This window comes from Mauremys mutica, chromosome 11 (assembly GCF_020497125.1).
Source record: "Mauremys mutica isolate MM-2020 ecotype Southern chromosome 11, ASM2049712v1, whole genome shotgun sequence".
In the NCBI taxonomy this organism is placed as follows: Eukaryota; Metazoa; Chordata; order Testudines; family Geoemydidae; genus Mauremys; species Mauremys mutica.
Window position 1 is genome coordinate 66885577 of NC_059082.1, and position 108199 is coordinate 66993775.

General features: G+C 42.2%; 2 protein-coding genes across 3 annotated transcripts; both read left to right on the top strand.

Moving 5' to 3' along the window:
• The first annotated feature begins 6914 nt into the window (after positions 1 to 6914).
• On the top strand, positions 6915 to 16735 carry MPV17L (MPV17 mitochondrial inner membrane protein like). Of its 2 annotated transcripts, none has more exons than XM_044978851.1 (4): positions 6915 to 7239; positions 11222 to 11295; positions 12850 to 12879; positions 13049 to 16735. In XM_044978851.1, exons 1-4 carry the CDS (start codon positions 6927 to 6929, stop codon positions 13226 to 13228), a joined length of 597 nt encoding a protein of 198 aa, XP_044834786.1. In that variant the 5' UTR covers positions 6915 to 6926; the 3' UTR covers positions 13229 to 16735. The 2 variants fall into 2 exon arrangements, with proteins under 2 accessions (XP_044834786.1, XP_044834787.1); XM_044978852.1 differs by having other exon boundaries at positions 11225 to 11295.
• Positions 16736 to 28497: 11762 nt separating this feature from the next.
• On the top strand, positions 28498 to 107084 carry BMERB1 (bMERB domain containing 1). Its single transcript, XM_044980690.1, has 6 exons — positions 28498 to 28730; positions 63664 to 63787; positions 91357 to 91430; positions 99000 to 99114; positions 101854 to 101936; positions 106707 to 107084. The coding sequence occupies exons 1-6, from the start codon at positions 28613 to 28615 to the stop codon at positions 106817 to 106819; spliced, it is 627 nt and encodes a 208-aa protein (XP_044836625.1). The 5' UTR covers positions 28498 to 28612; the 3' UTR covers positions 106820 to 107084.
• The last annotated feature ends 1115 nt before the right edge of the window (positions 107085 to 108199 follow it).

The following is a 108199-nucleotide window of genomic DNA, read 5'->3' on the forward strand; positions in this document are numbered from 1 at the left end:
AAACCTTGGTTGTCCTATCAAATTTCTCAGTGCCTCCTACATCTGTGTGCTACACTGGTCCCTGAAACTGCTACAGATCAAGACATCTTCATTTTCAGGTGCACTGGGATTACCAAAGGATGTCAGCACAACACTCAGATTAACTGGCTTGATCCTGTTCTAGATTTGCCATTTACTACACTTGGAGAAAGATTAGGCCCAATGTTTGCATGTTAACTGTTGATTCTGGAATATAAACAATTTCCCCCCAAATAGAATTAAAGCCAGTGCAGGATTGTGCATTACATTATTATTTGTTACAATTTTGTATTTCTTTGTATTTATTTATTTATCTATCACAAGGGGGTTACTATGCTAGACACTGTATAAACACATAGTAAGAGAAAGTCCCTGTTCCAAAGAGTTTGCAATCTAAATTGACAAGACAAAGTGTGGAGAAAGGAAATATATTATTCCTTTTTTACAGACAGAGAACATGAAAGAATTAAATGGGTAAATTTTCAAAGGTGCTGAGTCTAGGGCAGAAGAGACTGGAATTAGTAGCATAATGATCTCCTGTGATTCACACATTCTATGAAGTTACGAGTTTTATTATTCAGGCAGCATAAAAGTCTCTGTTTTCCCCCCAGATGTGTTTGCTTATATTTTCCCCAGTTAAACCTCATGTTATGTTCTGTGCATGTGTCTAATCTCTCTAGACCAGTGATTCTCAGCCCGCGGCCCAATCAGCACACAGCTACAGCCTGTGTGACATCCTCAGGGACATACAGGCAGTATATATATATATTGTGTGGATGCTGCTCACATAATACATAGAGAGCTGCATATACAACCGACAGTAGTAAATAGGTTGAGAACCGCTGCTCTAGATCCTTTTATATTATTCATCTCAATTTAGTATAATCTACAAATATCATCAAAAGTATGCTATTAATTCTTACTTCCATACAATTAAGATCTTAAATAAGACCATACCTAATTGCGATCCCTGTTCCCTACACAATATTTTTACCCTAAATGCAATACATTGCGGTCTGTCATTTTTCTTTCTCTGTGGCATTTTTAGCTAGATTTTGGCCTAAAAACCTTCCTAAGCCTATTTGAATTATTTTTTCTAGGAATGTTTCTGATACAGTCTAAAATGTATTAATAATATCCAAATATATGGCATGTAGATGTACTATCTCCTCCTTCACCCACTAATTCTGCAGTTCTCTCAGAAAAGACAAGCAGATTTGTCTGATTCCAGTAGTGCCCAAAGCAGTCTGCAGGTGGGATCTACAGATGTCTTCTCAGCACCTAGAACTTGTCTGTCCTTTGGCTGTAGAGATTACAGATTTAAATACTGGGCCAAACTTTTAAGGGACAAACACAATCCCCCCCCCTTTTTTTAGCCTTTATAACCCTAAAAGATATATAATTTGACTGGATAACAGGTGTCCTTTTCAATAGATTTGTCAGGCTCTCAACTTACATCAGCAATACACAGGTAATGTGCATCTGTTTCATAGGTATTCTAATCTTTATTGGATTTTCCTTTGAAATGATTTCACCAGATACTGGTATAATCTCCTACACATATGAGTTATTTAACATGAGTTATTAAATTATACTCCTTTCAATGGAAATGTGGCCTCTGTGGAATGAGTTAGCAGTCTTAGCCCTGGTCTACACTACGAGTTTAGGTTGAATTTAGCAGCGTTACATCGATTTAACCCTGCGTCCGTCCACACGACAAAGCCGTTTTTTTTTACATAAAGGGCTCTTAAAATCGATTTCTGTACTTCTCCCCCGATGAGGGGATTAGTGCTGAAATCGACCTTGCCAGGTCAAATTTGGGGTAGTGTGGTCACAATTTGACAGTATTGGCCTCCAGGAGCTATCCCACAGTGCTCCATTGTGACCGCTCTGGCCAGCGCTCTCAACTCAGATGCAATGGCCAGGTAGACAGGAAAAGGCCCGCAAACTTTTGAATCTCATTTCTTGTTTGGCCAGTGTGGCAATCTGCAGGTGAGTGCAGATCTCATCATCACAGGTGACCATGATAGAGTTCCGGAATCACAAAAGAGTCCCAGCATGGACTGAATGGGAGGTACGGGATCTGATCGCTGTATGGGGAGATGAATCCGTGCTATCAGAACTCCGTTCCAAAAGATGAAATGCCCAAACATTTGAAAAAATCTCCAAGAGTGTCAAGGTTCCTTCCCCACTCTGAACTTTAGGATACAGATGTAGGGACCTGCATGAGAACCTCTAAGCTTAATTACCAGCTTAGATCTGGTTTTACTGCCACCACCCAAATCCTTTAAGAGTTATTTGGGAAACTCTATCTTCCCCCCAGACTATTTCCCTCCCAGTAGCCTTGAGAGACTTCACCACCAAGTTCCTGGTGGACACAGATACAAACCCCTGGATCTTAAAACAAGGGGAAATTAACCATTCCCCCTCCTTTTCCCCCACCAATTCCTAGTGAGCACAGATCCAACCCCCTTGGATCTTAAAACAAGGAAAAATCAATCAGGTTCTTAAAAAGAAGAATTTTAATTAAAGAAAGAGAGGTTAAAATCATCTCTGTAAAATCAGGATGGAAAATAACTTCACAGGGTAATTAGATTCATAGAGCCCAGAGGAACCCCCTCTAGCCTTAGGTTCAAAGTTACAGCAAACAGAGGTAAATCCTCTTAGCAAAAAGGAAAATTTACAAGTTGAGAAAACAAAGATAAAACTAACATGCCTTGCCTGGCCGTTTACAAGTTTTAAATATGAGAGACTGGTTTAGAAAGATTTGGAGAGCATGGATTGATGTCTGGTCCCTCTTAGCCCCAAGAGCAAACAACCCCAAAAACAAAGAGCACACAAACAAAAGCCTCCCCCCCCCCCAAAAAAAAATATTTGAAAGTATCTTGTCCCCTTATTGGTCCTTTAGGTCAGGTGTCAGCCAGGTTACCGGAGCTTCTTAACCCTTTACAGGTAAAAGGATTTTGGTGTCTCTGGCCAGGAGGGATTTTATAATATTGTACACAGCAGGGCTGGTCCCTTCCCTTTATAGTTATGACAGTGTCAGAGTCCTGGAAAGCACAATATGAATGCGAGGACAGGTGGTGGGCTGAAGATAATAAGTGGCGGGCTGAAGATGATAGGTGGCATCAGGTTGGTGACAGAAGGCAAGAGGCAATGCTGAGGCTACTGGAGGAACAAACTGATATGCTCCGGCATATGGTTGAGGTTCAGGAAAGGCAGCATGAGCACAGACCACCACTACAGCCCCTGTGTAAACAACCACCCTCCTCCCCAAGTTCCATAGCCTCCTCACCCAGATGCCCAAGAACGCGGTGATGGGGTCTCTGGGCACCCAACCACTCCACCCCAAAGGACTGCCCAAGCAACAGAAAGCTGGCATTCAATAAGTTTTAAAGTGCAGTGTGGCCTTGTCCTTCCCTCCTCCCCCACCCCACCAGGTGCTTCCCTCCTCCCCCACCCCTCCCGGGCTACCTTGGCAGTTATCCCCCTATTTGTGTGATTAATTAATAAAGAATGCATGAATGTGAAGCAACAATGACTTTATTGTCTCTGCAAGTGGTGATTGAAGGGGGGAGGGGAGGGTGGTTAGCTTACAGGGAAGTAGAGTGAACCAAAGTTGGGGGTCATAAAGGAGAAACAAACAGAACTTTCACACCGTAGCCTGGCCAGTCATGAAACTGATTTTCAAAGCTTCTCTGATGCGCACCGTGCCCTCCTGTACTCTGCTAACCACCCTGGTGTCTGGCTGCGCATAATCAGTGGCCCGCCATAAATGTCTCCCCCTTACTCTCACAGATATTGTGGAGCGCACAGCAAGCAGTTATAAGGATGGGAATATTGGTTTTGCTGAGGTCTGAGTGAGTCAGTGAACTGCACCAGCGAGCTTTTAAACCTCCAAATGCACATTCTACCACCATTCTGCACTTGCTCAGCCTATAGTTGAACAGCTCCTGACTACTGTCCAGGGTGCCTGTGTACAGCTTCATTAAGGGGTAGGCTGGGTCCCCAAGGATAACTATAGGCATTTCAACATCCCCAGTGGTTATTTTCTGTTCTGGGAAGAAAGTCTCTTGCTGCAGCTTTTGAAACAGACCAGAGTTCCTGAAGATGCGAGCCTCATGTACCTTTCCTGGCCATCCCATGTTGATGTTGGTGAAACGTCCCTTGTGATCCACCAGTGCTTGCAGCACCATTGAAAAATACCCCTTTCAGTTTATGTACTCGCTGGCCTGGTGCTCCGGTGTCAAGATAGGGATATGGGTTCTGTCTATCGCCCCACCACAGTTAGGGAATCCCATTGCAGCAAAGTCATCCACTATGACCTGCACATTTCCCAGAGTCACTACCCTTGATAGCAGCAGCTCTTTGATTGCGTTGGCTACGTGGATCACAGCAGTCCCCACAATAGATTTGCCCACTCCAAATTGATGCCCAACTGATTGGTAGCTGTCTGGCATTGCAAGCTTCCACAGGGCTATCACCACTCGCTTGTGAACTCTAAGGGCTGCTCTTATGTTGGTATTCTTGCGCTTCAGAGCAGGGGAAAGCAAGTCACAACGTTCTATGAAAGTGCCCTTATGCATCTGAAAGTTTTGCAGCCACTGAGAATTGTCCCAGACATGCAACACTATGTAGTTCCACCAGTCTGTGCTTGTTTCCTGGGTCCAGAATTGGCGTTCCCCAGCATGAACCTGCCCCATTAACACCATGATGTCCACATTGCTGGAGCTCGTACTTTAAGAGAAGTCTGTCCATTTCCTCATCACTCTCGTCACCGTGCTGCCATTGCCTCCCTCGCCTGGTTTTGTTTTGCAGGTTCTGGTTCTGCATATACTGCAGGAGAATGTGCATGGTGTTTACAGTGCTCATAATTGTGGTGGTGATCTGAGCAGGCTCCATGCTTGCCGTGTTATGGTGTCTGTGCTGAAAAAAGGTGTGAAACAATTGTCTGCTGTTGCTCTGATGGAGGGAGGGGTGACTTGGCTTACAGGGAATTAAAATCAACAAAGGGGGTGGGTTTGCATGACAGATAAACACAAACAACTGTCAGACAGAAAGGCCCCCTCAAGGATTGCACTCAAAACCCTGGGTTTAGCAGGCGCTGTGCTTAAACCACTGAGCTATCCCTCTCCTCACTATTCAGAGAGGGGGAAGCAAATGAATACAAAACAAATCTGGTCTCTTGTTTTGATCCACTCCATCTCTCTTATATATCTTAGACTGGCAGGACGGTGCAGTATGGTGCAGTACGACTGCTAGCCATCCTCGTCTCCTGGCTGCTCGCCAGAAGACCGTGCAGTACAACTGCAGGTAGGACTGAATCTCCATGAGACGAAACTTAAAAAGCAAATGACCTGGAGTCACTCCTATTTATGTCCAGGTGCCGAGGTCTGCCAAGAGCATCCATGTCTGCCCAGGCACCCCGACCAAACTCACCGAGGTTGTCTAAAAGAGCACCTATTACAACAGCTACCAGTCGTAATGCACTGTCTGCTGCCAAAAGGCAATGAACTGCTGCTGTGTAGCAATGCAGTCCCACGTCTGCCAGCACCCAGGAGACGTACGATGATGGTGAGCTGAGCAGGCTCCATGCTTGCTGTGGTATGGCGTCTACACAGGTAACCCAGGAACTAAGGCTCAAAACTATTGTCTGCCGTTGCTTTCATGGGGGGTGACGACATGTACCCAGAACCACCCGCGACAATGTTTTTGACCCATCAGGCATTGGGAGCTCAACCCAGAATTCCAATGGGCGGCGGAGACTGCGGGAACTGTGGGACAGCTACCACAGTGCATCACTCCGGAAGTCAATGCTAGCCTCGGTACTGTGGACGCACTCCGCTGAGTTAATGGTCTTAATGGTCTTGGAATAGGGACACACACAATCGACTGTATAAAATCGATTTCTAAAAAATCGACTTCTATAAATTCAACCTAATTTCGTAGTGTAGACATACCCTTAGTATACGTCTCATTGGTCAAGTGATCACATTGCAAAACCCACCACCACAGCTGTTAGTAGAGCTGTCACAGACTGATTGAACATAGAGCCTGAACTGCTGGAAATAGTTCCCTAGGCTGTCAATCCAGCACCTTTCCCCAGCACTAGATTCACAATATGTATTTAAAATTCTTTGTGGGGGCACAGCTCTGTGCACAGTTTCAATACAACTGTGCATAGGAGTCTGCTGTACAAATAGACATGACTTTTGCTCAGGAAAAACTTGGGATGACGGAAGTTTAATAAAACAATAAAGCTTAATACCAATAAAATATTTGGATGGGCTATTAAAGCTTGTGTTTCAAGGCTTGAGCAAATCTCCAACTAAGAGAGGTGAGGATGAGACATCTGTGGAATGATCTGCCCGCCACGTACATCAAGAGGGTTCTTACTCTCTGATGTGTCTGCTGGAGGATACTGTGCTACGTGGTCTGATCCAGTATGGCAGTTATGGTGTTAACGGGGTCCCGGCAGTTTGAGAGCAATGGGGAGTAGGTCTTCTGCTGGGTTTATGAACTGGGGCAGAGTCTGGCGAGGAGCAGATGCGCTGGGTCAGGAGAAATGTGGGGGGCTCTCTGAGAAGAAGGCGAAGGTTTCACAGGAGGAGAGGCAGGTCGGAGCGGGGTAGTTCCTGCAGCGGGAGGCAGTGACAGGACTCGGAGCAGGTCTGAGGGAGGGCTGGGGCAAGGCAAGGCCAGAGGCAGGGCTGGCTGGGGTAAGGCGGGGCAGTACCGGGAGGAGATGGGCAGGCGAGAGGCGGGGGCAAGGCAGGGCTGGCAGGAGGAGAGCGGGCGGCTCCGGCAGGCAAGAGGCGGGGCGGCAAAGGCAGCACAAAGCGGCGTTGTGCGCTCTGCTGCTCTGGCCCGGCGGCGGGCGGAAGGCGGCGCGGGAGGCCGGCGAGCCTATGGCCGGGCCGCTGCTCCGGAGCGGGGTGCGCCGGTTCCCCTGGCTCTGCAACGTGCTGCTCTACGGCAGCCTCTTCTCGGCCGGGGACGCGGCTCAGCAGCTGCTGCGGCGGCGCCCGGGGCAGGAGCCCGACTGGGCGCAGACCCGGCACGTGGCGCTGGTGGCCCTCAGCTTCCATGGCAACTTCAACTACGTGTGGCTGCGGCGGCTGGAGCGAGCGCTGCCCGGCCGCGCGCCCGGCGCGGTGCTGGCCAAGGTGCTGTGCGACCAGCTGGTGGGGGCGCCTGTCGCCATCCTGGCCTTCTACACGGGTGAGTGCGGCCGGGAGCGGGCCCGAGGCCCCGGCGCCTCCCGTGGCTCCGCCCCCCGAGTCCTCGCCCCACGGCCGAGCCCCCTGCGCCCCCTCCCCGGGGCCGAGCCCCCCCGCGCCCTCTCCCCACGGCCGAGCCCCCTGCGCCCCCTCCCCATGGCTGAGCCCCCCGAACCCCCTCCCTGGGGCTGAGCCCCCTGCAACCCGTCCCCGGGGCCGAGCCCCCTGCGCTCCCTCCCCACGGCCGAGCCCCCCCGAACCCCCTCCCCATGGCTGAGCTCCCTGCGCTCCCTCCCCACGGCCGAGCCCCCTGCACTCCCTCCCCGGGGCCGAGCCCCCCGAACCCCCTCCCCATGGCCGAGCCCCCTGCGCCCTCTCCCTGGGGCTGAGCCCCCCGAACCCCCTCCCCATGGCCGAGCTCCCTGCGCTCCCTCCCCAGGGCCGAGCCCCCCGAACCTCCTCCCCATGGCCGAGCTCCCTGCGCCCCCTCCCCGGGGCCGAGCCCCCCCGAACCCTCTCCCCCGGGCCGATCTCCCTGCTACCCCTACCCAGGGCCGAGACCCCCGAACCCCCTCCCCATGGCCAAGCCCCCTGCGCCCCCTCCCCACGGCCAAGCGCCTCCTGCGCCCCTCCCCAGGGCCGAGCCCCCCGAACCTCTTCCCACGGCTGAGCCCCCTTCGCCCCTTCCCTGGGCCGAGCTCCCTACGCCCCCTCCCCAGGGCCGAGCCCCCCGAACCCCCTCCCCATGGCTGAGCCCCCTACGCCCCCTCCCCGGGGCTGAGCCCCCCCGAACCCTCTCCCCATGGCCGAGCTCCCTGTGCCCCCTCCCCACGGCCGAGCGCCTCCTGCTCCCCCTCCCCGGGGCCAGCCCCCCGAACCCCGTCTCCATGTCTGAGCTCCCTGCAGGGCCCGCTCCAGGCCCCAGCACGCCAAGCGCGTGCTTGGGGCGGCATGCCGCGGGGGGGCGCTCCGCTGGTCGCCGGGAGGGCAGCAGGTGGCTCCGGTGGACCTCCCGCAGGCGTGCCTGCGGAGGGTCCGCTGGTCCAGTGGCTCCGGTGGACCTCCCGCAGGCACGCCTGCGGATGCTCCACCGGAGCCGCGGGACCAGCGGACCCTCCGCAGGTACGTCTGCAGAAGGTCCACCGGAGCCGCGGGACTGGTGACCGCCAGAGCACCCCCTGCGGCGTGCCGCCCTGCTTGGGGCGGCGAAATTGCTAGAGCCGCCCCTGGCTCCCTGCGCCCCCTTCCCAGGGCCGAGCTCCCCAAACTCCCTCCCCATGGCCGAGCTCCCTGCGCCCCCTCCCCACGACTGAGCACCTCCCCCTCCCCCTCCCGGGGCCGAGCTCCCTGTGCCCCCTCCCCATGGCTGAGCCCCCCGTGCTCCCTCCCATTAGTCCAGCTCCCTGCACCCCCTCCCCGCGGTTCAGTCCCCCAAGTTCTCTCCCCATGGCTGAGCAGCCTGCGCCATCTCCCCAAGGCCGAGCCCCCTGCACCCTCTCCCTGGGACTGAGCCCCCTCTCCATGGTTGAGTCCCCTGTGGCCGAGCCCTCCAAGCCCCCTCTCCGTGGCTCAGTCCCCATGCTTCCTCCCCATGGTCCAGCACCCTGCGCCCCCTCACCATGGCCAAGCCGCCTGCAACCCCCCACCATTGCTGAACACTCTTCAGTCTCTCCCTATAGTTGAGCTTCCTGCACCTTCTGCACCCCTTTCCACTGATGGGCCCCCAACACCCCCTATCCATGCCTGAGATTGTGCTCCCTCTTGCATCTCAACACCATGTCAGCGCCCCCTGCACCCTCATCCCATGGTTCAAATCGCTGTGTCCTCTCCAGAAGGGGTTGGTTGAGCCCCTACCCAGCCCCAGGCAGCAGCAAGGAATGGTTGTGCCCCTTGCACCATATGCCAATGTGACCTTTGTCCTCGGATTCATCCAAGCTTCTTCAGCCTCTGTGGTGGGATATTTGCATTCCATGTGCTTTACTGCACCATGAGTCTTTTAAACAAAACTCTTAAAGAACAAGGCGTAGTTTCACAGTGTGCTAGCAGTAAGGGCTAAATTTTTGGCCAGCCTTGGTTTTCAGGATGTGCACACAGCACCTCACACATTATACCCATAGTTGGGAAAGCAGTTCTGGGATATTTTAGAATGAATTCAATTAATTATTAATACCAGCTACATAGTGAACATTTATATAGTGGGCTAGATTCACTTCAGCATGACTTGTGTTTTGCCTGAATTACATCAATAATTTCAATGAATTACACTCTGCAAAAGTGGTAATTCAGGCCTATCACCTTTAATTAATCCCAAATGATCTGAAGCACTTTACAGACTGATTGTACCAACTATATCTAATGAAGTCAGTCTGTGTTACTTTACCCACGATTCTACATCGGCTACCTCCTAGCTGCAACACAACTGCTGTTTAATAGCAAATATCAGCATTACACAACATGTTAGACACTGAACTATGCCAGATCCAGTTTTAGGAATATACACCAGAAGTGGAACGCTGCTATTAGAGATGGTGATGATAATATGTAACCTTAACAAAGCTAATGAATGTGAAGACTTTAAAAAATGAGTGAGATGAGTAGAAAGAGAAATAATGTAAGAAACCATTCTAGAAAAGACAAGTGTAAAATGAAACAATTGTTTAATTTAAACCATGTGTGGGATAAGAACTAAGAGCTTGTCTACTCATGAAAGTTCATCCAGAATAAGGTGGGCATGTGAATTTAAAGTGGACTAGCTATTATTGATTAGCTCCATGTGTGGATGCTCTTATTCCAGAATAAGTGAGCCTTATTCTGAATTATCTTAATCTAAAATGATTACCTAAACTGCACAAAGGCACTCTTAGTGCAGAATAAGAGTATAAACACAGGGAGCTTTGTGAGCAATAGCTATTTTTGGCCTTTTTTCTATGTAGACAAGCCCTAAGTGGTTAGGCTCTTTTACCATTGTAAGTATCATGAGATTCTCATTTTGTGATCAGACAGAGAGATCATTCAGGGTATGATTGGAAGGAAATGAAGGGAGGACAGACGCTCATAGCTAGTACAAATTTGACTGTCAACAAATGCTATGTGCCTAGTCACCATTGTGCAATGAGTGGTACAGTGAGACACTACCTGCCAGGCACACCCTGGCATGCAAATATCCATTGTAGTGGGCCAATCCTGAGTCATAGATTTTAAGATCAGAAGGGATCATTATAATCATATAATTTAACCTCCAGCATAATGCAGGCTATAACTTCTGGTTGGATTAGAGGATATCTTTTAGAAAGACATCCAACATTCCCAAACTCTATTCATGGTAATTTGTTCCAGGGGTTGATTCTCTTTACTGTCCAATATTTGAATTTGTCTAACTTCTAACTTCCAACCATCATTGCAAGTGCCCAGTTCTCCTCTGGATCAGGCTCCTTTTGTGTAATGACAAAGCTCCCATGTGTATATTCCTAGGAGCATAATGGGCTGTAGATCAGCTAGTGTGTGTATAAATTTCCACACACAGCTGTCCACAGTATATTAAACAAGTACATTTTAGAGCAACTCTACTCTTCAGATCTACACTTTGGAGTTAATCAAAGGTGCTGTTTATGATGGCAAAAAATGGCATTTTGACCACTTAGCTAATCCCGAGCAAAATGCAGAGCCCTGTTTACACCATAGTTTCTACTGCTGCTACCATTGATGAATTATCCACCCCATTTTTGTCACTATAGATGCAGCATAGTAGATTTAGTTTGGATCACCTCTTTGGTATCACCACTGAAGATTAAGAGAATCAGATCAGGAGATGTGATATAGCAGGATAAAGTAGCCATGCAGAACATTTGCTCTTTGTTATCACTCTAACTTTTCTTTCTTTCAAAGAGACTTGTAACATTGTGACAGAATGTGAAAATTCTGATGCAATAAATAAATGTTGGCCCTTTTTGCAATCTTTCTGATTGTCCTAAATGTTTTGCTAGCAGGCATGAGTATACTTCAGGGGAAAGAGAACATTTTTTCTGACTGTAAAAAGAAATTCTGGAATACATATAAGGTGAGGCAAATAGTTAATTAATCTCCCTATTAAGCAAAACAATTAATGTTATTGAATGCTATAGTTAAATCAAAATATGATGCTAGCCTCCAACATTGTTTCTGTTTTAATTCTGCTTCCTCTTACTTCTTTTGTTTTGGGATTCTGTGCAGGGGGCTCCATGCAGAGCTGCACTAACACTGAATTATAGGTAACCAGATACCAGTTGGGCAAACTGATTCCATCCTTAAATTGTACAACATATGTGTTTACAAATGCATCTGAATCCGTGTCAATTACAGTATCCACAATGTAATAAAGACAATTATACTCAAGGGCTGTAATACCATTTATCTTGAGAAATAACCACCAATAAATAGTTGTACAGTTGGCACCACTTTCTTGAACACCTGTTAGTAACATTAGTTATGAAGACATCTTTTTTAGTTATCAGTTTCACCCTGTACTTTTCACCGACAGTTTTCCCTTCTTTTAAGAACACTTTTAAGACTATTGATGTCCAATTTTAGCACATTTCTCTATGTTTTTCAAAATGGCAGATCGGTGACACTAACCAGTGTGGGTTAAAGCCAGCACAAATCCTAAAACTGAGCAAATCAGGGACTTTCAAGATTTTTCAGGCTTTGGAAGAAAAATATATCATGAGAAAAAAATTAACAGGATAAACGTTGCAACAAAGTCAGCATTTACTTCTTATCATGGAACTATTGCACTATGAGGATAAAAGGGCATTTTTGTCACCATGGAGGGTGTTCTTATAACCAGTGCCCACTATATCTTTGTAAGAACATTTGGTTTAACAGTGTCCTTCTACTGATCTTGCTTGCTCTGAGTAAATTAATTAATCAGTTCAGCTCTAAGAAAGGGGTTTACAGTATATGAGCAAGCAGAAGGAGTGTTGCAAGTGTGAAATAAATATAAAGTTCAGTGGTATTTTTCATTCACAGCTGAAATAAACATTCACTCATTTAAACATTTGTTCAACCATCTGGTAAATGTGCTTATATATGAGGGATCACATGATTTTGAAGTTTGCATTGTCAGATTTTTGTATATAAACCGAGGCAGAATAATCTCTTAGACCAGGGGTCAGCAACCTTTCAGAAGTGGTGTGCCGAGTCTTCATTTATTCGCTCTGATTTAAGGTTTCACATGCTGGTACAGTAATACATTTAAACATTTTTAGAAGGTCTCTTTCTATAAGTCTATAATATATAAGTAAACTATTGTTGTATGTAAAGTAAATAAGGTTTATAAAATGTTTAAGAAGCTTAATTTAAAATTAAATTAAAATGCAGAGCCCCCCAGACGCGTGCCATAGGTTGCCTACCCCTGTCTTAGACATTCTTAGGGTAGCAGCTCATGGGGGTTATTTGCAGTTCTAATATTACCAGCTCTTATTTGAACCACCTAATTTGAAACTGAACACCTTTTATTAACTTTGTTGAGGTATTTCCTAGTCCTTGTTAAATACTGTCAATAAAAAGGAATACTTGAAATAAATCATTGTAACTGAAATACATAATAGTAATTAGTCCATCACTTTCATTTCAGACTGGGCTGATGTACTGGCCTTTTGTGCAGGTGAGTTTCAAGTTAACATCAGTGCTAACTCAATAACCCTTTCTTAGCCATACAGTCCTATCCTATGTTGTGCCCACCCAATGCTCCCATTGAAGTCAATGGAATTTTTGGGTGTGTAAGGAATGCAGGATCAGGTCCTAACAATGAACTCTCTCTCTTTCCAACACAGCTTTCAAACTTTGTTCTGGTCCCTGTTTACCTGAGAACAGCTTACACTGGGCTCTGTGGCTTTCTCTGGGCTATCTTCATTTGCTTTTCACAACAGAGCGGTGATGGGACAGCAAAGTCGGCTTTTCTGTGGTTCCAAAGAGAAAAGGTCAATGCAGATGGAGAACCATCAGAGAAATGAGGAAGTTGTTTAATGGAGTATTTATTTTAAATGGTTAAAATGTGCTTATAAAGGGCAATGAATTGCACTGCCAGCTGATTGCTGTGTTTTAAAATGAATCTTCATCCGAGGGCTCAGTGGTCATTATATACAGTGCAATAGTTTGGTTTTGCACCTGTTTATTTTCACAGAAAAGAGGCCCATTGTATATTGCTGTTTAATTATTTTCATGCTGGCAGCTCGTCTCCTCTGGGGACTCTAGCCACTTGCTTGTCACAGTGCAGCAAGAGCATTTGCATAACATGGTAGCCAGCCTCATTGGGGAGAAATATTAGCTGTAATTTAATTTTCAAGCAACTTCTAATTGCTAGAAAAGGGGAGATAGACCATTAAATCATCAGCATTTATACCTGCCAGTTATTATGGGAGCAAGATTCCTTTTGCATTCACTGGAGTTTTCTCTGAATTGCAACCTTTGGTACTGAATCTATATTTATTCTGAGAAAAAATTGTACTTTTTTTTTATAGGAACCGATTAGAACATTTTAAAAACTCTTGCCTTAGCCTGCAGTGGGAATCTGTACAAAAACAATAACTTAGCCTTGCAAAATTTACCAGCCTAAGCACAAAATGTATTTGCTCACCCTCTACAATGATCAATGACAAGGAAAAATTAACAATATTTTATGTACTTGTCTATTTAGCATAGTTTCCCAACTGGAGTGAGTGAATGGAATTTTGCAAGACTGATGTAGCTGTTGAATTGTTATTGCTGTGAGTGTATTTAATATCCTGAAGATAATGAGGCAATTAAAAGATGGCTTTATTTATTCTGGTTAGTACTTTTAAAATCAACATTATATTTGGATATTTGTACTCCTTTTCAGTAAGATTCATAGTGTATGGAGTATGGATGAATGTGTATGATAGAGACAATACATAACACTCAAAAGCAAATTAGAAATAATGTGCTCTAATGAATGCTTTTTGTGATAATTCTATTACAGGTAGTGCTTTTATTTTTATTTCTGCATGTACCTTAAATGTATAGTGATGAACTGCATTCATTTAGAAGAAAGGAGCTTGGGAGGAGTGCCACTGCAGGGAAAGTAAGGGAAATTGACAAGGATTTCAAGAAAGAGTATACACAATCCCTATGTGATCTGCAATAAGATGTGGAAAGCATTCCATTGGTGATCGTTTTTGAACTTTTACCAATAAACGTGACAGCTATCAGGATTGCAAATAATAAGAAATAAGGTTCAGTTTGATATCAGATTACTAATCCCTCCTACAGAGTTGAAAGACAACACCATCAGTTATTTTCTGTTCCCTGTTTCTTTACCTTGTCAGCATGCACAAAATGAAAAGAATATAGTTCTTGGAGAAAAAATGATGACTGAGATTTAGTGTTGCTTTGCTGTGTGCTGTAACAATATGCCTTGAAGTAGATGCAGTTCATTAGTGGATGAAATGATTCATATATAGTTATAATTGTTAGTAAAATTGGTAATGAGTGGAACACCCCTCTTATTTTTAAAGCTTTGGATGTTTATACAAGCTGTGCATTAGTGCTGTATACTTTTCTGATGCTAGTTATTCAGGAACGTGGCTTAAATAGGATTTTTGTCTGCGTAAGGACTTCAGGATTTATCTCCATGTTTCTTCTGTTTGCAGTATATAGAAAGGTAGTTCTTTGTTCCTTTGCTCTTTTGTGTAATCACACTGGAGCATGTAGTTCTCATGTTTCAGTAAACTTAAGAATCTAAGTAATCCTTTTACTCCCTCCATTTCTCTTGAAAAGTTGCTAAGGGCTACATAAGTAAACTAATCTCTCTTCCTGTTCTAAAACCTCTTTGTAATCACAAGCTTTGGCAGTTAGTAGGAATGTTTCAGGGGTGGGAGATGCAAAAATGTGGCTATCTTGGGCCAGATCCTCAGGTGGTGTAAATTGGCATAGCTCCTCTGAAGTTTTTGGAACTCTGTCAGTATACACCATCTGAAGATCTGGCTCCTTACTTTTTGGAAATACTATAATTTCTTACCACTTTATAGATTAGGAGACTCTAATATGACTTTTCCTACATATGCAGGGCTAATGAGTTGGTGATACAGTACTTACCAGCAAGGACATCCAAAGTAGCAAACCGTGGACAAGCAGCTGGGCAGGTTTGCCCTCATGCCTGTTTGGATGCGTGTTTCATAGGTGGTCCCAGAGAGTCCACCTAAAGGAGCTGTAATAGACTTAATGCCAAGTGAACACTGCACAAAATTCACCAAAAAGTATGGCTAGATATAAGAAGTCAAGGTGGAACTCAGCAAACAGAGGGAACTCTCTGCCATCAGCTATCAGGCATGTATTCACATGACACCTGCATTTCATGGGGTTGTTTCTAAGATCAAATGAGTAGAGAAGGCAAATTCTGACCAAGTGTGACAGCAACTTGGTTTTATTCAATGTAGCTGTGTAGCTTATACAGGGTCTGAATTTGGCCAAGTGAGAATTTGAAAGTCTGTTCCAATTACACTAATTTAAAAAAAATGTACTGCCCTAGATCATTTTGATATCTGAGTCACATTCTGCTAGGAGTTCAGGTTGGTATCTAGAAAAAGCCCAGAAGAAGGTCTGAGTTTTTCCTGCCCTGGAAAGCAGCAGCCACTGACATTGCCCAGAATCTTAGGTTTCACAATATGGTACATGAGAAGCTGCTTGGCTCACATATGTACCATGCTAATGAGCACCATCTAAGTATGTATAACATATTAATAATAATATTGATGCCACATTTGCGACCTAGAAAGCGTCTGCCATCCCATTTTCTCCTGGTATAGCCAATGCTCGCTTTATGGCAATGGGAAAAGGGGAACAAGGAATATACATATATTAGGGTGGGAAACATCCATTTTAATTTTATTTGGAAAATGGTTGTATTTTTGCAGAGAATCAGTAAACAGTAAAAGTCATTATTTGGACGTGACTATCTTTAATGGTGTGTGTATAAACCCATGTTTTTGTGAAAAGTTCCATGGGATCATCGTGGACCATAAGCAGTGAAGACCTTAGTTTTATGTCACACCCAGAAGATGGCACCTCCTACTGCAAGGTCCTTATCACAAGGAGCAGGTTATGGAATTACTAGGATCAGGATTATTAACCCCATTTTACAGGTGAGGAAATTGAGTCTCAGAGAAGATTAATGACATACTGATGGTCATTCAGCAGTTAAGGGGCAGAGCCAAGAACAGAATCTAGAACTTCTGCCTTCAGAGCGTTATGCTATAGCCACTGGACTCCACTCCCTCTCAGATTAGAGGAAAATAAAAATCTGGGATTATTATTATTTTATTAGATAATAAGTAATTAATATATTTCCAGAAGCAAGCATGGACATCCAGGAGGAAAGAAAGGCATAAAATCAGCGGCTCCAGGCACCAGCGCTCCAAGCACATGCCTGGAGCAGCAAGCCACGGGAGGTGCCCTGCTGGTCCCTGCAAGGGCAGCAGTCAGGCAGCCATCAGTGGCTTGCCTGCGGGAGGTCCGCCAGTCCCGCGGATTCGGCGGTAATTCGGCGGCGGGTGTGCTGAAGCTGCGGGACCAGGGACCTCCCGCAGTCAAGCTGCCGAAGCCGCGGGACCGGGGACCTCTCGCAGGCGCGCCTGCCGTGCTTAGGGCGGCAAAAAAGCTAGAGCCACCCCTGCATAAAATGAAAGCTTCAATAGATGTGTAAAATCAACATGCAAAGACTAGTGGTGTGTTAGAGACTGCTAAATTTAATCATTTATTTGTGAAGAGGAAGCTGTCCAATGGATTTGAGGCAGTCTGAAGTAAACAACATGTCGTACAATGGACAACAATTTAAACTACTTGTGCAAATGCCTGTGAGTTTAGAATTGGTTGTAATCTCTCAGGAGAAAGATCCATGGTCAATGTAAACCACTCAATTAAGATGCTTGCTCAATCCATACCAGTGATTAAAAAAGCAAATGAGATGATGGATTATATTAGGACAGAGACAGAAAAAGATTTATTTCTGTGAACCCATTCAAAGTAGTAGATATTTTATATTATTTTGATATTTATAAAGGAATTGTCCTCAGGGGAAACATTTTCTGCTTCTCTGAATGGAAATGAATTTTGGAAATAAAATCAAATCTGCAAATTTTTTAATATGAGGCAGAGCAACTTTCACAAAAAAGAGGTGCTGGAATCTTCCTGTACTTGGAGATGTTTGTTTTGATGCTTCATAATAATACATTAACCCTTTTCTCTACTGGTTCTATAAGTCATTTGCTGCAGTTTCATCACTCCATTGATGTCAGTGTAGTATTGGAGGTGCCTGGCAGATAGAGCAGCAAAGGAACTGTGTTTCACTCCCCAGACCTGTAATACAATATGTACAGATTAGCATCAGTCAAAAAGTTCATGTTCATTTTTAAGATACACTGTGCACAGTTCATAAAATAGGTGAGTGCTACTTGTGTTAAAATGTATGTGGAATTCAAGCAGGAAAAGAGAATGCAGTGAAATAGCATGGGATGCTTGGCATTTTATTAAACTGTTTATCCATCCTTCTTCTCATGTGAATTTAATTTCTTTCTTGAAATGTACATCATAGGGCTGCTGTTGAAGAAAACAAAAAGGCTAGATTATTATTATTTAGAGGTACACATTATACATGTGGAATACATTGGTCTCCTGTTCCACTTGCTTTTCACTGTTCTGGCTCTGCAAACCAGGAAGAAAGGCAGCTTAATCAGCTAGTTGGGGATTCCCCCATTGCAGGTGTATCTCCAAGTGGCACAGAGCTATGGTCCTGAGGCTTTTCTAACCTACACTGTGGGCTGAACCCAGCTGGCCCCAGGATTAGAGAAGAAGAAAGGTACTTTAAAGCCATCTTTGCTCATTCTCTCCTCAGCTGCACAGTGCGGGTTATGGCCCTGTAAATTTAGTTGCTTATTTTATTTTATTACAGATTAACAGTTGATACTGTAAATTATTTTTGTATACAAGCATTACAGAGATGTATCAGATGACCATGATAACGGAATACAGTAGAGGTAACACTGTGTATGTTACAGGTTAAAACAGAAGAGGAAACTCTTTGGGACTTTAGATGACTTTTTAGGGTGAAGAGAAAGTGGTGCAATCAGACTTAGGGAACTCGCTGCTGGAAATATATGAATTGATGGATTAGCAGCAGCTCTGGAGAAAATTCTTTCAGACTTTTCAGAGATTCAGCAATTCCAAGGCCAGAAGGGGCCACTGTGAGCATTTAGTCTGTCCTCCTGTATAACATAACCTATAGAACTTCCCCAAAATAATTCCTAGAGTAGTGGTTCTCAACCTGTTGTCCGCAGACCATGTCTAAGGGGTCAGCAAAAGACTAAGACTGAAAACTGACTGAAAAAAGTTCAATTATATATACAGACAATAGATTTCCTAAAGGTCCGCGCCTCCATTCAAAAATTTTTAGGGGTCTGCAAATGAAAAAAGGTTGAGAACCACTTCTAGAGCATATCTTTTAGAAAAACATTCAATCTTGATATAAAAATTTCCTGTGATGGAGAATCCACCACGACCCTTAGTAAATTGTTCCAATGGTTCCCTCAGTGTTAAAAATGTATAACTTCTTTGACTTACGGTGAGAAAAATCATGAGTCTCAAATGAAGACAAAAACCAAGAGAGAAAACTCATTGCATTTCTTCATGCTGAAAATGGGTCAATAATGTACAAGAGACCAGTATGAGAGGCTGTATCAAATACAGTGGAGTCTTTTTTTAGTGAACTCACATATAGTGAAAACACCTTTTTAGGGAAGCAGAATGGAAGATCAAAATGGCCTCCCATTGTAAAGTGCAAATTCTAGATCTGGTTCTAGTGAACCAACTCAGAATGAAGTTGGTTCACTGAAAAATAGTTTCAATATAAGAGGGCCCCACTGTAGTAAGTGTTTGTAAAATGAAGTGATTACAGTGTAACACCAGTGTCTAAGGAAAAAGCCAGATTTACCTACAGTATAATGTGTGGAAATATCATGAAACTAGAATGACAAATGTGAGATTTGGAACAGTGTTAGTGACATAATTACATTGGAACTTCCATATAATAATTATTTGCATTTATTTCTACAACATTTTTCATCTGAGCTGCTCAAAGCCTTTTACAAATGTTCAGGGGGGAAATCCTCTTCTTAGCACCCACCCAGAGTAACTGGGCTGGCGACTGATGATCTTTGAGGGAGCAGAGAGGAGTAATCCTCTCCCAGAGAACCTGCCCCGAGGCCCACTTCCCAGTCTCAGGAACAGAGTAGTCTCCGCAGCTCTTGCAGATGTGTGTGGAGGTGGGGGAAGGATTTGGTCAGTGACCCAACGATCCTGTACCCAAGAAGCTGAGCACAGAAACACAGCCAGTCTACACTGAACAGGGCTTTGACACACACAGTTTCCAACCCACATGAACTTCCAAAACCTGTTCAGCACAACTACAGGGTTCAACAGCATCTGAGACTCTTCTGCCTGTGGAGAGTTGGCAGCTTTTGCCCTGAATTAGTTAACCTTCCCAATGCCCTTTTCTGACTAGTTGATGGCTGTGGAAACTGAGGCACAAATGATTTCCCCATGGTCATACAGTGAGCATATGGTAGAAGACACTCATTCCCTGACTCCTATTTCTGAGCTTTTATCAGAAGACCAGCTTTCCCCCCACTGTACCTGTGTTAGTGATGCCACAGGCTTTTTAGGTGGAGCTTTCTTCCCCTTACTTTCACGTTTTCCACTAGTGCATGGCTTATGTAACATCTTCAGTCTTTCTCTCACCCTCATTGAGTGGCTGAGATTGAGGAATCTACTTTTCTGGCATTCCTCTACTGCTTGTGGTGTTCTCATCTCACCATTACTTTAACAGCCCAATCCTACAGCCATAGCTCAGGCAAAACTGCCATATAATTCAATGTGTGGTTCGTCCATATTAGGATTGCACACTCAGGCCTTTCATATAGTCTTGGTAATGATGGGGTTTGATATCTCACTCTTTGAAATAAGCACCACATTTACTTATCTAATAAAATATGCTCAGCTGCTTCCATTTCATGCATCACATACTTTTATTTTCACATCCAAAGCACAACAAGATTATTAGTTGTACCTGAGCTGCCATAGTAGGCCAGTGACATTGATTGAAGGACTTTACGTTAATTACATGCTCAATTGATAACAGTCACAATACATAGTGAAGAGAGACTAGTAGAGTGTAGTAATTACATCTGATGTTATGTACAAGTACTTGTACTGTTCCAGTGCAATATTTCTCTTGTTCTGTAAGTAGGATTCTGAAAATTCAATGGAACATAGGCTCCTCAGTCACTTGGAGATGAATTTTTAAATGTATTTAGGCACTTAAAGATGCCGATAGGCACTTAGTGGGATTTTCAAAAGCTCCTAGCCCCAACTCCCACTGAGAGCTCAGTCCTGCACAACTCCCAATGGGAGTTAGGGGTCTAGGCATTTTGAAATTCCCATTAGGTGCCTATCTGCATCTGTAGGTGCCGAAATAAATACTTTTTAAAATCTGGCCTTTAGACACTTTTGAATATCCTGAGACATGGAGCACCTGCAGCTCCCACTGGCTCAGAGAAGTACAGGGGCTACTTAGTGTGTCTCTCTCTTGATGCAAGCATCCCAGTTGGAACAGGTAGGAGGTAGGGTTCTGTGCTGGCCCAGGGAATGGACTGGCTGCATTTAATGGATCATGTTGCACTGTCCTTGCAGGTGATGTAGCTTGCATAGCCCCATATTCACTGTTAAGGGAGGGAATTATAGCCCCTGTAGACATGTGGGGCTGTACAGTTCCACATTGTCCGCTACTCAGCCCAGTGAATTAATGGCACAATTTGACCATCAGCTTGAAGCAGGAGATTGGAAGATTCTAGCTGCCATTTCAAGGTGAAGAGAATGCTAAGTGGAAGGGACAGGCATACCTATGGTATTGCATGTGTAAAATCGCTCTTATACTGAATCAGGTTTTTTGTTGTTCTTATAGTTTTATTTCTTGTGGACCAGCAACAAAATAACACATCTTTCTTCTATGCCTCCGGGCCTGTGAATGTTTTTGAGCTCTCATGTAAGATCAGCCCTTGTGCAGGGGAAATGGATGTCCACATGCAATTACCTTTAATTTTTGGACTTTCTAATGCCAATGCACGTAAACTCAGGCCCTAAGTGAGATGGCAAAGTGATACTATGTTGGCATGTTTTATACGACTTTTTATTTTAACAGATGTATCTGTGTATTAAAGTTCAGTACACTATTGTACACTTCTGTTAGCATGCAACCTATCATATCCTAGACCCTGTATCTTTGTGTAATTCAGGAATCTGTTTTTCTGTGTATCTTTTACCACCCAACACTCATGTAAAAACTCTGCTGCAAGATAATGGCTCACCTACATGACAAGGTGCTGAAATTGGTCCAAAGATGGAAAAATGTGAATATTATACTGAGGACTTTATTACCAGTACTATTTGTAATGTATCCAACTTTTACAAGTCAAGGAAAAGTACAGATAATCTGATAGTTTTTAGTGTACTGCTGTAACATTTACAATCAAAGAGCAAAGTGTGAATGTAGCATGAGTTTACTAAGAAAAATAGAAAGTCAGATATCTTTTGTTGTGGTCCAAAGTACTGCCAGGTGAAACTTGGTCATTAAGCCTCAACTGGAATACTCAAACTGTTTCTGTTCTGTCTGCCTGGACCTGTATATGCCCTTGTGTATGGAATAGCAGTTTGTACTTCTAGGGCTGCTGTATTTTGTATTCTGTAATCTGACCTTTCACACAGAATGGAATCTGAGTAAATAGATTTTTTTTTAAACCCTGGTGTGGTCTCTATTATTGATCTCTCTGCAACCTTTGCAATCAGACTTTGTATAGACACAGACACCAATCCTTGCCTTCAAACAAACCACTCCACTTAAACAAAAACTCACCATATTTTGACAGTTTCCATCCAAAACCATAAATCAGCTCAGCTTCTCTTGAAACCCAGTTCAGACACAAAGGTTTATGAGGCTTGGTCAACCTGGTCTGTGTATTAGGGGCTCAATCCTGCAAGAATCTGAGTGCTGTAGCCCTGATCCAGCAAAGCCTTTAAGCACTTGTTTAATTTTAAGCATGTGATAATGGAGCAACTCCTGCTTAAAGCTGAATGCATGCTTAAGGGCTCTGCTGGATTGGGACCAGAGAGTTCAGCCTCTTGAAGGACTGAGCTCTAGGTTAGTGATACAAAATGAGACCTTACATGGCCTGGCCTCACACAGTTTAAGTTACAAGTCAGAAAGACTGTGGGACAAAGTCATATGTGAGGTGGCAAATTTGCAGATTTTTTCCCCAGAAAAACAACTTTGGGAACACAAAATGGTGCAGTATTAAATGAAGAAAATGTCCACTAAATTTTGCCAATCATGTCATTTTTTGCTTGGCATTTTTTTGGTAATGTCTCTTGGCATTTTTCAACAGAAACTGTACTTTAAATACAAGTAAATGGAAATAATAAAGAATTACTAATTAAATGCTCAGTTGTTTCATTCATTCTTGATTAAACAGGTAGTCAGTGATATGTTAAACCCAGAGGTGTACCCATTTAATAGTTCACATTCCAAGCATTAATCAAAAATCAAGAAATCAGAATAAGATGACATATAACTCAGAGAACATGAATGCACACATGTGCTGATCCGCATCTTAAATTCAAGGAACTTCATATCTCCCTTTAATATGCTCCTTAGAATGCCTTGCCATACTGCCTTTAAACTACAGAGTACTTTTCCAACCCTGGCAGAAATGTGAAGCAGCAGTGGGAAAGGAGTAACACTCCAGTTATTTACCTGCAACTAGTCTGAATTATATATGAAGTTATTTTGGCCTAAAATACATTTACAGGAATGATTAATGATAGGAAAAGCCATGTAAATACATAAATAAGGCAGTAACTATTCATGGTATGGGAAAGATTCATAATGAGGAAGTAATATCAATACTGATACATGATACACATTAATCTACTAGCCTTGACCCTGATCTTGCATAAGGATCTGCTAGAGCAGTGGTTCTCAAACTTTTGTATTGGTGACCCCTCTCACACAGCAAACGTCCCCTTATAAATTAAAAACACTTTTAAAAATATTTAACACTATTATGAATGCTGGAGATGAAGCAGGGTTTGGGAGTGGAGGCTGACAGCTCGTGACCCCCCATGTAATAAGGTGACCAGATGTCCTGATTTTATAGGGACGGTCCCGATATTTGGGACTTTGTCTTATATAGGCTCCTATTACCCCTCACCCTCTGTCCTGATTTTTCACACTTGCTGTCTGGTCACCCGACCAAGTAATAACCTTGAGACCCCCTGAGGGATTACGACCTCCAATTTGAGAACCACTGTGCTAGAGCAGACTCCTGCATCCCTGTGGACTCCCACTGATGTGCTAGGGGGAAGGATCAGTGCCTCTAAGAGTTCTTCTTTCATGACAGCACACAACTAAACATAGTTATAAACTGCAAAAAGATATTAAGCTATCTCTTGCCCCTCTATTTTTAATTAGGATTTATATACTCCGAAGAAACAAATAAAATTTACTTTTGCCTAATATACATTTTAAAAGAAAATGTGATACACACAATATCAGAAACAAAGAGAGAAAGAGCCCTGATTTTTATAGGGCAGTAACATGAATCAATGACATGAATGGTTTCATATACATTGGCAAGATCAAACTGTTATAATGTCATTGAGGGCACTGAAGTATTATACCCCAATCTCCTTACATAGTAAATTTGTCTGGCTAGACAGCTCATGACATTATGGGGACAGGAGATTATGTTTAATGCGGTCTTGTTCACAGATCCAGATTCCCAGGCTACTGAGTTCATCTATGGCCTACATGCATCTGTGTTGAGGAATCTGGTTACAGCACACTTGGACATGTCCCAGACTTCCTGGACACTCTGAAAACACAGGCAGGTCCATTCTACACTACAAAATTGAATCATTGAGGGAGAATTGACATGGTTGAAATTCAAGAGCAGATGGTACCAGTATGAGCAGGAATTATTTCATGTAAACTGTGCTGTACTGTGTTTTAGAACAATGCTGTAATGCTCTCTAGGGTGTTTGTTTTCATATCCTAGACTCTGTAGCTTGGTTTGGCTAGCAAGTTGCTCAGGAAACAAATCCCTGGCCAAGCTAACTAAGAAACTATGGTAGAATTGTGCTAGTGTCAACAACTTGTTGCTAACATGGTTTCAACTATAGTATAGCCAGTATAGTATATATAAAAGGCTCAATAAGGCTAAAAACAAAAACAAAAAAATCTGCTGGCCTCCTCCCACAAGAAATTAAAATCAGACACTGAAGTGTAAAGTATACATGAATATAAGCAAAAGATCAAATACTTTTACATATAATCCACAATTTCATTTTACTTCACTAGGTCAAATTTCAAAATGTAAATGTTAATGATGAATAAATATAAACCTTTGCAGAAGTTTTACCAATATTTTTATGATGTTGGAATGACTGCACTGTCTTACAAAGAACAGTGCCCCTACTTCCTGCTTCCCCTGTGGCCAAGAACTAGCCAGATCTGGCCCTTGGAGAATATCATTGGTGTAATCAGATTGCTGGGATAATATAGCCCTGCCTCCCTCTCCCCATTATGCTAGTCATAAGACTATGCTAGGAGCTTCCCCAGGGAAAGGGGAATGAAAAAAGTGCTGCTGTGATCTGGCTATTCTCAGCGACAAAAGTTTCCTGTGGGCCATTACAGCTGAGTGTAAATTATAGCAGCCCTCTGACTCCTCTAGCTTTCATCAACATTCAGATCATCCCCCAGCCAGCCTAGAATCTGTTATCCCACAAATGGGCCATGAAGTACTTTTCCCCCTTGCCTTGTGAGCTGCTTTGAGCCAAAGCTCAGACCTGGGCTCAATGCATTTGTGATAAACATCAAGGAAAATATTGTCAGCTGGTTTTAGATTTGGTTTCAAGAAGGATAAGCCTACAGCAGCTTAAGCATATTCCAAAATGAAAGTGCTTGATGAAAACAGAATATTTTTTCTCCAGATGTTAAATAGGCCAACCATGAAACAAATGTAGTCAACTTTTCTGCTAAATCTCACTAAATTAACCTGAGCAGTAAGTTGCCTATAGCATCCACTTGTGAGACTGGGAAATTAGAGACAGAAATAATACCTGTGAAAAAATACCCCAAGGAAATAAACACTGCTACATTGTTGTGAGGTCTCACAGTGGTTTCTCTTCTGTATCATTCCTTCACTGAGTTGGGATTGAGACCTGTGGAAAGAACCAGGCCTCTAGTACCCACATAAACAGGGGACCTGTGGGAGCCTGAAGCAAACAAAATCTATAGCTCCCTGACAGCTATGTGAAGCCAAAGATTATTCACGCACACCTTCTCTTACCCTGATTTACATGGCACGCTACCATTCTCTGAGTAAAGAGCAAACATTATATATAGTGTCTTGGCTGCTGCAGGAGATCATTGGTATGTACTGGAGGGAAAGGGGGCAATAGACTGGCACACACAAAAACTGTCCAATTTCAAATGACTAGCCACAGCACCTGATGACATTACTTGATGAATAAATCATTGTAGGAACTGGCAGGGAACTGAAGCAGTCAGATGGTATGATTTCATGAGAGAAATATAAATCAGACCTAAAGGACATCTGTATTTTTCTACATCTCAAACTTCTGAATAACTGGAATGAACTGAGATTTTCATAGTTTCTTTCCACATGATGCATTCAGTAAAAGAGAACAAACCTTGTGGGCATAAGAGTAAATATCTTTCTGAGGTGCATTCAAGGGCATCATTAGCTGCAGGGAAATTACTTCCACTGCAAATGATGCCACATCACAATAGCAAAAATGCTAGAACATAAGCAACTTAATTTCTTCTGAACTAAGACCTCAGTCCTGCAAATGCTTGCATGTGAACTCATCGGGACTACTCAAATACTCACATGCGTAACTGCTTGCAGGTTCAGCCCTACTATTATAATGTAGATGTATCAAAGGTAAGCAGGTGAAAACACACTATCAGAATATGATTAATTGACTGATATGCTCTGTCACCTACAGGTCATTTCTCAAAGTATCATGATTTCTTACTATTGCTATAACTTTTCATTTTCAGGTTAGCAAACTCTGATCTTAAAATATTTGATTATTTTCCTAGATTCTTCCTCTATCTCATAAAGAAAGCATTTGGGTTGCAATTATGAAACGCACCCAAGGGATGGATTAAACCTAAATGGGGCCCAGATGCATCCACATATTGGCCCTCCTCCCCACTCAGCCTCTATCTCCTAGTCCAAACCTGGCCCCTATCCCAGATAGGCTTTTGTCTTCCTCCCACTCCTATGTTCTTAATTCCTTCAAGTGAGTCAATACAGCCACCCTCAGGCAGTCATATAGTCACCCAGTTAGCTGTGCATTGTGCTGCCACCTGCTACGCTGCTTCTGACTCACAGCTCTGTCTGGGCTCCTTCTCACTAAGGGCCGAAATCTGCCAGGACTCAACATTTCTTAGTCACTGAGACGAATTCCAGAATGTCTGGGACCCAAAATAGTCCCAGCAAATCTCCACAGAATGCAGATGAGAGGGAAGGAGCCAGGTGTCCTGCAAGCCTTCTAAAATGTTGTCCAAGTAATTCTAATTTGCTAGCTGGCTTCATTCAGTGAAAAGCAGAAATGCAACTAGGCAAAGATTCTCTCAATGCTACAATTTTGAATTTTGCTTTTTCTGTGCAGCCCCTACCTCTCCAAAATTAAAAATAACTCCCCCAATGCTGACTTCAAAAAACCCAACATCATCTTTTGAAATCCCTTCCACACACGTTCTACACCCTTTTTATGTCTGTAATTGAAAATAAACATTCAGAATTACTGGAAATCCATCAGTTGTCATGAACCAGTCACTTGATCTCTCTTAGCTTTTTTATGTATGGGTTCATAAGGAGACAGTATCACTGTGGTCCAGTGGTTAAAACACTGAGTGGGGAGTCAGAAGATGTCAGTGCTGGTCCTTACTCTGTCACTGACTTGCTGAGTGGCAATGGGCAAGTTAATTAACTATGCTTTGTCTGGGCTTCTCATCTGCACAATGAGGGTAATACCACTAACAGTAAAGTGCTATGGGAGCTTTGGATGAAAGGCACTACATCATTGTAAAGAGAAGTGTTGTTAGAAAATTTTACCCACTCACCACCACAATAAAATAAAACTAATAATTGCCACAGTTGGAAATTAGCTTCCTGCATAATCATTTCCTTCTCTTCTAATCCCAGGAGACTGCACAGACAGTGAACGTACATGTTTATGAGAAATGCAAAACCACATCATTTGTTTGGGTGCCATCCTCTGGCTTTTGCTGAAAGTGAAGCTAGAAAGCATGGAGCTCTGCAGAACTCTTGCAGCGCCTGTTGAAATGCACATGGTGGGGAGGGGGGGTTCACTGTGAAAGTAAAGCTTAGCTCTCCATGGTATTATTATTTATGAGGTGTAACATGCACCTGATGTGCTCAGCACTGCACAAGACACAAAAAGAAAGACAATCCCTGCCCTGAAGAATATACCTCTAGCCAAGGGTTCATAAACCTGGATTCCAGGGTCATGCAAATGTTCATGAGGTCAGACTCTTCATGTCTCCTAACAGAGCATTTACCTGGCTACTCCTCTAGAAGGAATGAAGAGGGAGCGTCACCAACCCAGCTGCCCTCAAAAAGATCAGGAGCTGAAGTGGACATGAACAGAAGGTGATGGAGGGCGGGGGTTAGGCTAGTTATGTATATGAAGGGGAGAGGGAAGCTAGCCAGTGCCCGGTGGGGAGAGCAGCTTGGGGGAGGGGGCAGGAGATAGGACCATAGAGATGGGCTTTGAAGGGAGGTTCCTTGTGAAGTGGGAAGCATCCTCCTCCATAACCGCTTGGGGGATGGGATATTCAGGCAAGGGTCTTCTTCCTTTGCGTCCCTGCCTGGAAAATACTATCCCCAGGCCGTGTCCTCCCCAGCCTGTGGCAGAATCCCTAGCCGGTGATCGCCTCTCCCCCCGTGGCATGCTTTCCCCCATTGTTTTCCTGCCTCCCCCTTCCCTTCTCCCTTGCTCTCCCCCAGCGCTTCTGTAGACAGCATCCTCGCACTGAGCATGTGCGCTGCATCCCTTCCCCTCCTCCTCCTCGGGTACCAGCCCGGCGGCGAGGTGCAGTGAGCTCAGCAGCGCCTTCCAGTCCAGCCCAGCAAAGGGCTGAGCCGGAGCCCTGCCGCCCCGGCTCGGGTGGAGGAAGCCGGGGAGCCCCATGCACACAGCCGGCCGGGGCAGTAGCCATGCACTCAGGCGTGGAGTTAAAGCGAGCCATCTCTGCCAGCATGGAGGCAGAGAAACCAATGAGACGCTACGGGGCAGTGGAGGAGACTGAGTGGCAAGCTGAGGGGCTGGGGAGAAGTAAGTGCTTTGGGTTGCTAGTGCAAAGGATGAAAACGCTGAGCTGCTGCTTGTTTCCGGATCCCCGCAGCAGCACTTTAAACCAGAGGGGGGAGGGGGTGAATAGCGCTTGAAAGGGCCATTCTGTTTGATAGAGATTGTGTTCAATCCGCACTGGAATGACCTGATCCCCTTAGCTTAGATCTGGCAATGCAGACATCCATGCCAATGAGCAACGGGGTCTTGGTAACAAAAGGAAACAGCCTTTGCTTTGTTTGGGGCTGGGGAGGGTTTGTGTGATCGTTTTGCCCATTGAGGCTGGTGGGAGCCTCTGCTTTCTGAACTGGGTTGAGTTCAAGGCAAAGGTCTTTCCCGCACTGACCCTAAGAATGGACAGGGGCTGGATTCATTCTAAGGCAGCTCAAGTCACTTTGTTATTTCGTTGAAAAATGGATCACTCACTTAGCTCAATGAAGTGCAGAGATGTTACTGGTTTGGAGGCCGTGGGATGGGGAAGGATAATTGGGACATTAGTTTCCCTTTGATGTCTATACAATGTGATTTAATATATGGCATTTAACAAATATTGGCAGCATGTTTGAGAGGCACAAGTGACATCCGTATTATTCGTTCCCATGTTCAATTGGAAGGTATTGAAATACTGTGCTTCATTCAATTGTATAATAATGGATGTACTGTATTTATTGGCTCAATAAAAGCTCTCTAGTGCAAGAGTGCTCTTCAGTGAAATCAACATGTTTCAGAATGCAGCAGCTGACACATCCATTCCAAAGTGCTGATGACAAGAATAGGTATAGAGATAAATGCTATCAATTCTAGCTGTCAGGAGGACTCCTGACTGTCCCAATACTAGTAACTGTTACTCTTTTGGTGGCAGAGCCACCTCCCAGCACAACTTGATAAACCTGTAAATTCCCTCCCATTTCCTAAATAACCATTTGTGGCTAACATCCTTGAAAAGGAAGTCAGCGAAAAGCTGTGCATTCGTTGCAGGACAAAATTATGATAAATTTTAGCAAGGATTCTGATTACGCTCTATGGAGAATGCTTTGTGGAGAATGAAATGTTTGCAATAACTTCTTTGTTAAGACAGGTTGTGGGCCATAATGTTTGCTGGTCTCCGAGATCTGTCATCCACCTTTTGATATTGTGCATCATAACGTCTTACTAGAATATCTTTAATATCTTTGGTTTGCAGCAGCTTGGTATCATATTTTATCCACTGTTTCCTGCTTTGCTCAAGTTTCTAAGATATTGCAGTGTTCCTTAGGACTATGTGTAGGGTTCATATTTTACCTCTGGCTTCAGTTTTCCATGAATATGTTATTACATAGATCATATGCTGATGACAGTGAAATCTAACTCTCCCACACTCCTGATGTTTCAATTGCAGCATTGGTTTTGTTGCAGTGCCTGGCATAGGTTCAGGACTGAATGGCTCAACGATTTTCCAAACTGAACTGAACAAGACTGAAATCATGTTGGTTGACTCATATACATGTAACAGTTTCTACTGCTTCTGTGGCACGGACTAGACTTGTGCTTGTCTCCTTGTTTCTAAAAATAAGACTCTTGGTATTGTTTTAAAGCCAGATCGTGAATGTTAGTGACCATGTAGCATCTGTAATAATGATAATAATTTGTACTTATAGAATAACTTTCATCCAAAGTCCACCAAGATCTATATTACTACCGTTCCAGTATCTCTACACAGTAAACTCAGGCTTAGAGAGGTGACTGGCATGATTTTCAGAACTGCTGATTACTTATGACTCCAACTGAATAGCAACTTAAAGTCAGAGAACAACTCATTGGCAGAGTAACTGGCAGGGAGGAATAGAACACAGGTGTCTTGACTCACATGCCCAGACGCTAGCCAGTAGAGTGCCACTGCTTCACACTAGCCCGTTTATTGATGACTTTTTTTTTAAGTCACTTGAAAAACATTACAGATTATATCCCAGAGTAATACTGAGGTGCTAGTCTGTTCTCCAGTCACCTTGAGTACTATTATGAGGCTTTACTATTTGAATAATTGATTATTTGGTTCATAGGCTTCAACTTGCTTAAAATATTATAGAGAGGCTACTTACAGTAGCTGTTCTAAATGATCATTGCACATCTTTCCTGCTCTGATGCCTGCACTGACTTCTAATCAGGCTTTTACATTGATTTTAAAATATTTTTGACTTTGTAAGGTGATTCCAAGCACTTTGGTGCAGAAAAAGGTGGCAGAAGTACTCTCCAGAACATGTGGGAAGCAAAATGTAGAGCGTCATATCAGAGTCACTCCTCCCAGTGCACCAAATTGGCTTTTCATGTTGATATAGAACTTTGAACATGTGAAGTGTTTATTATTATTGTTATTATTAACAAAATCAGATGCCCAGGATAACCATACGTAGTTGCCCTCCCTGTTCTCTTGTTTGTCTCATTTGTTTTCTGTGTTTTGTCATAACTTAGATTGTGAGCTCTTCAGGACTAAGATGATCATTTTATTGCCTACCTTTACAGTACCTATCACAATATGGCCCTATTCCCCAATTAGTGCCTCTAGACACAACTGTAGTACAAATAAATAATAATAACCGGGTAATGTACATTTGTTTTAAAGTCACTTGATTATCTAGGTAATGTAGTGGAAAGTGATGGAAGCCAATGGAAATAATACAATGGAAGCCAGATAGTTTCCATTTAACTGTTAAAGGAGAAGGAACTCTTTGCTAATATACATCTAGATTTGCAAAACTAGAAATAACGTACTTATTGGTTGTATCAGAGATTTGTTATTTTTAGAGCAATTAAGTGTAACACTATATGAAATCCTATTCTACAACAGTCACTTTTAGCCAGTATGACAATCTGAATGAATTTCACATATAAGTCTGAAACAGCTTTGTTGTAAGACATGGTTTTTTAAAAGTTTGTGAGGCACTGAACTTGTTTACTCACATGTGTGGGAGAAAATGTCTGAAGAGAGGAGAACAACATAAGAATGACTGCTTTCCATGCATGGAGCAGTTCTTGTGCTCAACAATAAAATGCATTCAGACTTGTGAATGGACAGGAATTCCAGCATATAATAATAGTGTGGTGACAACCTTCTCTTTAAGTGATAGTTATAATATACTTTTGGAAAGGCTTCACTGAACCAGAGATACATAAATGTATTTCTTGGCCATCATTAGCATACACACAACTTTATTTGGAAGCAACTGTATTAGCTTCAGTAGGGTTATAGAATTTCCTGGGTAAATACCAAAATGCCAATCCAATGAAATAATCACACAGAAATGAATGAGTAGCACAGTATCCTATTAAGCCTCACTGTTCACAGGTATATTTCTGCATGTTATTGTTTTGAAGTTTAGAACCAAGGTCAGGATACAAGGTCATGCCTGAATTTTGGTCAGCACAAACAGAAGTACATGTCAGGAGACTGCAAACGAAGAGCTTTGCTCTAATTTAATATGAGAATAAACAACAAATATTCTGTTTTTCACTCACTAAGCTTTAGGAATTTGTGTGTTATTCCTATTTTGTGGTAACAATGTCAGATGTAAGCTGCAGTGGTTAATTCAATAGTCCTTTTTTGCTTAAGTTTGAATAAGAATGGTAGGCTGGACAAAGGGGTCAGATCCTCACTCAAGGCAACTGGAAATTCCCCTGTCACATGGGGATTATCCAGTAGCTTAAGGCCAGCATAGCCAGCTCTGCGCCACCTGCCCTTCCTCTACCCTCCCAGCACACGGGGTATGTCATAGGTGTGCCATTGGCAAGAAGCAGTCAGCCTGGAATGAACACCAATCAGGGGCGGCTCTAGGTATTTTGCCACCCCAAGCACGGCAGGCAGGCTGCCCTCAGTGGCTTGCCTGCGGGAGGTCCCTGGTCCCGCGGATTTGGCGGCACGCCTGCAGGAGGTCCGCCGAAGCCATGGGACCAGCGGACCCTCTGCAGGCATGCCGCCGAAGGCAACCTACCTTCCACCCTCGCGGCGACCAGCAGAGCGCCCCCCGTGGCTTGCTGCCCCAAGCACGCGCTTGGCGTGCTGGTGCCTGGAGCTGCCCCTGATACCAATTATCCTGGGCCATCAGAACAACCCCTGTGGGGCTATTCCAGCTGGCATAGAACAGTCCTGTGGTTGCTCTAGTTTGTGCCAGAGGTTGAATGCCACCTCTGCCTCCAGCCCTGCAAGGGCACTAGGTAGAGCTTTGGCCCACTTGAGCAGGGCCGGCTCCAGACCCCAGCGCACCAAGCGCGTGCTTGGGGCGGCATGCCGCGTGGGGCGCTCTGCCTGTTGCCGGGAGGGCGGCAGGCAGCTCTGGTGGACCTCCCGCAGAAGTGCCTGCAGAGGGTCCGCTGGTCCCACGGCTCCGGTGGATCTTCCGCAGGCGTGCCTGCGGATGCTCCACCAGAGCCGCGGGACCAGCGGACCCTCCGCAGGCACGTCTGCAGGAGGTCCACCGGAGCCGTGGGACTGGCGACCACCAGAGCGCCCCCCGTGGTGTGCTGCCGTGCTTGGGACGGCAAAATTCCTAGAGCCGCCCCTGCACTTGAGGATTTGTTTCCGTGTGTTTTGTTGATAAGTCTCTGAAAAGCTTATTACCTGGTTTACCAAAAGGCTATGATGGCAGCTATTTTAACTGCTCTGTCACTGAATAGTGTGGCTGATCTACGCACTGAAAATATGCACTATGTAATACATGCACTCATTTGATAAGAGACTGTTGAAGAAACATATAATGCCTTTGCTGTTGCCAGAGCATGCATAATACTGGGGAACTAGATTCCTCAGGTAATGGGAAGTCTTTTACGTTTACACAACTGGTTCAAAACCAGGTCATGTTAGTGGTGCTCTTTTGTGCAGAGGTAGTCCCCCTCCCTGAGTATGGGCAGCCTGAAGAGACTGAAAAAATAGCTGAAGTTAGTAGAGCACAGGGGCATGATTAGGCATGTCCCATTCCTCTAGCCATGCACTCTTTTTCCTGCTCTGGCATTGGCAGGAAAGGGGAGAGGCATAAGAGCTCCTACTCAAGTGCCACACCCCTAGAGGTCACTCTTGACCTGGGGCAATCCTCCCTTGGCTGGCTAAGTCAATTTTAAGACCAGATTTTGCTAGCAGTGCAGTGTAGCCTCATCACAGAACAGAATCTGTCTCAGAATGTTTAACGTGACTTAATAATGTTTTATAATCCTTTGGACAGCGTCTGATGTAGTATTTAAAAAAAAAATCAAACAGCAGTAGGGATATACACTTGGACTGCCAAGACAAATATCTACAGTGCCCAGCTCCAAGAGTGTGTCACTCTTGTCATCCTGTTTTTAAGGTAGTTTAAGGCTTTTCACGTTGGATTCACATTTATCATTGTTGATGTTAATCAAATACTTGTGTACATTAGACAAAAAACAGGAATCATTCATTCCTGAATTTGTGTGTCAGCTTCCTGAGATTCTTATTTTCATAGCCCTTTACAGACAGACCGTCAGACACACATGTACAAACAGACAGACAGACAGACACAGCATTTTTGGGCCCAGTCCTACATCATACTGAGTGCCTTCTGCGATTTCTGACTTCACTGGGAATTGAGGGTGGTCATCACCTTGCTGGATTGGCTCTATGACTATAGAAAAGAAGCAGATGGATTTGTCTAAATACCATTGGACTGTCCATGGCAGAATAGATTCAACTAAAGCTTCTGCAGAGCTAAAATAAAACATGCTTTAATTCAAACCAACATCCAAATGAGTGAGACTCTACTGTCCCAGACACCATAAGTTATTATTATTAATCAGTATTATTAATAATAAACGTCACTGTATCGTTATCCAGGTCCAAAGGTTTCAAAAAAAATTAGTACAAAATTAGTACAAATAACAAAAAACAAAATTAATCATAAATTGATGAATCATGAGCCAAAGGAATAAAGAACAGATGAAACAACATGGGGGAGACTTTCAAAGGCACTAATGGGAGTTAAAAAGTCCAACTTTCATTGATTTTCAATGGGAGAGGTCCCCTAAACTGCTCTTTGTGTTACTGAAAATTTCCCCTGTATGTGTGTAGTGTGCACCCACATTTCTAAATATAGAACTATTGTAAGGTGACTGTGGTTTTAATATGCAAGCAATGTCATTCACGGTAGTAAATGCCTGCTGTTTAGAAGCTCAGAATTAGATTTGTGGTAAAGAAAGGAGGAGAAACATTTTAATACACTTCTGTTTGTGTGTATATTGTATTGAAGAGTGTCATGTATGTCTAAGTGAAGAATCTGCATGATACTTCACTCAATGCCTATTTAAGTCAATGGGAGTCTATGCATTGATTTCTGTGGCTTTTGGATTGGGTCCATAGACAATTAGGCCTTGTCAACAGGAGAAAGTTGCACTGGTTTCTTTTAAATAAGTTTTAAAATAATCTGTGTATGCATACTCTTATTTCAGAGTGGCTTAATTCAGTTTAAATTGATTTTTAATTTATTTAAGCTAAAATGAAATAAACTTGGTTTAAACTGAAATAAGACGTGCCACACAGAGGTTTGCACTAGTTTGACTAAATAGATTTAAAATCACACCTTTAATAAAACGGATGCAACTTTCTCATGTATGCAAGGCCTTAGATGTGTGTTTGCCATTGATAATTTACCTCAGGCTAGTGCATCAGATGGTTCAAGTTCTGGGGAACCATAGAAGCGTTTCGCTACTAAATGCAGAGACAAAGGGCCTAGTTCCCCACAACCTTGCGCCATGTGTCATAGAAGTGTAGGGCTGGAAGGAACCTTGAGAGGTCATCTAATTATACATCCCCCTGCACTGAGAAGGGACCATTCTCATTGATACCTATGCAAAGTAAGTATAAAAAAATCCTAACATATCACAATGGTAGCATTTTACGTTCACTTTGCACAGGAGTAAATGATTACACAAGGAACAAGGCAGTGAAGAATCAGGACCCCAAAAGGTGGAGAAAAAGGTGAAGTGTAAGAAGAATAGAAAATCAAAGCTTTACATAAGAAAAGAGATTGGTGGTAAAATAGTATTTAATGCCACAAGCGTGAAAGAAGTTAAAAACTTGTTTGAAGTTCCAGATGTTGAATAGACTCTTAGCCTCTTAACCAAATAGATTTAATTTTGCAAAAGATTTTTGCTTCATTAAAGAGGCAGTGTGGTCAAGAGAGTAGAGCATGGGTTCTACTCCTCACTGTTACTGACCTGCTGTATTACACTGGGCAAGTCATTTAATTTTCTTGTGATTCATTTTCCATTTCTATAAAATGAGGATAAGGATGCATTGTAAAGCACTTGGAGATCTCTGGATGAAAAGCTCAGCATTAAGAGCTAAGTATTAGAAACTGTATTTATTCCAAGCAATATCATAGACAAAACTGCTTTTGGTTTATTCAGTGCCAGCCCACTGGGAAAAGTGGGAAAGGATCTAACCCCAGGGTATGGCAATTAAATATCTCTTTACAGAAGTAGTGAATCTGCTGGTTTTATGAAAGTCTGAAGACAGGCTTTAAATAGACTGAGACAGTAATTAAGATTCTTAGTATGTTTCTATTTTTAAAAGATCTGTACATTAATTTTTAAAGAAACACAGAGAAACCAAGAAAGCAAATTTGCAGTGATAAAACAGCAATAAGTAATCCCGTGGCATTAGACAATATCGGCTTAAGTAAATCCTTGTAGAATATTTTGGCACCTATTTTCTAACAGGCAGTAAGACAGATATTGAAGGATGAGTCCAAGCCAAGATTATTATTGTCTCTTATTATTGTAATTATTAGTATTAACATATTTATATTGTATTTCTTCACTGAGGAAAGTCAGCTTTTGTCTCATTAGTGCAGCAAAGACAATGCTTCCCACTGAAGAATTTTATCCTTTCTAAAGGATGGAATCTAATCCAGTTGAAGTCAATAGCAATACTCTCATTGACATGAGTAGGAGCAGGAGTAGGCCCTAAAATTCTGCTGTGTGAATGTTTCTATGAATGACTGATGGCATTGACCAGTATCAGAAACAAGTAACTGTGCTTGTATTTCTGGCACAACTGCAGATGCTTTCATTTATTTGAATTCTCTTCTTGTATTTATTTCTACCTGTGTTAGGTCCTGATCTTCCTTTCTCGCAGAATATTCCTTATGTATAGGAAATAACACTTAAAAATTCCCCCAAGGTCGAGCCTGTGTTGCATGTAGCTCTCAAAGAGGAGAGGTTTTCGTACCTCACAGAGGGGACAGGAGCATGACTCACAGACCCCAGAGAGCTTGAGGATTCACAGAATGACTAGTTTCCAAGCTAGCAGAAGCTAGAAATGACTAGTTTCTAAGCTACCTGGTGTCAACACAGGTACCGCTATCTCCCCAAACAACATAGCTCTTTCCGCTACAGCTGTGGACTCCAAGGAGCTGCAGGGATGGTGTGAGAAGGCAGAAGAAGAATGCTGTTTCCAATGCCAGTACACACATTTTTGCTCAGAATCCTGCCATTAGTAGAAGGAAGCATGCTACTTTGAGCAGCTGCTTTCTTGCTTCAGTCCCTCTTGGTCCTTGGAACTTTACTTACAGATCCATAGAACCCTGATAGTGCAGATTGGCATGGAGGGGCTGTTTTGGCTTCTGGTGATGGAAGTGGAAACAGACCAGGAAGCTACTGGTTTCCTCCCACATTCTCTCTATCCCAATTCAGTATGGCTAGACTTCCTCCTACACTCCAGTCCCTTTTCTAGCTGAGTTGCAATTTACTGCCTCCGCATTCTATGCACAAGCTGAAACCTCTGATTTATTATTCTACTAACTCAATTTACACCACAAAAATGGTCTAGTGAGAAAAACTGCAAAAAAAACCCCAAAACAAAACAAAATAACCTCCCCAAAAAGGGAGTGGTTTGAAGAAATATGGGAGGTGTCTGGGCAAAGCCAATATATTATGCAGAGTACAATGGAAAAACAATGAAAGTTAGTGCAACAAATAAATAGCAAATCATTGCTGCACAGATTAAATGTTTTGGCAAATAAATTTGTCTGTTAAAATACCCATAGGTCAAAGAGTTAATGAATTCCAAAGTCTTTATATATGACAGTGAATACTTAAAAAGGTAAATTAAACTTAGATATAACTCAGTGTTAATATTTGGGTGAGTGTACACCAATAATTATTTGAAATGTTATTTGTGGGGCTCAGATGTCATATTCGGGACAGTTTCTCATTAGCTTTCATATATCCTTTAAATATAATTTATGAAAAGTAATATGGCAGATCTGTAAAATAGGACACTTTGAACATAAATTCCTGCCAATAACCAGTGGTATTATGCACTTCTATTATGTAATTTTCTCCTTGTGTTTGGTCGTTGACTCCTATGCTTTACAGCGTGCTTCTCATAGGAGCCACTGTTTATTTATGCCCATGTGTGTGCACCAGTTCAGAGGCAGTAATAAAAAAATAGCATTGTAAGATCAAGCCCACCTGCACTGAGCACCTCTGAGCATTCCTCAGGGTGCTCAGTCACTGTGCAAATTGAAACTCAGCACCTAGCAATATTGAGCCCAAAGGTGCTAAAATCTGCATCAGGATAAGCCCCTTTTGGTAGAAAACCTACAGTGCAAAATACTTTATTATTTTCCTTTTGGGCTATTAAATAAAGCCATTTCATTTCCCTGAGAAGCATTCTGCTGTATAACTAGATTAAAGCTATAGTATAAATTCACTCACAATTCAAAGATGAAAAATGCATGCTTGGAGGGTGAAGTGTATGAAAAAACAGTGTGAGTGTCCCTGGATAATTCTGTTAGTTGCCCTACAGAATCAGCAATGAAACATTAATTAACCACATTTTGTCAGTTCATAAAGGGCAAAATGTTTGAGAAAATCATTTCAAGAAAATTCTTCATTAAATGAAAGAATAATTTCCAGTGAGACAGGTGGCTCATTGAGCAGTTCTAATGATTGTATGTGCTCCCAAAAATGCAAAATGTAATGTGTTATATGAAGAGCAGGAGCAGTGTTGTAAGTATCTTTTTACTGGCCTGAAGAAACCACTTTATTGATTGGGGATTTATGGGATTTTGTACAAACACGTTTGTTTTTTATACTGACAAACTGGAAAAATATCTCATCTCCAAGTGATTTAATGGAAATGTGACAGCAGCCTCTGTTCACCTCTTAGCAAAAAAATTCAAAAAGGGCAGAAGAATCAACAAGGAATTCCACCTTTTATGTATTTTCAGAATATGAGGCCAAGCTCATTCCTGGAGCAATGCCACTGAAGCCAGCTGAGCTACTTCAGGGGTGAACTGGTATTGTGGTGAACTGGTGCAGAAGTGTAACACCCATTCTCTTATTTTTACAAACACAGAACTCAGTCCTGTTCCACTGAAGTCAATGGGAGTTTCACCATCAACGTCAGTGAGAGCAAAACTGGGCTTTGTGCTTGCAGCTACGTAAGTCTGGATCACTCTGATTTTCTACAAAAATACCCAGGGAAGGGAGTTTGAAAGATGTGTACAATCTGTGATGATTGCCTTGCAGAGATTTTCTGGGATTGTTTCATTAGCATGGTGGAGACTGCGTCCTGTCCACCTCCCCCAGCCAGAGAGAGTGGTCCTGTCCTTGACTCCCAGGAATCCAGGTGATCAATGGGGATTCATCTTCTTGGAGGCCCTGTGCATCTACATTTGTTCTAGGGATCATTGTCTCAATCATTTAGCTCCTGGGCAGCGTGGCACCATTTGGCAATGGACCTGGAGCATCATGGGCCAGTGGCTTTCCCTAAAACCAATGTGTTTCCCAGTTGCAGAGGAAGAAGAGAAAAGTTAATGCTACCTGAAATTAATTCATTCCCTTGGCCACACTCTTGGTCCTCCCTGTGCTACCCCATGTCTGTCACCTCTGCCACTAAGGATACTTAACCTCTCAGAGGACTTTCCACCAGAGTCTGGGCTGAGGAGAGGTGAACAATGCTGCTAAAGTGAATCAGTGCAGAGGTTTCCCTCCATGCTGCTAATTTTAGAGCACTTAAAGAATGAAACTACCTTGTGGCATGGCATACACAGCCATAGAGATGTGTCAGCCAGTGGAATTCAGGTAGATTTGTCCCTGTTGTGATGAAACCTACATATAATGAGGTTAAGAAAACCCCTCCACCAACAAGATCCATAATATTAACTCCCCCTACCGACAGAAGGTAAGTATCCTGAATCCATTCATTTCTGAGCTGACGTTTAGGGCTCTGTTACGAGGTCTCCATTTCTTCATATCTAAGAACACGGGATAGGCAATCAGCTCAGTGGTTTCAGTTTTATATCAGTCCAGTGACAGTTGCAATGGAGAAAGTATTAGCACGTTTAAAGGACATTGAAATCAGAATAAAATTAAGCAATTAACTTTGTGAAAATGAAGGTTCATAAAGTGCCTCCAGATCCTCAGATGAAAGGTGCTGTTTAAATGCAAATAGTCATTATTATTTTGTGTAAATATAAACAAATAAGAACCTCTGCTATGCCACCAGAGCTCTGTTAATCAGTAACAGTTAACACACACATGGGAAAAGTATTAGAAGATCTTGGCTCCACTGTGGGCCAATCTTCTCATTCTGGAGGTAGGCTGGTCAGCGGAAACCATTTTCTTGATTGCTTGGGGCCTTGACTGTGGCAATACAAGGGGGAAAATCCTGAGAAACAGGACAGTGCAAAGTCTATGCACCACTGAAGTCCCACTTTAGCCTTAAGAATGAAGGATATCCATGTAGCTACCACCTTTACAGTCCAGGGACTGTAGTAGTAGCTGTGGTCCCTGCATGCTCCTTATGTAAGAATATAGGCTATAGAATCCTCATATGACCCATTGGCCAGGCCATCCCCTGAACCTGTCCCTGTTTCCCCTCCATGGATCCTCAGAGAGCATCATCTATGGCATCCTGGGGGCACAGAGCCTCCTATGTGGCGTCTCCACAGCCTGGCCCCACCTTGTGCAGTAGAACTGTGCAAGTCTCACTGTATTTTGAGCCTTGTATGCCCATGGGGTAAGGAAAACCATCATTTAACCCTCTGAGCAGTTAGCAATCATATCTCCTACAGTGAATCTCCTCTTTTCCTGGCTTCTGAGAAGAATCTCCTCAATATTTAATTAGTTACCTGTCTGGGAAAGTGCTACATGCACCAATTTCTGTTATGTCTGAAACAATTCTCCATACCAGTATCACTTTGGGCTTTGTTAGACTGGACTCAGATATATAGAATTATTTATTGAACAGCTACTAGGATTGCTTAAAAATACTCACCCGCTGCTTGGAAGGTGACTAGATGCTTAGAAACCCTCTTCTAGAGAACTATATTAGGCTACGTCTACACTGTACTTTCATCTGTAAAACTTTTGTCAGTTAGGGTTGTGGAAAAAAAAAAACTCTCAAAGGTATGAATTTAAAGTGGCTTAGTTAAACCACATTAAACCCCTGTGTGGACACTGTCATTCAGAATTAGAATGGTCTTAGTTTAGTTTAATTCACTTCCAAGCCTTGAGTGTCTCTGTTTAGACAAGCCTTAAATTATTATTATTATTACTATGACACTGTAATGTGGTACAGAGCTCTATGAGAGAGAACCAAGTTTTATTGTAAAATGATTGGATAATTTGAAAACCAAAGGAGACTATTACGGAGAATTTAAATTTGGGGAAATGCCATTGGTCATTTTACTACATAAATTCACCCAACTGTGTGAATTTCTACCAATTATTTTTCATTGTTTAAAAATACTTAGTGAATGATATTGGTGATACTGTGAGAAGTTTAATGTTAAAAACTGTATTTTTTAAAGGAACATAGTAAGTTTGGTTAGTTAGTCTTCAGATTTCAGTTTTCAGGCTTTTTCGGTGAGGCTAGGAGAAGAAAAAATAATAGAGTTAGAAAATATCTTTTAAATAATTCAAATTTAAATTGGGTGTTTGGAGTTTTATTTGAAAACTGAATTTTGACATTCTTTTGCAGTGTTGTGGTATTTGAAACCCAAACACTTGCTCTTTGTGCAAGAGAAGCAGAAAATGACCCTGGCGGTAAACCAAATTTAAACCCACCAGGCTGTTTTCATTGTTCAAGGCAAATAAAAAGCAAAAAGGAAAACAACAACATAAACCAGGAAGAGTCACTTGCATTTCTAAACATTTTTTCTTTTTTTAATAATCTATTGTGTTATAAATACAGGTTATAAATGTGTTATTTGAAATGTGATATTTAACCTGGCATTAGTCCCAATTCCACATACTTACTGCCTGGAACTTCCATTGACTTCAGTCAGAGTCCCATGTGAAAGGTGAAATTCGCCCCTGTGCACATGCCCAGAACAAGACTATACACCACTTAAGTTCTATTTAAGTCTTCAAATTGGGGCTGAATATCACCCAGGGACTGGCTGAGGGATCAGGACAAGTGACCCTTTAATGATAGTCTTCTGAATCAGATTAAAATACCCTATTTTAATTAAAGGTCCAATCCATCTCCACTGAAGTCAATGGATATTGACTACAATGGGAGTTGGATCAGGCCCTCAAAGACCATTTTTTTCTTGCTTTTCATGCACTATTTTGAGTCTTTTCTTTTTTCACACAGAGTAGTTGTCAAATCAAATATGGTTAGCTGCTTTAACACAGAGGAAGCATACAGATAAGTATTTTTCACATCCTTTGAAGGTCTAATTGCTGTTAATATGTAAGGCCACAGTATTTTAAATTCACTTTTAACAAGTGCTGGCAAAGGGAAAAAGTTCTATGCAACATCATCAGTAAATCTATAGGCAATATTATTTATTTGAATTTAAAACTTTTTTTTGCAACTTATGCACACTGGTTTGTGAAAAACAAAACTAAGTTTAAACAGCCAACTATTAAATCTCACCAAATGTACCCAGATATTAAGGTACAGATTGCAGCCAGCCCCTGTAAGGGGTGGGGGTAGGTGCAAGGAATCCTATTCCTCTTATTCCCCAGCATAAAGCTAGTTGGAATCTCATTGGGGAACACAGTCTCTGCTCTCAGCAGCTCCCTACCAGCTATCTGAAAGGGGAAGAAGAGAGGCAGGGTTAGAGTGGAGCCATGGCCATGCATGGGGTGGAGAATGTTTTTTCAGGTTCCCTCTTTAGGAATGAAAAGAGGATCTCTTGGGGTATGTTTGGTCAAACGAGATAAACATGTATCAAATGCAGCATTATGAATACAGGGGCTCAGTCCTGAAGTTTCTTGCTCAGGCAACACTCCCACTGACTTTAGGACTGGGCAGAGCAAATCTAGTAAATATAAAGTACCGGGTAAGTTGATTCTGAGGCCTTTGCTTGGAGTAACTCAGGGATGTTTGGACTGATGAATCAGTGTAGCGATAGCGCCTGAACTTATGGTGTGAATCCCAGCCCAAAGCAAAGAGCTTGTATGAGAACTGCCTTATCTCACCTGTGCACCTTTAAGAATGTCCTTCCAGTTTATTTCTCTTTGTTACACTGATTTAATAAGAACTTCTTAGGTGATTTTTTTCCTCTGTGATATAGAAGAAACTCATTTGTGTTTACTTCTCATGCATAATACTTGACCTGGATTTAAACTCTGCCTTGGTATGGTTTCTCATGGTAAAAGGCAGTCAAGTGTAACAGCACACTTTTTTAATCTTTCTTGAATTCCAGGGCCAGATTCTGCTTGCAGTCACAGTAGGGTAAATCCAGTGTAACTGCATTAACTTAACAGAGTCTTGCCTAACCCAGTGTAACTGGAAGAAAAAGCTGCCACCATACATGAGTCATAGAAAGGTACAGGTGTTTGAGTCAAACAAATCATTGACTCCTTTCTGCATCATTCAAAAATGAAATGTAAATCAAACATTGTTTCTTCAAAGCTAAATATTGCTTTAAACCGTGCTGTTCCACTTTACAACACAATTACAAGGAGAGGGCCATGTACTGCCCTACACAGAACAAAACATGCAAGATGCAGGATACTCCAAGTTTCTCTTTGCAGAGTGTCCTTCTCATTATACCACCATAGGTACTTGTTCTTTATGATAGAAAGTGTAAATTTCAGAGATAAATGTCATTTTATGTCTACTATAATAAGGACTATCAGAACTCTCATTAGTTTCTAGATACTATGGTGATTAGTGTCCTATAAGTATTATATGAAAGACACATAAAGTGGGTGGATGTCAAAGGGAATTCTGTGTGCAAAACAAGGACAGTATTAACCCCCAATTAATGATCTAAGTGTATGTTAATAGGCAGCAGTATGTTAAAATTAATAGGCAGCAAGTTTAAAACAAAAGGAAGTATTTTTTCATACAACGCACAGTCAACCTGTGCAACACCTTGCCAGAGGATGTTGTGAAGGCCAAGACCATAACAGGGTTCAAAAAAAGAACTAGGTAAATTCACGGAGGATAGATCCATCAATGGCTATTAGCCAGGATGGGCAGGCATGGTGTCCCTAGCCTCTGTTTGCCAGAAGCTGGGAATGAGCGACAGGGGATGGGTCACTTGATGATTACCTGTTCTGTTCATTCCCTCTGGGGCACCTGGCACTGGCCACTGTTGGAAGACAGGATACTGGGCCAGCAGGCCAGTCTTATGTTCCTGGTTCACATATAGAGACTAGCAAACATGAGAGACCATCAGTTTTTGTCATAACTCCTCCTACAAGAATTAATACTACAACTGAATAAAAGCTTCTAAACTAGATGTGAATAAAATACAACAGAACATTCACAACAGCAGAGGAAGAAGGTAAGTATACATACTGTACTAGTGTGTGCTTTATTCTTTAGAAACATAAATTGGATGAGAAATACTTAATTCAGAAGAAAGGTCAGTAAAAATGGACGTTCATCATGTCCCTGGAGGTAAAGACAACTTTGATGAGTTAATTAAACAATGTATAAGCTGTAATGAATCCTCTACAAATAAATGCTAGTTTGAAAATGTATCTATTCTATTCTATGCTTACACGAAGAAACATTTATTAAAAGGTAAATCCATTAAAGGTGGAGAGTCTACTTAAAAATATCACATTTTTGTTAGACCAACTGTAAATCTACAATTACTAGTAACAGGTAAGATTAATGGCCTGAAAGAGATTATAATGGCCATTTTTGTCTGTTCATGTTGTTTACTTTGTGCATTTGATAACACTTTGTGATACACAGCCATAATTTTCTCCTGGTGCCTGTGAATGGTTCTCACACAGCAACAAGAAAGAGATAAACACTTTAGGAAATAGGAAAATGCAATTGTAAAAGCTCAGAATGTTGCAGGGGAACTCAGGAACAGATTTAGTTTAACAATGTTTTTTTTAAATTGACAGAGTTCATGTTGCTGGCATCCCAATAGTTTATTCACTGATAGGTATCTCTCCAGCCTCTCTCTTCACACTGCAGCATATTTAATTTGTATAGGGAACTGCAAGAATTTCCACCCACACCAGCCTCAGAAGGCAAGAGTTCTGATCATTGACAATCAGAAATATATATTATCTATTACCTTCCTTACCAATTTATTATGGAGTAACTCTCTAGTTGGAATAATTTTTAATTTGGCAACTCTTTATATGCAGACATGGCAACAGGGGAAATTGAATGTTAAGGAAAATTCAGAGCCAGAGAAATTGCTTGCAAAATGATTCTGAGGGAAATAAACAGTTTGATTAAAGTCCACGTCACAGTTGCAGGGCTAGCTACACCTCTGTCCCTTTTCTGATTTCTCTAATAGCACCCCCTCAGATCTTAGCTTTGTACCTTTACCTATCATGGGCTAGAATTCCATAATTCTCCCACTCTTAGATCTAGCTCTGAACTACAATACTCTGCATATCACTCATTGTTCTTACCCAGTAGGTCCAACCAGACATCCATGGTTGTTTCCTTCAGAGTCTGGGACCAGTGGTGTTTTTAGTGACATAATAGCCTTCTTAAATCAAAATATTGTTTATTTTAACAGTAGGAACAAAGTACTTAGAGAAAAAGGATTTTAAATAACAGTCTACACATATCTCACCTAAACTCTTACCATCCCCTGACGGCAACCTAGGCAGTCTAACTTCTTCAGATACCATAGCGAGTAGCTGCCTGGTTCCTTGAGACAACTCCATCCCTCTTCAGTAATGTTCTTTTTTTTAAACCTATCACAATTTTTCTAATCTCTATTTCCAGGCCTTTTCCTATCCTAGCATTGTGTCAGGAGTAAGAAACCACAGGTAGCCTGCTTACCTGCTAGCTTAACCCTCAGGCAGTCTAACAAACACAGCTGGCTTCACTTGTGCTGTCTGATTGGCTAAACTGCCCAACTGGCTGAGGGGATCACCAGATCTGCTTTTAAGACCAGCAGCAGGAGAAGAGGTAGTTCAGAGCATTTGCTGGTGGTTGTGCTAGAGGCTGTATCTGTTTATTTTCAGTCTTGTTCTAGCCCTCCTTCTGCCTTGGCCCACTCCAGGAATCCTGGTTTTAACCCTTGATTCTGGTATGTGGCTTCTGACTCCAGCTCTGACCCTTGATGCTAATTCCTGACTTCTGCCTTTGGCCTCTTACTCTAGTTCTGAGGCCTCGCTCTGATTCTTGGCTACTGACTCCTGCTCTAGTCTCCTGGCATGACCACCCACAGCCCAGTCTCTGACACAGTGTCTCTTAATAAACCCTCAAGTGTTTGCAGAGATGTGGCTTATCCTGTGCTATTACTTTTCTTTCCTGCTTGATTTTTCTTACAGTCCTCTATTAAACTAAAACAATACATTCTACAGTAAATATCCCAATAACCAGGTCAATGCACAGTATTCATAAATTATTATGGATCACTTGATAACGACCTGTTCTGCTCATTCCCTCTGGGGCACCTGGCATTGGCCACTGTTGGAAGACAAGATACTGGGCTAAATGGACCTTTGGTCTGACCCAGTATGGCTCTTCTTGTGTTCTTATTACAGAGCTGCTTCAAATCCATCATAGACAGTAACTTTGATATATTGGCATAGAATACCTAGCTGATAAGATCCAAGTGACAAGCACTAAAACACCTTTCAAATTTTGAACAGAATGTTGTAAACAGTTGGACTCTTCAATTTCCATGTAATAAAAATCTGTGCTGTACTGTATAGTAAGTGTTTATGTAAGTGCAAGAAAGAAGACCCCCCCTAAATCAGGAGTGAAAATTCATCTTGAACAGTAAAGCATCTGTCAGATGAAAATATACTGACCTGGGAAAAAGACACGATAAATAAGAAATTGCAAAAAATGTACAGGCACAGTCCATGTGATCAGAGCAGTAATATAGGAGTTATAATAATTGTAAAGCCAGTGACACTAGTAAAAGGACTGCTGGAGATGTACTTACAGCCACCACATACACCAAGGACATGGCACTATTTTAGAGGCATAAGGCCATTTTCTGCCTTTGATATATAATTCCCATTGACAGACGCAAGTTCTACCTATGCATCACGGAGAAGGTATTGGGACCCAGGCTTTTAAAATGGAGATTTACTGAGATCCAGACTGGGATGACAGGTGAGAAAGCTGCTTGCCTTGCAACAGTTCCCTCAGGATAAATCTGACTTTAAAGAATGGTATTTCTTTAGAGAAGATGGTGTCCAATGGCTCATTAACCTTATACTAAAAACTGTGTTACCACATAACTATATTAGAAAATATTTATCTGAGCAACATTTTGAAATGGGACATGTTCCTGTGGTAGGTGCAGTGGTGAGGAAGTCCTCTCTGAGAGATAGATTATGACATGGACTATATGCTTCTCCAAGGAAATAAGAAACCCTCTCATATCCCGGTGAGGGCTATTTAAACAATGAGTCTGGGAGACACTGGCTGCATAAGAGTAAGCAGGGCTTCTGACCTGTCAACTGCTTCCCTAGAGCAGGTAGGTGGGGAGTAGTAGTGAATGAGAAGAACCATGGCTCCACTCCTTACTTGCCAGTCAGGGTCACTGAACCAGCATGGGGTAGAAGGATTGAGATTGTAATTTACTACTGGCCTATACAGAAAAAAGAACAGGGAGTACATTGGATGCATGCAGTGGACACTTGGGTTTTAGCCCACGAAAGCTTATGCTTAAATAAATTTGTTTGTCTCTAAGGTGCCACAAGTACTCCTGTTCTTTTTGCTGATACAGACTAACACGGCTACCACTCTGAATACTGGCCTATACAGTGTAAATTATTAACCTCCTATCCCTAGGAGCAAGCAGGGAGCATCGGTATAACAGTGCCTCCTAGGGCTGCTCCCGGTGCTGGTCCCTGAAGTCAGAGTCTAGTCCTCAGTCACAAACAATCACAAGGAAATAAAGTTCACAAACCCAACCTGCAACTGTCTATCAATACTGATGAAATCCACTGCAGGATGATTTAGACTACACAATACTATCAGCAGCTTCTTAGTCACAAGCAAATGAACTCAACTCTTGGGATCTCTGAAACCAAAAGCAGTTATTCATATTCAAGCTATCCATCCCCAATCATTTAAATGCCAAAACAATGCTGGGGAAGATGGGATATATGCAAGATGTGGTGTAAGGTGAAGATTTGTTCAGCCAATATACCTCATATTAAAAAATTGTTTTTGGTCAGATACACTATGGAGAAACAAAATACAGGAAGCATTCTCACTTTGCTTTTAAATGCTAACACTACTAAGACACTGAAGGCAGCTTTTCCTGGAAATATTGATGAACAGGAGACTCAGTGACATGAAAAATAAGTTGGTGCATCTTTTCCAAAAGAAAGGAAGAAAAATGCTGATCCACTATGGTGGATATAGTAGGACAAATTAGGTTGCTTGGTTTCAGATTAGCATATAAAGTGGCCTGCATGAAGTTGCTTTTACACCTCATCTAAAGGTCACCATCTAAACCTGTGAAAAGTCCTGCTGTTAGAGCATCTGACAATTACTAACCCTAGCAACAATTAATAGTTTCCATTAAGAGAGTGGTTTGCATCAGGAAATAATGTAATGTCTCAGATGGAGTCTTGCAGTTGACTTCAAAGGCACAAGATTGAGCCCTATAATTGGAATGTCAAAAAGTGTCCTTACCCTAAGGTTTTTCGAACAAACCAACAAACCTCCGAGCTGCTGCAAGGTAATTCTCATTAATGGACACATTTCTGTCTGAATCCCTGTGCTGTCTGCAGATTTTCAACCACACAAAAAATATGTGAATTTTTGACTTGAGAGTAAGGCAATTTACAAAGAGGTGTGAGGTTGTTAGTTGGCTGAGTACAAAAGGACTTAGTCACATAATTTCTCCTATATTTTGAATGTTAAATTCAAGATTGGTGATTGTGGCTCATTAAGCATTTGTTGCAATGGGGGCCCCAAACTGTACATGTGTTAGCTTCTGTATTGCTGTGTGATTAACTTGCTGAGGAAATATTGTCTCTCAATAAAAACTGCATTGTCATTTGGGGGGATGTCAAGGGTACTGAGAGACACAGATCAAAGGCACGATATAAATAGGTAGCATTATAAAAAAAATTAAAGATCTCAATGACAGCAAAATTACATATAAATTATAACTAGAGTACTACAAAACAGCACCAAATCAGATAAGTCTTACAATTGAGTCTCATTATAGATAATTAGGTACCATATTGCCCTATAGTATTGAATCAGCTACTTGTATAGGAAAATACTCTCAGATCCAGATGGAGTAAAATGTAAGGAAAGACAGCACATTATTTTGAAGTGGGTGGATTGTCTTTCCATCCGCTAGATGGTTTCACTTGACAGGATGAATACTTTGATTCTCTACAGATGAGAGAGAATCTTGGAACCACTACACTGCAATATGTCTGGCTATGCAGAGGGCCACATGTAAGGACTGGATACTCAGCTAGTATACACTTCAGTGGAGCTTGCCCATCTTATCCCAGATGAAGATCTGGCCCCAAAACCCTGTGTAAAGTCTGCCCCCCTTCTAAGAAGCCATTAGGTAAGACATTTGGGGGTTCTTCAAGACCTGAACTTCCATTTCCTGCACAGAAGAGGACATCTGGGACAAAACTCAATTTTTCATCATTGTTGACTTTAATCATAGGCAGGGCCTCATCTATTTATCAGCTCTGGATTTTGTCTCAGAATCCACCTTGTTCTGCAGAAGAGTGCTCCAGATGTTAAACTTTCATTAAAAAAATTATAACTCCAGCCCTTGTTATCGTAAATAAAACTTCCTAAATGTGACTCAAAAGAGGATGATTCAGTGAAATCTGCCTGAGTCTGGTGCTAGCTCTGAAGACTAATGGTAACATTTTAATTATTAACTTTTTTATTAATTATGAAAAATATTGTTAGCTGTGTAATTATTTTCTTACATTTTATCAGAATGTAAATTTACTGTACTTGTAACTTATATTGCCTCAACTCTGCTTTTACGTCAACATTGCTGTTTTACAAATGATCGTTTTAGCAGAAATGTCCAACTAATGTTATCACACAGTCCAAAACCACCTCCCAAGACTTCTTGGATGCTCAAGCCACATCTATCCCCTACACAGTTACCAAAACCTCCAGCTTCACCCAGCAGACAACTTCTACAATGTTTGTTAGGTATTATAACTACAAAAATCAGAGGAATACTGAACATTTGGGGGTAGTGTAAAATGAATGGAATGTAATAATAAAATAAAGAATGGATATTGGCCTGATTGTATTCATGTACATATTTAATTTAATCTAAAATGTCCAGTGTGTCACTTTAGAGTTCCACAAGAACAAGAGGCCTGCCACCAAATTTAGGTGTCTAACTTGCTACCAAATACACAGGGCCTTGACCAGTGGACAAGACTGAGGGAACAGTAAGTGAGAGATTAGCTCATTGTTAAGGATGTCAATACAAGCTGGAATGAAGACTTTTTTTCCACAGTTAATGAGGAAATGCTGAAGGTTCTCAGACTAGGAATATATTTTTTCAAGTGGAAAGAGTATAATGCTGAGGGGCTGCATAATTATACACTTAGGAAATTAGAACTGTTAAAAATGGACAAAATATTGAGCCAGGATTAATTACATCTCCGAATTTTCTCAGGGGAATAAACAAGACAAAGGAAAGAATATGATAGATTTTTTGGGAGACAATAAAAAGTCAAACAAGATGTTTAGATGTACCTTACTTTTATGGACATATCTTGACATTGATCTTTACCTAGGGGACAATAGCAGGATATTGTCCAAAATATATAAAGCTGGAGAAATTATTTAACCATTAAGGCCTTGACTCAGCAAAGCACTTAAGCACATGGTAAAAACTAATCCCTAATTGGGAATCAATTTTGCTGAATCGAGGACTATATCTCTCCAAGTAGAAGAGTTTGAATCTTGGAAAGGCAAAAGTAGGGTCCACTTCAGTTTAAATTTTTATACTAGTCTTATTTGTCACCTAGGATATGGCAATGGTCTGTAAACCAGATACAAGGCAGTAAAGAATCTCATTTTGAACAGTAGGCATGGAGATACACCTTCTTATATCAGCCTGAATGGAATGTGACCCATTATGCACAATTCTGGTCACAACCAGATAGAAAAGATATTCCAAGTATCAGATAAGAGAAGTCAAAATGAGTGGAATGAGTTAATATTTTATGCTTTGAATCTGGCCTTGGTATTTCAGGAGAGATTTCACTGAGGATACTGCATATAGAATCCAGGAACAGAAGGAAATGGAATGCTGCCAACAGGCCTTTTGCAATGGTAAATAATGCAAAAATAAAAGGGCAAGGATTGAAGATAAGGAAGAGAAACTATAATATAAGCAACTCAAAAATAATCTCTTTATATGAGAGATTGTTAAATATGGAGCAAAGAGGGCACTGATTTTTGGAAAAGCATGCAAGCAATTGGACACATGGGTAATCTTTATAATCTCTGCTGATCTAATTTTAAAATCGGGTCATGTTGTGGCTTGTAAGATAGGCACCATTTTAAAGTGGAAATCTAAGGACTTGTGCAGAAGTCTAACTGTGCCAGTTTTATGTTTGGAGTATAAATTACACAACATAGTGCTATAACTGTGCTGTCCCATCCTATTCAACAAACAGACAATTCTGTTTGAACATGGTTGCTTCTAACTGTATCTGACAAGCAAGCATTTATAGCTTGGGAGGAGGTAATGTGGCAAGTGTGGACTTGTGTGGCAAGTTTCTAATGTTTTTTGTCACTGAAGCCTTTTGATCACACTTCTAATGAAACTCCGCTTTTGATTTAATTCTTTAAAGTTATGTACATGTGCTTGTTAAATGTCGGTCTATCAGAGCACTTAAAAAAATTGAAATAAATACATAAAAATAAATTATAATGGACCCCCAGCTGTGCAGAGCACAAGTGGACTCTGCTGTGCTATTATTAAAAAACAAGTAGGAGTATTTATTTTGTATTAAATAAACAAAGTGACACCTTATTAGCTGATATTGAATGTTGATGCCAAGCAAGATAGAGAGGCAGATCCAATATTGAATGAGAGAAAGAAGCTGAATAGGGCAGAAGAACTAGTCATATTATTTGCACATTTATTTCTCCAAATGAAGAATTAGCATTTAGTTCAACAAAATATCAAAACACTGTGTTCTAAGCTTGCTGTGTTTAGTATACAGTAAATATTTGTTCAATTTGTCTATTCAAAGTGCATATGCTTTTCTCAGTTGTGAATTACATTGTTAATATATCCCAGATTCCCTAATTTCCACTTTGATTACATAAGAAGTAGTTTACACTAACACTGTGTAACTGCAGCTATTATCTTGACACACTCTAGGAAAAAGAAGTTTTTATTCCCTTCAACTGCAATATAGTGATATTTACTCTGCATCCGAGAGCTATAACAGCACTATTTCAAATGATTCTAAATACCACTAGACAATTTATCAAACTTAATTTCTTACTTACTGATAGTCAAAAGTAAGCTTAAATATGTGATAATTCCTTGTGATCATCTAAGGAATGTCTGTATTTCTCTGTGCAGGTCTAAAGATTGTAGGATTTCTAATCACTTGAACTCTGACATGCTGGATGTAATACATAGATGAAAGGGTCACTCTTGACCACCAGTGCCTTTTCAAACAGTAAGTGGTTTCTGCAGCAGGACCAAGGACTTGAGAGAGCATTTTCAAAGAGTACATGATGCCTTGCTCTGTTTGTGTGGGCTCTGGGTGTGTTCTTTTGGCTCTCCCTAGCTTCACCCTTTGTGGTACAACTTCAGTTGCAGCCCAGGCCAGTGGTTTCAGAATGAATAGCTGTGCTGCTCATCCCAAGTGGGAGAAAGAAGACATTTTTTAGCACTTACGCAGCCAGAAAAATTCTTCCTTTCATGCTGGAGGCTGAATAACCTTATATTCTCCCCAGTATTTGGCATACCAAAGCTTTGGAAGCCAAGTGGCTTTGGGAACTTAAGTGCATATAATAGCAGTGCAACATTAGCACTTTGCTCCACTACCAACTCCCCGTGTATTGTACTAGCAGCTTTACAGGCTATTATATGTTTCCATTGCTGCACTCTACTGGGTAGAATGGTAGAACTAGTCATGTATGTGTAACCAAATGGATAACCTATAGAGCTCTGATGCATTTCTAAGTAGCTAGCCTATAACCCGGCTATAACCCTAAATAGGTGGCCTACTGAGCCCTGATACCACCCTGAATGCCTTATCATAGCGCTATAATTGATAGAGATTCTCTAACAGTTGATGTGAAGAGGCTGTCTTTCTGGAACGGAAGACTTTGAGCGCTCTTCTTAATGATGACCATAAAGTACATGTGGCCACACTGTATAATGATTGCAGTGCAGTTAGTAAACACGCAGTGCATCAGGTTGGATGCAGCTGCCAGTCCTGTTCCAGATGGTAGGCTAGAGAAACATATTCTATTTTGGTAATTTAAATTTTAACAGCAGAGACAGATGCTGTTCTGTCGTTAGTGTAAAGGGAGAGGTTTTGGTGACAATCAATAACCAGGAAGGGAGAGGATGCCCTGGGGCAGGAACGGAGGCTGAAATAGTTGCAAATCTTCCCTAAACTAATGACTTTAAATGAACTATAGATTTTTTCAAGGCAGGAATGGTCTGATAGGATGTGTTTGTATGTGCCTAGCACAATGGGGCCCTGGGCTTGATTGGGACTCTAGGTGCTACTGTAGTACAAAAAACATAATAATAACTGGTAGCAGGTAACATAACTGTTAACCATTATCCAATACAGGTGTTTACAGGTAAAGATTATAATAATTATTTTTGTAAATACACATTTCTTTGCAACATTTTCCAGAGATAATCATGAACAAGGAAGGTAGAATAGGCCACTAAGCTGATGCTGGGGAACGTGGGTCTGATCCAAAGTCCATTGACTTCAAAGTCAATGACTTCAATGGGCTTTGGGTCAAGCCCTTTGTGTACTGATGCCAGGGGCAGCTCCAGGCACCAGCGCAGCAAGCTCGTGAGGGCGGTAGTCCGGCAGCGTTCGGCGGCACGCCTGCGGGACGTTCGTCGGTCCCGCGGCTTCAGTGGCAATTCGGCGGCAGGTACACCGAAGGCGCGGGACTGGCAGATCACCTGCAGAAATGCCGCCGAATCTGCATGACCAGCGGACCACCTGCAGGCATGCTGCCGAAGGCCGCCTTACTGCTGAGCTTGGAGTGGCAAAAAACATAGAGCCGCCCTTGACTGATGCTATTCCTTGGAAAAACCTTGCCACCCCATTTAAGATCACATTAACACCGTGCACCCCAGAGACACTAGAAACAAAACATAATGCAGCTATTTGTAGTGTGTTTAGCTATTATTCAGATTTCTTTGGTAATTCTAGCATAATACATTGAATAAATAAAGCTGTACTGATGCACCAAATTACATCATCTTTAGCACTCTCAATGACAAATTTCTGCTGCAGCCTGGATTGGGAGTCAGTATTTGGGTGTCTTTCTTGCCAACATAGGCTAATTATTAGCCATGCCATTTTGCCACCCTATATGTTAATTCCTAAAAATACCATAGCAGGAGAAAACTGAATCCGTATTCACAGAACAGAACAAGGTACAATATCTGGCTAGATAGCTATATTTGGTTCATGTTTCCAGGTGGCAAGTTAGTGAGCAATTAAATGAATCACCTGATCCTCTTTACATGTGTTTGTTATCCAGAGTATTATTTTGTACAATACCAATTAATTTTCCTGCATAATGTAGCTATTTTGGTTTCCACCAAGCATGTTGATTTTTTAAGCTGCACCATCTGGTTCTCTTCTCATCTGCATTTAACCTATACCTCCTGCTTGCTTCTGTTCTGGCTCATCAATATAACTGCTCTTGAAAGTCCTAGCTTTAGTACATGAATCAGTCTTCAGAATATACTTGAAACCATATGTTCCATTAGCATTTAGGAAACTTTAGTAGTAAGGGTTGTGTTAAGTGTTTTTCTGAATAATTGAGGGAACTTGCAAAAGTGTTGATTTATATTGAAATGGAAACTCCAGACACTTATGAAATTTTAACTAGGATTATCTTTATATAATGGGATGGCTCGGAGGTTGGAATAGGATATGAACCCTTACACCTCATATTGGCCAGTTTAAATTCAGTCCAGGTCAGTAGCAATCTAAAATCATTGCCATCCAAGGGACAAAAACTAGGTAGTCTGAGTGAAACAAGTTGGTCTTCTTGATCCCTTACGTAGTGGAGAAGTGTCCACATTAGAGGAGCCACCATTACAATTGGCATGAGTTGGTATCCTCTTTTGAGAGTCTCAGAGAGTGTGTTTATTGAATGAGTGTGGAGACTAAACTGAAGGTGGTGGATCCTCCAAGTCAGAGGTGAAACAAAGTGGTAGGGTAGTGTGGCAGTCTCGGATCTGTTGATAAAGGTAGCTTTGGAGACAATATCCTATCTGTCTGGCACTTTTATCAGCAGCAAATTGCCAAGCAAGAGAAATGTGAAGGATGAAGAGGAAGAATGATGCTCTTAGGGTAGGTCCATACTTACCCGCTGGGTCGACGCGGAGAGTTCTACTTCTCGGAGTTCGAACTATCGCGTCTAATCTTGACGCGATAGTTTGAACTCCGAACGCGCTCCCGTCGACTCCAGAACTCCACCACCGCGAACGGCGGTGGCGGAGTCGACGGGGGAGCCGCGGAGTTCGATCCCGCGGTGTCTGGACAGGTAGGAAATTCGAACTAAGGTAGTTCGACTTCAGCTACGCTATTTGCGTAGCTGAAGTCGCATACCTTAGTTCGACCCCCCCCCAGTAGTGTAGACCAGGCCTTAGAGAGACAGTGTACGGCACTGGACCTTTTACTGGCTCTACCACTGATCTGCTGCATGGTCGTAGGCAGATCACTTCACTTCTGTGTGCCTCTTTTTCCCCTTTCAACCTTTGTCTTTCAAGTCTGTGCTGGAAGTTGTTTGGGGCAGGGATTGTCTCTTATTATGTGTTTGTTCAGCTCCTAGCACAATGGAGCTCTGATTGCAGTTCAGGCCTCTAGTACTATTGTATAGTAATAATAGCAACAATTTTGTTCTTGTGGCATAATAGCAGGTGCCAGAATATTAGGTTCTTGCACAGACCTTGTGATCTTGTTCCTGTGTAACCTTGGACACATCCGTTTCTCTGTGCCTCAGTTTCCTGTGAAGATGTGGATAACAATTCCCTCATTATGGGGCTGTGGGAGACTAAATCAATTCATGTTTGTAGAACACAGTGGGCTTCTCTGATGGACAATGCTATAACAGTGTAACATACTGAAATTATTCCCCATTTTATCACTGTTTTTCTTACAAATGTGGCTGAATATGCCTATAATTTGATTTATACATTCTTCCATTTCTCATTCTGTTACTTCAGGCTTTTTCCAAAGTTTTATTTGCACGTTGAAAGACTTTGTATTGACTAAAAGTACACTTTCTTTTCTGTTGCTTTTTGTTGCAGGTTGCTAATGTTCCTTTTAAGGCTGTCACACTGGGGATGAAATCTCATCATTAAATTAATATGCAGTTTTACTATACAGGTCTGCATTTAGATTGAAGCAAAATATGTGTAAATTGCTTTGGCTTTACCCTGCATTCCCTCTCATTATATGTAATAGCCTGATGGTTTTATTTCTACATAGTAATTATTTTAATGTTAATGCCTCTTTGTTCATACAGTATTAATATTTCACTTTTTTCTTCTCCACTGAAAATGATTTGTGATGATTGCAGACAAGGCAAATCTAGTGCTGTCATTTGCCATGACTAATCTTGGTGTTGTCTTCACTATTGCTTTATGGATCTTGGCTCATTACCAGAGGCTGAGCTTTGATTTCTCTAATAATATATGCTAAAAAGTAGTTGACTAACACACGCACAATTGCAGTATCAGTTGACATTTGTTTTAAATAAAAAGGAATGTTTCTCTGTATTATGAAGATACAGTGTTTGTATCAGTGTGTGTTGCAGTCTGCCTAGCCAGAGCCTTGTGTCTGAGGTTTGTTCAGAATTCTAAGGGAGCTTGAATCAGAACAGTGTATGTCTAGCTCACCAGTGGGTCATATTAAGAGCTTTGCTCAAAGACTTAACATGTTGCTTTTTTTTATAGCATTTTGCATTCAAGGAGCTCAAGGTGTTTTATAAACCTCACAACACTCTGTCAGGTAGGGTCATTAATATAGTCCTCCATATTAGAAGTGTGGAAACTCAAACACAGATAGGTTGTTGACTTGCCCAAGTTTGTAGAAACAAAGTGAGGAACAGGATACAGACATTTTGACTCCCAGTCCTGTGATCTCACCACTGGATCGTGTTTCCCCTGTGAGCTGCTAGTGGTTGTTCTACTGTCTCAGGATCTGCAGGACACACTGTGCTCTGACAATGCCCTTTCTATTCCCTCCTGCTGCTGGCATGGCTTTAGAGTGCCCACTCTTCTGGCACGGGGAAGGGCAGGAGTGGGCAGCATACTGTTTGCTTTGTTGCCTTTACACCTAAGGATTCTCTTACATGAGGGGAATTTCCTGCTGCTCTGTTAAAGCAGTTCTCACAGTCACACTTATTAAGAAGTTATGTTTGGAAAGCTGGAGATTCTGGGCAAATAATGTACCACCCTAAATTGCATAGCAATGAATATGGATTGCCTTATTTACATAAACTCACCACTATCAAATCCTTCAGTCTCTTGCTCTTCCCCTCTGTCACACCCATCATTTCCACTCTGGAGTTGTCCCTTATTCCTCTCCACCAATACAGCTCTCCCTCCAATCTCTGATTTCCCACATCCCCCCGCTTTAGGTTTCCTCCCATCCTACTTCCCTATCTCTGGCTCTCCCATTCAAATTTCACAATTGCCCTTTGTCTGGATTTTTTCACTCCCATTCCTTCCTCTAGTTCTAGCTCCCCACAGACCCCCCAAATGACCCCCCCGCTTTCTCCCTGGAGCATGCTTACCACCATAGAGATATGGCTAGAGCAGCGGTTATCAAACCACATGCGGCCCAATTACCACACCGGTGAGCAGTGTGCTAAAGGCCACCAGGGCGGGGTTCCGGGTTCCCAGCTGCCTGGCCGAGCAGGGTTGGGGTCACTGGCCGGCCCTGCGGAGTCCGGAGTCCGGGGCTGCCGGCTGTCCCCGTGGGGTCAGTGTAGGGGCTGCTAGCCGGCCCCGCAGGGATCCCTGCTGCCCGGCTCCCTGCCCAGGACTCCACTCCTGTGGCGGGGTCACTGGGCAGGAGGTGCTGGGCATAGGAGTCTCGGGGGGGACTCTTTGGTTCTCAACCTGAGACCCAGGTAACACATTGTGGGCCACCTATGTGGCCCACAATGATAAATAGGTTGAGAACCACTTGGCTAGAGCAATGCCCCACATCACACTGCTTAGGTTGGGGCTTGTACTCTAGGCAGGTTCTCTGTGGTTAGAGTCCTTGCATTGTGTGGTCTCTATGATGAGAGGAAACTAATTGTAGAGACTCAGGCCCTATATTGCCTCCTCCATAGCTCTGCAGCTCCCCATCACCTAAAATCATTACACTGAGATTGGAGTGTGATGCTGGGAGGCCAGTTACCATCTCATGCCAAGGCCCCTAGGCCTCACCTGAACACTGGCAAATGCATAGCTGGAAACCAGTCTGGCTCACCTGTGTGTTAGTATTGTTAAAATATGTACTAGGTTTACGAAAATGTGGTTAGTGTTTATGAAATGCTTGTAAGTTACTGCATGCATTAAGGTCACTTATAATATCTGTATCTTATGTTATAAGGTAATATTGAAGTGTTTGCTCTGAAACGGTAAACCACCACAGTCAAGAGAGAAGCATTACCAAGTGTGAAATTTGTTTGCCACAGCAAGGGTTATTTCCTGCCCAACAGAAGAAGGCCCACACAAACTGTTTGCTGATTGCTCCCCCACACCCATGAAGAAGAGATGTGCATGGGGATTCATCCCATTAGCTTGAACTCTGGGGGAAGGGAATAAAAATCCCTGACAGGAATAAACTGCATCTCTAAGCTGCTTGGATTTGGGGAGGGCAAGGTTTCTAAGCATAAGCGAGGGATCCCCAGCTACTTAGCCTGGGTTAGCTATAGAGGACATATAGATCTTGCATATTACAGCAGCTTCTGTTACCTTTTTGAACTTATACACACAAATGAGTTACAATCTTATGTTTACCTGCTTTAACCTTGTAAATAACTTTCTTATTTATTTTTCTTAGTTAATAAATCTTTATTTGGTTTATTATAGGATTGGCTATAAGTGTTGTCTTTGGTACAGGATCTAAGGTGCAACTGACCTGGGGTAAATGACTGGTCCTTTGGGACTGGGAGTAACCTGAATATTGTTGGATTTTTGGTGTAAAGGACCATCTATCACAAAGGCAAATATGCCTGGGTGGCAAGATAGACTGGAGTTTTCAAGGGGACTTTCTGTGATTCCATGTTAAGGCTTTTAACTAGTGTTTGAGGATTTGATATTTGGTTGGTGAAATCTAAATACAGAACTCACAACCAATTTGGGGTGTGTGCCAAGAGTCTGCTGTGAGGTTGGTACTCACACTCCTGAGCTACTTCAGTTAGCTTGGCATGAATGTCTTTCTAAAAGAGATGATGTAGTTCAACGGGCTCAATACAGGTGAAATTTTTTGGCATGTGTTATGCAGTAGGTCAAACAGATTGTCACAATAGTCCGTTGTGGCCTTAAAATCTATGAGCTTATAAGGGGGCACTAAAAATTTGGGGAAATTTAACAGATTGGCACAATGCAAAGGGAACAAGAAGCCAAAGGTCTGACCCTAATGTCTACTGGGCACACTGTTTTTTTTAATACTTATTTCCAGAATTGCTGAGATCACAGTGGGGTAGTTGGTCTGGGTCATAGCAAACACTGGGGTATTTATAGGCAGATGTAAATAGCGGGTAAAAAGAAAATTACAATTCTTAAAGTAGAACATAACATTCACTTCTATTTTACATGCTCTTGAAAACTATTTTTAAAACCTTATATATTATTTGCACGTTTGGCAGATTTATTGGCTTTAATTCTTTGTAGAATCAGGATGATTTCCTGCATCCTGTTTAAGTATTTGGAAAAATAAATTTGCATCAAAGCTATTTTTGATCCAGCCAGTTAAAATAACTCTGTAGCAATGGAACGCTACAAAAAGCAAAATGATGATTACTGATTATTTGATCTAGCAATGAAATGCAATTTTACAAAGAGCAAATTTGGAGCCCTGAGCAGTTCTGCTGTAAGTTTGCCAGTTAAAGGATTCTTGCTAATAAAAGCAAAAATTATAATTTATTGGGTGACTCAAAAAGCAAAAATAACCCAGTCAGTGCCAATGAACATATTGGCCAGCTTAAAAGGTTTTTAAAATACAGTAATGATCCTTTACCACACTTTCCATTTTTTTTTTAATAATTAGAATGCAATCCATTTTCCTTGGATAAGCAATGAGGAGTCCTTGTGGCACCTTAAAGACTAACACATTTATTTGGGCATAAGCTTTCGTGGGCTATAACCCACTTCATCAGATCAGGGGCGGCTCTAGCCATTTCGCTGCCCCAAGCATGGCGGCACACCGCGGTGGGCGCTCTGCCGGTCGCCGGTCCCGCGGCTCTGGTGACCTCCCACAGATGTGCCTGCGGAGGGTCCGCTGGTCCCGCGGCTCCGGTGGACCTTCCGCAGGTGTGCCTGTGGATGCTCCACCGAAGCCGCGGGACCAGCAGACCCTCCGCAGGCACGCCTGCGGGAGGTCCACCGGAGCCACCTGCCGCCCTCCCAGCGACCGGCAGAGCGCCCCTCGTGGCGTGCCGCCCCAAGCACGCACTTGGCGTGCTGGGGCCTGGAGTCGCCCCTGCATCAGATGCATGGAGTGGAAAATACAGTAAGCAGGTATAAATATACCGCACATGAAAAGATGGGAGTTGCCTTACCAAGTGGGGGATCAGTGCTAATGAGGCCAGTTCTGTTAGCGTGGATGGCCCATTCCCAACAGTTGACAAGAAGGGATGAATATCAACAGAGGAAAAATTACTTTTTGTAGTGCTAACGAGGCCAATTCAATCATGGTGGATGTGGCCCATTCCCAACAGACAAGAAGGTGTGAGTATCAACAAAGTATTTTTTGTAGTAACCCAGCCACTCCCAGTCTTTATTCAGGCCTAATTTGATTGTGTCAAGTTTGCAAATTAATTCCAGTTCTGCAGATGCTCAATGAAGTCTGCTTTTGAAGATTTTTTGTTGAAGAATGGCCACTTTTAAGTCTGTTATTGAGTGTCCAGGGAGACCGAAGTGCTCTCCTACTGTTTTTTGAATGTTACAGTTCTTGATGTCTAATTTGTGTCCATTTATTCTTTTGCGTAGAGACTATCCGGTTTGGCTACTGTACATGGCATTGCTGGCACATGATGGCATATATTACATTGGTAGATGTGAATGGGCCACATCCACCATGATTGAATTGGCCTCGTTAGCACTACAGCTAGAAACCTCTCCTAAATGAAATACATCATCATCATCTATAATTTCCACCTTATTTAGGCCCTTTAGGTTGTTTCCTGTCCATGAGACAGAATCAAGTCAGTTTGGATTAATGCTGATAATAAGATTTTTAATTTCCAAATATACTGTATAACATTCCTTCATCTATCAGTTTTGTAGTTTTTATTTTAAAAGCTATCAACTTTTGGTCTTTATAAAGCTGTGCTACTTTTGCTCATGGTTCTGTTATCTTCTCGCCATTTAGTGATTTTACTTTTCTTTTCATATTTGCTCCATTGTTTTACTAGGAACTGAAATTGCCAGTCTGTAGTTGCCAGGGTAACTCTTCTTTCCTTTTTTGAAGATTGAGTCTATATTTGCTTTTTTTCAGTTCTCTGGTATTTTCCCAATTCTCCTCGACTTTCCAAGAATAGGTATTGGTGAGTTAGCTAATACAGAAGCCATGTTGATTGCGGGTATTCTGAGGAAAACCACATCTGGATGTCTTCCTCTGTGTTAATAATAATAATGGCTATTTCTTATACAGCACTTTCCATCATTAGATCTCAAAGCACTTCACAATCTTCTCAATGTTCTTCTCACAACAGCCCTGTAAGATAGTAAAGTATTTTTCCCCAATTTAATGAATGGGGCCCAGAGAGGCTAAGTGACTTGCCCAAAGTCTCACAAGAAGGCCATGGCAGAGCAGGGAATTGAACCCATGTCCCATGCCAGTGCTCTAACCACTAGATGGTCACTATAATATGAGACCTTAAGAGCAGTTGCGTAGAGTAAAAAGGAAAACATAAGGAGATTGATAGTGCTTGAAGATGGATAATGCCACAGATGGGACTGTAGCTTTATTCATATTCCAAGTCTTCTTTGTAAGAAGTTATGTTCAGCTGCCTGGGTCTGGTCTTTATGGTGGTACTTCCATAATTTGTTTCCTTGTAATTGGTAGAGCTGCATTCTCCTAATTCAGAAATGCCGCTGATGCTACAATTTCATTTTTTGTTTTTTTGTGTGTCCTGTACACATGGGTGTTCAAATGTAGCTAGTGAGTTTGGGTGTCTCAGTTTTTGTTATTTAGCCTGATACTAAAGGGGCCTGATTTTTCAGAGGGCAAGTGCTCAGCACTGCCTGAAAACCAAGCCTCTTTATGTTGCTTCCCAAAATCTGAAGTACCCCAACATCATTAGTCACGTTTGAAAATCTTGGCCAAGATAAATAAATGTGATAAAACATCAGTATAAGGTTTTCTGGAGGTCAGACTCCTGCTTCCCAAAGCAACTCTCTGTAGACTGATAGTACCTACTTCTACCAATAGGGAAGAGAGAACACCTCCTACAAAGTACTGTGTATCCTCCACTCCACCTGATTTCAATGGAAATCATGATTACTAGCATTTCACAAGAAGCATTCTCTGCTTCACATGATTAGACCCTTAGCCTCTTATACACACTCTTTAGCCTCTTGTCTGATGGGCCCTTTTCTCTGGGTTGTCCCATTTAAATCAATGGAGTGCCAGGAAGAATCATAGGAATTAGATAGATAGAAAATTCTTATTAGTTCTTTTTGTCCATATCGCTTCTAATGCAAGATTGTTCACAATAGTGAATTCTTGTAGCTGGTAAGTTTAAAAGTCTGTAGTGATGTAAAATAAGGCACAGCAGCTCTGACTGTATACTGGGTTACTGTAGGTTAAGCTTTCTTATGAGTTTGTAATATATTCTGATTTACTGAAACACATCAAATCGTATTAGAGATTTATAGGAATCCTTTTATTTTTTAATGATAAAAAATCATTAAAAGTACCCAGCAAAACAAGAAAGGACCAGTCCACCTACCATCCAGCTACTATGTTCCCTGCTACCCACATTAATTATGCCATGGCCTGGCACCTCTGTGATTAAGTTGCATTCTTTAAAGGTCCTGCTAAGTCAGTTTGACCAGCCTCATTCATTTCCTGTCTTCCTTTACACACATAGATCAACTTGACATCATCTCAATGGCTGAAACAACAATGATGCCTGAGGAAATCGAATTGGAGATGGCAAAGATCCAGAGGCTTCGGGAAGTCTTAGTCAGAAGAGAATCAGAGCTCAGGTTTATGTAAGTACCAACTCTTCTGGGAAAATGCTAAGCAAAACTAATCAAAATAGGAGTTTAGGGTTTTTTTTATCCATTTCACACTTTAAAAAAAGATGAAGAGTGCCCATTTTAGCTGAATGTTTGCAAAATGCCACTGGGAAATGATTTCTGTAGTTGCAAAGGAAGTTAAATCTTTTATCCAACATGTTTTACAGAATTTACAAAGAGGATCTATTGCTTACAAAAGAAACATTGGAGCAATGCTTCTGGCAGAGTATGTTTTCACACCAGAGCTCATATCCTATGTGGGAGTGAGCATGGTGTGAAAAAATAACAACTACTAAATTCTATTCAAGTCTCATTGAAGTTAGTGGGATCTGCACATGAATACCCGAGGGAAGAATTTAGCACTGCTTATATAGGGCCAGATCCTCTGCTGATATAAATTAGTGATTACATTGATTTATACCACCTGAGAATCTGGCCCTTTTCTCTTCCCACCTATGCATCCATTTTAAAGGACAAATATAGAGCCTGATCCTTTAACTCTTACTCATGCGAATAGTCCCATTGGCTTCAATGCTCCCTTACTCTCCTCTTTGACTCACTTGTGTGAGTAAAGTGGGGTTGGCCTCCTATTTTTTATAACAAATCATGCAAACATTTTTTATCCAGGTCTGGAAATTGCACTGTATTAGTGAATTTCAGTCCAGAGCAAATGTACAGCCATAGTTTACAACCTTTTAGAAATAATAGTTTGCTGACAGACTTTGTAATACTGACTGGAGTGATACTGCTAAAATAAACAAGAACAAGATTGGTTTTGTTACACCTGCTTCTAGGTAATCAAGTAAATACTTGGCTATCAGCTTCTATATAGATAGAGTCAGGTCAGGCAAAAGCATTGCTAGAGTTTCCCTTGAAATTTTTTATATCAAACAGTGCAAAGGGATTGAAATAAATTATCCTAGAGAGAGAGTACAATAGTAACTGTCTGTCTGTCCTACTTTACTGTATTCTTTCTCTTCTCTTGATCTATTTTTTCTCATTTCCAGCCTGCCTTTTTCATTTCCCCAGTGCTCATGCTCATAGCTGTTCTCAATGCTCCTTTTCTCCTGTCAGGGTCAGAGTCAGCAGATTAACATGGAGTCAGACTGTTGAAAAGGGAACTTTGCCAAAATTGGCACCATCTACAGTGCTTTCCCAGTGTTATCCATAATTTGAATACACTCTGCTTAATACCCAGAAGCACGCAGCAGCTGTCCACCTGCTGAAGTAGGACAGCTTCTCTGAGCACCTACCACCTGTGCTGTTCTACATTGACTTTGGGATGCAATTCAAAATGTGGATGACGATTGATAACTTTTAAAGGCCTGAATGGTCTGGAATCTGGCTGTCTTGCAGGCTGCCCCTTGCTCTGTTTCCCCCTACAGCAGATAAGAGCATCTAGAATACTCTTGCTATTACTTTACGAGGTGAGACTCTGAGTCTGGCTGCAGTGACTTCTCTCCAGCAAGGGCCTCCAGCATTGGAAATTGCTTCCCTTCACAGTCCCTAACCACCCAAGACCAGTGAACTGCTGTGACGAAGCTTAGTAGACATGCTGCAACATGCATCTGTTTGGTTTATTTCTTCTGATTTTTAAAAATCTTCTATTTTATTCCTGAAAAATGAGAGGAATATTGCCAATGTTTCCGTAAGCCAGATCAGCAGAAGTTCTTTACTGCCGCTCATTATGTATAGCTCACGTAAATTGTGGTGGGTTTTATTTTTATAACCCAAACCCTGCTTCCCCTCAAGCTAATGATGCAACTTCCATTAACTTCAGTGGGTCCAGGGGTAAGCATTTTACAGCTGCTCAGGCCATACATGCTTTATAAATGAACCCATAAAAATAAAAGGTAGGTACTCTCATTTATGGATGAGTTTATTACTTTCAGTTGTTTCCTGAAGTAAAGGACTTGTAGATGTCCTGAGACTAGTGATCTGTAGATAGTTAAGGCATTTCAGTAGCTGCATTCTCTTGCCAGGACTTGGTCTCTTTTGAAAGATCTGTATAGTCAGCTATATGGCCTGAACATAGCGAAGGGCTGAACTGATTCGGCCAGACTTTGAACATGTGATAGCTGAGAAACTAGCATATTTAGTGCTCAGTCCACTAAGTCTTCTCTGGCTTGGATGAGAACTCCAGTCTCTAATTAGTTCTGCTGCTGCTTTAGATTTTCAATTAATGGCATGATCAAAGCAAGCCAAAGAGTATATGATGGTGGAGCCCAGAGTGTGGAAGTGTGAGGGAGTGGAACATAGTTTGGTAAGTGTGATTGCATTCCTTATAATTAACCAAGATGCTAAAAGACTTTCTGGTATTGGAATATTGGACCCTTTTTTGAATTCATACAACAGTGAAAACAAACTGATCTTGCCACAAGCAGACTGGTTATTTTTTTCCTGTTACTTTTTCCTTTAGTCATGACTTTCCTTCCAACTGCCACTCTGTGATGTTGCTGTTTTGTGTCCTGCAATGCCAGCCAAGGCAACAAAGTCTCACATTTACTATATATTACTGCCTCCACTTAAGAGCAAAGAAAATAAATTAACTGGAACATAAGTGGGGCTGGCTCAGATGCTGACTATGCTATAAACCATCAGCACAGTGGTAGTGCCGCTTCCCACCTTATAACTTTTAGCCCAGTGCTTAGTGCACTTCCCTAGGATGTGGGAGACCTGGGTTCAACTTCCCCCTCTGCCAGAGGGTGAAAAAGGACTTGAATAGGGGTCTCCCATGCTTAGGGGAGTACTTTAACCACCAAGCTATAGGATATTGTGATGCATAGTGTCCTTCTCTCCTGATTAGTCTCGCCTAAGTTTGGATAAATAATTAGAGTCATTAGGTCAGAGAGAATAAGACTGAGAATAACTCTATAGCTTAGTGGTTAGGGCACACACCTGGGTGGTGGGGAACCCAGCATCCAATCTCCCTGCTCCAATGACTAATTATTTATACAAAGTGGAACAACTTCAACAGGAGAGACCGAGGGAGCCCCACATCAGAATATCCCAGAGCTCAGTGGTTAGAGCACTTACCTGACAGGAGTGGGAGACCCCTGTTCAAATCCTTTCTCTCCCTTGCTGAATTGGGGTCTCCCACAGCCCAGGCAAGTGTTCTAAGTAGGGGCCTAAAAGTTATACAGTGGATCCTCCTCCTCCTCCAGCTAGATTTTGAATGGGTCCTGATCCAGTACGTGGCTTCTGAGTGCACCTACCAAATTGGGCCCTGCATGCAAGTGAGGTTGATGAATCCCTATCTTCCCCCACTTTGTGGATCACTCTGGGGCTTAGGCAGAAGACAGGTGTTCAGATGCATAGAGTGAGGCAGCAGAAATTTAGGTGCCAGGGAACTTTAATTGCAAAAAATTAGGCACTGGGTGTGTTTAGGGACCTACAGGGTTAAGCAGCAGCTGAGAGAGTTTTGTGGGTCACAGTGGAACCTAAAATTGTGACTTAGGTGCCTAAGTACCTTTGTGGATCTGTGCCATGATGCCTAAAGATAGGCATCTAAATAACTGGCCTGATTTTCAGCCCTATAGCTCCAACTGAAGTCAATAAGTTGTGGGTCCTGAGTAGCTCTAAAAAAAAAAAATCAGACCACTTTCTGAGGTGTTTAAATCATGATTTAGGTGCCTAACTCCAGGCACTAAAGTTTTAAAGTGCAGGTTTAAGTGTTTTGCTCAAGGTCACAGAGGAAGTAGGTGTTGGAGTGAGATCGAGGACCCAGAAATTCCTGTCCCCAAATCCTGTGCTCAGATCATTCCATTCTCCAAGAACCATTGAAGAGAACGGCAACCATGGACTGAATTTTAACCTTTGGGGATTCCACAATTTACAAGTAGGATTTTCAAAAGCACTCACCATAAGCCTAACTCTGTAATATCTTTTCGAAGCCAATTGTAAAATTCCCATTTATTTCAAGGGACAAAGAGTAAGGTAATTGCTGAGTGGTTTTGAAAATCCCAACTATGCTTTTACAACTGTGGTCTAAAACAGTCATTTTCAGCAGATGTTTGTTTTGTTTTGTTTTCACTTAATTACAGAATAGCATCCCCAGTTCTCTGAGAGGAACCTAGGGAGTTAGAACAACTTTATAAATTCTATTTTATTGTGATTTCAAAGTCCCTAAACCACAAATAGTAATCAAAAGAAAAAAAGACATGAAATGTACTGCTAGGTATCTATTAAGTAACAAACAAAATGAAAATGTCATTGCAGGTAAAATTTTTACTGCAGAGAGTATATATATTTAAACACTTTTTAGATTAATTTTTCTTCCTTTAATTCCAAAACTATAACAGGTCACTATTTTCTAAAAGAATTACTTTTGCCAGATACATCAATTTTACCACTATTGCATCACTGGAATTAGAAAGGTCTCTCCATTTTATAACTTAGTTTAATTAGATAATTAAATACCAGGGACTATCATTTACACTGATATTTAAATGTAATTAGATACATTTTGTAGTTTTATTTTTAAAAAGCTGTCTTTGATACTTTTAGAATTTGATCCTGAGCTTTCAAAACCACTGACTCCTGAGAGAATCAGCAGCAAACACATTTAATCATAGAACGTTGACTTGGCTGTGGTCACTGGAGACAAAGCAAATTAAAAGAGGCTTTTCCATTTCAATATATAAAGCTTCTAACATAAAACCCATCCCCAGAAACCTGATGCTCAGTCCCATCCTACTTCACCAAAGGTTGCAAAAATGGACAGTTCCCAGTGCAATAATGGGGTTGGAGCATTTGTCTGCATTGGTTTTCTGTTAAAGGTTATCAAGTGGTGTTCCAGGAATTTCACCATTGCCTCATGGTCTCTGCACACATAGGGCTTGTCAGGGTTTAACCAACAGTTAGTTCCATATGTAGGGTTATAATTACACATGCTCTTGAATCCATAGGACACTGTGATGTTGCTGTTTTGTGTCCTGCAATGCCACTGGACATAGGACACTGAAGACATCACTTATGCTCCATGTCCTGTACTGCCTTGGTATCTGCGTGTCTGCATTACCTACCCAGGCCTAATCTAACTCCCACCAGGAGCTCTGCTTCCATCTCCATTCTCATTCCTTCCCTGAAGCACATGAACCACCACCCTCTTCCTCAGCCAATCCATCAAGCATCAAAACATCACAATGATTTTAGGGAGATGAGAGCTACAGACTTCCTGCTTGCCATTCAGCACCACCATCACTGCCTCCTAGCTGTTCCATGCTGCCAGCTCTTCCCCATCCATGCCCTGTTCTCCCAACATGACCACATCCCCTAGTGCAGTGGTTCTCAAACTTTTGTACTGGTGACCCCTTTCACACAGCAAGCCTCAGTATGACCCCCCCATTATAAATTAAAAACACTTTTTAAAAAAAATATTTAACACTATTATAAACGCTGGCGGTGAAGCAGGGTTTGGGGTGGAGGCTGACAGCTCGTGACCCCCCACGTAATAACCTCATGACCCCCTGAGGTGTCCTGATCCCCAGTCTGAGAATCCCTGGCCAAGTGTGCCTGTGGATCTGATGGAAGGATTTTAGCCTAGCTTAATTACAGATCAGTTATTATATAAAAAACCTACCCGTTGATGATGTTGTGATGGATTGGATCACCAAAACCCCCTTGGGAACTGCCAACTGATGTGCCAAGACTACTTCTGCCCCTGCTTTCCCTGCCAGCCTGGGATCCCAGCACCCTGTCTTGCTGAGCCAGAGGTCTCTTTGGGGGTGGAGAGGCTCTCTCTTTAGCCAGCTGAAGACAAAATGGAGGGGGTCTCACACGGGCTTAAATAGACTTTCTCTTGTGGGCGGAGACCACCTCCTCTCGTCTATGCAAAGTCCAGTCCAGGAAAGTCACATGTCCATGACTGAGTTCCTTACCAGCCAAGCCACATTCCTGGGAAAGCCCAGATGTGGATTGGTGTCTCCAAGTTCATTGTTGGCTTAAGTGTTTTCTGACTGGGCACTTGATGAGAATAGTCTTTTCTCAGGAAGCTGACCAATTGCTTCACTACAGTCTACTTAGAATCAAACAATCAAATAAAGCCTCATGGGAGGTACTGTCAGAGATGTATTTTAGGAGCTTTTATCTCACTGCTTTTTCTACTCGTATTGGGAGTGTGAATAAAAATAGAGGACCAGATCCCCAGTTGGTGTAAATCAGAGTAGCTCCGGTTCCCCTGAAGTCAGTGGAGGGATATAGATTTACAGAAGATGAGAACCTAACCCAGAGATTTCTAACTGAAATGATATGATGTTACTTTCCTTGGGAGGTTGCGCTCTAACAAGCTCAGCAAAGGGTTAGTGGAGCAATAATAAAATTCACTTATACTGGAGGCTTGAAATGGCTTAGCAATAATACGTGCATTGCCTTTGATAGTCACAACATTTACTGCAGCACATATTTTAGCCAATGAAATATGTGCTGCCATGAACAAAGGACATTTGGTGAAGAGAAATTCTCCAGGTTAACATAGTTTCTAGTACAAAAATAACTAGCGAGGTCTGGCTCCGCAGCAGCCAATTAGCATTCCCCAACTTTCTTGTCTTCTGTGTATAAACCAGCAAGAAATTATCCACTGGTATGTGATTTCATGGATAATGTAATGTTCCTTCAGGCAGTTCCATGTTTAGGATCTATGTAGCATGCATCTCCTACTTGGCATTTTCTCTTCTCCCCTCCACACAGCATGAGGTGCTGTGCAGTTGAAGGAGACTGTCCTGCCTTTATTGTGGTTTAGAGACAGATCTGCTTGCCTGGGAAGTTAAGGTGTATGAGTCGAACTCTAGTTATTATAGTTGGTGCTGTACTGCACCATGCTGAAGATAATTAACTATTTCTAGATGCTTCTCCGCCTTGAACAAAATGACATGAATGACTAAAAAATCTTGCAGGAATACCTTCACTAAGGATAAAATGAAACGTGTGGCTGCTGTGTCAATAGGCAAATGCCAACGTGTTACATTACAACATTCAGATTGGTAACACTCCAGTATTTAAATAGGACCTTTACTGAACAGGTCACCACCACTAGAAGCTTTGTAAAAGTCATCCTGATGCAGGAGGGGGCCTGAGGAGGACAGAACAGGCGGCTGATGAGATAAAAGCCATACACTTAAACATCATCATTTTTAAGGCTAATTTTAAAGCACTTGATGATGGCGAGGGAATAAAGAGACAGACCCTAAGACTGAGCTCAGAAATAAAGGAATGTAGTAATATCTGACTTAAATTTTATTCAGTGCTACACTTTAACTTCCCTGAAGGAGTATGTATGTATGTTCTATACTGGAGATATATCCAAGTTGCAAAGTTCAGGTGAAGTCAGGTCTTTGGTTTTGGTTCAGACCCCTCTCTAATACATATCATGTAGACAGCTTCAAAGGGCTCTATTTTTCTGGCTTACCTTGTTAGGGTTATGTCTGAAGAAGAAGTAGTTTCATACTAAAAGCAACTTTTAAAAATCTTTTAATTTTTGACATTTTGATGAAATTTTGAATTGGAAAAAAATGGGACAAAACTTAAGCCAAATTTTTAAAAATTGACCTTTAATTTTGGATGCTTCTGTTTTTGGGAACCCAACAGCAGACACCTTGGGATTCATCTTCAGAATTATGGCAGATGTGCAGGTCCAGTTGAAGTCAATAGGAATACTCACAGATGTTTACAGGATTAGGAGCTTATAATATATGGTGCAGATACAATATTTGTGACAACAGAATCATCATCTTGCATAGTTGTTCTTCATATATGCCAAGATTCTCTCCAATAGCTTTAATATCCCTGTGTAATGGTATTTCAAGTATAGTGCACTGCTTCTGCTCACAAACACACAATAGATTTTTAAAAAATGTTTTTAAAAAAGGAAATAATTATAGGAAATAAGGAAATAATTCTATTCAACTTCCAAGAGAGTAATTGATTGAGATAGTACAGTGGTAAATAGAAAAATCATAAAATGGAGTCATTATTCTCTTTTGTTTTTTCATTACTAAATGAAATCTAAATTAAGAACCATGACTTTGACAAAATGATCATCTGCAGCTGCTGGTACAAAATGATTGTTTAAATATATGGAGGGGTGAAAACAAATGGTGTAAAGTGCATCCATTGTTTGCAACAAGATGAAGAGTGAGGAAGAATGATTATAATCAGTGTGCATAACAATTTTGGAAAGGAAATAGTATTGACAGGCCAATGGAAAATAGCATAACTTCTTTTTCAGATGTGTTTAATTGGATTTTATCATTGGGTATAGCATTGACATAAATTAGCGGTTATCATTTGATGGATGATGCACTAATAGTTGGTTCCCTACAGGGAAAAAAAATGGTTTTCATCAGTCTATAGATGTTCAGCATTTGATTTTTCTCCTTAAAAGAAAAACTGGTATTTCATAACTAAATGAAGGTTCAGTTGATAACTGGGACCCTGCACTCCTTCAATGGATGGATGATTCAACATGAATACTTTACAATGCATTATGGATGAGTTATCACTGAAAGAGCAGTCAGCTAATTCCAGACCCTTCACAAAAGGATATTTTTGTGATTTCATTCATCATTTTGTGACTGGATCTGTCGGTTTTTGATGTTATCCCAAACAACAGAGAATGTATCTGTTAATGAATGATAAATCCCATAACTGGCTTCTAAAGAAACCATCAACAGATAATTAAATGATTGAAGAGCTATTCATATAGTAGTGAAGGCTGATTAACTTTTCATTGAAATGATATCCATTCTACCAGGAAAGAAAAGCCTGGTTCCTGGGATATTACTTTCTGTTTAGAGACAAAAATATGAATTATCTGACAAAACTGATGTGCTGCCAAATTATTGATAAGAACTATGGGTTCATTCAAAGTCCATTGAAATCAATGGAGCTTTGCCACTGACATCAGTGGGCTTAGGGTCAGGCCCATAGTCAATAACAATAGGCTGATGAATTTCCTAAAAAAGTAAGAAAGGACCCCAAACTGGCTTGTTATCCCTGTGCCAGATCCTCAGCTGCTGTAAATTGGCATAGCTCCATTTCGAATATGGGTCAGACCAATGGCCCATCTAATAAAAGATCCTGTCTCTAATTGTGGCTAGTACAGGTTGCTTCAGATGAAGGCAGAATAAATGCTGTAGTAGGCAGTTATAGAATAACTTGCCAATAAGGAATGTTTCTTCCTGGTTCCCATTAATTGGCTTATGCCCTGAAGCATCCCTTCACAACTCTCGGTTAATTTTTATCCCTTATCTCTAGATATTCTTATTATCCAGATAAATGTCCAGTTCTTTCATAATTCTTGCTATGCTTCTGGTCTCAGTGATATCATATGGCAATGAGTTCCATAGGCTAATCATGTGCTATGTAAAAATGCATATCTTTATATCAGTTTAAAATTTGTCACCTTTCAGTTTCATTGAAAGTTATCTTGTTTTTGTATTATGTAAAAGGCGAGCAGAAGTTCCAGATAGAGAATCTATCTTCTCTATGCCATTGAACTCAATGGAGCGATATTGATTTAAACCAGCTGAGAAGCTGGCTCTCTGCATTACACAGTATCCACCCCAGTCTCAAACAACGGCTGTTATAGCATCCATTTTTGTTTTTTTAATTATTCTATGTTGTGGAAATTAAAAAGAAAAACACTGGTTCTGATTTAACAAACGAGACTGCAAAGCAAAACAAAAAAAACCCTTACATTTCAAAAGAAAAACTCCCATACTGTGCCTGCGGATTAAGGAACAACCAGGAGACAAACTGTACACAAAAGTTAATGATTAACCAGTCTAAGATCAATAACTTCTTATTCTTTCCTTTGGTGCAAACATCTGAGCACATAGTTCTTTCTTTAACGTTTTTGTTTAATTACTTCCATATAATCCTCCTGAACCAAGGTTTAGTGCACAAATTAACCAACCATTAAGTATCATGCAGTACGTGGTAAATCTGGTCACCAATCAGTTCCTTATATTCAAAAGCAATGGTGGTTCAACATAAAACAACACAAAGGCTCCCAGATTATTTATCTGGGCTGTTGCAAAAATCCGCCCATCGTTTTTAAATTGAACTCCTTCACAAATCAATGCCTCTGTTTTTGATTTCCCACTGTTAATGCTGTGATATTGTATGGAATCTGGAGACACTTCATGATATTGTTGATACCAGTATTATAAAATTGCAAGGAATTTGCCCAGATATGCCATGTAAGGTATCTGTGAAAATGTTATAATTTGCCAAGTATGGTGATCTTGTTTATATGTTTGTGTCATCTTTGTATTGTGAGTTATAGATATGTATGGTATATCTGTATTTCAAAAATTGTGCTGTGTTTCTGGGTGACACTCCTAGATAGATTGGCATCAGCCTAACCTGTTTGATGGCCCATCAAGGGTCATCAGCTGTACAATGAGAACCCCTTGAAAGGAGCCAGGGGATACATTTATGAGTCAGCAAGGCATGTAGGGGCATGCCGGTGGACAGAGGCTTTTCCATGCCATGTGCTGTGAAGCTTGTGTTTGGGACACATGAAGTACAAGCCACATGAAAAAGGAATATAAAAGGCAGCTGCATCATCTCCATTTTGTCTTAGTTCACTCCTGCTTCTTACCTCTGGAGTAACTTTTCTACAAACCGAAGCTCTGAACAAAGGACTGAATGACCCAAGCTGTGGATGTGTTCCAGAGGGATTTTCAAGCCAGCAAACTCACCAGGGCTGCTAAGAGCCTGATATATGGACTTTGAAGTCTCTGTATGTATCTGAGTGTTTTGTCATTTAACAACTCCCTTCTTGTTCTTTCTTTCTTTTATAATAAACCTTTAGTTTTAGTTACTAAAGGATTGGCTGGCAGCGTGGTATTTGGGTAAGATCCAAACTAATATTGACCTGGTAATGTGGCTGGCTCTTTGGGCTCAGAAGAATATTTTGTATAGTGAGCAGTGTTTTTAAATAACTTCTCACTGTACTGGACCTATGTGCTGATTGGGAACCAGAGAACTGGAAAGCAATAAAGAGGGATGTGTGATTTCTTTTTTTGCTTCTTGATAACCAGTGTGCACAGATTATGACTGGCTGGTGAGTCTAATCTCAGTGTTAATCACCAGTTTTTGGGAGAACCTGCTCTCCTTTTTGCAGCCTGCCCTTACCTTGGCATTTTCAGTGAGGTACCCTGGTCACAAATGCCTCCAAAGAAGAAAAAACAGAAAGTGAGAATACATAAATATTGAAATGAATCCAATAAATTATTAGCCCAATAAAGAGGCTAGTCTAGTGGAATCAGCCCAGGGCTAGGAGTAAGGAACTTCTGAATTCAAATCCTCTCTCTACTGTAAAATTACCTTCCATCCTGATTATACAGAGGTGTTTCTTTTACTTGTTTCTTTATTATAAAGTTCTTCTTTTAAGAACCTAATTGATTTTAGGGTCCTAAAGGTAAAGGGTCTGGTCTGTACTTTTATTAAAGGCAATTGGTTGGTATATTATTCTCAAGCCTCCCCAGGAAAGGGGGTGAAGGGGCTTGGAGGGATATTTTGAGGAAATAGGAACTCCAAGTGGTCCTTTTCCTGAATCTTTGTCTAAATCACTTGGTGGTGGCAGCAGTATCATCCAAGGACAAGGAAAGGATTTGTGTCTTGGTGAAGTTTTTAACCTAAGCTGGTAGAAATAAGCTTAAGGGGTCTTTCATGTGGGTCCCCACATCTGTACCCCAAAGTTCAGAATGGGAAGGGTACCCTAACAGCACTGTAGATTTAAACCCCAGCTTGCCATGCACTATTTGCCAGGAGAAGCCCTCAAGTATACCTAGAACATCCCTGACAGATGTTTATCTAACTTTTTCTTTAAAACCTCCAGTGTCAGGGATTCTACAACCTCCCTTGGTAACTTATTCCAATACTTAATGAGCCTTGTAGTTAGAAAGTTTTTTTCCTAATATCTAATCTAAATCTCCTTTGCTGCATAGTAAATTGACTTCTTGTCCTACCATCAGTGGACAGTGAGAATAGCTGATCACCATCCTCTTTTTTGCAACAGAAAAGCTTCAAAAACAGAACCCAATGAGAAACTGCTGAGCTTGAATTAATATGCAAACTAGATACCATTAACTTGGGTTTGAATAGAGACTGGGAGTGGCTGGGTCATTACACATTGCATCTATTTCCCCATGTTAAGTATCCTCACACTTTCTTGTCTACTGTCTAAAATGGGCCATCTTGATTATCACTACAAAAGTTTTTTTTCTCCTCCTGATAATAGCTCATCTTAATTAATTAGCTTCTTACAGTTGGTATGGCTACTTCCACTTTTTCATGTTCTCTGTCTGTATATATATCTTACTATATGTTCCATTCTATGCATCTGATGAAGTGGGCTGTAGCCCACAAAAGCTTATGCTCAAATAAATTTGTTAGTGTCTAAGGTGCCACAAGTACTCCTGTTCTTTTTGCGGATACGCACTAACACAGCTGCTACTCTGCATCCTCTTTATAACAGCCGTAACTTGAAGAGACTGATCAGGGCCCTACTCGGTCTTATTTCTCAAGACTAAACGTGCCCAGTTTTTTAACTCTTCCTCAGAGGTCATGTTTTCTAAATCTTTCATTTTTGTTGCACTCTCCTGGACTCTCTCCAATTTGTCCACATCTTTCTTAAAGTGTGGTGCCCAGAACTGGACACTGTACTCCAGCTGAGGCCTCACCAGTGCCAAGCAGAGTGGAACAATTACCTCCGATGTTGTATATAAGACACTCCTGTGAATACACCCCAGAATGATATTTGTCTTTGTTTGTAATTGCACACATTGTTCTCTCATGTTTAATCTGTGATCCACTATAACCCCTAGATCCTTATCTATGTACTACTTGCCAGTTATTCCCCATTTTGTATTTGTACATTTCAATTTTCCTTCCTAAGTACTTTGCACTTGTATTTATTGAATTTCATCTTGTTGCTTTCAGACCAATTCTTCAATTTATCAAGGTCCTTTTGAATTCTAAACCTGTCCTCCAAATTGCTTTCAAACCCTCCCAGTCTGGTGTCATCTGAAAATTTTCTAAGCATACTCTCCACTCCATTATCCAAGTCATTAATGAAAATATTGACTAGTACTGGACCCAAGCCAGACCCAGTCTCACAATGAACCATTGATAACTACTCTTTGAGTACAATTTTTCACCCAGTTTTGCACGCATTTTACAGTAATTTTATCTAGACCAAATTTCCCTAGTTTGCTTATGAGAATGTTATATGGGACTGTGTCTAAAGTCTTATTAAAATCAAGATATATCACAACTACTGCTTCCCATCCACTAGGCCAGTAACCCTGTCAAAGAAGGAAATTAGAATGGTTTGGCATGATTTGTTCTTGTCAAATCTATGTCAGCTGTTAGTTATTACCCTATGATCCTCTAGGTGCTTACAAATTGGTTGTTTAATAATTTGTTCCACTATCTTTCCAGATATCAAAGTTAGGTCTGATTGGTTATGATTTCCCGAGTCCTCTTTGTTCCCATTTTCAAAGATAGGTGCTATGCTTGCTCTTTTCCAGTCCTCTAGAACTCACCTGTCTTCCATGAGTTCTCAAAAATAATTGCTAATGGTTCTGAGATTGCTCTAGCTAAGTACCCTAGTGTGAATTTCACCACTCCCTGCTGACTTGAATACATAACTTATCTAAGTATTCTTTAACCCAGTCTTTCCCTATTTTGGTTCATGTTCCTTCCCCCTTGTTGGGGGTGCAGGCTCTGGTGTGGGACCAGGGATGAGGGATTTGGGATGCAAGAGGGGGCTCTGGGCTGGGGCAGGGGGTTGGTGTGTGGAGGCTGGGGATGAGGGTTCTGGCTGGGATGAGGGCTCTGGTGTGGGTCCAGGGATGAGGGATTTGGCATCCAGGGATTTGGGGTGTGGGGGGGTGCTCTGGACTTGGGGGTAGAGCTGAGGGGTCAGAGTATGGGAGGGGACGACAGGCTGGGGGGGGTGTAGCCAAGGGATTCAGCATATGGGAAGGGGCTCTGGGCTGAGGCAGGAGGTTGGGGTATGGGAAGGGATATGGGCTCTGGGCTGGGGGTGCAGGTTCCAGGGTGGGGCCAGAAATGAGGGGTTCAGGGTGTGGGAGGGGGCTCTGGGCTGGTGGTTGGGGTGTGTGTGGGGGGGTGAGGACTCCAGCTGGGGGTGCAGGGTCTGGTATGGACTGGGGATGAGGGATTTGGGGTACAGAAAGGTGCCGCTGCTTCCAGGAGCCCCGCGGAGCCACAGCAGCCAGGGAGCGCCTTAGCCCCGCTGCGCCACCAACCAGACTTTTAATGACCACTGCCAGGGTCCCTTTTTGACTGGGTATTCCAGACGAAAATCAGACACCTGGCAATCCTTCACCTCAGCCTTCTTGGTGTTGTCTACGCTATTAGCTCTCCTTCCCTGCTAAGTAGTGGGCCTACATCTGCCTTCATCTTTCTCTTGCTTACCTCTTATTTCCTTCAATGTCTCTTGCTAGATATAACTCGTTTTGTACCTTAGCCTTTCTGATTTTTCTCTAAATGCATGTGCTATTCTGAAGTTGGTGGTAAAACTCCATGCCTGTCCTCAGAAAAGATTTCAGCCTAAGATAGCAAAAATGCCACAGAGGACACAATTCAGGCAGCTTGAGTGGTGTTGAATTTTTACTAGTTTGAATTTGTCTGAAATATATTAAGTATGAACTGCAATGGCTGGGATTTTCAAATACCCCTGCCTTCACCTCTGTCAAACATCTGTGATAATTGAATTACAATACTATTTCAAAGTACCAGTACAGTACTTTCCCTTCCCCTCCATGCTTCTTCAGGATCAGATAGTGCTTTTAACTAGAAGAGATAACCCCACTTGCTTTAATACTTGAAGTTAATCATAGGACTTTTGATTTGGAATGTGACCAGTCAGGCAGGGCTAGTCAGAAATCTGTTACATTAATTGCAGGCTCTGTGTGTTCCTGTCTGAGCATCACCAGGTGTCAAGCTGAATAACAACGTGATAAACACACACCATAATGACTCAGATAACATGTACTATATTCTCCTCTATTAAAGGTTATCTGGGAATTCATGGTTTTATAATTAGAAGCTTCAGAAATCCAAGAGGGAATCTGTAATGTACTGACAGGGACAAATGAAATAAAACACGCCAGTTTTAGAAAAGGGACACATATAACCTTTCCATATCAATACAAGAATCTCAATTAGCCTCAAGATTTAGTTAGAGATTTCATTCCCCAAAAATCTTTACTGAAGAAATCCCATTCCATGTTCCCTGTGTCTACTAGTTGGCCTTAAATATAGACAAAGCTAAGCTCTGCAATTCTCCTAGGCCATCCCTACCTCTCCCTCCAGTCCTACTGATAGATGGGGAGAAATCATGCCACCAATCTCCCCATCATCAAAGATTTTGTGGCCAGACTACTCCCCACCATTTCTGTGTAGATTTTTACTCCTAAATATCCAGTTAGTTCTGCTAAACTCCCCTTTGATTTCAATTATATTCTTCCTTTAAAACACAGAAGTCTCCCTCACCAATGTCCCCTCTCTGAACTGGTGTTCAACAACCACTCCTGCTAATGATGTTTAGGGGCAAGACTACTATAAACTCTTTCAGTAGATCCTCTGCTGATTCTAGTGTAGTAATATCAGCTTATGGGTCTGCATCATCATCCATGATTCTTCTTTTATAATCTCCCTTAGGGTGGGTTCTTCCATCTCCTAAGATTCTTATTGCCATGAGCAACTTTACTTCCAGACAGGAATATGCCCCAGCAGAACTACAGAATGAAATAGCTGCTAAAGGGAGTGGACCCAAAAAACCATCAAGTTGAAAATGTGGGTTTGCTTTTGAGCAGCACAAATGAATTCAAAAGGGTTTCATGGCCCAATAAAGAGAGAATAAGAGAAACTTAAGCACACTCCTATGGAGACTCCAAGGAGACAATAGATCTATTTTGTAGCCTTCAAAGTCAGTCAACAAAATTAGCAGACACTCTCTAGACACGCTGAACTGCTAAACGTATGCTGAAATCATTGAAGAAGGTACTTGAAGTTTACTTATACAGTTCTGTTATTAACAGCAGGAAAATTAACAGGGAAGTCAGGGTTTCTGGCCACACAGAGCTTTTATGTGATAATTTGATAAATGAGAGACAAAGCGGGTGAGGAAATATTTTTTATTGAACCAACTTCTGTTGGTGAGAGAGACAAGTTTTTGAGCTACACAGAGCTCTTCCTCAGATCTGGGAAAGGTATTTAGAGGGTCACAGCTAAATCCAGGATCGAACAGGTGCCTCACCTAGACCTGAGAAACAGCTCTGTGTAGCTCAAAAGCTTGTTTCTCTCACCAACAGAAGTTGATCTAGTAAAAGATATTACCTCACCCACCTTGGGCTTGGCTACACTTACAAATTTGCAGCGCTGCAGCAGGGTGTGAAAACACACCCTCTGCAGCGCTGCAAATTGCGGCGCTACAAAGCGCCAGTGTAGTCAAAGCCCCAGCGCTGGGAGCCGCGCTCCCAGCGCTGTCCGTTATTCCCCACAGGGAGGTGGAGTACGGACAGCGCTGGGAGAGTTTTCTCCCAGCGCTGGTGCTTTGATTACACTTAGCGCTTCAAAGCGCTGCCGCGGCAGCGCTTTGAAATGCAAGTGTAGCCAATTGTCTACTATTGTCTATTGTCTCTTCAATATCCTGGGACTGACAACAGGGTGACAATAACACTGCATACTGCTTTGATAAATGCCATAGGCCAGATTCTCAGCTGGTGCAAATCAGCATAGCATTATTAAAGTTGGTGGAGTTATGTTGATTCATGCAAGCTGACGATATGGCTCTTCTATGTGTGGCTCAAATGTCTGACTGCCCTATGTGAACAGAGTAGCCACCTTCAAATGGCTTTAGTGTGAAACTGGCAGTTCAGTGTAACTAGAGAATCCTACTTACTTTTACTAATTTGCTTCTGTAATAATGAAAACATAGTGCCACAAGAAAGCTGGGTGTGATTACTGCAGCTAGGGCTGGGGAAGCCAAGTTGGGTACAAGAAGGAAGTCTTTTTCCCACCCCTCAACTCCACTCAAACTTGAACCAAAACTTTGCTGCAAACTGAAAGAGCTCAGTTAACTCTGTTTCCCTATTTCCTAATTTAGTGCATCCCTGAATTCTCAGAACCTAGCAAGGCCTGAGAGCAGAAATGGCCAAATAATACATTTTCATGGTAGAAAGAAGCAATGGAAATTACACAAGAAATCCTGTTCCCGCAGTTTCCCTGCCTGGTAATGCTGGTGGACAATTCAGATAAGCATTGAATGAAAAAATAAATTAATATTGTGATGGCACTTTCTGACTGAGAATTGGAAAGCACTTTGCAAACATTAATTAATGTAGTTCTGTGAGTTAGGGATGTATTATTATCCCCTTTCTTCAGATGAGGAAACTGGAACAGAGGTGGTAAGTGATTTGCCCAAGATCACATAGGAAGCCTGTGGCAGGCTGCGAATAAAACTCAGATTTGTGCCTTAACTACAAGATCTTCCTTTTTCTTAAACAATGGCTGGGCAGGGTGAAGTTTGTCCCCAAGCCACTGAAATGGAGCCTAATTCTGAATCTTAAACGCTACTTGGCAACAGAACCACTGTCGCTCAGCAATGCTATCACCTGAAACTCTGAGATCCAAAACTTTTCAACGTTTATTCCAATCTTTAAACAGTTTGATCTTCACCCACCATTAATTGTAATTAAAACTCTTCAGGACATTTTTTCCCTTTAGATGATCATTACAGTTAAGGGAACAGTGAGAAACACAGAATCTGCTCAAGCTTTTATCATCTTTCTCCCCCCTCCCTCTTCCCCCACACTGGAAGCACAGTTCTGTGTATAACAGCTGGATCTTAAACTACAACTTTACTCCTCTGGGAGAAACCTCACAAAAGGACTGTCAAATAATATTCAACTGTTTGAAATGAACTAATGCTAAAGTAGAAAACAAAAAATCTCAAGTACAGAAATAAGCATGAATCATTTTTAAAGCCCTGTTAAGTTTTTTACAATCTTTTTATTATCAGGAAAGTCTTCAGGCAAAATTCTGCTCTCGCATCTGCACAGTGGGTCTCAACTCCAGTATGCTGCCCTTCCAGAAGCAGTGCGGCACAAGTATGGAGGCAGAACACTGGAATCAAGATCCAGAATTGGATCAGGGAATAGAGTTATGCTCTTCCTTGGCAAAATATATTTAAAGTCAAAACATGAAAAATGTCTCTTCTCTCTTTCTCTTGTATTTCTTTACTCTTTTTAAAAAATAATCTCTGACATCTATCTTCACCTTACACTGAGAACTGATTAGACATGATTTAATGGAATTTCCTCTGTGGTCACTGCTTTCTCTCGCTCTAGCACTGTGGAGAGCTGTGATGACTCAGGCTGTATATCAAACCAGTGGATAGTATGGGAACTACTGCATTATGGCTCAGGGCATTCTTCTCCTCATAAATGGATCATGGCAGGATGTATCAGTGGGCTGTGTCACTATACCAGCTTACTGCAGGGCTCTTTAAAGCTGTTTATTTTTCTGTCATTTGTAACATGTATTTAAAATCATTTGTTCACATTTTTATTCATTATGTGCCATTTTATAGTTCATGGGCAAATAGATTGTCTGGTTTTAGCTTTGGAAGATATTTTTTAAAATTGCAAGAGGGTTGATAATTCTTGCTATGCAGAGGTGCTATCTCTGACCATGTACAGGATTTATTGAAAGAAGCCGTTAAATAACAGAAGAGGAATTATAAAAAGAGTGTCAGGAATGCTTTAAAGTATATGCCCAGATTCATCCCTGGGGTAGCTCCACTGAAGTTACTTCAGGAATGAATTTTGTCTGTTATTAAGAGAAACACTTCACCATTCTTGTAACTCACACAGATAGCATTGTTGTGCCTAGAACCTGTGAAGATATTTAAAGCTCAGCTCTTATGGAAACCAGACAAACTGTATAGCTCTTCAATTTACTGATGCCTTTACTGCAATGTATGGTGCACCAAAACTGTATGGTGCTTTAGGGAGACTGGGTAAAACGCACCATATACCACACACACTGTGCTGTGTTCAGTTACATTTATTTGTATATTGCAACTTTCATATAAAACATCTCAAACTGCTTTGCAGATATAGTAGCAGGGCTGGGAATTTCATCCATACCATACTATGCCATACCATACTGGATGGAAAGGAACTTTGGATTGATTGACCTGATCTACCTGGTTACTTTTCAAAATGAGAGAGCATTGTGGTGGGGAAGCAGAACAGGCCTTTTAGATAAGCTAAACAAAAGCGTATATGTCTTTTCCTGATCATCTGCCTTGTGACCTTGTGGATTTATTTGTAGGCCATATGTTACTTTTATACAAAAGCTGTTGTAATAATGAGGAGAATTAGAATGTCCTCTCAGCTGTCATGAGTGGAGGGAACTCTGCTCTGCAGAGCTATGGGGGTGCAAAAAAGGGATATTGCTTCCTCTGCTGTGTAGATTGCCCCCTCTCTGGGACACTGCAGATATTCTTCTTTCTGTCTTAGGTGTTTCTATCATTGCTATATCCTAGCGCTTACACACTGGAGCTGCATGAAGTTTATGGTACACTAGATTTGGAGGTGGGGACCAGTCTTTCTCTCTCTCTTTCTCATTATGCCTTGCTGACTGTGTGGATTTTGAATGAGAAATCCATTGGGAGTTGGTGCTTTCTGAAGCAGCATTAATTCCCACTGGGTCTTTCTTTGGTTGCTACTGTAGAGCTTGCAGCGGGGGCTCTCTCCATGCAACTAGGCTGTTGGGAAAAGTGGGGAGAGACCAGAGCAGCTGCACACATTGAAAGGCCCTCCATGTGGCTGGCATTCCCTTCTCTTCCCAGGGGCCTGTGGGGTTGGGAGGTTGCACCCCCAACCTCTTCTGTAGGGCTCCTAACAGTTCCCCCCCTTTGAGGGGACAATGACGTGATCCTGGCTCAGGATGAACTGATTTAGCCCTGGGGCTTCATGTTATCCTGCTCACTACACACACTCGGTCAGCTTTGTATTTACGTCCAAACATGTGAGTTCCCACATCCGTTTATTACACCACGTGTCTGAGGACTTAGCTCGGAGTTTACAAACAGGCACCCTGGATCTTCTTTAGCCATCTGAATACATTGGGCAGATTTTTGCTAGGCAGTAGGTGGAGTGGGTGAGACACAAAGGTTGTTTCACACTGAAGGGAGGAAAGATATTAGACGGAGCTTAGACAGTCAGTGCAGATGGTGGGTTTAGCTCTTATCACTCACAAACCCACCAGCTTGAGGGGCTGTGGCTCTGGAAAGGTCAAATTGCTCATGACATTTAGAATTCAGATGGTAACAGGGCTATTTCTGCCATGGAGAGTTATTTACTTATCTCCAAAGGGCTATGAGTCAGGAATGACAAAGTTCATGAATCAATAGAGATGTGCTGGGAATATGGTATGTGAAGAAAGCAGGGTCTGCACTGGTGGGGGCCTCTGGCAGCCAAAGCTCCATGGGTGGCCCTAGGGGGCAGAAGTTGCAGTGGTGATGGAGGCCATAATCGTCTCTCTATGGCTGGGGAAAGTACAGGAGGCCAGCAATACCACCAAACTGGGCAATGCTGGCCAGAGAGGAGGTGTGGCCAGCAAGACCTGGGGATTAATTGATGGAGCACATCTTCTTAGCAGGCTCTAACAACATTTGAAATCCCTTGAGAGAAACGGTGAAGGTGGACAGCAATTAATATCACCCTCTGGGACTTCATTTTGGAGTGGAGGTGGTCAGACTGGCACAGTGAGGAGTTGTGACCAGCGCCTCTCTGGCCCAGGTTTTCCAAATTGGGACCAATTTATATGGTGGAAGAAGAATTTTCAAAAGTAAATATTATAGGTCAGATCCTCAGCTGGTATGAATTGACTGCACTGGAACTATATCACTTTACACCAGCTGAGGATCTGGCCTGTAGACACGAGCCAAAAATAGCCAGTCAATACTGAACATCTTCCTCCTGAGAAAAATGTCTCCTTCCTGAGAAGTCATTTTATTCAAATATATTATAGTAGTACACAACACCCAAACTGTGCAAATACAAAATGGATGAGGAGCTACGTATTTTGCTTACTCCCCAGCACATTTTATTACTGAGTCTCCTACAGATATAGTGTTTAAGATTATTAATTGATAAAAGTAATTTCAGTACCATTCAGCATAATGAAATAGACTTTGCTCATGCTGATCATGAGCAATGTGGAGAACCTGAGAGGAAAATATCCTTCAGCATGAAGGTTTCTGCCTCTCTGTGTATTGGGTACAAACATAATAGTGAATTAGTGATTAGGTGATTAGGCCACAGGGTGACGTTTAATCATGATATCGGAAGAGCAAGTTTCTCATCCTGTTGGCAGACCCTACAAGCAGAGATCCTGGAGGATGCTTTGCTTCCTGGCTGAGATGCACAGTGGCATTTGAAACTGATGGGGAAGAAAGGAAGGAGGTCCTATTGAAGATTATCCAATAGGCGTGCACAGCACATTTCATTAGGATGTGCACCCAGGGAATTTTATTTATTTATTTTTTTAAAGGCGCACATCATAAAGGTTGGAGTGTGTGGGGGGGTGCAGGGTGTGGGAAGGGGTGCGGTGTGCAGGAAGGGGCTCAGGGCAAGGGATTGGAGCAGAGGAGGGGTTCAGGGTGTATGAGGGAGCTCAGGGCAGGGGGTTGGGGTGCAGGAGGGGGCTCAGGGCATGGGGTTGGGGTGCAGGAAGGATGTTGGGTGCGGCAGGGGGCTCAGGGCAGGGAGTTGGGGTGCAGGAGGGGCACAGGATGCAGGCAGGAGCCTCAGGGCAGGAAGTTGGGGGGCAGGTGCGGCTTACCTGTGCGGCCCCTGGGAGTGGGGGTGGCACAGGGCTCCGAGCGCTGCCCTTGCCACACCTCCAGGTACCTCCCCCAAAGCTCCCATTGGCCGCGGTTCCCCGTTCCCGGCCAATGGGAGCTGCGGGGGGTAGTACCTGAAGCAATGCATGGAGCCCTCTGCCTCTCCCAGGGACATGGTGCCATGCCGGCCGCTTCTGAGAGTGGTGCAGCCATGGGAGCAAATCCCATGGGCCAGATCCAAAGCCCTGAGGGGCTGGATTTGGCCCGTGGGCATTAGGGTGTGCCTGGGCACACCCAGCACACCCCGTGCACACACCTATGATTATCCCACTGACACCATCTGTGAGGACAGAAACCAGAAATGGAAGGAATAGCCATTGCTCCCTTCTTACATAAACGAAGGAGCAGGCAAGATGGAGATAAACAAAGCAGCAAGCTATAAAAGGATCAGCATGTTTTAATAGCAATAAAAGCAGCTGAGGGATAGGTCTTTGGGGAGGCCAGTGTTCAGTGTAGGGAACTGAGGGAGGATGTGAGCTCAATTTGTGATTAAGATCTTGCTTGTGACAAAAATGCCTACTTTCCCACTCCTCACTTAATTCTATAGTTTGATTTTATTATCCTTTGCTCTCTCCCTGATTGTGTCTCAGATGAGTCTGCTACAGTTCTGGGCCTTCTAGCACAAAGTCCCCTTGCAATTCCCTGTGCTATCATATCCTCTGCCACATTCAAAAGGCCTGAGTAATAGGAATTGTGCAATAATGTAATCATAAGGATGGAGTGTGTAGCAAACATTCAGCAGAAATACAGCTGACTTAGAGAATCAACTGCTGGAACTGGAGTATGTGAAACAGGGAGTCTGTAGATGGGTGCAGACAGAGCTAGCATTGCTGATCTGGGAAAGATACCTGAGCAGAACAGTGTATCTTCAAGGCTAATTTTATATTCTTTTTCTTCTTTGAAATGTGATTTGGAAACAGCAGCCTCAGAAACAGCCCTCAGCTGCAGTACATGAGCATAAGCACAGTGCTGCTAATGAAGCTGAATTCAAATGTTAATCTAAAATGTAGTATTTGTTGGGAAGATTGCTAGATCACGACTGCTAGATCATCAACATTTGCATTGTATTGCTGCTTCTACCAATGATTATGAATGCCACCCTCTGAGGTGCTATCAACTTCAATGGGAGCTGATAATGCTCAGCACCTCACAGAACTGGGTCTTAGGGTATGTCTACACTACAAAATTAGGTTGATTTTATAAAAGTCAATTTTAAAAAATCGATTTTATACAGTCGCTTGTGTATGTCCCCACTAAGCGCATTAAGTCGGCGGAGTGTGTCCTCACTACCGTGGCTAGCATTGACTCACGGAGCGGTGCACTGTGGGAAGCTATCCCACAGTTCCCGCAGTCTCTGCTGCCCATTGGCATTATGGGTTAAGCTCCCAATGCCTGAGGGGGCATAAACATTGTCGGAGGTGGTTATGGGTACATGTCATCACTCTCCTCCTCCTCTCCCTTCCTCCCTCCCTCTGTGAAAGCAACTGCAGACAATAATTTCGCATCTTTTTGCCTGGGTTACCTGTGCAGATGCCATAGCATGGCAAGCATGGAGCCCACTCAGCTCATCGTTGCTGTTGTGAGCACTGTAAACACCTCACGCATTATCCTGCAGTATGTGCAGAGCCTAGCTAGGAGCCAGCACGAGGATGATTGTGAGGAGGACATGGACACACATGTTCCTGAAAGCACAGGCTGTGGCAATTGGGCCATCATGGTGGCAGTGGGGCTGGTTGATGCAGTGGAATGCCGATTCTGGGCTCAGCAAACAAGCACAGACTGGTGGGACCGCATAGTGTTGCAGGAATGCGATGATTCCCAGTGGCAGCGAAACTTTCGGATGCATATGGCTACTTTCCTGGAACTCTGTGAGTTGCTTTCCCTTGCCCTGAAGCGCAGGAATACCAAGATGAGAGCAGCCCTGACTGTTGAGAAGTGAGTGGCGATAGCACTGTGGAAGCTTACAATGCCTGACTGCTACTGGTCAGTCAGGAATCAATTTGGAGTGGGCAAATCTGCTGTGGGGCTGCTGTGATCCAAGTAGCCAATGCAATCACTGACCTTCTGCCAACAAGGGTAGTGACTCTGGAAAATGTGCAGGTCATAGTGGATGGCTTTGCTGCAATGGGGTTCCCTAATTTTGGTGGGGTGATAGGCAGTACGCATATCCCCATCTTGGCACTGTACCACCTTGCCAGCCAGTACATAAACTGCAAGGGGTACTTCTCAATGGTGCTGGAAGCACTGGTGGATCACAAGGGACGTTTCACTGACATCAGCCTGGGATGGCTGGGAAAGATGCATGACGCTCGCATCTTTAGGAACTCTGGGCTGTTTGAGCAACTGCAAGAAGGGACTTACTTCCCAGACCAGAAAATGACTGTTGGGGGTGTTGAAATGCCAATAGTTATCCTTGGAGACCCAGCCTACCCCGTGCTCCCATGGCTTATGAAGCCGTACACAGGCAGCCTGGACAGTAGTAAGGAGCAGTTCAACTATAGGCTAAGCAAGTGCAGAATGGTGGTATAATGTGCATTTGGACGTTTAAAAGCTCGCTAGTGCTGTTTGCTGACTAGGTTAGACTTCAGTGCAACCAATATTCCCATTGCATCCGACAAAGTGGGTATTCACCCACAAAAGCTCATGCTCCAATATGTCTGTTAGTCTATAAGGTGCCACAGGAGTCTTTGCTGCTAATATTCCCATTGTTATTACTGCTTGCTGTGTGCTCCATAATATCTGTGAGAGTAAGGGGGAGTTTATGGCGGGGTAGGAGATTGAGGCAAATTGCCTGGCTGCCAATTTTGAACAGCCAGACACCAGGGCAATTAGAAGAGCACAAGCAGGCGCGCTGCGCATCAGAGAGGTTCTGAAAACCAGTTTCATGACTGGCCAGGCTACGGTGTGACCGTTGTGTGTGTTTCTCCTTGATACAAACCCGCTCTCTTTGTTGATTTTAACTCCCTGTAAAACAACCACCCCACCCTCCCTTTGATCACAGCTGCAATCTGCAATAACCTCAGGGACAGAGATGATAGGGGGAGCATAGAAATATTTGCACCTGCGGGGGGGAAACAGAATTCAGTTTCCAGGCAGCCATGGTAAGCCAAAGGGTACGCGGGTTTAGCTTCTAATGCCTTCATAACACGTGGGAATGTTTTCAAACTGCAGTGCCCTCCTTTCCCATAGCAAGCAATGCCGGTTGGGTTTGCCATTTAAAAGGAGGGGCTGCGGTTTATGGGTGGATCTGCAGCACACACCTTTCCCCCACTTCCCCTGGTGTGGCTATTTGGGATGATCCCTTCACCCTCCCCCCCCAAACCCCCACGCGGCTATTCTCTGGGATGATCCCTTTTACCCAAGCACAAACAACCCAGCAAGAACGGGGTCCTTTTACTGTTCCCTTACAAAAATTCCCCTATTTCAACCAGGTGACCATGAACGATATCATTCTCTTGAGGATAACTCAGAAAAATATAGACCAAATGTTGCTTGAATGCAACCAAAACCCAGGACCATTTGCTGCCATGCTTTGTGCTGCAATGACTCCAGACTACTTGCTACTGGCTTGGCATGGTAAAGTGCCCAGAAACCTTCTGCAAAGGCTTTCAGAGTACCTCCAGGAGAGCTTCATGGAGATGTCCCTGGAGGATTCCCGCTCCATCCCCAGACATGTTAAAAGACTTTTCCAGTAGCTGTACTGGCCGGAAATGCATCCCAATTCTTCACGGCAAATCAAACATTAAACTATTGTTTTTAAACCCTGTACTGTAGTTACAAATGTGCACTCACCAGAGGGGTCTTCTCCGCCTTCAGGGTCGGGGATCTCGCCTTGGGAGGGAATTGGCTCCAGGGTGATGAAAAGGTCCTGGCTGCTGGGGAGAAGAATTCACTGCTTGCCTGCTGCGCATTCTCCTCCTCCTCTTCCTCCTCCACGTTGTGTGAGACACCCCCTTGCAGGTGTCCACGGACAGTGGTGGGGTAATGGTAGGGTCCCCCCATAGAATGCCATGCAGCTGGTCATAGAAGCAGCATGTATGGGGCTCTGACAAAGAACAACCGTTTGCCTCCTTTGTCTTTTGGTAGGCTTGCCTGAGCTCCTTGACTTTCACATGGCACTGCTGTGTGTCCCTGCTGTAGCCTCTGTCCATCATGCCCTGTGCGATTTTGGCATATATATTTGCATTTCTTCTTTTTGACTGGAGTTCTGCCTGCACAGATTCTTCTCCCCATACAGCAATCAGACCCAGTGTCTCCCGTTCAGTCCATGCTGGAGCTCATTTGTGATTCTGGGGGGGACTGCAAGGTCACCTGTGCTGCTGAGCTCACCACGCTGACCAAACAGGAAATGAAATTCAAAAGTTTCTGGGGCTTTTCCTGTGTACCTGGCTAGTGCATCAGAGTTGAAAGTGCTGTCCAGAGTGGTCACATTGGCGCACTCTGGGATAGCTCCCGGAGGCCAATAACATCGATTTGTGTCCGCTCTACCCCAAATTTGACCCAGCAAGGTCGATTTTAGCGCTACTCCCCTCGCTGGGGAGGAGTACAGAAATTGATTTTAAGAGCCCTATAGATCAACGGAATGGGGTTGCTTGTGTAGATACATTCATTATAAAATCGACCAACACAGCTAAATTCGACCTAACCCTGTAGTGTAGACCAGGGCTTAGTTATCTTACATTATTCTCTACCTATTGTACTTATCTGGCCTCCATTACTATACTATCTGAGCACCTCACAATCAGGGCCAGCTCCAGGCACCAGCGCAGCAAGCAGGTGCTTGGGGCAGCCAACGGAAAGGGACAGCATGGCCGGCTCTTTGGCGGCGGGTCCCTCAGTCCCTCTCGGAAGGATGAAACGGCAGCAGTAGAGCTGCTGCTGATCGCGGCTTTTTTTTTTTTTTTTTTTTTGCCGCTTGGGGTGGCAAAAACGCTGGAGCCAGCCCTGCTCACAATCTTTATCTTCACACCACAAATACTATTATCTCCATTTTAACAGCTGGGGAACTGTGGCACAGAGAGATCTGCTCAACATCACAGAGGAAGTCAGTGGTAAAATAAAGAATTGAACCATTGTCTCCCAAGTCCCAGGCTACTAGTCTAACCACTGAACCATTCTCTCTTCCATACTTGTACTCTCTCTTTTCCCTAGTGAATGCCAGCTGAACTGTAGCAATCGGGGATTGCCCTGCTTATTGCTGTAGACCTTGCCACAGTTCCACTGCTGATTTATTAAATATGCAGGTGCCCATTTTCAGAGGTAGGACGAGCTGCAGAAAAGGAAAAAGTAGCTAATGTGACAATAAAAATATATAGATTAGGTCTGCATGGTACAAAAAGCACTGATAGGAGAGGTCACCTGGTAGGGCATTATAATGGAGGATATTTGTTCTGCAACACTGTGCGTTGAAAGGTGTCTGTGATGGATGGCAGTTTGGTGCATGGGCTAAATATCCGTGCCTCAAGCAGATGCATGAAGCCCCAAGGAAAGGGCTGTACTACAGTTTTCACAGGTGGTTTATCTGGACCCACAAATAAATGTAACATGTATGTATGTATGGTCTGATGTGCTTTTTCTGTTTCTGCAGGATGGATGACATCCAGCTGTGCAAGGACATCATGAACCTTAAACAGGAGCTGCAGAATTTAGTAGCAATTCCAGGTAATTTCTACGCCAACCTTACAAAGTGCTTTGAAAAACAGAAACCCTTCTAGGGGCCAGATACCTGCAACCCCAAGCCAGGCGCAATCCCTCTCACTGGCATTTCCATCCCTCTCTGTGTGTTTCCTGCACTTTGCTCTCTTTTCTAATGTCCTTATTTTCACTCAGGTTTTGTTTGCTCTTCCTTCTGCTCTCTATTTTTCTGAAATTCTTTGCTGTATTTCATCTGCCCCTTCTGATGGCCAGGACTGCAAATATCACTCCAACAAGCTGCATTATTCCAAGATTCTTTCAATCCCTTGAAAATCTTATGAGAACCACTGTTGACACACTATGTTGACACATTATGTGAGGGAGAGTGTGCTAAAGAATGGAAAACGTTGATGGATATGGAACACCTGGTGGTGGTCTGATGGGAAATTAAACCTTGGATGTGGGTTTGTGTGTGTTTCCTAGAGATACTAATTAATTGTTGCTCCCTATAAGCCAAGCTATAACCTAAGAAAACAGCGGAAAGTATGGGGCCTTCCAGAGAGGTCTAGTCCATGTTTACCTGAATCTTTAAGGGCCCGATCCTAAATTCTCAACAGCTTCATTGCTCCAAGCATGTGCAGAATCCTCCTTGGGCACATTCCTTACTCAGTAAAAACTCCCACTGAAATCCATTGATAACTTTCTTTTAGTAAGGACTTCATGGGTTGGCCTCCTTGTTATTTTAGCTCAGTTACTCTTCCTGTTACTTTGCAAAATAGTGAGCCACCATCTTATTCCAGAAAAGGAACCTAGGGCTTGACCCTACAAGCATTTACTTCTGTGATAAGCCCTGGATATGCTCTTTTGACTCCAGTGTGTCTGTGACCAAAAGCAGAATTTGGCCCATTCCCATTGATTTTACTGTACACCCCATCTTATCAATTCATGCCAAACCTTCAATTCCTCACTGTATTCTGGCTATACATTCTGTGAATCTATTAGTCAATGTAGTGTTACTCAGCAGCTGAGATTGGGGGTTGTATTTTATTTTTACCACCTTTTGAACAACCTTTATTCATTCTCTAATAAACCTTTTTAAAGGATTGTGCAATTGCTGACATAAGCATGAGTGCAAAATCAGTGCCACAATCACACACACAGAGCCAAAGAACCTGAAATACTCTTTACCTGTTCCTAGTCACTGATCTTTCACTCCACAATGAAATCTTTGCAGGGTTTACCTCTCTCTCACCCATGAATCTACTGTAGGCAGAGGTGATCTGGTTGCCAAGGGGGATGGCAAAGGGTTTTGATCAAGAAAATGAGATTAGTTCCACTGCCATACATGGGAACTATTAGAAGGGTGGGGGGTTACCAGAGCATGGCTACTCGTCTTTTAATAAAGTAATGAAATGGCCTTGTATCATTCAGATGAACATAATTTCCTCTGGGGCAGAACTTTGGCTAAGAAGTTATAATTAGATATGAAATCTTCCATGAGCCTTTCAAAAAGAACAATACAACCCACCTAGAATGGCTTAAATAAAAATTAACAACCTCAGGTGGAGCTGAATCCCGTATTTGTATTTTCAGTTCATCTTAAATAAAAAACGTAGTAATGCTAATTAGGATTGTATCCGGTGGATACTAGAACTCTGTGAAGCAAACCGTTCCTGTAATGACATGAGATATTTTAATAAGAATAATATGTGCATTGACTGAGATGTTTTCTTTACCATAGCAATTTGTCCTGTTAACCTCATGCTGTATTATTAAATGCAGCAGATTTGCTTTCCATTGGCAGGCTCTGGTAATGATAATGCATCAGTGTATTCATGACCCTATGAACACTGTGTACACTGGATCTAGATTCCACAGTAAGGTTTCCTACTTAAGTTCTGCAGCATAGTGTAATGCCATGTCCCCGTGTGGATCATCAGTAGAGGGGACTGAACCTAAGACTTCTGCATCTAAATATATGAGTGTCTACTGCCCAAGCTAAAAGACTCATCTTTGTCAGCCAAGATTGTAGCAGGCTTCCATATGTGCACTAGGCACAACTAGAAGGAGACAGAGTGCCACATTGTGTGAGGGAAGATTACAACAGCCTTGCTGAATTCAGCAATGAGCTAGAAACTCTGAGGAAGGGGAAAATGTCTAGAAACGCATTAAGAAAATTAGCCTTTTATTTTTTAAATCAAATTATATGCAACAATATAAAATTGATACTGAGGTCAGAATGGTTTTAAATCAGCTTTGCACTCACTTTGTACAGGTGGAAATGACTTGGCAAAGTGCAAGGTCACAGGGCTGAGAGGAAAAATCTTGCCCCCTTGTGTGCCAGCTGAAAGTGGAGTTGTCTGGAACTCAATAGCCCATCTTGATTTACAGAGCATAATTGTAATCCTGAATGGGGATTTCTGGCAGCACAAAATCTCCCATATGTGGAGAGAGAGTCCTCCTCCCTCCCTCCTCCCTGCCCCCATTTGAATTCAATCGTCTTGGTCCCTTGGTGTAGGGGACATTTTGGAGTAGGAAAGGTGTGGCTGGCACAAACACAGCAACTATATTTGCTGGTGTAATGCCCACTGGTGGGGTGGTGGAGGTGTTACACACGAGCTCTGCTTAGAGCAGGACTGAGGTTGCTCTAAGTTTTATCAGACTGAAGTGGTTCCCTGACTGTCCCCAGGATCATACGTGTGAGGGGAAGAAGAGGTAGCAGAAAGTCACTGTTGCCATGTACATCCCCAGTCTGCCAAGCACTGCTGTGGTGCACCTGGTCCCTCAGGCAGTGCTTATATGAGAGGTGGGGGAAGAGAAAGGTTTGCAGTACCAGCAAAAACCAGTTTTTTAAAATTGAGCTGGTTTGCTGAGGGACACTCTTTAGACACTGTCTTACCAAAGCTGCTGCTCCCATTTTAAGCACCTGGGGCCTAAGCATAAGTCATTCAAAACTCTTAAATAGACTTCCAGAAAAACACTGATTCACAATTGTTGCTTATATGTACAAACATGCCTCAAACAAGCCAATAAGTACAACTACGCCAGAAGTATGCACAGGGCCTATAGTACCTTTCAGAAATAATTTACTTTTACCCAACCATTAGGGCGGGTTTTGAGTCTTCTAGTCATTCGTCCTTTATTTTTCCACCTATCACTGTGAGAAAAACTTCACAGCTAGCAAACAAGGTAAAAGAGAAGAAAAAACCTTGCCAGAAATGAAACAGCAGGTCAGTCATAAAATAGGAAGCTGATCATATCTAACTTCCCCCCCTCTGAGCCCAGTAGACAAATAGCAGCATTTCTCAGTGGGATAAGAACCTTTCCACGTTTCATGCACATCTAACAAAATACATTCGTGTTTCTTCTTTTTTTTTCTTCTTGACATTATCTCAGCTACTTTTGCGCCAAACAATTCCTCCAATATTTTGCTAACACATGTATGGGATGAATAGTACCCAATGGAGAATAATTCAAGCAGAGGTTATTTTAAGGTATCCTTTGCAAAGGATTGTGAATGCTGCATAGATAACAAGTAAGAATGACCTACTCTTACTAGTGTTCCTGTAGCCAAACCTCTCATTTAAACTTTTGTTTACTTATACTTAGGACTATTTTTTCCTAGAAACTCCCTCCCACAGCTTAAATTACAAAATCTTAATTAAGTAAAGTTTAATATACGGCAGTTCTTTCTTAGACCTTAGCACACTGTGCACAATGTACCACACAGCAATCCTTTCTAAGAATCATATTTGCATATCTGACTATTTAGCATTTAGTTCCAGCAGTTGGCAAATTCACATACAGAATATTTGAGTATTAAGAGCAGGCAATTGGGATTAATAAATATAGGGCTGTTGGCCTTTGCACAGAACTAAATGCTAGCACTGGGATTTTCCCAGCCTAGAGAAACATGGACTAAAGCAATTGTCATGCCTTTCATGTATATTTTGACTGTGCTGTGTATGAGCCAACTCCTGCTCCCATTGGTTTCAATGGACATAGTTGCATTGACTTAAATGGGAACAGGAGCAGGCTTTTAGTAAAAGGAGATAGCTGAATAAGGACTGTAGGACCCAGCCCTAACACTCAATCTGCATTTACTTGTCAGCAGATCCCCAAAAGGGTGGAGCAGGGGGACAATCTGCATGTGAGCTTGTCCCCACATCCCTCTCCCCTTTCACACCTGGCCTTCCATAAGTGGATCCATGTGTTTTGATCCCACTGATGGCTCTTCACCTGGAGATAGAGAAGATGGTGGGTGGTGTAAAAACTGAAGCATAGCAGGCCTGCTGCAGTGGTGAGTCCAAGTGAGGAAAGTGGATGGAAGCTTATGAATGGTTCAGTCATCTGTATTGACAAATGGTGTTGGAAAAAGGTAACAAAAGTGCAACTGTTACATAAAATTGTTTATGAAAATTAGTAAAAGTGAAAAACAGAAAGACTAAGTTAATCTGAACAAAAGGGCTTTACTGATATAATTCAAAGACTGTGTTGAGACCATACCTGGTAAACTAGAAGAGTGTTGTACTGGAATTTAATAGACTATATGTGATATGTCAGAAGTTAGGTCTGATGGTGAACAAATAATGAGAGGATGGACTATTCTGTCCGTTAACCCCTTTTTCAGAGGTCTTAAAAAGACACTTTTGGGGCTGAGGACCTGTGAACTGGCAGGAAATTCCTGAAGGAGGGAAAAGGCCTATAAGCCTCCATCCCACTCCCCTCCAGGGACTTCGTCCTTCACCTGTGCCCCTAGAAGGTTACTGCATCATCTTCAAGTCCAGACCTTGGCACTTCCTCAGGGTCACGTGGTCATCACCATTCCATAAACCAGAGACACGTGAGATCCTGATTATTTCCCCTTCCCTTGCGTGTTCCCCTTTCTTCCCCACTCTTTTCCTCCTATCTTCTCGCTCTCTTGGCTTTCCATCTGATTTGATCTTGAGATCAGTTGTAGCACATGGCACCAGCACAATCAGATGAGACAGCTCTAGCCAGCTCTGCCCAACCTGAGATAGACCAGTAGGAGAGGGGCCAAATCAAGCAGATGACATCCCAGACCAGGAAATAAGCCAGAGCTCAGAGCAGTGCTGTTGTGGCAGACTTGCCAATCCAAAGCATCTGTCTGTGACTGACCTGCGGCTGGGAATTCTCCATCAACAAAAGCTGTATTTTCTCCACCTTTACTATCCTGTTTCTTCTTCCCCTCCTGTCTGTTGGTTCAAAAGCAGGAAAAATTTTTTACCATCCTTCACAATGATGTTTAATGTTGGACAGTGACAGGGTCATGCTAATACTGCTGACTCTTTGGGCCCATTTATTCCATCTCAGTTGATGTAAGTGTCATAATGGTGGCTGGTCTCTACCTTCCAGGATGGGAGAGGGAGGCTCATTGCAGCATGGTCCAGCAGTTGTCAGTTTTAAGAATCCTTTTTATTTTTTGCTGAACATGTTAAAATTAAGCATTCATTGACATTATGCCCAAGTATTCCCCCCTCCCCATGCCCATTTTAGGTAACAATAAGGAATCTTTGAAGCACCAACAGAATTTGATAACAACATGCACACTTAATCTTTTGAATAAAATATTATTTTCATAAAAAACTAAAAATACTTCTTGTGAAAAACAAAGTAGCCTTGTTGTGCATTACAAATTGTTTATTTCCTCTTTCACTGGCAAACCGTAACTTACAGTTCTCCAAGGAATAATGATTTTCCAGCTCTGAAAGCCAACTTTCAAAATGCCTTTATTCCATTTTTTAAAGATGTGGATTTATTGCAGAAATTTCCAGTGGGAAATGCAGCTGGAGCCCTTGGGCAAATCATTAAGCTGTAATAAAAAACTCTTTTCAAATGTCTGGATTTTTTAGAAGTATTAGGAGCCCTTATAAATTTGGTCAATAAACAAGTTATATTGAATGCATCACACTGTAGGTGTGTCCCAGGGACTTTCAATATACTTGACTCAATTTGATGTTTCTCTGAGCTCAGTTCCACAGCTCCACAACTGAAAACAAAAATTCTTGATTTAATGTGAAGCTTTGTTTTCTGCTCATAAAATTTTTGAAATCTTTAAGGAAATGTATGGGCTAGGATTACCCTCTAGCTTTCCCAGCACTGTTCCACTTGCTCAGTTTTAGCCCTAGGGAGTTTTGTCTTAACTATATTTGTTTTATACCTTTGAACTATATCTCCCCTAAGCCCTCATATTTACAGTTTTAGCATGTGACAGCCAAATCTATCATTCAACAGAAACGATCATTTTCAGACAATCTAGTCATGATAAATTGGCTCTGGTTTTGCCTGATTAACTAGGACAATATTGATTACACGGGCTTTTGAAATGTTGGGTAAATAATAGTTTTATTTAGCTCCACTATAATGTAATAATTCTAGTGCCTGACTTTTATCAGAGTTGATGGTTTTGATGCTGCTGTATGTACCAAATTACAGTGGGAGAGGCAGAGCGGTCACATAGGTTGCTCCACTTTATCTGAGGCCTGATCACAGAAATTTTGCAGAAAATTTGATTTTCCATTAGGAAAATTGAAATGATGGCTCCTCATCTGCCCACCTGGAAGGCTTTTGTCAATTTCACTTTCTGCCTAAGGGAAAAGCAGGTGGCTGAGTGCCCAGGCTCTCCAGCAGCCAGGCTGAAGCGGCTGTGAAGAGCCTGGGTGCGCAGCCTCTGGCTGCCTGCCTTGAAGACTCTTGTCAATTTCTCTTTTTGCCTGCAGGGGGAAAGTGAAGTTGCCAAGAGCCTTTCAGGGAGGTACCCAAAAAATTCCCCTGTAATTCTCCCCAAACGATATTTTTCTGGAAATCCCTTCCCATGAAACTTTTGCACTTTTAACTTTTCATCCTGATTTGGGAAAAATGGAAAAACATGTTTTTCAAAACATGAAGATTTTCACAGTCGGAGATTTCCATTTTCTGGCTAGTCATAACAATGATTTGTCTACCACCACATTGCAGCTCAGTGGCAGTGCTGGTAGCCAAACTCACATCTCCTGATACCCACTCCAGTGTCCTAGTGGTAGGACAGCTAGGCAACCAGCTGTGGCTGGAACAGGTGCTGGAGCAGGAGCAGGAGCAGGAGCAAGCACTGACTGAAGCCAGGGTCAGAAACAGGAGCATCCTGGAGCAGAAGCAGTCTGTCAGAATAACCAGGTAGTAGGGAGCATCCTCAACAAGGTAGCAACATTGGACTGCGGTGCCTTGCTTTCATTAGGACCCTATATACTTTCCTTGGGGTCACCTTTCCAGATCCTGGAAATTACCTCAAATGAACACAATTTACTGATTAACCTTATATATTTGCACTGAAAAAAATGTTTCCCTTTCTCACTATATCCATTCACTCCTGACCCTTTCTGTAAAGAGAGGATTGTTGCCTTGTGGTTTCAGGAGAAGCAGGGAAGAATTTTTACCAAATAATAAAATGTCTCGAATATTATGGCTTGGAAAATTATGACCCTGGATCATGCCCTGCTCTCCTACTGTAAATCTGGACAAAGGCCGTTGACTTTCATTGGTCAAATGTTAGAGATCCGAGTACCTAACCCTTGTCTTATTCTTTCTGTTTTTGATCAGAAAAAGAAAAAACAAAAATGCAGAAACAAAGAGAGGACGAATTGATTCAGAAGATCCATAAACTGGTGCAAAAAAGAGATTTTCTTGTAGATGATGCAGAGGTGGAGAGATTAAGGTAAGGATTGAAAGTGACTGAATTTGTTTCAGAGACTTAGCAGGCCAAATAGAGTACCTGATACTATTCTCATTGTAGTGACAAAATTTCTATTGACTTTGGTGTCTTCAAACACTGCATGAGGCTAAAAGCCTCGCTCTGGCACCACATGAAATGCATTCAAACTGGACCACTATGTCTCTTTCTCTCTCTATTCCATAATTTTACTTAATCTTCTGATCACGGCTACCAAGGATTAATGTACCTTTGAATTTATTACAAGAAAATACCTGAGCCCTTTACTGTTATGAAAAGAGCTGGGCTGGACCCACTCAGGCCTGGTCTACACTAAAAATTAGATTGGCCTAGCTATGTTGCTCAGAGCTCAGAAAAAGTTTGCACCTTGAACACCGCAGTTATGTTGACCCAACTCCTGGTGTAGACACGGGTAGATGATCAGAAGAATTCTTCCGTTGCCCTAGCTACTGCTTCTCAGGTTATATATGTCCACAGTAGAAACACTACAGCAGCATAGCTCTGGTGCTACAACTGCACCACTGTAGTTCTGTAGAACAGACACCACCTACTACAGTGATGGGAAAGGTTCTTCTGTCACTGAAGTAAACCCACTTCTCTGAGAGGCAGTACCTAGGTCAATGGAAGAATTATTTCACTGGGGCTTAGATCAGCGTAACTACATATCTCATGGGTGTGAATTTTTGACACTCCTAAGAGATGTAGTTGGTCAAGCTAACTTTCTAGTGCAGACCAGCCCTCAGAGAGATGGAAGGAAAAACCTTTTCCATTGATGTAAAAAATGTCTACACTATGGCACTAGAATGGCACAGCTGCAGAATCCTTCTGTCAGCTTAGCTACCGCCTCTCTCAGGGAAGTGGATTACCTATGTCGACAGGAGAGTCCCTCCTGTCTGTCTAGATAGTGTCTTCTCTGAAGTGCAGTGGCAGTACAGCTGCAGCTGTGCCACTGTAGCATTTAAAGTGCAGATAAGCCCTTAGTTCTGTGTATGAAGCATGAAGCATCATCTGTAGCCAGAGAATATAAAAGCCTCAAAAAAGCCATTCTGCTAGACTACTGAAAATATAGGCAATACAGTTGGAAATGCATTAGTGCTCTCTATTGCTCACTTGCAACGTTTATTGGTACTTTTACTTTAATTAATTTGATTTTTCTACACTAAACTGAAATACTTCTTAATCATTTTTATTGAAAAAATGGAATAATAATGAAAATTCCATAAATGCTAAAGGCTAGCAAAGTGATGTTAATTTCCTTAGGGCCTGATCCTGCCATCCTCACACAATCACAACACTAGTTGATTTTAATGAGAGTTCTCGTAGCATGAGACAATAAAATCAAAATCTTCACTTAGACAGGCTTTTAAACATAGAGAGCATTATAACACATCATAACATTCCTTTGCTATTTTTTCTAGAAGGAGTCTGGTGTAGTGGTTAGAACAGGAGTGGGCAAACTTTTTGGCCCGAGGGACACATCTGGGTCGGTAAATTGTATGCAGGGCCATGAATGTAGGACTGGGACAGGGGGTTGGGGTGTGGGAGGAAGTGTGGTGTGCAGGAAGGGGCTCAGGGCAAAGGATGCAGAAGGGGGCTCAGGGCAGGGGGTTGGGGTGCAGGAAGGGTGTGGGGTGTGGCAGGGGGCTGGGGGTTCAGTGCAGGGAGTTGGGGTGCAGGAAGGGTTCAGGGTGTAGCAGGGAGATCAAGGCAGGGAGTTAGGGGGCTCAGGGTAGGAGGTTGAGGTGCGGGGTGCAGGAGGGATTTGGGGTGTGGGCTCCAGCCTGGCACCACTTACCTCGAGCAGCTCCGGGATGGCAGTGGCACGCAGGGGGGCTAAGGCAGGCTCCCTGCCTGCCCTGGCCCCGCACCACTCCTGGAAGTGGCCAGCCTGTCCAACAGTGGCTCCTGGAGGCGGGGTGGAGCAGGCGGCTCTGCCGCACACTGCCCTCACCTGCGGATACCACCCCCAAAGCTCCCATTGGCCACAGTTCCCCGTTCCTGGACAATGAGAGCTGCAGGTGGTGGTGCCTGCAGGCAGGGGCAGCCCACAGAGCCCTCTGCCCTTCCCTCCCCCAGGGGCCACAGGGACATGGTTCCGGCTGCTTCCGGGAGTGGTGTGGGACCAGGGCAGGCAGGAAGCCTGCCTTAGCGCCACTGCGCCATGGGGCTGGCAATCCCGTGGGCTGGATTTAAAGCCCTGATGGGCCGGATCTGGCCCGCGGGCGATAGTTTGCCCTCCCCTGGGTTAGAAAGTGGGAATTGGGATTACAGACAACTGGGTTTGGTTTTTAGTTTTGACATTGATTCACTGTGTGACCTTTTCAAGCCATTTAACTTCTCTGTGCCTTGGTTTTCCTACTGGTATAGGCCCTGATTCACCCAAGCATGTGCTTTACTTAAGTGCTTTGCTGAATGAGGGGCATAGTGGGGCTAATACTTGCATGTCTCTCAGGATTAAGCAGTGAGCATTAGAATGAAATCCCAGTCCCATTGAGGTCAATGAGAGTTTTGCCACTGACTTCAATAGGGCCAGGATTTCTCTCTCAATTCATTAAGTTTCTAATGAGCTTTGAGATCTTTTAGATGAAAAGTTCTAAATAAGAGCAAAGAAGTATTACTGCTATTAATAAGATTCTTATGGCTCTTGCCTTTACACAAAGTTACGTAGAAATCGCTGCGTTTTCTTCTACAACTTTTTTTCCCTCTCTCTTTTTGCACCAACAGAGAGCAAGAGGAAGACAAGGAGATGGCTGAATTCCTGCGGATCAAATTAAAACCCTTAGACAAAGTAACACGATCTCCTGCCAGTGAGTTTAACATTTAAAATAAATGGGAAAGAAAAAAGTCTTTGAAAAACTCTGGCAAGGAAGGGGATAGATTTTCAAAAGCACAAAGGGCAGCTAGACATCCAACTCCCACTGAAAGTCAATGAAAGGTGGGCTTTTGCTCCCAATTGTGTCTCTGAAAATCTCCCCAAAACAGCTTAGACCAAAATGAGCTAATATAAAAATATAACACCCCCCACCCCCAAAATATGAAATGCCAGCTTCTGTTTCTAGCCATTTCGGCTGAAATTTTGAAAACCACCTAGTGAACATGGATTTCCAATTCTCATCAACATTAAATCCATATGTGCTAGGTGGCACCTCTCTTGCTAGTAAAAAGAGTGTGTTTTTCAATCATGTTAGTTCAATCAACTGAGCTTAACATGATTTTAAAAAATCCTGTTAAAATGCAGATTAATGTGCTTGAAACCATTTTATCTAGCTGCCTTTCTGCCTTTGAGGAGTCTAGAGTTTTAACTACTGCTAGCATGACTTCCTATGTGATAGTGACAGTTAGTCTATATCTTAATGATGGTTAACTGGGCTTTTCAGTCAGATAAAGCCAACTTGCTTGAGATAACACAATTGAAAGACCCACCCTTTTGTCTATCAAGACAGGAACTACACAGGTTGGAAGGTATCTTGAAAGTCTTATACACTACAATACCATGTGTACTAGGGATATGGGTATAATATGCTCCAGGTTTCTAGACAGGACTTTGTAACAACCCAAGAAGGGACTGCTATCAGAGAAGTCTTCCTGGGCTTTACACTAAGCCCAGTGCATGCTGGAACAGGATGTTCTGAGTTTAGAACTCAGTCCTACTCCCATTCAGGTCAATTGCAAAACTGGAGCACATTACTGGATTAGTCCAAGGATGGATGAGTGAAGCTCTTTCCAGTTTTACTTACCCTTTGTTAAGAAACTCCCTAAAGCTGTACTTGTCTCATAGATGTACTTCCCGGTCTTAAACTTGTTTTATCTAACTCTGCTCTTTAGTTTTACTACAGAGACAAGGTGGGTGAGGTAATATCTTTTATTAGACCAACTTCTGTTGGTGAAGGAGACAAGCTTTCAAACTACATAGGGCTCTTCGTCTGAACCTGATGAAGAGCCCTGTATATCTTGAAAGCTTGTCTCTCTCACCAACAGAAGTTGGTCCAATAAAAGATATTACCTCACCCACCTTGTCTCTACACAGATACAACACTGCAAACGTTAGTCTTACTGTCCAGTTTACACTGCTTTTACCACCATATATCTGCTTATCTAGGGGATGTTTGCCTTATGTTATATTTTCTGAGATGCATGTTAGTTTATCTTCTGCCATAAGCAATGGCTGAGTTTCCTATTCTGTAGTAGTTGTCTTTACTCTCCATGTTTTTCTGACATATATTTGGAGAGTGACCATGACTTTAAAACTTATCATATGGTTCTTTTAAGAAGGTATGGATTACAAACCACATGTGTTAATGCTATTTCTTTCTTCCCCCACAACTGGTTTCTATATTTGTAGCTGTCCAAGGTATACACATTTTCCCTACACTTGGATAGGTTTTGTTTCCTTACTCGCTGTCCATTAAACCCCTATCAGAAAAACACTTCTAATATGTTCTTAACTGTAAAACCTACTCAAGTTCCATTGACTTCTATGCACATGCTTAAGTGTTTTGCTGAATTAGGCCCTTATTCAACAGAATTATGTCGAAAGAGTGAATCTCCAATTTTTCCATATAGTTGCATTCTTACTCTCTTGGGTTCCTGGTTGAGTTAATCTATCAGTTCTATAGTTCATGTCTGGTTTAATCTTCTCTTTCAGATAGGAAGGAAAGGTCCTCAAATTAACAAATTTTGGAAAATACTCTCTAGTGGCCTGATCCAAACCCAACTGAAGCCAATGGAAAGGCTTCCATTGACTTAATGGGCTTTAGATCAGGTCCCAGTCAAGGTGTGAAAAGCTTTAGAGCAAGGATTCTCATGTATATCTTAACAGAGAGATGGCTGCAAAGGCCAACTGCCCATTATATCATGCTATGCAGCATTTTTATCTTATTTTCATCAATAGGAAAAGATTATTCCTCTTTATTAATTGAATAATATGTAAAGAGGAACTGGAGTAAAGCATGAAGGTTCTGAGTGTCTGACAAAACCATATAAGTTGGGCACCATCATTACCTACAGAAACCACATAAGGAAGATACGAAGGAGAGATTTAATTGCTGATAAATCTGGCTATTTTAAAATATACCACAGTTTCAATGAAAATACAATAAATTAAGTGCCAGCCATTGATGTTCTTCCTGAGTCCAACAAAGGGAAAGCGCTGTTGTCAGGGTTCTCTCCCCACTCTGAACTCTAGGGTACAGATGTGGGGACCTGCATGAAAGACCACGTAAGCTTATCTCTACCAGATTAGGTTAAAAACTTCCAAGGCACAAATTCTTCCTTGTCCTTGGAAGGGTGTCGCTGCCACCACCAAGTGAGTTAGACAAAGATTTAGGAAAAGGACCACTTGAAGTTCCTGTTTCCCCAAACTATCCCCCCAAAACCTCTTCACCCCCTTTCCTGGGGAGGCTTGAGAGCAAACAAAGTGAGCACAGACCAGCCCCTTGGGTTTTTAGGACACTAAAAACTAACCAGGTTCTTAAAAGCAGAACTTTATTATAAGGAAAAAGTAAAAGCAGCACTTCTGTAAAATCAGGATGGAAGGTAATCAGATTCAAAACACAGAGGATTCCCCTTTAGGGGAAACTTTAAAGCTACAAAAAAAACCTCAGGAATAAACCTCCCTCTTAACCTAGGGAAATTCACAAACTAAAACAAAAGATAATCTAACGCATTTCCTTCCTTACTTACAATTTCTAATCTTAGATGCTTAGTTCAGGTATGGCTTTAGGAGATGTATTTTCCCTGCTCTGGTTCCTTGCTGTCCCAGAGAGAACACACAAAGAGAGCACAAAACAAAAACCTTCCCCCACAGCTTTGAAAGTATCTTCTTCCCTTTTGGTCAGGTGCCAGCCAGGTTATTTGAGCTTCTTAACCCTTTACAGGCAAAGGAGGGATTTGATGCTACCCTTAGCTGTGTGTTTCTGACAGCTGTATACGAACATTCCAAACCCACAGACTCTTCCACTAGCCCAAAGATTTATCCCTTTTCAGCATCCTGGCTTATTTATACACATTGGGAGATATTGAGGATAACATTGACCAATATCAGTTCCAGCAACATTTTTATTCAGCAGAGAACAATCCAGGCTGTCCAGCAAGCTATTGTGAGCATCTGATATATGGAAGCCCTGGAATCTCACAAAGTAGAGCCATTGAGGAAAGTAGAAGACCACCCAATCTCAGGAGGAGTGGGAGATAGTATTAAATACAGAAGCAGCTGGGTTCCAAGTTAGGTTGGAGATTCATTCTAATAGAAACAGATGAGGGTTTAATGGATTGATCTGCTGTAGGTGCCAAACCTGATCCTAAAGTGTGGAAAAGTGGCAGCACAGTCTTACATGGAGGTGCAGTTCTAGATGAGAAAACCGGTGTAAAAGAGTTCTGTATCTGAAAAGGACATTTCCCTCACATTACCACTTTACACTTGTGAATCCCAAAGGATAAAAATCTTGCTGAAGTGGATTTACTGCAGGTATGTGAATAGGTCCTGATGTTCAAGTACAAGTTTGAGAAGACCTTTTAAAATGTGTTGCTAATTATTTATCCTGTTTTAGTCCTGGTGATTGTGACTCACTTCCCTTGGTAGTTCTCTCCTCCTTGTCTTTCTTTTTATGCATTGTATTGTTTTAAATTAAATGTTATTGGTAATGATATTTCTTTCTCCCTGTAAAGGAATATCCATCTTTTGTCCTAATGATTGTGACATACAGGTCCATAAAGAGAATTCAAAATATCATGATACTCATGGTAGTCAGTTGTACATATCCCCAGTACATGGGTCTGACACAAGAAGCTGACTTTGTGTGGAAGGGGATTGGCAATGGAATATAAAGCCTTTTTGCCTTTTAGAGTTAATTTGAATCTGGTACAGGTTGTCAGTGGCTTAAAGCTAGTCCCATCTGATGACCATTTGTTAGACAAAGCAAATGAGGCTCTTCACAAAACTTGTACCAGGCATCACAAAACCACCAGCACAACTGGTACCAAACTGGTACCAAAGGTATCAGTCTCTGAGGGCTGAATGGATCAGGGAACTTGGTCAGTGGAATTATACTGATTTACACCCACTGAGGAGCTAACCCTCTCACATACTAGATCTGGCTGTGGACCAAGGCACTTGGAGACAGAGTAGTGAGGGGAACTTATACTGCTGCAGCCCACTCATTACCTTACTGTAACAGAAAACTTCAGTCTCCAGGGCTGCCAGATAGTTTCCACTGATTCCTTGGACTCCATCTCAGAGTAGTGGGTGTTGTCTGGGGTTCCCTGCTTGGTTTCCCTTTCTTGTTCCCTCATTTTAACCATATGATTTACATCTAAATCCCCCATTTTCAGTTTGATGTCTGGATTCTGCGGCCCCTCTCTCAGCTGAGTGGGCAGGCCTTCTGTTCCTTTGGTGGGATCAGTCATCACATAGGCTGGTATCTTTCAACATCGCTAAGAACATTGTTTAAAGAATGTAAAATAAACTCGGGCTAGAAGGTAGGCCTGTGAGATACTGCAGGATACTGTGTGCTGAAAGCAGAAGGAAATAATTTGGTCTAACTCTAGGTTTTAATGGTGTCCTGTTCTGAATGTTACAGGTACCCCAGCAGAAAAGAAGGCAGAACCTCCTCCGAGCAAGCCCACCGTTGCCAAAACAGGAATAGCTATTATTAAAGATTGTTGTGGGGCCACGCAATGCAACATCATGTAGCTCCAGTCTCTCTACCAATTCTATCTGTCTTTTTTTCAAATGTTTTTATTGGATAAAACTGTAGGGTGAAAGGATTTTAAAGCATCCTGATAGTTGAATCAAGAAATACTGTAAACATTACAGTAATGTACTGAATGTACTAATGGTGAATCCTTCACTGTTGCATGGATCACTCAATGCGCATGTTTAAAATAAAGGAATATATATAGCAGCTGTCCAATGACCAGAACAGATAGGTAAAAATAGCCGAAAAGACAAATACAACTCTGTGGCAAAAGTGAATTAGAAAAGTGTATATTTTACCCAATAATGTTTAAAATAGCAGTTTTAAAAAGTCAGCACTTTGTAGGATTTGTTATACACCTTTTTCCCTTGGCAAATTTCATTTAAACACATGCCAAGGTCTGATTATAAAAATGTCCTGTCTAGGCTATTTTTCAAAATGAAACCTTTAGAGTAGCGATACTGTATATAGTGCAACCAATAGATGAAGTAAATGTAGTACAACTGGTGTTGCATACAAAATATTTATTGAACTAGTACGACATTTGACTACTTTGCTGTGTAATTTCATTTCCAGTTCTTCACAGGGAACAGATAAGAACAACAAAGATCCTGCTCATCGGCTTGTATTTTATTATGGCATTTCAGTGACCCTGTGGTCAAATGTCCTATGTGGCTTTTAAACAATGCAATTCAAATGGAGATTACCTGTCCATTTGGAAATTGGTTTCTGCTAAATTCTTAGCAGGCACAGCTATAGTTTTTGGTGTAAATTCAAACACTGCATCATTTATTTGCTTGCAAGCCCTCCACCTTGCAGAGATGCAATAATACTGAGAGTGCAGTCAACTATTAAAACCACAACTAAATGCACTATGAGATTATGTATCACAAGCTCAATAGGTTGCTGTCCAGAAGGGGAGAAAAACATGACGGCAGCAGGATCATTTAACTTATGAAGCAGGGTGCTGAAAAGGGCTATTAATCAGATTCTTAACAGCCATGAGAAACTTTAGCTGCCAACTATTATAAAAAGACAATATATCCCCAAATTCTGACTTAAAGATTAAAAATAATAAACATAAAAGGTGAAGTTTTGGGTACTAAAAAGATAGCAATACATAAAACAGTGGTTTCGAAACTAAGGGAAAAACAATTAGGTCTGATACTTTGATGTTTCACGTTTCAATTGGTGTGCAGATGAACACGTAAAATATAGCTGTCCCTTTACTAGCTGTCAGTAAGATGGTACATCTGTGTGACTAGTATACCATATTATAGATGTATGTTGTGATGGGTGTAAGTAGTTAAATGAAGATGTTCTGATGTGAAAACATTGGGCTTTAAAAAAGATGATGGAATGTTCCTAAAAGAAAA

What these genes read in the sequence shown, in the direction of transcription:
- BMERB1 (XM_044980690.1), top strand. Translation starts at nt 28,613, where the DNA reads ATGCACTCAGGCGTGGAGTTAAAGCGAGCCATCTCTGCCAGCATGGAG. An exon ending in AGCTGAGGGGCTGGGGAGAA is followed by an intron (nt 28,731 to 63,663) that starts GTAAGTGCTTTG and finishes TTACACACATAG; the next exon opens with ATCAACTTGACATCATCTCA. An exon ending in GAATTTAGTAGCAATTCCAG is followed by an intron (nt 91,431 to 98,999) that starts GTAATTTCTACG and finishes GTTTTTGATCAG; the next exon opens with AAAAAGAAAAAACAAAAATG.
- MPV17L (XM_044978851.1), top strand. Translation starts at nt 6,927, where the DNA reads ATGGCCGGGCCGCTGCTCCGGAGCGGGGTGCGCCGGTTCCCCTGGCTC. An exon ending in CATCCTGGCCTTCTACACGG is followed by an intron (nt 7,240 to 11,221) that starts GTGAGTGCGGCC and finishes ATGTTTTGCTAG; the next exon opens with CAGGCATGAGTATACTTCAG. An exon ending in AATTCTGGAATACATATAAG is followed by an intron (nt 11,296 to 12,849) that starts GTGAGGCAAATA and finishes CTTTCATTTCAG; the next exon opens with ACTGGGCTGATGTACTGGCC.